General features: G+C 46.0%; 11 protein-coding genes across 33 annotated transcripts; 6 read left to right on the top strand and 5 right to left on the bottom strand.

Moving 5' to 3' along the window:
- The first annotated feature begins 7,825 nt into the window (after nt 1-7,825).
- LOC116237438 (uncharacterized) lies at nt 7,826-22,836 on the top strand. 4 transcript variants are annotated; one of them, XM_090151267.1, is made up of 21 exons: nt 7,826-7,947; nt 8,316-8,368; nt 8,498-8,605; nt 9,069-9,198; nt 9,361-9,454; nt 10,302-10,452; nt 10,836-10,998; nt 12,049-12,174; nt 12,269-12,331; nt 13,722-13,844; nt 14,162-14,317; nt 14,911-14,964; nt 15,217-15,434; nt 16,284-16,360; nt 17,109-17,219; nt 17,799-17,882; nt 18,736-18,843; nt 19,064-19,185; nt 20,261-20,383; nt 21,514-21,556; nt 21,760-22,836. In XM_090151267.1, coding segments are annotated over exons 2-21 (2,133 nt in total). In that variant the 5' UTR covers nt 7,826-7,947; nt 8,316-8,367; the 3' UTR covers nt 21,838-22,836. The 4 variants fall into 4 exon arrangements, with proteins under 4 accessions (XP_090007393.1, XP_031462473.2, XP_090007394.1 ...); XM_031606613.2 differs by having other exon boundaries at nt 8,316-8,605; XM_090151268.1 differs by having other exon boundaries at nt 7,866-7,884; nt 8,316-8,605.
- Nucleotides 22,837-25,909: 3,073 nt separating this feature from the next.
- GNG13 (G protein subunit gamma 13) lies at nt 25,910-28,247 on the top strand. Its single transcript, XM_031606636.2, has 3 exons — nt 25,910-26,545; nt 27,518-27,636; nt 27,771-28,247. Exons 2-3 carry the CDS (start codon nt 27,539-27,541, stop codon nt 27,874-27,876), a joined length of 204 nt encoding a protein of 67 aa, XP_031462496.2. The 5' UTR covers nt 25,910-26,545; nt 27,518-27,538; the 3' UTR covers nt 27,877-28,247.
- A 94-nt stretch (nt 28,248-28,341) lies between these two features.
- Nucleotides 28,342-39,290, bottom strand: CHTF18 (chromosome transmission fidelity factor 18). 3 transcript variants are annotated; one of them, XM_031606603.2, is made up of 22 exons: nt 39,139-39,290; nt 38,518-38,685; nt 38,255-38,396; nt 37,957-38,146; nt 37,789-37,872; nt 37,642-37,694; nt 37,355-37,481; nt 36,990-37,202; nt 35,840-35,937; nt 35,646-35,769; nt 35,078-35,211; nt 34,619-34,712; nt 34,453-34,551; nt 33,868-33,998; nt 33,295-33,457; nt 32,943-33,167; nt 32,703-32,852; nt 32,072-32,202; nt 30,581-30,725; nt 29,467-29,562; nt 28,676-28,733; nt 28,342-28,513 (listed from the first exon to the last, which is right to left on the bottom strand). In XM_031606603.2, exons 1-22 carry the CDS (start codon nt 39,212-39,214, stop codon nt 28,377-28,379), a joined length of 2,838 nt encoding a protein of 945 aa, XP_031462463.2. In that variant the 5' UTR covers nt 39,215-39,290; the 3' UTR covers nt 28,342-28,376. The 3 variants fall into 3 exon arrangements, with proteins under 3 accessions (XP_031462463.2, XP_031462464.2, XP_090007392.1); XM_031606604.2 differs by having other exon boundaries at nt 37,957-38,131; XM_090151266.1 differs by lacking the exon at nt 38,518-38,685 and having other exon boundaries at nt 39,139-39,273.
- A 71-nt stretch (nt 39,291-39,361) lies between these two features.
- On the top strand, nt 39,362-42,317 carry RPUSD1 (RNA pseudouridine synthase domain containing 1). Of its 2 annotated transcripts, XM_031606679.2 has the most exons (6): nt 39,362-39,460; nt 39,592-39,783; nt 39,862-39,985; nt 40,071-40,173; nt 40,242-40,343; nt 40,573-42,317. In XM_031606679.2, exons 2-6 carry the CDS (start codon nt 39,602-39,604, stop codon nt 40,971-40,973), a joined length of 912 nt encoding a protein of 303 aa, XP_031462539.2. In that variant the 5' UTR covers nt 39,362-39,460; nt 39,592-39,601; the 3' UTR covers nt 40,974-42,317. The 2 variants fall into 2 exon arrangements, with proteins under 2 accessions (XP_031462539.2, XP_031462538.2); XM_031606678.2 differs by lacking the exon at nt 39,362-39,460 and having other exon boundaries at nt 39,475-39,783.
- Nucleotides 42,318-44,636: 2,319 nt separating this feature from the next.
- LOC116237551 (mesothelin-like protein) lies at nt 44,637-49,487 on the top strand. Its single transcript, XM_031606808.2, has 11 exons — nt 44,637-44,651; nt 44,959-45,008; nt 45,382-45,531; nt 45,600-45,690; nt 45,786-46,145; nt 46,266-46,421; nt 46,616-46,749; nt 46,956-47,086; nt 47,228-47,322; nt 47,589-48,492; nt 49,185-49,487. The coding sequence occupies exons 1-11, from the start codon at nt 44,637-44,639 to the stop codon at nt 49,265-49,267; spliced, it is 2,169 nt and encodes a 722-aa protein (XP_031462668.2). The 3' UTR covers nt 49,268-49,487.
- Nucleotides 49,488-50,143: 656 nt separating this feature from the next.
- Nucleotides 50,144-64,946, bottom strand: MSLN (mesothelin). 2 transcript variants are annotated; one of them, XM_090151273.1, is made up of 23 exons: nt 64,765-64,946; nt 64,448-64,527; nt 62,052-62,092; nt 61,543-61,564; nt 61,420-61,447; nt 60,685-60,856; nt 60,163-60,378; nt 59,885-60,055; nt 58,815-58,961; nt 58,619-58,668; nt 57,696-57,816; nt 57,317-57,402; nt 56,597-56,726; nt 56,294-56,484; nt 55,506-55,596; nt 55,212-55,323; nt 54,781-54,965; nt 53,865-54,011; nt 53,509-53,642; nt 52,860-52,987; nt 52,189-52,283; nt 51,431-51,620; nt 50,144-50,777 (listed from the first exon to the last, which is right to left on the bottom strand). In XM_090151273.1, the coding sequence occupies exons 2-23, from the start codon at nt 64,482-64,484 to the stop codon at nt 50,683-50,685; spliced, it is 2,589 nt and encodes an 862-aa protein (XP_090007399.1). In that variant the 5' UTR covers nt 64,485-64,527; nt 64,765-64,946; the 3' UTR covers nt 50,144-50,682. The 2 variants fall into 2 exon arrangements, with proteins under 2 accessions (XP_090007399.1, XP_031462757.2); XM_031606897.2 differs by lacking the exons at nt 64,448-64,527; nt 64,765-64,946 and having other exon boundaries at nt 62,052-62,292.
- Nucleotides 64,947-71,977: 7,031 nt separating this feature from the next.
- CIAO3 (cytosolic iron-sulfur assembly component 3) lies at nt 71,978-83,447 on the top strand. Of its 2 annotated transcripts, none has more exons than XM_031606930.2 (11): nt 71,978-72,107; nt 72,767-72,862; nt 74,119-74,262; nt 74,579-74,711; nt 75,033-75,167; nt 75,532-75,650; nt 76,737-76,866; nt 77,086-77,158; nt 80,322-80,459; nt 81,495-81,652; nt 82,678-83,447. In XM_031606930.2, the coding sequence occupies exons 1-11, from the start codon at nt 72,042-72,044 to the stop codon at nt 82,914-82,916; spliced, it is 1,431 nt and encodes a 476-aa protein (XP_031462790.2). In that variant the 5' UTR covers nt 71,978-72,041; the 3' UTR covers nt 82,917-83,447. The 2 variants fall into 2 exon arrangements, with proteins under 2 accessions (XP_031462790.2, XP_090008002.1); XM_090151876.1 differs by lacking the exon at nt 71,978-72,107 and adding an exon at nt 72,120-72,578.
- An 898-nt stretch (nt 83,448-84,345) lies between these two features.
- LOC116237628 (hydroxyacylglutathione hydrolase-like protein) lies at nt 84,346-88,330 on the bottom strand. 3 transcript variants are annotated; one of them, XM_031606939.2, is made up of 8 exons: nt 87,816-87,920; nt 87,373-87,437; nt 87,174-87,291; nt 86,986-87,094; nt 86,789-86,892; nt 86,547-86,648; nt 86,390-86,469; nt 84,346-86,117 (listed from the first exon to the last, which is right to left on the bottom strand). In XM_031606939.2, exons 1-8 carry the CDS (start codon nt 87,918-87,920, stop codon nt 85,952-85,954), a joined length of 849 nt encoding a protein of 282 aa, XP_031462799.1. In that variant the 3' UTR covers nt 84,346-85,951. The 3 variants fall into 3 exon arrangements, with proteins under 3 accessions (XP_031462799.1, XP_031462800.1, XP_031462801.1); XM_031606940.2 differs by having other exon boundaries at nt 86,390-86,466; XM_031606941.2 differs by lacking the exon at nt 87,174-87,291 and having other exon boundaries at nt 87,816-88,330.
- Nucleotides 88,331-88,427: 97 nt separating this feature from the next.
- On the bottom strand, nt 88,428-98,053 carry HAGH (hydroxyacylglutathione hydrolase). 8 transcript variants are annotated; one of them, XM_031606933.2, is made up of 10 exons: nt 97,256-97,533; nt 97,052-97,093; nt 94,154-94,335; nt 93,613-93,677; nt 92,547-92,664; nt 91,384-91,492; nt 91,095-91,198; nt 90,552-90,653; nt 89,993-90,072; nt 88,428-89,514 (listed from the first exon to the last, which is right to left on the bottom strand). In XM_031606933.2, the coding sequence occupies exons 3-10, from the start codon at nt 94,256-94,258 to the stop codon at nt 89,415-89,417; spliced, it is 783 nt and encodes a 260-aa protein (XP_031462793.1). In that variant the 5' UTR covers nt 94,259-94,335; nt 97,052-97,093; nt 97,256-97,533; the 3' UTR covers nt 88,428-89,414. The 8 variants fall into 8 exon arrangements, with proteins under 8 accessions (XP_031462793.1, XP_031462794.1, XP_031462797.1 ...); XM_031606934.2 differs by having other exon boundaries at nt 97,370-97,533; XM_031606937.2 differs by lacking the exons at nt 97,052-97,093; nt 97,256-97,533 and adding an exon at nt 97,917-98,053.
- On the top strand, nt 97,091-98,865 carry FAHD1 (FAH domain containing oxaloacetate decarboxylase 1). Its single transcript, XM_031606943.2, has 2 exons — nt 97,091-97,217; nt 97,578-98,865. Exon 2 carries the CDS (start codon nt 97,770-97,772, stop codon nt 98,439-98,441), a length of 672 nt encoding a protein of 223 aa, XP_031462803.1. The 5' UTR covers nt 97,091-97,217; nt 97,578-97,769; the 3' UTR covers nt 98,442-98,865.
- A 395-nt stretch (nt 98,866-99,260) lies between these two features.
- MEIOB (meiosis specific with OB-fold) lies at nt 99,261-113,667 on the bottom strand. 6 transcript variants are annotated; one of them, XM_090151875.1, is made up of 15 exons: nt 113,186-113,366; nt 112,875-112,960; nt 111,599-111,676; nt 107,945-108,002; nt 106,765-106,896; nt 105,904-105,976; nt 105,111-105,306; nt 104,524-104,624; nt 103,366-103,418; nt 103,171-103,266; nt 102,626-102,727; nt 102,004-102,157; nt 101,461-101,644; nt 100,975-101,061; nt 99,261-100,596 (listed from the first exon to the last, which is right to left on the bottom strand). In XM_090151875.1, the coding sequence occupies exons 3-15, from the start codon at nt 111,665-111,667 to the stop codon at nt 100,474-100,476; spliced, it is 1,428 nt and encodes a 475-aa protein (XP_090008001.1). In that variant the 5' UTR covers nt 111,668-111,676; nt 112,875-112,960; nt 113,186-113,366; the 3' UTR covers nt 99,261-100,473. The 6 variants fall into 6 exon arrangements, with proteins under 6 accessions (XP_090008001.1, XP_090007998.1, XP_090007997.1 ...); XM_090151872.1 differs by lacking the exons at nt 112,875-112,960; nt 113,186-113,366 and adding an exon at nt 113,424-113,667 and having other exon boundaries at nt 102,626-102,718; XM_090151871.1 differs by lacking the exons at nt 112,875-112,960; nt 113,186-113,366 and adding an exon at nt 113,424-113,666.
- Nucleotides 113,668-128,578: the final 14,911 nt, after the last annotated feature.

Here is a 128,578-nt window from a genome sequence, read left to right as displayed (position 1 = left end):
GACTCTGCTTGGAACTCGCATAAAGCTTGCCCAAAAATAACACTGGCCGCTCTCCCAGCTGTGGGTGTTGTGACTCCTGCACAGGGAAAGCTGCAATCTCATTCATTTCATGGCAGATTTTGGTCAGCTCTGGCCCCCCTCCATCCTCGCTGGTACCAAATTTACAAGGTTCCTCCTTTCAGCCTTTCACTCTTCTCCTGGGCTTACCTCTACCTTGCTGAGGCCTCGTCTCTGGCAAGCCCCAGTGTTCTCTTGGCACAGCTGCCTGCAAAACGTGGCACAGACAAACCAATAAAAGCAGCCAATAAACTCCGCGACGATTCTTTCCTTTGCTGCAAGTGGCCAAGGCAGCACCGCTTCCTTTGGGCTGACATTACAATGCATCAGAGAGGATGAGACTCAGATCCTGTTCTGTTTGGTTCCTGGCTGAGGTACGGTTTTTCCACCGGCACAAGAAGAGTTCTGAGGATCTTTTTAAGAAGGGAAACAATTACAGAGACAGTGACAGTGGGTCAGCCGGGGGTCTTTGCTCTGGCAGTAGCCCATAGGACATTTGGGGCTCACCAAGACTTTGTCCCTCTTGGAAACCCTTCCTCCTTCTCAAAAAGGCCAGGCAGAACCTTTGAGGCTGGGAGAACCCTTCTGCCCCTGAAATGCTGCTGGAGCACAATGCCAGGCTGCTCTGTTACACAGTGAGGTCCACGAGGCACCGTGTCCATGGGCTGCAGCTGCCAAGTGACGGCGCTGAAGGAAAGCGGTCAGGAGCGAGCGTGAAACATGTAAGATGGCAGAATTCAAAAGGACAAACACTATTTGATACCTTATTTATAGGGCACCACAGGGGGAAGGTAAAGGTTTCAGAAAAGAAAGAAGCACTTTAATTTTATCTGGAGATTTTCCAACAATAAAATCTAATCCATCATTCTCTCTGTGTGACTGCTCTTAATGAAAATTTAGAGGCTGTGACTGAAATTTAGAATTCACAGGGGATACTATTAGGAAGATGTCTAGCAGCTATGCAAAACCTGTTATATCATAGCCCCTGCCAAGGGCCGGGGGAAGAGTGGGGTGTGAAGCGGACAGCTCGGGGTTGGATGCCGAGCCCTCCCAGAGGCTCATCCCAGGGCTCTGCTCATGGGGTGCCAGGGCTGCTGGTGCTGGTTTCGCATTTACCACCTGTGCTGAGACCCTCCGGGTTTGTCTCCTGCCCCACAGACTCATTGTTTGTTATTTAAGATGTGCACTGTCCAGGAGGATCGCGAGGAGCCCGCGGGGAAAGCAGCCATCTGTAATCGTTACCAATCCCCCGCGCTTTACTTTTAATCAAAGCAGATCAGGAGGCTGTTTCCAATACTTTTTAATGGGCCAAAAGGAGCTTCGATTATAAAGACAGTAACGGTGAATTATTTTAGGGCCTGGATGTACATCATGAATCAGTTTAATACCGAAGTCACTGCCAATTACTCAACGGATTCAAAATGAGATTCCATCACAAAATGTTAAATCACAGGATAAATCTGTCCTAGGAAGGGCTTTAGTAATCAAAAGACTCTCAAAGCAGAAAAACCTTTTCTAAAAGCAGGAAAAAAAAAAAGAAAAAAAAAAGGTTACAGCTTAAGCCAGACATTATATAGTAATGCCAGATGTTAAACAGTTGACTTAAGTTATTGGCAGCTATCAAACGCAAGATACTAATACTACTGGTTGCAGAGCTATGCCACCAAGTTTGTAATCTGTGGAATGGGCTTAAATATTCCTTTAATTTTCTGCCTATGGATAACAGGCAATTTGGATTAGCTTCCGCAGAATAATAACCTCCTAATTCTAAGCAGATGAGGCTAAACCTTCTGCAACATCAAAAAACCAAGGCCATACTTAATATGTAACCTTTAATGGCATATGTTTTTAAACTATATGACTCTCCTGGACCTGCGTAATTAAGCACAAGAAATGCCTAAAACCACTCCACTTATCTTGCAGATGGGAGAAGGCACTGAGATTGTCCCCAAATGCAGAACCAAGCAAAAAAAACTGTTCACAGGTCGGCACCCAGGGGACAATGCACATCTTCAGTACGCATCCCAGCAGAGGTCCTGCAGCCCTCACCATGGCATTCCCTGAGCCCATGGCTAAAGGACAGCAAAACAGCCACCTCCAGTGGAGACAACCATGTGCCCATGCAGCTCGGGCTCATGTCTTTATCCCACGTTCTGATCTCACACTGTGCTGAGCTCTGGGATGCATCAGAAATAAATGGGGCTGTTGCAGCTGGACCTTGCTCATTAATGTGTATTGCACAAGCTGCAACATACCCAGTATGGCTGCCAACATACACATCATTTGAACTTTTGTTTTGTTAAAATTTATTAATAATTGACGATCTTAATAATTTATTCACATATTTTATTTATTTATTATGTGTATTTAATTTATTTTTTCCCTTCCTTGATTAAGAGCTGCATGCACTTGTGCACTGGGCATGTTCCTGTTGCTGAATCCCAGGAAGGTCCTTTCTCAGGGCTGGGAGATGGATGGGATGGCGGCGAGGAAAGGGTCAAAATATCCTCCTGGCTGCGAGGAACGAGGAATGTTGGCAGAGGAAGCCTTGCCACAGGAATAAGAGGTTGTCCTGGCTGTTCGGATTACTCCACATGGGGTGAGTAAAACTGTCGGTCAGGCTGAAGCGTCTGATACACAAAGGGGAATAAAAACTCATTAAGGGTCTAAAAGGAAACCCTATTAAAATACCAAAAGTAAAATGGAGGACACTCGATCACCCCGGTGTTAGAGAAGTGTCAGAGTTTGAATGAACCTGACTTTTTTTCTTCCTGAGAGCAGAGGAAATGTGTTTTGTAGAAAGCCAGGTGGGATGAGGGGCAGGTAGAGTGTCAAAGAGCACTGATAATATTTCAGAGTCTCTCTAGGAGCCTGAAATGCGAAAGGGATTTAGTCGGCTTTCTGCAGGGAGGAGAGTGCTAGCAGATTTTTGAAGGCATTCCAACGCGGTTCATATTCATCTGTTTCTTAAATCGCGAGCCGCTGACTGCCGCCATGCCGCAGCAGGGAGCATCTCCTCTGCTGTCTCCCACCCCGGTGTGGGCTGGCTCACGGCCGTCAGAGTCAGCGTGGGAGCATCCTTGCCATGCTCCTGTCCCAGTGTCCCCCTGAAAAGCCAACAGACTGGATTTACAGGGCCCAACCCTGAGAGCAGTCTCTCATACAGCATCTCTTTTCTCCTTTATTTGGTCTTATGGAAAGAAATTAGGAGGGAAAAGAGCTAAACGAAATGTTTTCTTGCTGTCCAGGAGTTGGAACTAGATGATCTTTAAGGTCATTTGCCCATTTGCCATTCTTGTCTTCGATTCTGTAAGCATTACAAAGCCTCATCATCCCGTTAGTGTTGGAAGAAAGGGTGCTCAGTTTCCAATGGGCTCGTGCCTCATGGCTGATACATTTGTAAACCAACTTTTACTAGGGCTGTCCCACTTGGTAGGTACCAGAGCAGCCTGATGAACACCTCACTCATAGCAAATCCTCAGCAGCCAAATCCACTTCTCAGCTTCAGCTTGTTTCTCCTGCATGGAGTCTCTGGTGGCTCATATTCATGAATGCTACTGAGGATGGAGAAACTTTGTCCCATCTCTTCCTGGAGCTGAAGTTTTTGGATCATGGCTGTTCAGGAAAGACATACACAGAAGGTTTCTCTCTCACATACACACCTCTTATCACTTTTAGGAACTTGTTGCTTTTGGTACTTCTACCTCCTGTCCACTTGGTTGAAATTGCCATCAGATTTCAGTAATGGCTGCACTCCTACATCAGCTGTCACCACATAAATCTCATCTCCTCACAAAACCAAAGTTCAAGGAAAAGCTTTTTCTGATTCCAACAGAGGCACAGAGCTGCTAACGCATTTTTTCCTTGCTCTGCTACTGTTCCTTTCCTCCTTCACAGCGAGACCCTGGCTTTTGGAGAACAAGGACAGTTTCTTCCCATCTCGATGACTTCTGGGCCCCTCATTCACTCACACACACATTATAACCACGCAAACCTTGTTTCTTTATGAAACCTGAGCAGAGCTGCTTGCACACAGCGGACAACACTTCATCAGCTCATTACAGTGCACTAGGAAGCACTTCAAAGACTAAAGTCACCATGGAAAGCTTGCCTGTAACAGAGGCAACAACTCTGCAGAGATGCCAAAGGTAGCTAGAAATAAGCACGAGTTCTTTTCCCAGCAGCTCAGTTAGAAGAATCTCTTTTACAGTTCCAGCACTGATCAACCTTTTCTGGGCCAAACAAGTACAGGCTGGAGTCAGAGTGCCTGGACAGCTCTGCAGCACCTTGCTCAGGCTCAGCAGACTGGTGGATTAGCACCTGTCCACGTGGAATTGTAGATTTAAATCCTCTAAGCCTTTTCCAGTCAATTGATCTATCCCAAGCCTTTCATCAAACACAAATGGGCCTTTGACTTTCAACGGAATGAAGCAGTGGTAAATATATATGGGACATGAGTATATATATATATATATTTATTTATTTATTTTTTTAATGGACATTTTAATGGTCTGTTTGCTCTGCTGCTGTGGTCAGAGAAAAATTGCACTTCTGCTTCAGGAGCTGGTGGTAGAAACCCATTCCTCTGGACCTGCAGTTCATTCAACAGAGCTGAAGTCTTCTGCATCTTCAGTTAACGCCCCAACCTGCTCCAGACTGCTCCTTGTCCACTTCACCACTACACGACATGGCACATTCATTTTTAATGTGCTGATTAATGTGTATTGCACATTACACACCTCCTGGCCTGCTGCTAATTACTGTCTCATTTTGAGGCTACCAAATATCCCCAAATAGAGTTTCATCTTCCTTAATCCCATCCCAGGCACCTGATAAACACAAGCCCCAGCAAGCAGCAGAACAAGGTCCTAACACTGACCTACAGGATGAAGACTATGAAGAAGGAGCCTGTGGTGTCAGACCTTGAGCTTTGCTAGTTCTGGGCATGAAACCTGGCATGGTAGAGCAGACTGAGCTCAGGCCATATGAAATTTAACCAGCATACTTTACATCCAAACCACTAAAAATAAGCCGCCGACGCTAACTCTTCATCTGGAAGGAGGGGAAACACCAGCTTTGCTGTGTTTTGGATGAAATGCAGCACTAAGTCCTGACCATATTTGGCCATCAGATCAAACCACAAGACTTCTGCATGAGAGTAGAGTTTTCAAGAAATTATTCTGGCCAAGCGCCAGTTCTGCCTTTATTATTTCTCCCTGCTATCTCTATACTTCATTTCATCACCTAAATTGCTGTGTTGAGTTACTCTCAGCTGTTAAAACGCTGTCATGCTGCAGAGGCAACTGTGTGAAGGAAATGATGTCTCCACAGAAGGTGCTCCATGCAGCTGAAATCACGCCACCTATTTAGGTGTCAAGTTTAAATTTTTCATTGTAAGCACAGAAACTTGAAACATTTTGCCCAAATGTGTTGAAAGCTATGAACATTAAGGATTATTCATAGAATAAATATTCATTCTCAGGAAGGGATTTTTTTAACACATGAATATTTCAGGCAGCACGTAGCAAAAAACGTGTGCAGCCAATTGCACAAAAAGGTGATCATATTCCAAGTGTTGTTTCAGTAGTTTTTATTATTACCAACACAAGAAATGTATTTACATCACATTTTTATCACTTAGTGGCAGTCTCTGCTTGAACTAAAATACTTGCTAGATAATCCTCAAACTATGAAGTAACTACTAGAATTGAAAGATGCCCATTCCTCGAGTGTTAGTCTTCAAATGCTTTCCTACCAGCTCCTGTGATAGCTTCACCTTGCTGATAATCTTTAACCAAAATTACTGTATTACACTTGTCCTGAAAACCAGAAATGCGTGCTTATTTTACTCATAATTCCCCTGTCTACTCCTTCCCACAAAAGAGGTGACTGTTTTGCCAACAACTTATTAATATATTACAGCTTTACATCTTCAGCTTTCCATGTTTCAGAATTTCCATTTTTGGAGTATTTTCAGTTCAGACGGGTGAAGCATGCCTGAGCCTCAGCGTGGAGCTCTGGTACCATCTAGTGTTACTGGGAAATCCTGAACATCTGCTGGATGTGGGCTTTCCTCACTGATCGCCTGATGGGTTTGCGGTAGGAAAAGCCTGTTGTGATCGGTCTGGTGATTAGGGACAACCAAATGCAGTAAAATCCTTTCTCTGTGAGCAGCTGCCATCTGGGTGATGGCCACAGTGGCTGGGCCTGGCTGCAATGGAAGTGTTTAGGGTCACATTGCTGGAATTGCACGCAGATCATCACCTGTGTTGTCTCAGAACTGTTTGCCATTTTTGCTCAGAGTTGCAGTTCTGTTTATAACTTCCAGATGTGCTGCTTATCTATGTTACAATAAGAGCAATATCCCTGAATATTTGCCATGGTGCCTAATTAAGGAGCTTGCTCAAAGTTATAGTTCTGCTTATAACTTCCAGATGTATTACTTATATATGATAAATATCCTTCCTGACCACAAGGCTTCTATAATAAAAGCAACATCCTTGAAATAGCAGTGAGTCCAAAACAGTAACCAAGCAGTGGAAACAAGGTGGAAAAGAGGTGTCCTCAGAAAACCTGTGCCCAAACACAGTCACAGTGAGTAGGGGGACACGTCCCCAAAGGACCACCAAGACCTCCCCACCCCTTCTGCAGCACACCAAGAGAACTAGCAGGAGCACACCCTGCTCTGATGCCAATTTCCCTTCCTTTATGCAAAGGGTGGAGGATTTCAGATTGGATAATAGGAAACATTTATTTGATTTGCAGAATCAAACTCTCTAACCCACGTAAGGTTATCAGAGCAGATACATTTTTATTTCAGCGCTGCACTACACGCTGGGTACAAGGGGGAGCTCCTCCCAGCTTGCACACTACAGAGTGGGATCTCAATACTTTTATAAGCCCAGCTCATACGTATTCAGCAGTATTTCCCAAGATCTATTGACGTATTCATTACTTTTCCAGGAATTCACTTACATACTGTCCCTCCCCCTAGTGCACACACAGTAGCTTCCTCTGGTGGTCATTGGATGAAGGCTCAACGTCTTCCTCCCCACCTGGTGGTCGTCCCTGGATGAAGTCAGTAGTCTTCCTCGCCATGTCCTTCCGACTTTTGCCCCAGTTTTGAGCTCTTCTCCCACCCTGTGTGCCTCTGCAATTTCTTACCCTGTTTGTTCCCCTTTCCATTGTTCTCTCATTGGCCCCTTTCTGCTGACTTGAGAAGGCTTCCTTTTTGGGAGTGTGTTTGGGCTAGCAAAAGTTAAACTAAGCAATTCCTTCTGAGTTAGCAAAAGTTAAACTAAGCGATGCTATCTGCAAATTCCTTTTGAGTTAGCAAAACCAAGCAGTGTTATGGACCCCTTACATCTTGCATTCTCCAGCTTACTATCTCATATTCTCTGAAAGAGCAGTCGGGCACTGGCATTGCTGTCCAGGGAGCGGTGGGAGTCACCATTCCTAGAGGTGTTAAAAACTGTGGAGGAGTTGCACTGAGGGACGTGGTCAGCAGGCATGTTGAGATGAGTTGAACTTGGGGATCTCACACATCTTTACAACCTCAATGATTCCATCATTTATCTACACAAGCAGGAGGAGCCAGAAACCCAATAGGCATAGAAACCACCCGCTCTGCCCTTATCAAAGATGGCGGCCTCCCTACGACACCACCTCGCCCTGCCTTCACCAATGATGGCGGCTCCCCACAGCCCCGCCCCATTTTGCCCTCATCAAAGGTGGCGGCCCCCAGCGACCCTCCAGCTTGCTGCCAGGGCGGAAGTAGCGCGCGTAGCGTCACCGCCCGAACCCCTTCCGGGGGGCACCGCTTCGGAAGTGATTATTTGTTCAAAGAGTGGCGGGCTGGGGCGGCGGGCAGGACATAGATGCGTGCTGAGGGTAACCCGGGGGTCCTGGGGGGTCCTCGAGCCTTGTGGGGAACGGGCGAGAATCGGGGCGGTGAGGGGTCAGCGGGGTGATGGGGCGGGGGGTTCCTGTGGGAGCGCAGCGTTCAGCTGGGGGGCGGCGGTTGAGGGAGGGCCGAAGCGGGCGGGGGGCTGGGGGAGGTCGGGAGCGTTTGGGGCGGGGAGAGGAGGGGCGGCTGCGGTGCTGCTGCGGGTCTGCGAGGGGAAATAACTGCAGTGAAATACGGTGGGCCCAGCAGATGAATGCCGGGTCTCACCCTTTTCTTCTTTTTTTTTTTTTTTCCTCTTTCTTCTTTTCAATTCTCTTCCCACCTCTTTGGTTTGCTTTGTTTTTTTTTTTAGCGTTCTCTCAAACGTGGATGGAAAACGGGATGTTGTTTGAGCTTCTGATTCCAGTGAAGTGTTGAACGTTGCTATTCGTGGTGTGATGTACCCAGAGCTTGGGTTTGGAAGAGTCCTTTTCTACCTTTCCTGCTTTTTCTGAGGTGTTTTCTGCTAAACTGGGCCTTTCCTTTGGAGTTCAGTGAGTATGGGGCCCTCTGAAGGAGAGAGAGAGCGAGACGTGATCCTGATCAGTGATGATGAAGATGACAGCACACATGGGAATTCAGTTCTCATAGTAGACCCCTTGGGTGAGTGCTGTGCTCTTCTCAACTATGAGGTGCTGCAAATTAACTTTTAAAACAAACTGAAGTAAAATATGAGATATGACACTTTTGTGTCATGTAGCTTTGGGCTGCAAGGAAATCAAAACAATTCAAAAATAAATAAAAACCAAACGAACTGCCATTGTCTCATAACATTTCTTTGCCATCGTTGGTTGTTTTAAAGAGTACTACTGTATAGTTTTAAAATATCAGTAACTTCTCTGAACCATTTTCAGTGGTGATCAGATCTTTATTTATTATTACCTGTCTTTTGACTGTGTAGGAATCTTTTGTTCCAAGCCAATGTACCTTCATTATTTGCTCCAGATGAAATAATAAGAAAGCTTGTGCCTTAAAGTTTTAAAGAATAAGTATCAATAGCTGGTTGATTTTGTAATGACACTGTTGGCTTTTCATACTAAGTCAGACTGTTTTCTCTTCTATACAGTGAAGACTGCCTTGGAAGAGAAGAAATGTGAAGAGATTGTGGATGAGGAGTGTGAACTAGTGGTTACTTTCTGTAAACAAGCAAATGTGATGCCCCATGCAAGATATGACTGTACAATACACTCATTTGAGTACGTTCAATGATGTGGAGGCTAATATGGAGGTTTCCTTTCCCACATATACTCAACCTTGTCATGTAGGCTTGTTAAAACTCTAACAGCTGAAAATGTAAGTAGAGTTGGATAAATGCACGAACTGCTTTGTAAATAATGTTCTGTTTTTCAATTCTGTAGACGAATGGAATGTGAAACATGCTCACCCCTTGGAAAAAATGCTGATTTCTGTAATCAGTGCTACTGCTACATTTGTGATAAGCTGGCTTCTGAGGTAAGGAAGAGCTGTAATCAAGAAATGCTCAAATTTGAGTAAACTGAATTCTTTAGCAATCTATAAAAGAAATCACTCTTATGCACACTGAAATAATAAATGCTATGTAGAGTTTGATTATTTAAATAGTTCCTACTCTAAATGTTGCTATCCATCAGCTTCACTGTGTTAAGTAAAGTATGGTCACCATCTAGGTTTATTTCCAGTAGTCCAGTATTGTAGGAATGGATATTCACTTGATACAAACATATGTTCATCCTGTTTGCATGGGGCTTCATGGAATGCAATTACTAGATCAGGTTGTTTCTCACTGCACTACACATATATTGAAGTTTTAGTTTTTCTTAACCCTAAGTAGGGGAGGGATGAGGTGTGGGGAGTGATGTGTTGGTTGATGGGTTTTGGTTTTGCTTTGAGGAGGAGGGGAAGATTGCTTGCTTCATTGTTTGATTGGAGGTTGTGGGGTTTTTTGTAGAATTCAGAAAACTTTGAACTGTTTGCAAAGTTGGGGTGAATGTTCAGAAACAATGCTTTGATATCTCATAGTATATTCTGTGAGGAAGATGTCAACCTGTCTCCATAAGTATTCAGGAATTAGAGTAAATTATTGGGGGGGGGGGGGAGGAAGTCTCTTTTATTATCATTGTTCTTTTTAAGTTATGGTAGAAAAGCATTGCCACGTTGTCCTCTTGCCTCACCTGTCAAATTACAAAGCTAGGCAAAACCACAGAAGCAAGACATAAAATGAATTCTAGTCCTTCACTTATAGAGAGGAACTAACTTTTGATGTGCTTAACTTAGGGGACAATAAAATGATTTTCTCTGTCTTTCACTTATTATGAAACAGTGCCAGAATTGGACAACTTCTTCCCTCTGTCACTGCAATGCACATAACAAAAGCAAATTCTGGAAAGAGCAACGTGATTTTGCCTTGGCTGGTGTTCTTGTAATGTTCAATTTGGAGCTCACAGATATAGACGCAGACCTTCGGCATGGTGGTAAGCACAGTGTTCTCATTCTGTCCTGGCAGACCTTTGGCTCACTGTGGCTACTCAGTCTGTGGCTCTACTTGTAATCTACAAGGACAGCTTGTCTGGACCACAACTGTCCTTGTAAAGACTTGGTGAGTTATTTAGATAGCAGCTCGCTTCTGCTGTCCTCCGTCTGGGCCGTACTCAGTCCAGACAGATCTGCAGTTCCAGGCTTGTGTGTCCTGCTTTCTTCCCCTTGGAAGAAGCAACAAATCATGCCTGGCTGTTAAGATTGGGTGCAAGTGATTTATCAAATATTTTACATAGGGTATCTATGAATGTCTTTATTTTAGTTTTGAAATAATTTTTTGCACTAAAAGTTTCACATCTCCACCTCTCTGTCCTCTTAGGAAACCTTCTAATAAGTTTTATCCAGGAACTTTCTGTGGAATATAATAAGTATTTAATTGGAGCGAGAATAGCTCCCACAGAGCACGAGTGCTTTTGTGTCCCAAAGCTGCCTCCTGGTCAGTGTGGTATCTGCAGATCACGCAGCACAGAGATTGTATACAAGTAAGTGATGACAGAATTAGCAGTATGTGTTGGTCGCTGCAGGTTTTCTTTCCTTAAGTAACATTAGTAGTTTTGTGAAATGGTAGCAACGTAATGGAGGGATCTTAATTGATCCGTAAGCAATTAAACTGAATTTAACTTGGATATATTTTAAGAATCATCTTAAACACATCTTAAAAGATACCTGTTGTGCTATGCTAAGATGGTAGTATTCCTGGTTATAACAACTTGGAAAAGCATGAAACAAACCCTCGTGTTTTTACTGATTTGTTAGAATTGAGTTTGGCTTTTACTTGATGGCATTTGCACAGGCGTTACTTTCAGAATTTTAAGAGCACACACCATGTTCCTGTTTCACAGATTCTTTTCGGGGAAAGGTGAATCAGTTTACTTTCAAACCAGTGATTTGCAGAATCAAAGTCTCTAACCCACGTAAGGTTATCAGAGCAGATACATTTTTATTTCAGCGCTGCACCACGCGCTGGGTACAAGGGGGAGCTCCTCCTAGCTTGCACACTACAGAGTGGGATCTCAATACTTTTATAAGCCCAGCTCATACGTATTCAGCAGTATTTCCCAAGATCTATTGACGTATTCATTACTTTTCCAGGAATTCACTTACATACTGTCCCTCCCCCTAGTGCACACACAGTAGCTTCCTCTGGTGGTCATTGGATGAAGACTCAATGTCTTCCTCCCCACCTGGTGGTCGTCCCTGGATGAAGTCAGTAGTCTTCCTCGCCATGTCCTTCTGACCTTTGTCCCAGTTTTGAGCTCTTCTCCCATCCTGCGTGCCCCTGCAATTTCTTTCCATTGTTCTCTCATTGGCCCCTTTCTGCTGACTTGAGAAGGCTTCCTTTTTGGGAGTGTGTTTGGGCTAGCAAAAGTTAAACTAAGCAATTCCTTCTGAGTTAGCAAAGGTTAAACTAAGTGATGCTGTTTGCGAATTCCTTTTGAGTTAGCAAAACCAAGCAGTGTTATGGACCCCTTACATCTTATGAAGTATGTCACTGCAGATGCTTTTTCTCATGGACTACTTAACTTTCTCAGGTATTCTGGAGTTTATGCACTGGTAACAAGATTTTTAAATCAGGCTGAAAGAGAGAGTCCTAAAGCTTGTGCTGTCATGTTTCTGGGAGCAGCTAGAGAGATAACCCTTCATAAAGACCCTGCTTTGTGAGTATCCAGTTCCATAGTTAGTGTATAATCTTTATTTGCTTCTCAAAGGGAAATAAAACGTACCACTTTGCTTTCTCCTGCTCCCCCACAGAAGCTGGCAGAACCTTGGTCATACTGCTTCACTAAAGCTTGCTGTCCCTTGTTTGTTGCAGAGGTAAGACTTGGCTTATTACATAATAGTAAGAGATGGTTGCCGGATGCAAACTTTGTGACTACACTTGAAGCACACTTAAAAGGGCTTCTATTCAAAGGCATAAAGGAAAAATGAATGTTTTAGCTCTTAAAAAACAAAAGTAAACTTGCAGAGCTCTAAAATAAGTGTATTTACTCCATTTGTTCTGTAGCATCAGGCAGTAGGACCTTGCTGTATTCTACTAGGCTCTGTTTGAGCAGAGCAGGGAGAGCCAGCTGCCTGCATGCGTGGGCTGCGAGTGGGTAAGGACGGACAAGGTTATAAACAACAGTGTTTACCAGTCAGCTTGGTAAGCAGAGACCTCAGCAAACTATCATATTCTATAGCTGTTTTTACAGATAGTACAGCTAGATTGTTTAGCAGCTCTGTTGTGTATTACTCCCTTTTTGTGAAGGACAAGAGCCACGTCTGCCTTGTTTTACAGCCACATAAGCAGTCAACCCTCCCACAATGGGGAGGGAACTCAAAGGCAGGATGATGGAGTACTTTGAGTCTAGGAGTGTTCTTCTAGGCCGGACCAGAAGATGGTGTTGGGTGGCTACTTGTGGTTAGTAAGCCTAACAATAAGTAGCACCTGTTCAGAGTCAAAACAGCAGTCTTGTAGTCCTCCTCTGGGATGGAGTAGTCAGGGATGTAACATAGTGAAGTTCCCCCAGAGGATAATGAATGAGGACATCCAGCTCACTTGGCTTAATTCATTTCTCATTTTAGCTTTTCACCTTTAACCTGAAATTCACTTGCAACAGAAGGTTAATGAATTAAGAATTAACTTTTTTTTAGGAACACTCAAAAACAATTAATGTTCTCACCTCTGTGACAGGTATAACCTAAATCCTGTATCAGTTTTCATTTTAAATGACTATTCTTGAATTTATTAATTTTTTACTTTAAAAGAACAGTAAAGTATATATTTTTTTTTTGCCTTTCCCCCCAGTTTCAAAATAATTGAGCTCTTCTTTACCTTAGTGTGTTCTCTCCAGTTTTCAGTTAAGACAAAAATGGTTTCACTGACTTGGGTCAGTCAGCTTCCTTATTGAGCTCACAGTGTGTTGCTTCAGTGTTTCTCACGTACTTAGAGGGGATCTTCTTTAAAACCTGAGACCACAGAATGCATGGTTTCATTGATAATGAAATATCAGAATAATAACATAGAGGCAATATCCATATTGGTTACAAATATTAAAGCACAAACTTGAAGATAGACCCAGACTCTCTGAAGCTCAACTAAAGAAATCTATATATAATCTCTGAGGAGCAGTTTTGCACAGGATTTTCTTAAAAATCTAAATATTATTTCACTTAAAGGTAGCAGATTTTTATTTTTGCTTTTGCTTTTCTTTTTAAAACACAGGATCACAACACGACTTCAGAAGATGCTGGTGTTGTGTGACTTCCCAAAAAGTTTATACGAGAAATTTGTTAACTTTTTTCAGTCCATCTCACTTCCATGTCACTGTTTTGCCTTCTCAAATAGGTATGTTCTTTGTTTATGGAATTTATTTTTATACCATTGGCTGATTTGTAAACTGACTTAGGGAATGGTTCTTTCACTGATTGCGCTGAAGGTGTGTGCTTTATTGGAAGGCTTCAGTATTCTCTTCTTTATATCCAATCCTTAGCACAGTGAGAAACTGATGTTATGGCTAAGCTCTTGTTTGTATAAATCCTTTCATTTTCTTTCCCTGAAATTGAACTGTAAACTTCAGAATGTTTTATTAATAAGTCTTTGTGTGAAACACATTGTAGCATACCAACAGAGTCCTTAGCATTTCTTCATTCTTGTGTTTCCAGCCTGAATGTTGTGCCATGGGATCATGTGTTATTGACCACGGTTTTGAAAGGGCAGAACACCACAGGGCAAAGGACACAGAAGGGAAGGAAAACGTTTCTGTGGGAAGTGCTTCCTGTCGTAGAGGCTCGAGTGGAGAAACTGGTAGAAAATACAAAGTATGATTGGTTTGGTCTTGCTCTGTTTGTTCAGTTTTCATAAACCCAACTTTTGTATTTGTTAATGCTACTAATTGCCATACCGTGCTTTCCTAGCATCTGCAAGAATTTTGCATTATGGGGAAATATACAAAAGAGGATATATTTGAAGCTGTTTATTGCCATTACTTATTAGCAAGACCAGTACTCTTTGAAACTGTTAGAATCCGGTCATTGTTTTGTTTCAGTAATCTCAGTAGCTTTTGGAATTCAATGTTAAAAACAAAATCAGTTCATCAAATGCTGACTATTTGGAGGACAGTTTTAAAACTAAAAAGCGATCTTAGTCCTCTTATAGACTTGTCTTTTCTTAGCCTGCTATTGTTTGTTTTTAGTGCACAGAGATGATCTGCAGATTAATTTAGATATCTGCTGTATTCAGAAGTGGCATTTGAAGCTTTCAGCAGTCTCTTTCTGCCAGTTGTACTGTCCTGTTTTACAGTGCTTTTATGTGAGGAGAACTACTGTTTTGCTTCATTAACTGTAGTAATTGGATTGACCTGTTGTATAGAGCTTAACACTTCCTTTCTCTTCCACTCTTTCTTTTTCTCCAGCTATAAAGAAGTTGTTCGCTACCTGAGAGCTGTGAAATGCAATGACACCAAAGGGTAAATAGCTTTTGTTTGTTTCATTGCCCTCAAACTGTGTCCCAGTCTCTTTTTCTTCATCTAATAAAACAGAATGAAAGGCAGTAGGATTTTGAAAGCTGTTTGCCAAGTGAAAGTAATACAGCACTGCAGCTCAATTCTGCCTTATTGGATGTAACTTATTAGTTGTCAGACTTAACTGGGTGTATGCATACATGTTGTAAAGCTTCTGCACAAACAGAAATCAAGTACTCATTTATTTCTTCTTTCCAGGCTAAGAGACCTTCGAGATAAAATCCCATTCTATTTGTGTAAAACTGGAGACTTCATTGATGCTACACATTCACTGTTGTTTCCCATCAATAGCCTTGCGTGCTGCACTGCGTGCCGACTAACTCCTCTTCAGTTTGAGGTCTACCTGAAGATATTCAAAACAGGCAGTGTCCCTGCTGGAAAGGATATTCAGGACCCTGGGCCATGGGTTACTGTTGGCAAGTGATTTCTTTTTATTTTTTTTTTTCCTCTTATGTGTTTAGGATCTTATTTAATTGCAGCTCTTTAAATTCAGAAATGTTTGGGGGGGGGGACTCTGAATCCAAGTATAAATTGTCTGGACTAAAGCATAGTGCAGATCATTAAGCAGGTAGAGTGTCTTTATATTTGAGCATAAATGTGTGTAGTACATTTCACAGAGAACGTTACCTTTTGTCAGTTGTGAAGTTGTTTTGCTGAGAACAACCCATTAAAAGAAAACAAAAAGCTCTCTATTATATCCTAGCATTATAAATGGCAGTACATAACTTAGCTTTGTGAGGTATTATATCTCAAGAATGAAAGTTTTCTGATGGAAGGGGTCTCGTGACCTGTATATAGAATCATAGAATGGCTTGGGTTGGAAGGAACCCCAAGGATCAGCAAGTTTCAAACTCCCTGCCACAGGCAGGGCCACCAACCTCTGATCTACTTGTCAAATGTACTCTGAAGTGAAAGATTGATTTTTGGAGATGTTCAGTTATTAGAGTTCTTAGAAGTATGGGATACTGTAGTCTCATTTGCATAATAAGACTTTGTTATGGGTCACCTGCTGTGATGGCTTAGTCTAAACTGTATTCAGTTGTTTGTGTTTGTTTGTTTTTTTTACAGCATTCCAGAATAGCATTTCAGTTGATGGAGGTTCTGAATAGGAAAAACTGCTGTAAAATATAGTAAAATAGCTGTAGATACTTGTTTTTCCTCTAGGTTTCTGTAGGAGTATGCCTTTAATAATATTTTGAGTTTGTTCATATTCTATGATTGTTCAAGGAGTAAAAGATGCATCTTTAATTTTTTTCTTCTGACAGGGTCTCCAATGAAAGATGGTGTTCTGATTAGGCAGGCATTCAAACTCCTTTACAGCAATCTGTCACTGTACAGAAATGTGAGTCCATATTAGAACTATTTATGTGGCCTCTTTAGTGGTTCTGTACCTTACCTGCTTTGTCCAGTTGCTTATCTAATGAAAGGATTTACTGCCAGAATCCTCTGAGTAGTTTACACCTCTGTGAAGCTTTTGTATACTGGTGGATTTGTTTGGGGGTGTGGTGGAAGTAAGTCTGCAAACGTTTTTCTCAGATAGCATTTCTGTGCTCTCACAAAACGTGTCAAGTTGTAAGCGATCCATTGACTCAGCTGGAGCTTTACTGATAAAATTGTGATAAATACTGCTTGTATGCAGCTCTTGCAGCTTCAGTGAATGTAGCAGTGTGCCATAGCAATGATGGAACGATGAGAAAATTTGCCATATGTATATGTTGAATTATGTTCTTACCACTCAGCTGTTAGGGAGAAATTTTCCCTGTTAAGTTGTGCTAGTGTAATTTTTTCAATGGGGCTGCAATGATTACACCAGCAGCAGGTCTGTTCTTTCTGTTCATGTTCCATAGAATTAAAATAGGTGGAAAAAAGCCTCGTCTTTACAGGTGAGGCAAAATGGCTGTTTCTCAACATGACAGATCAAACTGGGAAACCCCAAACATTAACCTGTAATTTGAGTGTAGACATGTCTGGGAGTTCTGTTAGAGGCGGGTAGAAGAAAGAGAATGCATATCAAGGAGACTTATTTTGATCATTAAAAGTTGCTAAAGACGTATTTGATCCCGTAAAACAAATTTTCTGTTGTATTTCAGCCTAAATGCTGGGGTTCCTTCATCATGATTATGGGTAGTAGCTGTTTTCTGGAAAGAAATGGGCGCCTTTGTCCTCTGACAGTGAAAGAGCCCCCAGTTGCATTCCAACAGGTAACTGGTCCTGTGCTCTGAGATGGAAGAATCTGTTGTATGGTTTTATACAATGCTTCATCCCATGTGAACGTTGGCTTGTTCATTTAAATATTAAGGTTAACTTTACCTCATCAAAAATTCTTCTGGTATGTGCCAGTGTAATACTTGACAAGAAGTTGTTATTTGTGAGTGGTAAATGCAACAACGAATAGATTAACTCTGCTTGCAGCTAAGTGCCAGATACCTATTCTGTATTGTTTAATATTGAGATGAATCATGTAACAGCAAAATGCATAGGAAAGAAATTTAAATGTGTTAAAATAGCTCTAAGAGACAGTGCCTGGATATTTTTTTCACAAGAACAGAAATAAATGTCTGCTAAGCACAGTGGATTAAAATTAAGAGGTTATATGTCGTTGTTTAGTTAGTGCTGTAGAGATTCAGCTTTCTCTGAGTACAATGAACAATCAACCTCATTTGTAAAAACACTGAAAAGTAATTAAAAGCACACTGAAGTAGTAGATTAAATGTTGGGCGTAGTTTGATACGTGTGAAGGCACCCTTTCCCTTCTTCACAACTCATTACTTCTGTTGCAGGGGGTGCTGGTTGCCAGTGATGGTCTCTTCCAGGAATTGAAGGCAAAACTTAATGTTTCATTCCCACCTGGTATTTTCTCCCAGGTAAGCGTGCACCTGTCAACAAGGGAACTGACTGTTTTATTGCAAGATACTTGAAGGTACTGCAGTATTGAAAACAATTAGATTATCATAAAGAGCTTCTGAGATGAGGTTTGAAGTTTTGGGGGAAGTGGCATAGGACTGGTCTAGGCACAATCTAAAGGTTAGAGTTGTTACCTGAACAGACCCTGACTGTTTTTATTTTTTGTATTCAGAACTGGCACTATCTGCAATCCATCCAAAAGTTTTAATTCATCACTGTCCAAATTTATGTATCCCCTAAAGTGGGATGGTTAGTAATCAGTGAGTCTGTATTAACTTTTCAGAGTAGTCTTGTATTTGGTTCAGATAGGAGGCTGTCCTTTGAGACTGATAGTGTGTCTCCAAATTCAGAATAGCCTGGAATTTCTCAGTTTGTTGTGAATGATGGTTTCAGATGTAATGGAGCATGTTTAAAGGGGTCTTGAAACAAATAGTTTGTTAAATATAATCACCTATCTAAGGAGCAATTTTATTCTCTTCCTAATTCTTTTGTGGGCTACATTTAGCTTTACTACTCCTGGGCCAGACATTTTGTCTCATTAATTCTTCTGCTTCTGTCTGGTGAGAGACCTCGTGTTTCTAGGTGGGACTTTTTGAGATCCTCACATGAAACACCCTATATAGGTAAAAGTATCTGTTCTATTCACCTTTCCTTCAGTCTTCATAAGATTCTTCTGAATGTAGTATCTGTCATCCAGCAGATGTGATTGGAGTGGTAGTAACTTACTGCTGATTGGACTGGAGGCAATATACAAGTAGTGTGAAAGAGGACTTTTAAATATCAATCTCTTCTTTTTTATATCTCTTCCTGCAGTTGCACCAGGAGGCTTGTCTTATTCTTGCAGTGCAAGCAGTACAACAGATGGTTATCTGTGAACTCCCATACTTAACTTCCTTCCTAGAGATATTCCTGGCATTTGGGGTGAGTCCTAGAGATTGACTTCTGTTTGAAGAGATTAAAGTGGATTATATTTAAAATGAATGTAACGCCTACTTGGAGATTTTTGCGTGCATTTAGCCTAGTTTTGTTCCTCTGAAGCTTTATTGGCCTTTAATATCTTTTGTTATTTTTAGGGTTTGTTTTGTTTAAGAAATAATTGAGAATTAAGTTGAATTAGTGGCCTTATTTTGTCTCTTCCTAGAATAACTTCTGGGCTCTGAGGCTGTTACTGAATCATCTTTCCTATGATGAACACATTCTCCATGGCGTTGTCGATCTGGTTTTGAGAGATCTGAATCGTCAGAAAGCAACAATGCTGAAACTGTGAGTAAACACTTCCTGAAATCTGCCTGTTTCTGGAAACATTAACAGCAGGCTTACAGCAGGAACATGATAAAGATACAGTCTTTAGCTCTTTGAAAATGACCAGCCTGGTGCTTTGAATAATAATGTGAAGAAAATGCTAGGAGTCAATAAGAAAGTAATAGGAGGGGAGGGGGGGGAAAAAGCAGGTGCATCATTTATGTAAATATTCTAATACTGTGTGTGATTCTGGTGGTGGTTCTTGAGATATGGATTGACCTCTGTGAGAGGAATTGTTTGACATGGCTTGGGCATCCGAGCCTGGGGCTATGGCAGTGGTCTGCAAAATCACACATGATGTGCTGATGGTGACCAAGGAATAATTGTTCATGGTTTACTCTTAAACAGGAGTCAGGAGCCTTAAAGGAAATCTAAAGTGGCAAAAACCAAGCTGGATTAAGGTTGTATTACTTGGAGCTGTGAATTTGGTTGACAGGGAATGCTGTGAAAATGAAAGGTATATAGGTTGAAAAGCAGGCACATTGCTGGAAGATTGTAAAGTACAGTTAGCATAAAAACAGCACTCCAGCCCTGAGGAAGCTGAAGAGCTCTTGAAGATGAGCGTATCTAGAAAATGATTTCCTTCAGGTCTATATGAGCTAACGCTGTTCCTCAGCAACCATTCCTTCAGACAGAGGGCATATAGGGCATCTCCCTTCATATGTCTCGTTTGCAGAAGACCAAAACAAATATACTTGTCACAGAGCCAGGACACTAACCTGGATGGGGCCACTGATCTGACTCGGTTCTGTATTCACATAGCTGTGAGGCCCTAGTATTTCTTATGCAGTAATGCATTATTGGCTGGGTACATCTGAAATAACTGTAGTAATCTGAAGAATATGTGATCATGGCATTGCTATGGCTGTCTAATCAGAGGGGAGACTGTGAATCTGAATTCCTATAATTAAATGCCCCTACTTCTAGAGCAGACTGGAGAATGAGAAAGTGGCAACAGGAGAGAAGCAACACAAATATTGCCGTTTGTCTCTGCTACTGAACTGATGCTTTCTGTTTTCTGGTTTATATTGCTTAGATGGCAAAACCTTGGTCCCCAGTACGTGGGTGAATTTGTTTGCCTGTTCCTGACTTGTAGAAACAGGATACTGCAGTCCATTGGTGTGTTGGCTCTGGATATAATTACAGAGAACTTGCACGTGTAAGTGTTAATCTTTATCGTAGCCAGATAATCAATCACTATATGTTGCAACAGTGCTAGTAGTTTCCTTCTTAATTAATAAGCTTCACTCACAATTCACTCCTATTTCATGTACTTCCTTATTATAAGCAACAGTAAAGATATCAAATGTGATGAGTTGAGTAGATTTGCAATTGCTCTGTGTTCCTGATCAACCAAATGGCCTTCTGACTTCCCGGAGTCTTGTGTTATGAAAAGCACAAAGTGTTGTTATATTGCTGTGTACTTATCAGAGTACACTGGGTATACTGATGGTAATACTTCCTTTAAACTTGTAAGAAATGCTTCACGTGGTGGTAAGAAAGATCCCCACGTTAAACTGAAGATTCAGGAACATCTGTGCACTAATGCGAACTGAGGACGTGGCTAAGGCTGTGCTTGTCAGGGGGGACCACTTGCATTACAGCAGCACAAAGCAGAAAATGGAGTTCTGAAAAGATCTGAGTACAGTATTTAGGTCACCAATGGTAGTAACACACTGGTTGGATGATCTTGGAGGTCTTTTCCAACTTTGGAGATTTGTGATTCTGACACATCACTTCAGACTGCTGGCTGATCCGAAGTACAATCCTTGCTCCCTTCTCTTACAGGCTGTGAAGGATCATACACTGTAAAGTAATAGACACAAATATATTGACAAAATAGTCTTAAAATGCAGTGACTCAAGGATTATATACCAGAAGGCAGTAATTGCCTGCTCTGGCACTTTTAGTTCACACGCAGCAGGTAGCAGCAGAGAACTCACTTCTTTGTAACTGCCTTAAGTAGAAAACATGGACATGTGAGTTAACCTTCCTTGGAAAATGTTTCTGTTTCTCTTCTCTTCAGCTTTTGTTGTATGTATTTCAGAAAATAAAATTCCTGATCTTGCTCAGTTCTATGAGTTGAGTTCTACTGAACAAATTTGCAACTCTAATAAATGCTTTTTTGCATCTAGCAGCATTCAAGGACAGGATCTGATTGGATCCTTTTTATTATGGTCTGCCTTTGTTTGTATTTGGAATCTGAATGGAGTAGTTGGGGTGGCTGAAACTGGGAGCAGATTTGTCCCTATAAGAAAATGGGTTGAGAACTGTCTATCTGTTTTTCAGATGTCCATGGGCAAAGCACCTTTACAACTTCTTTCACAATGCAGTAAGTATCCCTGTGTTCTAGAGCTAAGCAAAAAAGTGAGTAAATGACAAATACATCAATTTTGAGAAATATATTGATATGAGATGATTTGATACGTGATGGTTAATTGATAAATATTTGAAATAATTATTTAGCAGTATCGTTTATTGTAAAAATGACAAATTACTGATGTGTATTAACCTTTTCTTTCCTCCTCTGCTCAGCGGTTGATGCACCTGCCCCTTGGTGCCACAACTCATCACGAAGTCTCAAAGTTCATGGATGTTCTTGAAAAATTGTGATCTGGCCAAATTTTCAAGTGTATTTTTCAACTTGCCTCAATCCAACACATCTCTTCCTGGAGTCTCTTGTGTGTTGTTCTGGTTGTCATCTCTTCCCTCGCTTGAAATGTTCACCTAAAAACTGACTTCAGACCAAGTGTGGTAATAAAATCTCAGATCTAGATGGCGAACAGCATCTTATCCTGGTAGGTGTGTTCTGGAAGCTTCCTTTTTACAGGCACAAGTATTAAGCTGTCATTTAAAGAGACAGGAGCTACACATCTTAAGAAAAGCTGGTCTGTAGAGAAATGCTCATCAGAGACAGCAGTGGCAAGAGGAACGAGGGGAGAGGAAACAAAGTGGAAAGCATCAAAAGTCTTTTGCTTATGAGTTGCACAGGTGTTTTCTGAGTGAAAAGCCAGCAGAAGAACTGCTGAGAAAGCAGTTAGACAAGCTGCTTAAATTAGGAAAACTGCCTCTCCAAAGGTGTACAGCAGTGTAAATTGGATGCTGTTTGCACTCCTTGTTTTTGTATAGTGTGTAATTATAAAAATAAGCCACTTTTCAGTTAGTGTTGCTTGGCCTCAAGCCTTTTTACTCACTCTAAGAAGTCAGAATCAAGAAAACAGTAGCTTGTTTTGTTTGTATATAAAAAAATATATTTTTCAAGGCATTCCAATTGTAGGCTTTTTTTTTTTTTAAACATTTTGAAATGGCTGACTTAAACTGGTGCTGAAGGCTCTTTGTTATTTGAAGTATTATTATAATAGTAAGAGCTGACTTTTTTGGGAATTGTGGAGGTAGAAATAGAGAAGTATTTCTTGCCCAGTTGTGCTCTTCTTTGCCCCAACATGATACGTGTGTGCTGTGGTTTGGAAGGCAGGGTAAGACTTCTGAACATGTTGATATAAACTGTATTTTGTTATCCAAATTCAGTTAAGTTATTGTTGAACTTTTCTACAAAAAGTGTACATGCATCTAAAAGGAAAAGAAGTTTAATAAAAAAAAGATGTAATAAAACTTTGTAGCATTTTCTTCACATTATTATTCAAAGCACCGGGCTGGTCATTTTCTGGTCTAGGGTTTTGTTGTTGGGTTGGATTTTTCACTGTGTGTTGAGCTGCATGGACTCCTTGGTGCCATCCTCCTGGGTGCCCAGCATGGAGCTGGGAGCAATTGAGGGCACTGTGCTCTGTTACCATTTGGTTTGGATTTACCATCACGGGGAAATGCAAGAACTGCTTGTGTTGCAGTAAGTAAATAGCATGTCTATTCATTATTTATCTGCTGCTGAATTTTAATGAATTATAGCAGCAACGAGTAAAGCCCCTTATAGTGAGGATTATACTATAGATAGTGATATGATCTTTTATGTATGAGAAAATGATGTTCTCTAAAACTTAGCACTTGGCTTTATGATACCTGTCCCTGCCTATCCAACCCCATGCTTCATCAGCCACAGCAGAAAACATCATGCTGGTGCCCTGAGACTACAGCGAGTGTAACCCCAAAGGTAAATTGAAGGCTGATCTTTCTTATTTTTTTTTTTCTGCTTTGCTCCAAGTATAATAAGAGAAGAGAAGAACTCATTAAAAATTAAAGGACGTAGTTTGAAGTAGAAAATGTGCATCTACAGCTGTCTAATCCAGATATTGTATTTAGCAAACAAAACTCTGCTGTTTTTGCAAGTGTGTGCCAAACAGTAAATGGAACGTTTGCAAGTGGATGCATGTATTGACAATAAGATTTAAGCTGAAAGTGAGATTCTGGAAGTGTGGTATAGGAATGCTGTTGTCCCACCCAGGAAGGTAATGTGCGTGTGGACCAGGAGTGCCTGGCTGTGATGAGCAGACTGAGTTAGAGTTTGTGCATCACTGGGTGGTTTTGAGATGCATAGCTAATCAACTAAGTGGCTGTTCATGGGGGTGAATGGGGACTTTTTGGGGTGATGTGTAAGGAAAAAGCCCACCTGTTGTGTGTCACAGAGCTCTTTCAACTCTGTTAAAGGTGCACTAGTGCTGCCTATCCCAACGTGCCTGAGATTGTTCTGGATCTGTATAGATATGAACTATGCCTCCATCCTTTCAAGTGCAAAATGAGGACCCCTCAACCACGCAGGCACAGGTGGGTTTTTATAGGAAAGCTTCCCAGCATTGACACTGCCCCGTGGGCTGGGACAGAGCTGATAGCATTTCTGCCAAGGACGCTAATTAACCTGCTAAATGAGTTTGTCCCTTTAGAGTGTGTACGGGAGAACTGATTTATCTAAAATGCCATTCCACAGAGAGCTTTAATTAGCAGCTGTGCTTCCAGGGGTGGAGGGGGGCTGCAGCTTGGTGCTTTTGGGGTCTCTCACCCTAAAATGCTATTCTTGGTGTGCTTCACTGTGCATCAACCAGCACTGGCACTGCCCTTAGGTGCCCCCAGAGCAGCGATAAGAGCAGGACACGGCTCACTGCTGGGCCAGCCCCAAGGAGCAGCTCTTCCAGCTGCCCACCGCACCAAAAATACCACGTTTTAATAACTGGACTGAGCAAAGAACAACCCGGCTTGTTTCTGGCTGCCAGATTAACAGATGGCTACAATCATTAATATTGCAAAACTTTGGGAGTTCATAATTCTTTAATCTACAAAGCCAGGCGGGGTAACTAATGCGGCCCTGCAATCTGCTGTGCAGGTCCCCCGTGGCCCCGCTGGGGGATTTGGTGCACGTGGCACTGCCCAAATTCTGCCAAGAGCACCAGGGCTGCTTTGTCCATAGAAGGGGATGGGCCTTGGGCCACCATTGCCTTGAGGCTGGTGGCTCTGAAATTTGCTGTGCTGGTTCCTGGTGGCTCTGCCTGGCCCCACTGCAGTCAGATTGCAGAAAATCCGCAGAAATCCAATCAGCTGTCTTCAGTGTCGTTTTATTGCTAAAGCCCAGCCTTTCCCATAATTGTTTGGAGGCAGTGCTGGGAGATTACCATTGATGTCAACAGCGAGATAAGCCGCAGGGCAGCGCGCAGTATTGCTGGCCTCGTTAATAGGTGGCCCATGTCCTATAGGAGCATGTTCCCAAAAGAGCCCAACCCCACGGGATGCTTTGCAGTGGTGCCATTGCCTCCAAGTGAGGTGCTGCCAGCTCAGCATCCCCTCCCCAGGCAGCCCTATTGATCCCTGGCTGCTTCCCAGCCCTGTGGCTTTTCCCAGGCAGGCAGAGGGCGGCAGGAGCCCATTAGGCACACGGCAGTGCCATTGATTGGGGTGCAAGGCAACCACAGATATGGGATGGGTCAGTGTCTGCATGGACTGAGACAGAGGTTAGATATAGACATATAAATAGAGATGTCAGCAAAGAGTAAAGTCCTCGTAGTGAGGATTATGCTATAGCTAATGGTGTAATCTTTTATGGATGAAAAAATGCCGTTCTCTGAAGATTTGCTCTTGACTTTGCAGTAGCTATACCCACCTAACCCATACCCAACCAGCCCTGGGCGAAAGCATCTCTAGCATGTCTCACTTCTATATGTTATACAGTATTACTTAATTTATCAGTTATATTTAAAATATAAAGTGTAAAACATATATATGTGCACTGCATTGCATCAGGGGTTTATTATTTTAAGATACTGCAACTTAGTTTCAATGATCCTTATGTATTCCTTCTAACTAACTTGTGATATTTGATGATGCAACACAGTTGACCTATGATGTTGTTTTTGCACATATAATATTTTTATTTCACCTTTTCACCAAGCTCTCAGGGCAGCATCGAGGATTCGCTCCCTGAGCTCCAACCCATGGGGAACCCCTTAATGTGGCAACACCAGGTTTGGCTTTTTGGGGTAGAATGGGGCAGAGCCAGCATGGCTGGGGGAAGGAGTTAGTGCTGTGATGGGGAGGAGCTCAGCTCAGTGCTTGGAGCACCATATGGCAAAAAACCTGCTTACAGAGCAGTGTAGAGGGCAAACAGCCCAGGGTGGGTACAATATGCTGCCCCCACAGGGGGCTGGGGCAGGGCTTGGCCCTTTCATCCTCACCAAATATTTAGTTTCCAACCACTCAACTTTTGAAGTTGTCTTTCTTCTCTAATAACCACATTCTTCCCCCCCCCCCCCCACCCCCCAGCTCCCTGCCAGCACCAGGAGAGAAGGAAAAACAAGGAAACTGGGGGCAGCACGTGAGGGAAAGGCACAGTGAGGGGCTGGAGGTGGGAGGGGGGTGGGGGTTCTTTTGGTGGCACCCAGGAAAGCTTGGGCAGGGACATGAGCTTGGATGCAGGAGCGGATGTGGCAGGGACACAATCAGATCAAGGCAGGGATGTGATTGCAGGGATGCAGGAAGGGCTGTTGGTGGGGTTGCAGACAGGAGCAGCCCTCCTGGTGTGCAGCTGTGTCCCACCACTTTTCTCCACGCGTCCCCAAGGGACCCACCCGCCCCTAACAGCCCCATTTCGGCAATACGGCCTCCGCAGCCCCGGTACCAACACGCTGCCTCTCCATCCCCGCGGTGCTCACGTTCCAGCGGAGCCAAATCCCCCGGGAGCTGCGGAGGGGGGAGGACGCTCTCATTATCCGGCTCTTGCCGTGTCGGAGGCAGCTGGACCGGCCGTGCATTAATAGATTACACAGAGGATTTGGGCTCGCTGACAGCAGTGAGGGCAGCGCTAGCAGGAGGAGAGGCCAGCCCGGCTTGCTGAGCCGCGGGGACAGACGCAGCCCCGCGCCCTCTGCCACTTCTTCCAGCCGAGGTAAGTGGAGGGCTGAGCCGTAGCACTGGGATGGATGGAGCGGGGATGGGGACGGTTCTGCTCCCGGAGAGCTGTGGGGAGGCCGGGGAGCAGGGATGCTGCTGGGCACTGGGTTCATCCTCCTCCTCCCGGCTGTGCCGAGTGTTTCTCCCAGGGATGCTCTGCGGAGACACGGAGCTGCTGAGCTGTGCCCTGCGCGGGGCTGAGCTGGGATGGGGGATGGATGAGGGATGGACGGAGGGTCGGCCCCGGTTTGGTCATCACTGAAGGCTGCCGGAGGGTGGAGAGGGCAGAGCCCCGGCGTTGCTGGGGTCACGGTTGGGAATGGGCAGGAGGAGCTGTTCCCTTGTGCCATGCATCCCTGCGGTGGTGAAGGGAGCTGGAGTCGTGGCAGTGCTCGCAGCTCACGCTGTGCCTCAGTATCCCTATCCCACCCCACTGTGGGCCACTCTCAGTGCGGTGCAGCAGGATGTTCAGTGCTACCCATACCCCCACCAGCCCTCTCCACATCCATAGTGAGTGATGCTCTGAGTGATGCTCAGTGTCACCAGGAGTGAGGCTGAGACTTGGGAATCCCACACTGCGTCCCCATCTATCAGCCTGGGGGGCTGCAAGGCACCCCCGCCACACACCTACAGAGCTCCACCTGTGGGGGCTAAGCCATCTCCGGGGCTGTGCGTGGTCAAAATCTATCCTGGCCCTCACTCAGGGCCACAGCAGGAGGACCATGTCCCCCACCTGGACAGCCTGTTTGTTATTTGCAGTCAAATTGCAGGCAAATCCAGTGCAGCTCTCAGGGCAGGGTTAGTGTGAGCCCACAGGCTCCATGTAACACAGGGCACTTGTCCCTGTGCCATCAAGGTAAGCGCAGCCCTCACCTCCAGCCAAGGCACCAAACTCTTCCCAAGAGCTCTCGGGGCTGTGAGTCTGCCATGGGTGGGATGGGGAACATGGGGACACTCTGCCTTCCAGCCCTCACCGAGCCCCAGCGCCATGGATGAGTGGGACCTGCCCCAGTGGAAGAAGGAGGTGGAGAGCCTGAAGTACCAGCTGGCCTACAAGAGGGAGATGTCCTCCAAAACGATACCTGAGTGAGTGGGCTGAGATGGGCAGAGCTTTCCCACACACCAAGCTGAGCACTGCCACTTTGGTGTGAGGCAGAGCCACGGAGGGAAGGGAATGGGTGACCAAGGAAGGCTGCGTGACTGCCCTGCTCTCCCTGCAGGTTTGTGAAGTGGGTAGAGGATGGCATCCCTGAAGACCCCTTCCTGAACCCGGAGCTGATGAAGAACAACCCCTGGGTGGAGAAAGGGAAGTGCAGCATCCTCTGAGGGCAGGTGCTGCGCATTAACATTGAATGTACACTTTTTTATTAGCTAGCTTCCTAATATGACTAACTGAAACACCCAACCCTCATCTTGTCTTATTATTTTAGTAGTAGAAGCGTTTGGTTTTTTAGGGGGCAGCTGGGGAGGCATACACAGGGTGAATGCATTGGAGATGGCAGGGGGGGCTGCCCCTTGTCCTACCCCTTCTGTACCCATGAGCAAGTGCTGTACTCATAAAAGGAGAAAACTTTTATACTACGTTCTCAGTGCTTTTCACTATTCTTTTTGTATACTGAGACTCTAAGCTTTTTGCAGCACAGCAGGCACAATACAAAGGGTTTATAAATGAAATAAACATGACATATTGCTCTGCTTTTATTAACTTTTATACTTTATTATTTTTTAAACAACACCGGTATAAAAAAATAACAAATACATCAGCACCATCCCTCCCCCCCACATGAGAAGTCAGCTCCTCCCTTTCCTCTGTCACCCCCTGGCTGCTACAGCAGGTCCCTGATGTAGAGGTTCCTCCGCACAGCGTTGGACACCCCCTCGTTGAAGCGGAACCACACATCACTGCGCCCCACAGCTTTGCCCATTTGGCTCTCGATGGCATCACGCTCCGAGGGCTGAGCTTCTGCAGGGCAGAGGGACATGGAGACAAAGACCTTCCCCACTGCACCTTCATGCTGCTGCACCCACCCCCTCCTCACAGCCCCTCCTGCAATGTGGGGGTTCCCCACGCCAACCGCAGGTTACGGGGTGGTACAAGGGGCCACTCCATCCCTCTGCCACTTACCTGGGGCTGGAGCTGATTGCTGCCGTGAGATCGGCCGCCCAAAGAAGTCAGTTTCAGGCTGTAAAAAATAGAAGAAGGAGCAGTCAGGGCTGCCCGGCAGAGCCTGGGTGCAGAGCACATAGAGAAATAGGCAAAGAGAAATGAGCGAAGCAGACTGCAGCTGCAGGAGCCTCTCCTTGCCCAGAGCAGGCTGCTCGATGCCCCTGTGCTCACTCATTGATCCATCCAAAATCCCATGGTGGGAGGAAGCCATGGAGCAGGACCTGCATGCAAATCCTGCAGGAAGGCCTTGGTAAAACGCAAACAACATTCAAAAATCAGGAGGAAAAGAAAGATGAACTGCAATGTTTGCTTAGCTGACAGGCAGAGGCCCAGGTTCAGCCGAGGACATGGGGCAATGGCACAGGGCTTGGTTCCAGCAGGGCAATCTGCAACCCCAAGGGATTTGGGTATTTTGGACTGCACTGAAGGCACCCCAACTCCTCCCAACTCTGCAGCCATAGGCTGCACCAGGTGCCCACAGATCCCTGCAGGACACCCCTATCCCCACGCATAGGGCAGCTGCAGAGCTGCTGACGGGTGAAGGCCACTCCACCCTCCCTAACACTAATTAAGTTCTCTCTGCAAGGACTGCCCAACTGTCAGCTATTTTATAGCATTTCTATTAACAGAAACTGGAAAAAAAAAAAAAAAAAAAAAAAAAGCAATGGAGAGGAAGTACAAAGGAACAACACAAATTGGTAGGGAAGGAGATGGGGCAGGAGTGTCCTGGGGGTGTCACAGCCCCTCACCTTGTCCTGCACCGCTGCCTTCCTCACAATGTGCTCCAGGCGCTGCTGATGGTTGTGGGGTGCTGCTGGTCCTCCTGCCCCCATCTCTGCTGGCTCCTGCAGGTAGAAGAGCTCTGAGCACAGCCCCTGGGGGTACCCAGGAAAGGGAAAAGCCCTCAGAAGTGTGTGTGTGTTCTGGGGGCTGGGGGTTATCATCCTACTGCACACAGATACCTGCTCATTCCCACCCAGGAAACACAGGATTTCATGGTTTTGTTACAGATAAATGTTTTTTTTTCGTTTGTGCTATGGATAAAAAGCCTACGAGTCTATTATTTGCCACCTATCTGGTTTGCAGTACCTCAAGGACCTGGGAAGGATCTGTCATCAGGTTCAGTTTCAGATGAGCCCAAGACAGCACCTGGGGCATCCTGCATGGGGACTGCACATTGGCACCGTGTAAACAAGAAACCCCCAGAGAGGGTTCTGTGCCATGGGTGTCCCCAGAGAAACTGCAAGAAGGGGCTCCCTGGGACTAATTATCCCCTGGCACCAGGCAGAGCTACATGGTTTGAGGTGGAAAGAACCTCTAAATGCCACCTAGTCACAATGCCTGCTCTGAACAGGAACACCCACAGCCCCATCAGGTGCTCAGAGCCCAGGCAACCCAGGGAAGATGCATACAGGCAGGGAAAGTGAGATCCCCACCTTGTCACAGCACTGGTTGAGAAAGGTGAAGGTCTCTGAGATTTAACTCACAGAGAATGGTCTTTTTGTCCTGTTTCTGGGTTAGCTGCTGTGCTGCCCTGCAAACCCCAGGCAGATTTGGGGTGAGGGGGAGGGGGGTTAATCCTGGATTTCCATGTGCAGAGCACAAAGCCTGCAGCTGTACCTCTGCTGCCATCCACAGGCAGAGGCACTGTGTAACCCCACACACCTTTCAGCTCCACCCCCAGACTCCTTTTGAGGTCTCCGCTGCTTTTGGGGATCCACTCAGCAGCCCTAAGGACTTTACTCATGGCTGGACTTGGTGATCTTAGAGGACTTTTCCCAACCTTAACCATCCTATTTATGATCCCACTGCCCACCTGCAGGTGCTGTACCCCCCAGCAGCCCACTCCCTTCCCCTCCCCACCTCGCTGAGGTTCCGTGCCTGCAGCACTGCCTCAGTCCTCCGCATCTTCTCCATCTCAATCTCGTGGGCAATGAGCTGCTTGGCCTGGTAAGTGAGCTGCTTGCGGGCTGGCAGGTCAGGGAACCTGCACACATCCTCCACATTCCTGCAGGAAGGAGGGGAAAACATCAGTCCCTTGTGATGAAAGCATCAACACTGAGCACAAACACACAAATCAGCAGGGCAAGTTGAGCTCAGTGGGATTTGCTGCCCCATCCCTGTGCAGAGGGGTTTAAACACGGCAAGATCTGACTTCCAGCCCTGTCCTCTCCCCGCCCCAGCGTGGGGGAGATGACTCAGTTTCCCTATTGCTGCCCTCTCCAGGTCAGCACAGTTAGCATCAGTATGCAAAGACACCCAGCAAACAGCACAGGACATGCAGAGCTGTGCTGCCCCACAGCTCAATGACAATCCCGAGGAGATTATGTGCTTTTCAGCTCAGTTTTAGTGCAGGAACAGGAAATCACACAGTGCTCTGTGCTGAGCAGATTGCCACAGGAAAGCTGAAGTCACAGCACTGCAGCTCAGGCTCCAGCAGCAGTGCAACCCTTCCCCTGAGCTGCAGACTCTACTGAGCAGAGTGGTGCCATCGGAGGGCTTTGTACTTGTGACAGCTCAGAGCAAACCAAAAGTGTTGCTGCTAGAACAGCTCTGCTCAACGAGAGACACTGAGAGGAGACTTCAGGATGCCATGAGGACACAGGGTAGTCACTGCCACAGCATGGGGCGGGCCAAGCAGTGCAGGGTGGGCAGCACAGGGTGGCCATGCCCCTATCCCAGCAGTCCTGTGGAAAAAAAAGTACTGCTCTCTAATTAGATACAGCTGCTTGATTTAACAGAGGCTAATTTTTGTAATTAACTTTGTAGCAGGAAGACATTAGCATTGCTCCCAGCTCCGGTCAGGTCTGTGCTATGTCACCAAAAACCCAGGAGTGTGTACAGCTCTGTGGGTCCAGCACAGCAAGGAGTTGAGCAGGGCAATGACATGCTATGAACACACAAAGTCAGCAAATAAACTCAAGGCTGCTACTTGTGTTCTTATCCCCATGCAGCCCCCAGCCTGTGAACATCCAGCAGCCTGCAGGAGCAGGGCCAGCACCCACAGCCCTCTGCCTACCCCATCCTTGCTAACTGAGCACACAGGTGCTCCTGGCCTGCGATACACCTGGGTTTCTTGCTGTCAGCCTCAGCCCCTCCACTGCCAGCTCACAACCACCCTGCTGGGAGCCAAGGACAGCTGTCTCCTTCCTCCCAACCTGATTAACAGCAGCACAGCCCTGCCTTGGCGCCAGCCTGCCAATGACCCAGGGGAGACACCACACCAGAAGCAGCTCTGAGCCAACCCATGGGGCACAGGGCTTTTCCTTTTAAAAAAAAAAAAAAAAGCGCCCCCAAATCCACTATCAAGGTTATTTTCAGTCCAAATACCCTCTCTCAACCCTTGGGACTCACGGGTCAAGCTTGTAGACATACTGGCCCTCAGGCAGGCGTTCCTGGTGGTAGGTGAGGTTATAGGCCAGCATAGTGCTGATGAGTGCTGCCAGCTGCTGCTTCTCCTTCAGGCTGTAGAGCTGTGTGTTCACCTGGGGGGAGCAAGGGGAGGGGGGAAAAAGGGGTGAGAGCACAGCTCATCTTGAGCAGTGTCCCAGCATCAAGATAACCCACAGCAGCTTCTTGTCTAGTGAATGAGAGCAGACAATGAAGATCCACAAGGATCGCAGTAGGAAGAAGGGAAGTTGAGCTCCCTATATACCCACAGAGATCAGAGCAGGGACACCTAATAGAGTGCAGAGCAGGGGATTCTCCTCTGGCAGCCCAAAGGGGACATACACAGAGGTACAGGTACAACAGGGCAAAGCCACAGGACTGCACCCAGCATAGGTCCCCCGAAGTCCTCACTCACACCAAGCCCCTAACCCCATGTGTGGGGGTCCCAGTGCCACCTCCCCTCCAATTCTGCAATTTCATGCTAACCCCAAATAAGGGATTTAGTACCACATGTAGCAGCCCTGCTTGGCTGCAACAAAACAAGGACAAATCCCAGGTTGGGAGCCACTAACAGAGAAGACAGGGGAACACTCACCGGCCGCAGCTTGGGTGCAATGATATCCAGCAGCAGGCAGAGCACCTCCAGAACAAGAGACTGCTGCCCAGCACGGCTGCGGGCACTGGGTGTGATCCCTGACACCATGGACACCATGAGGTTCTGCATGTGGTTCAGCTTGGCCAGGGCCTGCAGAGAGGGATAGGAGAGAAGAAATGGCTCAGCCACGTCCCCAGGAGGAATGAAGTACCACCAGCATTGCATGTTCCCAGTACTCACCTCATGATGGCTGCTGGGGTAAGAGAGCCGGGGGATGCTGGTGGCTGCAAAGAGCAGGTGGAATGCCACAGGCAGGAAGGGCAGGTAGCGCATCAGCTGGAAGCTCTGCCTGTGCAGCACAGCCCTACTCAGCATGTCAGAGAAGCACAGCCATTCCAGGGCTAGACACACCGAGCCAAAACTGGAGTCTCTCAGCTTCATATTCAGGAAATTCTCATAGAGACCCTGCAAGTGGCCAGGTAGTGGGACTGAAGTCACTGGGATTTTGAGAACCCCACTAAACTCAGCCCCAGCACCTTGTATCCCATCCCCAAACAGCAAAGGCAATAGCTCATAGGCCCAGCTTTCCAACCTGGGCAAGCTTCTCCTGCTCCCCCGAGGAGCTGGCGAGGTGCAGGACGCGGTGGAAGCGGTGAGAAGAGGCAGTGAGGGCAGTCCTCACACCAAGGTGTGACAACTCATCCTCATCTGCCAGCAGATGGTTGGGCAGCGAGGGATCCATCCCTATGTGGTGCCTGCAGAGAGCAGGAGGGACAGAATGAGCACAGACTTCTGATAGCTGTGGCTGCCCCATCCCTAGGGGTGTCCAGGGCCAGGCTGGATGCAGCCCTGGGCAGCCTGAGCTGGTATGAGGCAGCTGCCCATTAAAGTTGGAAAAGCCCTCTAAGATTACCAAGTCCACCCACCAACTCATCCCCACCAACCCACGTCCCTCAGTGCCACAGCTTTACTGTTCTTGAGCACCTCCAGGGATAGTGGCCCCACCACTCCCCTGGGCAGCCTGTGCCAATTATTGGGTACATCTGGAACATACAAATCTGCTGAGACAGAGCCTGGTCTCCAGGATGTTTCAGGCATCTCCACACAGCTTCTGAATAAAGAGCCCACAATGCAGCATGTGTGAGCCAACAAGTCCCCCTCTTACCTCTGAACTCGTGGGAGCTGGAATATCTCCTGCCAGATGGAGAAGAGTCCCTTGTTCTGGTCCTTCAAGCCAATCCTCATTGTCTGCACAATTCGCACATCCAACTCCTTCTGGCCTCGGCCGTGCAGGAACTGCAACACAAGAAACAAGCAAGTAATACAACCACAGAATCACTGAGGTTGAGGAAGACCCCTAAGATCCTCAAGTCCAGTACCAACCCAACCCACTACACTCACTGATCACATCCACCTGTGCCACAAATCCCACAGTTCTGGAACACCTCCAGGGATGGTGATCCCACCCTTTCCCTGGGCTCAGTGCCCAGTCACTCTTTCAGAGGGGAAAAGTTGCCCAATATCAACCTGAACCTCCCCTGGCACTACATAAAGCCATTCCCTCTCGTCCTATTGCTGCTACCTGGGAGAAGAGCCCAACCACACCTTGCCACAACCTCCTTTTGGAGTGTCATAGAGAGCCACAAGGTCTTTTCTGAGTCTCCTCTTCTCCAGACTGAACCACCCCAGTTCCTTCAGCTGCTCCCCATAAGACTCTTATTGCCTCCCCAGCCCCCAGCACTACACAAACCTGCAGGGTGTTGATGCACGAACGGATGTCGTTCTCCGTCTTCTCACACAGTGCCAGCAGTGCTCCCATGTCCGCCCTCATGCCCTGCTGCTGGGCAATCTGTAGGAGAAGGGAACTGAGCACTGCTCCTGGCCATGCAGGGAGTGGTGCTGGGGCTAATCCATACCTCCCCAAGGCGCTGGGCCAGCCGGGACGGGGCTGTCCTGGGGAAGCTGAGCAGGAATGCCTGCTGCCGCAGTGGTCGGAGCGCAGGGACATACCTGGCACAGGGAGAGAGGGTGGTGAGGGGCTGGCACTGCTGCCCAGAGCTGTGGGTGCCCCATCCCTGGAGGTGCCTGAGCTGAAGTTGGAGGGGGTGGGGGAAAAGGGGAGGGCAGCCAGCCTATGGCAGAGGGTCGGGGCTGCAAGGTTCCTTTCAACCGAACCATGCTATGGTTCTATGATTTTATGACCTACAAGGTCTCTTTCAATCCAACCATTCCATGGTTCTAACGAGCTCCCTTCCAACCCAATCATCCTAAGATTCTATGATCTTTAAGATCCCTTCCAACCCAGCCATTCCACGATGCTATGATATCAGAGCCACCCTTAAGGCAGGTGCCCCAGCTTCTCTCCTGACACCCACTGGTCATTGCAGATGCAGATGACAGGCCGCAGCAGCAGGCTGCCCTCTCGCCTTCTCCGTCGCCCTCCGCTTGCAGCCACCTCACCCTCAGGCTCCTTGCTGTTGATGATGTTCAGCAGCACAGTGATGGAGGCCTTGGGAGAAATGAAGGGACAGAAGAAACGAGTGCTTGCTGTTTAGAGTAATAATTAAGCAAATGGTGGCCAGATGTAAGCTTGAGAAGTGGGCCCATGTGAACCTGATGAAGTTCTACACAGCCAAGCATAGGGTGCAGGGCAATCCCAGGAAAAGAACTCATAGGGAGCAGCCCTGCAGGGTAGGACTTGGAAGTTCAGTGGATGAGAAGCCAACTATGAGTCTGGGCCAATAGTTATCCTGGGCTGCATCAACAGAGAGGAGGCACAGGCTGCCCACAGCTGTGGTTGCCCCAGGCCAAAGATAGACTCAGGGCAACCTGAGCTGGTGGGGGGCACTCAGCCCATAGCAGAGGTGGAGCTGGAGAGCTTTGGGGTCCCTTCCAACCCAACCACTCTGTGATTCAGAGACATGAGTCCAGGTGAGGCCTCACAGTGGGTGCACCATCGATCTCATCGATGATGAGGCAGTTGGGTTTCTCCTCAGCACCCAGCACCGACTTCATCTGGGTGGCAGCTTCAATGCGTGTCTTGAAGGTCTCCGGGCTGCGGTCATCGCTGTGGGACACCAATTCAGCTCAGTGCCACCCCATCATGACCATCCTCACAGGGTTGTTCTGATGCTCACCTGGCATTCATCTCCACCACGTTATACCCTGCATGCTGTGCAATGACATGTGCCAGTGTTGTCTTCCCCAGGCCGGGTGGGCCACACAGCAGGGCCACCTGCAGGGAGAGGGGACATGGGGAGGCACAGACTGACCACACTGCCAGGGGGACAGCTGTGTCTTTAGCCCCAGTTGTGTTTGTAGAGACACCAGGAGAAGGTCACCATGGGAGGGAAAATAGAGCAGGAGCTCCCAAAGGTGACAGCTGTCCCAGCTGGCATCACTCATGCATGTGTATATTTATAGGACAATAGAAAAAGGTGCACAAAGCTCCCTGAAGAATTATACTCCCAAAAGACTTCTTAGTATCTATTTTTGCTTCCTGGAATTTTTTTTTTTTTTTTTAAATAATCTTTCACCAAATGCAGCAAAGCTGTAAAATGGCCTGCATGTTATCTCTGCTTCTTTTGCCCTTTCAGCATTTCTGCTCTTTTCTGGATGCAGAAGCACTTGCCCAAAGCTATATTATGTTTGTCCATAGTGAATGAAGTCAAGTCCAACCTCCGACAGGCTGGGGCTTCTTTCCTCTACCAGCCCATCTAATATGGCTGGCCCTGTTCCCCTTCCCTGGTGGGATGCTATAATGAGATGATAACAGCAGGGTAGCAAAGTCTTCAGCTACATCAAATGAGAACAAGGCCAAACACAGAAGCCACAGATACAGAAAGAGCTGCTTACCTTTGAAAGGCCTCAAGGAGGCAGGAACCTCCAGCAAGAGATACCTTCACCTCCACTGCCAACCCTTAAGTGAGGCCTTGGAAGGGGATGGATCCTGGCTCCACCCCTTCCAGTCAATCAGGTGTGTTGCATGCACCTGAGCTCTCCTGGATTGGCCCTGCCTTCCCACCAGGTGCTCAATCACTGTTTCAGGTCATGATTTAGCATTTCTGCTACACATGGTTAACAAATTACTCAACTGAAACAACTGAAACTGAAAAAAGATTAAATAAAAAACAACAATAATAAAACACGGCGTATTTCTAAATGAGAGACATGGAAGCAGATTTCTCCTGGATCTGTACTGGAAGAGAAAAGACAGACACTGCTCCTCTCCAGTGCTGGGGTCTGGGGGACACTACGTGGATGTGCTCTGTGCCCTGCCCTGCTCACCTTGTATTTGGGTCTCTTGTGCTGATCCAGCTCAGCCTCCAGGATCTCCTCTGTGAGCTGTGCCTTTGTTTTCCACTTGTTCTGCAGTTCCTTGGGCTGCTTGAATGGGGGGTGAGCCTCAGCACCAGGCTTTGCCTTCTTCATGGGCTTCTCCTTACCGAACACCACTGTGTCCCAGAGCTTCAGCCACTTCAGCAGGCAGCGGTTTGTGTACTGAGCAGCAAACAAGAATAAGAGCCATCACCAGTGAACCTCACAAACATCCAGCCAAGGGCCGGATGAAATGGCAAGCCCAACCCAATCGCCCACAGCATTAAGGAATAAAGCAAACATCCACCCAAACCCCGCTGGCCCTGGCAGCTCACATCATCGCTGAGCAGCTCTATGTAGCGCCGGGGAGCAAACTTGTCCACCCAGAGGCAATGGGGAGTAGGCTCCTCCTCAATCATGTCCCCAGGCTGCTCTGTGGCCTCATCACCGGTCTCCAAGGAGCTAAAAGGAGGGGTGAACACAAGCCATGTGGCAGAAGGAAGCAGAGCTGGGAGCTCACCCCATGTCTCCCAGGCTAACAATGCTGCAGGCAGATATGGATCCAACATCCAGCGTCTCACAACTGAGAGCATGGTGAGGACAGGAGCTGCCCAGACCTCACCTGGTTATTATCTCCGTCAACTGCTGTGATGCTTCCACAGCTCTCCTCCGATGCTGGGGCACAAACAGGGTGAGAGGGGTGAGAAACATCCCACCAACCCGTGATGATGGGTGAGTGGGGCCAGGGGCTGTCAGGAAGGAGCGGTACCTCTTCATACACTTGTTCCTTCAGGTAGGAGAAGGGGACTCCCAGCAGATGGAGAGGCCGGTTCCAGCCCACAGAATCACGAAGCTGCGAGGAACAGAGGATGTGCTGATGCTCGGCACATGTTCCATGTACCATCAGAGCTCCTGAACTGGATGGGGGTCCCCTTACCTCCATCCCTATCTGGGAGGGATCATCCTTCACTGCCATGAAGACCCTGGTGCCCTCACTGGATGTCACATTGATGTAGTCTCCCAGGACAGGCGGGCGCTTGAGGACACGCTTTGGGTTCTCGGTGGGTGGTGAGCTCTGCAGGGGCCCCAGGCCGCTCACTTCCAGCTCTGGGCTGGGAAATGCCAGGCTATTTCAGCAGAGGGTGAGAGAAGGAGCAATCAAACCCCATCCATGGAGATCCCGTGGCATCGGTGGACAGATGTAAAGCCCAGTGACACAAAGAGGCACGGCCAACCTGGCAGCATGGGGACCACGGGGTGACGCTGAGCCAGGCACAAGCGTGACAGCATCCTGGAGGACATCTGGGTCCAGCTCACCATCCCCACCAAAGTTCAGCCTCTTCACAGCTTCCAGACGCTGCCTTTTTGGCTTTGGAGCTGCACGAGACACAGAGGTGGGGGAAAGATGAAAGACACAGCACAGAGCAAAGCCCGGAACAGGCTGGGATGTAGCAGGGAGCCACAGAGTGCTCACATCACCAACGCCACAAAACCTTACTGAGGGCCACGGGGGATTCTGCAGACAGCGAGGGCAGTGGGGATGGGTTCAGGGCACACTCCTGGCTCCTCTTCCTGGCGTTGGGCTCCACAGCCAGGCCAGCCTCATCCTGCAGCTGCTTCCTGCTGCGGAACTTGGAGACTTTGGGGCCAGGAGGGGATGGGTAATCTGGAAGAAAGTGCAGGGTGGTAGAGGTGGGAAGGGACCACCGGGTGCCTTCAGTGCCACCCTACTGCAGCAGGGACACCGAGAGCAGGGGGCCAGGACCGCGTCCAGGTGGGTTTAGGATTAGGGTTAGATCTTCAAGGAGCAGAGCCCACAGCCTCTCTGGGTCCCTGTGCTTCCCCGCTCGCACAGCACAACACTGCTGCCTGATGAGACCTCCTGCACTCCGGTTCGTGCCCAGCGCTTCCGCTCCCACCACCGAACAGTGCCTGGTTCCACACTTACAGCCACAGGTGGGATCCCCGAACCGCCTCCTCTCCGAGCCGCTCGGCACAGCTCCCGGCCCAGCTCCCGGCCCTCCCCCGTGGCTCCCCGCGGCAGCAGCGCATGACCCCAGCCCCCGGCTGCGCCCACCCGGTCCCAGCAGCACCGAACAGGCCTGGCCCCCCCGCGCACCTTCCAGCTCGGCCAGCACCTCCAGCTCGGCGGCGAACCGCTCGTTGAAGTCATCCTCGTCCCCGGGGCTCTCCATCAGCCGCGCCGCGCACCGGAGCCACCCCGCGAGCCCGAGCTTCCGCCCGCCGCGCCGATCGGAAGGTCCAACGCTGATTGGCTGCGGGGCGCGGCACCGCAAGCTGCGTGCGCGCTGATTGGATGCGAGGAGAAGGTCAGCAAGCGGTGGACGTGCTGATTGGCTGCGTGGCGATCCGCGGCTGGCGCCGAGGTGACGCGTTGCGGCCGCTCCGCTCCGCCCGGCGGGGCCGGGGCCGCGCCGCAGGTGGGCCGGGAGCGGGGCCGGGCGTGGGGCTCCGGGAGGGCTGCGCGGGGCCGCGGGAGCGAGAGATGCGGGGCTGCGATGCGCGGTCAGCCCCGGCCCGCCCGGCCCCAGCCCCGCCTCTGTCCCCGCAGGGCGCTCGCCATGGAGCCGGGCACCATCGACAACCTCTGCATCCTGTACCAGAGCCCTGACTTCATCGTGGTCAACAAGCACTGGGACATCCGCATCGACAGCAAGATGTGGTACGAGACGCTGACCCTGCAGAGCCAGCTGAAGCACCGCTTCCCCGAGCTGGCCGACCCCGACACATACTACGGCTTCAGGTGAGCCCCCAGCCGCGGGCCGGGCCGTGCATTGGTGGCCGAGCGGCCGCGGTGCTCCCTCACGTCCCTCCGCTCCAGGTTCTGCCACCAGCTCGACTTCTCCACCAGCGGGGCCCTCTGCGTCGCGCTCAACAAAGCGGCGGCAGGAAGCGCCTACAAGTGCTTCAAGGACCGCCTGGTGACCAAAGCCTACCTGGCCCTGGTGAGCTCAGCGCTAGCTATACAAGCTGGGGGGTGGAAGGGAGTGGGCCTGGGCTCGTCCTGCAATCCAGTTTTGTCTCCTGTAGGTGAGGGGCCACGTTGAGCAGAGCCGCATGACGATCCGCTATGCCATCGGCAAGAACACAGCGGAGGGCATGACCCACATGATGTGCATTGAGGGGACAGAGGGTGAGCAGCACCCACACCCTGCTTGAACCCGGGGAGCTGGGCAGGGCTGACCCTGGATCTTTTTGCAGGCTGTGAAAACCCCAAGCCGTGCCAGTCGGAGCTGATTGTGCTCGAGCACGGATCTTACAGCGGAGATCCTGTGACCAAAGTACTGCTGCAGCCGCTGACAGGTGGGGCTCTGGGGGGGCTCACGTGGTGCATGTGTCCATAGCGCAGGGTGGGATCTGTGCTTGCAGCCCTGGGTATTGGTGGTGCAAAGCAGCCCAGGAGGGGCTGACTGGACTTCATGGACTTCAGTGCTCCAATTGGAGAGACACCAATTAGAGGGACCGTCATGGGGATGCCAGGGGGGGATTTGGTGACACCCTGTAGCCCCAGTTCCTGCTCCCCCCCTCCCAGGGCGCACCCATCAGCTCCGGGTTCACTGCAGTGCCATCGGCCACCCCATTGTGGGGGACTTTACGTACAGCCACAAGAAGGACAGCGGTCCATACCGCATGATGCTGCATGCCTACTACCTGCGCATCCCCACCAGCAAGGAGCTCATCGAGGTCTGCACGCCTGACCCCTTTGTCACAGCCATGGATGGCAACTGGGTGCCGCAGCACGTTGTGCACCGCCTGGACGAGACCATCCAGGAGCTGAAGGACAAGGCAGTACAGAAGGGGGACGTGGGGCAAAGCCAGCAAGCCATGCCTGGGGACAAAGAAGACGAGGCACTGAGCAAAGCCAACAGCCTGGAGCTGGAGGAGCAGCGTGTGCAGTGCGAGCAGTGGTTGGCTGAGTGGGCTCTGGAGTGAGCGCTGGCCATTTCCACGCGTTCCCAACCCTTTGCTCCATAGTTGTCTGATGAGTTCTGGCAGCCTACCCCCAGAGCCCAGCACCAACTCCACATCCACACTTTCCATAGGCTGTGGTTTCCCTCACCTCTGGGTCTGGGATTAGGCAGATTTTAGCAGCAATTAGGATCGGTTTCTTTTTTTACCGTGCCCATCACCCACCTGGCCACCAGATGCCCCTTTCCTAATTGTGTGCCACAGCAGCAGTCAGTGTGCCACGCACCAGCTTAGAGTGACCTTGGAGCTTTGCATCCCTGCGCCAGGGCAGCATGGCTGTGCCATGAGTGTGCTGGATGCACCCACAGTCCCACTCGGGTGCTCAGTGTGCCCTCCGTGGGCTCCGTGTCCAGTGCTCCATCCCACTGCGGTCCTCAGTGCAGGAGGTGGGATGTTCCCTCCTTATTGCCCACGAGCTGGGACTGCGGCACGGCCTCGCCACCCACCTACGTGTTTTTAAAGGTTTGTTGAAGATGAGCAAATTGATATGAAGAGATTTTAAAGCTTTTTTCAGATTTCTATGGAACGAATCTTGTCTTTTAGCAGTTCCGATGGTCCCAGAGATGCACGTATTTTTAGTACTTACCTTGAATTAAAGCAGCCAGCATCCCCACGCTTTTTCTAATAGATTCTCCTTTCTACTAGCATCCCCTTTTTTCCTGGGTGTGGAGGCAGCTCCTGCTGAGATGGATCAGAGGACAGATGGGGGGTGGTGGGGGCTCTGGGGATCAGCAGGGCTGGCTCCTCCCCACCAGGGCCCATCCCTACCTCCAGGTGTGCCCAGGGAGGGCAGGCAGCTGCAGACACTCCCAAAGCTGTAAATTAACAGCACTGAGTGTTTGCCAAAGAATTAATGTCAGGGATGTGCCCAGGAGGGCCGAAAGGTTAAGGGTGACATTTACTGCATCAGAGCTGGGATGCACCCATCTGTGCAGGAACATCCCCATGCCAATGGTGGCTGTAGCCACACGCTGGGGACACTGTGTCCTCAACTGCAGTGGCAGCGTGTGGACACTGTGCCATGGGGATGGTCATAGCTGGAGCACTGCATCCCTCAGTCCCACGCTGTGTTGCACTTTGAGTGATATTGCAGGAGCCAACCCCAAAGCTATTGCCCAGTGGGCAGCGCTGCCCACATCACCTCCACGCGGCGTTCGCTGCATTTTGTGTCGATCCACTTTGTGCACGTGAAGCTTGGGGGGGTCACGTTTGGGTATTTGTGTGTTTCGTGGTCTTCTGTACCCCCAGTAACAACCCTTATTTATTGTGTATTTGTGGGCATTGCCATAGTAAACCATCTCCTCCTGATGCTCTTCCCCTGTGATTCTTCCTTCACTCACAGCTGTACCAGACCACCCCCAGTCACTGTGGGGCCAATGCAATTCCACTTACCGGTGCTGGTAGGAATGAGCCCAGACCGGCCCAGCAGGACAGCCCCACACTCCAACTCGGCCAACCCAACCTGTTGTGTCATCATCACACTCTCATCCTTATCCAGCTGAAACCCCACAACTGAAACCAGCAGGGTCATCCACCCTACAGCCGTCCCGATCGGTGACCCCGTGCTGGTAGCGAAGGTTTGTGGGGCAGTTGGGGCAGATGCCACAGCCCAGCCCTTCCCCAACCCTCGGTCACCTCTCACCTGCCCCATGCTGTGTCCCCATAGGGTTCATGGCCCTCTCTTAAGCAGTTCTGCCCTGGGGACATTTTCCATCCCCATTACCTCGATTCCACCCGTTCATACTTCCCTTGACATTGGCATTGGTTGAGCTCCCAAGTCCCTGAGGCCATGGGGTGGGGGAGGGTTGGGGCTTCGGATGTCACCCAGTACTCCATCCCCTCTGTGTGCATGCCTTGGGGGGCTCAGCCCCTCTCCTCCCCTGACAGCACTGCACCAAAGACATACCTTGATGTCAGCCAGAGGGCAGTGAGAGTGCCAGCGGCTGGGACTGTTCCAAAACAAAGCAACAGAGGTGGAGGAAAAGTTCCTCCAAATTCCTGCAGAGTTCAGAGATCTCGAGGAGGATGAGTGGGAGCAGTACGGCCCTGCACTGTGGTTGTAGGGACAAGCACCATTTCTTAATGACACTTTAACACCATTGCTGAGGTTGGCATGGATGTAAAAACAAAGAACAAAGGGTCTGTGTGCATCCTTCAGGCCATGAGGTTTTAGGGTTATACAGCAGCTGCCCAGGAGCAACCCCACAGCTGGGCAGCATGCAGTGTCCCCATCTCACTGCCACCAACACGCAAAGGACCCCCAGAAAACACCAGGGGCCACTTCCAGTGATGGGCCCTAAGGCAGTTTTGGGGCTGGGTGTGAGCTCTGAGTAGGGTACCTGTGGCTCCCACCCCTCAGTGGCACCCCAAAACAGGGACAAGAGGCTGGCAGAACCCCCACATTGCTATCCCCCAGCTCTCTCCTGCCAGGGCTCAGCACAAGGCACACAGCACGCATGGGGTTCCCAGCATCGTTGTCACCCTCTGGATTTGTGCCGCGTCCCCTTGGTCTCACTTCCTTATTTTTAAAGCCTTTTTCTTCCAGTTATGTGCTGGATGGCATCATAACAGGCGCTCACAAAACCATAAGGAAGGAAACAGGCTACCCATGAGATGCATTCCCAGGTAACCCAAAGGGCTCTCACTGGCTGGGGGCACTTTGTCTCCATGAGCAGCTGTCATTCCCTGGCCTCCAAGTTCAAAGTGACCCTTTACATTAAAAAAAAAAAAAAAAAAAGAGAGAGAGAGAGAGACTTTACAAAACAGAGTTGAGAAACTGCTTCCGTCACACCCCATCCTGCAGCCCCATCCCCACCCCACACAGATAAGGGCTGTGCTGCTCCGCTCCCTCTGCTCATCCCTGGCTGCGGGTGGCTGCAGGTGCAGGTAGGTGACAAAGCCCTGGGCAGAGGGTGGCCAGAGCTGGGTGGGATGGTGGAATGGGATGGGAATTAATGGGGAAATGATTTGCAATGACCCCAATTGTTCTGCATGGTGCTGATCTGGATTCTGGAGCAAGGATTTATTTTCTAGGGGGTTTATAGCAGAGGGGTTGGGGGTGCAGGGGGTGCACCCCTGTTGGAACTGCTCACCATTCTATTGGTGTGCATCTGAGGGGTTCCAGTGCGAGAGAACTCATCACAGAGCCCACGTTATCAATGGGCATGGAGTGAAGCCTGTCCTCTGCTCTGCAGGACTCAGCACCCTGCGTGGGCAGCACCAGGCTCAGCTTCAACAGCGCACGGAGGCACCCAGCACCAGGACCCCCAGCACAGGCAGCATGGTGTGGGCAGCCCCTGCCCTCCGTGAGTCCCTCTGCCCCCAGACCTGTTCCCAGCCCACAGCTGGCACTGTGCTGGGAATGGGCACATGCACTTCTCCCAGCTCTGGGGCATCGCTGCTCTCCCTCTAAGCTCATCCCCATGGTGTTGAGGTTGGGCTGCAGGGTGGTTAAGGACCCCGCTCTCTTCACACAGCATTCACCAGCATTTACCAAACCTTATTCAGTTGACAAAGAAAACTTCCCCAGGCTTAAAGCTGGAGCTGCTCCAGCACAGCCCCTGTATGCACACTGCTGAACTTTTCACAACACCATTTCGTTTTGTTGCAGGATTTCCTGTTGCCCTCATGAAGGCAGCATTGGTGAGTCACTGATATTGATAAATGGCTCCAAACCAACATGGCTTTAAGCAGAGTTTGGGGCTGATGTCCACCTGCTCTCCTCCACTGCATGTCAGGGACAATTTCATCTCTGAAAGAACAGTTGGGCACTGGCACCGCTGCCCAGGGAAGTGGTGGGGTTACCATCCCTGGAGGTGCTCCAGAACCATGGAGAAGTGGCACTGAAGGATGTGGGTTGGTGGGCAATGGTGGGATAGTTGGGTTTGGGCTTGGGATGCAAGAGTCTTTTCCAATGTGAATGATTCTATGATTCCATAATTCCCCCCAGGCCACTTTCCTTCTCGGTGCCGTCTTCACTGCCACGGAGCCATATGCTGAGTGAGTGTCAACCCCAGCACAGGGTGCAGAGGTGTTGTTTGCTTTGGGGGTTGTGTTTCTTCCCACATGCATCATGACTTCTGTGACTGGCACTGGGCTGAGGAAAATTTAGAACCTGGTGCAGCCAGTTCTGGTGCCAGGTTGGGTTTCAGCCTTATCTTCTTTTGTTGTAGCACAAACAAAACAAAAATTCTCTTTTTATGGGGCTGGCACAGATACAATGGGAGATTCTGGACTCCAGATCTAGGCTCCACTGGCTTCTGTCTTAGTCTAAGCCCAGGGCATTGCCGCTGCTCTAGGGCACATTCGTGCCTGTGTTCTGCCATGCTTCCTTTGTCACCCATCTCTTTGTCATCCATCTCCTTTGTCACAGCCTCGGGGTGCTGGTGTGCACCATGGAGCCAGGCACCATTGCTGCTTTGTACCCCAGCATCCTGGAGCACCTGAAACTCTGCTCCATGCTGACGGGTGCCCAGCGGGATGCTGTCAATGCTGTGCTCCTCAGGGGCAGTACAGTGTATGGGTAAGGAGCCCAGCGGTGGGCAGGAGGGGAGGTGTTCCCTTCAGAATGCTGAGCTGTGCTTTTTGCAGACATCCTTCAGGCTGGGATTTGGAGACTCTGCAACGTTTGGGGCCACTTGCACTGGCTTTGAACCAGACCACGCTGAGCTTGGTGGATAAGGTGAGCCAACCCTAAATGGCCCATATGTCGGGCCAGCCCACAGACATGGGACCCAGCATCCTGAGGACCCCAGATTCCTCTGCCCTCCCTGGCAGGCGGCACGGGAGGCATTTGCCAGAAGCATCGCAGCCACCTACAGCACCCAGGGATGGGAGCAGCGGGAGCAGTCCCTGACCCTGCTGACAGCCATGGCAGCAGTGTCACAGCCCCGGCCAAAGCGGAGCGCAGACCAAGAGATGCCAGCCCCAAATGCACCCTCCCCGCCTGCAGGCTGCATGCAGGAGCCCATCACCGCCCGTGTGCTTTCTGAGAGCATCCTGCTTCTCGACTATGACAGCCCCCAGCAGTTCTACCTCTGCCTGAGCGACAGCGTTCTGCAAACAGACCTACAGCATGTGCTGGAGCAGCCACTCACCACTGAGTATCTCTGGGTGCTGAAAAAAAGGCTACAGGAGGTAAGGGGTGAACCAGGGCACGAGCAGCAGTGCAACTACTGGGGATGTGGAAGCCAATTTTTATTTTAGTATAGACACTATGAGCATCCCTGCCTTCCCCACCCCTCTTTGCTGATGCAGGTGTACCCCACGGGGATGCCGGATGCCCAGCTCCGGAGGCTGGGGCCACTGTCCCGCCTCTACACAGTGCAGGAGCTCAGCCAGTGGCAGGTGACCTCAGCGGACACACTCTGTGCCCTGCTCAACCCCTCAGATGGCAAATGGAGCAGCGCCCAGGTACCCGAGGGGCACAGGGACAAATGCAGGAGAGTCCAAGCTAGGGCTGCTCTGCGCTCGTGTCCATGCCCAGCTCCTGTGGGAGCTCACCCACCCATCTCCTGCAGCCCAAGGCACAGGGGTTTTGTAGTGCGTTTCTGCCAAATGCATTTTCCTCCTCTCTAAGCACACAATGCATGAACTGTGTTTTCCAGAAGCAGCAGCTGATCGCAAGGTTCCTGGAGTTGGGGGGCAACCTAACAGGGCCCTTGCTTCAGCAAATTGGTGGGATTTTCCTTTGTGACCTGAACGAGGAGCAGATTGAGAAAATACCTTCAGAAGCAATTGGGTAAAGCACTCTATAGGGATGCTCATCCATCCTGCAAGATGCCCAGGGTTACAGGAAGAGAGCAGGTCCACCTGGCTCTGCAATAGTCGTGTCCCTCTCTGAGCCACCAGTGACACGGGTGGGGGATAAATCACACATCCCCTTGGCCATTGGAAAGGCTTTGGGTGGCACCCCCTGCTCTGACCTCCAAACCTCCCTTTCCTCAGGAGCGCTGGAGAACTGGACATTTCCTCCTGCTCTCAAAACAAAAAGGACCAATTCTACAGCAAAGCCCAGCAGGCCTTTGCCAGCCAGGCTGGCACCAAGGTGTATTACCTCCAGATGCGGCCATACCTGGGTAGGTGCTTCAGCCTTCATTTTCTATAGAGATGTCTTCCTTGGCTGGAAGGCTAGCCAGATTCAAGAACCATTCAAGAACCCTCCTCTCAGTGTTGCAAGTGTTTGCATGAGTTCAGGTGCCCTGGATGCTTTCTTCAAGGTGGAGCTCCAGCAGAAGACCTGAAGGACTTGGCTGAAAATGGTGTCGACATGGACATTGACACCTTTCTTGCCCTAAATCCCAATGAACTGCAGGTATGTTCCTGCTGTGCTGGTGTTATTCCCATGGCAGGGGGTTGGAACTAGGTGATCTTTGTGGTCCCTTGCAACCCATGCCATTCTAAGTTGAGGGCTGAGCCATGGGTTCAAGGATTCAGTGCCATCAGTTCACCAAATCTCTACTTCTAACCTTTTAAAATTTTCTTTCATAAGTTATTACTAGCTCTGCATTCCCTTTAGAAAAGCATTTTCAGGCAGCGCCAGCTATGAGCCTGACCAAAGCTGTCATACGTGCATTGCAGAAACTCAGCGTTCTGGATGTCAAAAATTTGCTGGGGGCAAACATCCAACAACTGAAGGGAGCTGAGAATCAGACTGCTGTCATGTGCTGGGTCAAGAAACAGTCCCAACAGGAACTGGACCAAATCCTGGGAATTGGCCTGCAAGGGGGGATACAGGAACCTCCCCCCACAACCACCCCTCCCCCCCTCACCGCTGCCCCCACCCCTATAGCCACCAGCAGCCACCCCACTAATCCAAACACCAGCCCCGAGGCCCCCACCCCAAACGCTGCAAGCCCAACCTTCCCGTTGCCAACTGCCCAGCCCAGCACTGCTGTCACCTCCATCACCTCCACCCCAGCCCCTAGCTCCATCACCCCATGCTTCATCCACCAGCCCACCACCTCCAAGTCCCCTGCTGCCACCCTCCTCACTGCTGTCAGCCCCAGGGCCACCTCTCCAAGCTCTGTCCCACCCCCAGCTGTCACACACGGTGCCACCACCAGCACTGATGTTCCCAATCCCACAGGCACCATCCGCAGCACTGGGACCCCACTGGTGTCCCCAGCACTGGGAGGTACCACCGGCTCAGCTCCTGCCCCCTGTAACACCACCACCCCAAGCTCCCCCTGTGCCCTTGTCCCAAAGCCCACCTCTGTGCCTGCTGCCATCACAGCCACAGAAATGAATCCCCTCTCCCACAAGCCCAACACCCCACTTCCCAACATCACTGCCTCCACCCAAAGTATCAGCTCCTCAACGAGCAAGACTACAGAAATCACTTGCAAGACTGGTGTTTCTCCAGCACCTCTCAGCACCTCTTCCATCACCTCCAGCAGAGAGATCACCAAGAAAGCACCAGTAGATGTGCCAGAGACACCAAAACCCCCACCTGCTGGATACATCAATCTGCAACCTGAACCTGGTAAGGTTTGTGTGTTGGGAACTGGGAAAGGCTGAGGGGCCAACATGGGGGCAAAAGTCTTCACCAACAAGCAGCAGCTGATCTGCCTTTTTCCTGGCTACATTCAATAGTGGCATGCTGCTATCCACGAGAAACCCCACGTAGTTACAGCATGTCAGTTAGCATTGTATCTGCACAGGGCCTGACAGCAGCTGTTCTGCAGCATGCTGCCTTCAGATCCTGCAAGCATTGCAAGGTATAGCTTACGGTGCCTCATCACACTTAGAGTGCACAACAGCTCTCATCCACTCTGCAAAAAAGCCGGAGTAAACCCATCAGTGTCAGTGCACTGCACTGTTTTTCACAAAGCAAGGACTTAAGAGCTCCATATTTTAACTGCACATACTGCTTTTGAATAGTGAAAGCCCTAAATCTGTAGTCCTGTATCCCAACATAGCTACACTCATAGCTTTACTGACTCAGGTTTACTTCTGCACTAGCAAAAAATAAGAGCAGACTCAGTTCTCCTGACTGTGATACAAGGTGATTTTTGAAGACAGGATGCAGAGCAGTGCCTGAAGGTGCAGGGTCTGGCCAATGTCACACACACACAGACCCCTGGGGTATCCAAACCCCAAAGCAACTCTCCTGTCCCAACTGCACACGTGCTGTTTGTCTGGATAACTCAATCCTTTCTCATCTCTGTTCTCTAGGCTCAGGATCCAGGCTGTCCTCATGCTTACTCCACATATTGACAACAGCCATAGGAATATCAGTGCTGCAAGGGCTTCTCTGACACGGCACCTCCAGCACTGCGCTCCCAAATCCCTCCTCTCACATTCATCATCCTGCAAAACAATGCTGGCAAATTTCTACCTGAGAGGTAGAAACCCGGGGAAGGAGAAGAGTTTGTCCTTTTGATTCCAGCAAGGAAAGCTCACTTTGTTTTGAATCTGGAAAGTGAAATGAGGACAGATGATTTTCCATCCCAAAACAGCCCAGCAGGTACTTCACTAGCTAGCTGCTCTATACAATTATCAGTTAATATTGGCTGATCCAGTACTACTTTAATGCTGACAGTGAGCACAATTCTGCCAGCTTTATTCACACTGGGTGCTATTTTGCTTCTAAGCAGTCCCACAGTTAAAAAACTGTGGGAAAACTCAGGGACTCAAACTGCTGGCCCCTGCAAGAGAGGTGGAACACGGCCCAGAAACGCAGCCTGAAAACTCAGCCAGAAATCCACTAAATTGCATTTAATTTGCTTCATGAACTTAAGAGAATTGTCATCAACATTTGTTCAAACTACACTAAGCCTAGTTAGGAAGACAAATTGAAGGTAGTTTATCTTGATTACTGTTGCAATTATATATAATAAAACAATCAACTATTTTTTTCCTAATCAAGCATGTTCTTGGATACATTTAGTGCTTTGGAGTTTTCCTGACTAACAAATCTTGATAGATTCCCCTTCCTTTGCTCTCCCTTCCTTCTATCTTCTCACATTAAGACTCTTCTTGGACAGAAATCCCAAAGAAGCAAAAAAAATATGTTGAAAGTCCTATACAAAGCTCTTATACTGTTCTCACGAGGAAGCTGAGAACAGCCTCAGCCCTTAGGTTGGAGTAGTCAACACCAAAGAAAACTAGCAGGCACGTCTGAGGTTCCTAGCCATTTAATTTGATCTAGTACCCACAGCCCCTGCAGTGCAGGCAATGTGAATGAAGACAACAGCAGTTCCTATTTTGCTTCTGGCATTTTTACTTAGCTCCACAATTTCTTTAGAACCAGCTGGAAAGTTTTACACCCACTCGGAGGGCCTGGCAGTGCCAAGACATCAGGTTCTGAGAAATGCAATCAGTAACATGCAGAACAGCAGATTTGCTCACCCCTAAACCCACCACGGTTGCACAGTAAAATATTGAAGGCTGTTGCGTTGCAGTAAAAGGGATGTGTATCACCTTGGCTTGGTTTGTACAAAAGGCAAAAAGGGATCCTGCTCTGAATTGTCTGAAAGTTTCAGTTCCAACAGAACACTAATTTTTTTCTATTGATTTGAAAAAGAAAAGTACCTAGCAATGAGCACAGAACCACACAGCAGCTGCCTGCATGCACTGAGCACCCCTCACCCCCTGGCCCAGCAGTCCCCAGCAGGCTCTGAGCAGGTCACACACTGGTCCACCTCATCGTGCTCTATCCAAGGGAAGATTTTCAAGACAAGATCGACATCATCAGGAAACTGAGAAGCAGAGCAGGCAGGAGGTGGAGCATCATGGCCTCGGTACCAAAAGAGGCTGAGGATGGTGCTAGAAGAAAAAGAGGGCATCAGTACAAAGAAACCAACAATTGAACCATTCTTCTATGGGGAAAAGATCCTGTTCTGCCACATCCAGGAAAGATCTCTAGCATTTTGACTAGGGCTCTCTATCCAGTACCCAGCCATCCCAGCCATCCCCAGTCAAATCGTCAAGTCAAAGCCCAAATCCAACACACAGTACAGCAGGGTGCTGTGGAAGTGCTCATTCAGCTGAGATGCTCAGCTAACATGGGTGCTTTCAGTGAGATTACAGGACTGTTCCTCATCTTGGACTTAGAAATTAAGGTTCCTTAAGCCTTGTAGCAGAACTGGATTTGCTGCCTCTCTATGCTGGGAGGTGAAGGGTGCAGGTGAGCACTACCCAATGCATTTTAAGGGGGCTGTGTGGATAGGCAGTGGCAAATGCCAGTGAAAGAGATCTGCAATAGCCCAGACCAACAGTCTCTCCTCTCTCAGACACATGAGCAGGTAGCAGGACTTTCTAAGGCCTTGGCACAAGCATGGCTGAGAGCTTGGTGTGCTCGGTTCTCTTCACAAGCAACCAAAAGTACCTCACTTCCACAAGGCAATTATTCTCCTTACTGTAACCCAAAAAGTAAATGTTTAAAGCACAACAATCAGAGGCCCTAGCACACTACATACGCTGAAACTTCGGCGTGACGATGTTTATATAGCCTTCTTGTGTTCCCCCCGTGAGCCCAACGCCCAGTTTATCCAGTTCTGTTTGCTTCTGTCTTTGGGCCCATTCCTGGATGGGAGACTTGTTCCGCCAATTTGACAGATCATGTAGATTTATCCCCAGCAAGTCCTTAACCTCAGCAGGTGTCAGGCTCTAGGAGAAATCAAACACGACTTACAGATGTAAATGCAGCAATGACCATACACCTCTAGTCAAGGATCTGATGAGGTTTCTGTTAGCAGAAGCGTTCAGAACAACAAACTTGTGGTGAGCGGTTTCAGTTGGAACAAATCTCACCTTGGGTTTGGGGAACAAACACAAGGATTCCTCAAAACCAATTTCTGTTGTCTTGTCATGACATGTCTCCTTGACCCATGCGGGTCTCCAATCCATGCTCAGGTCACTAAGCTTTCTTCCAAAAGCAGTAATATTCATGCTAACACTCCTGTTAGGTTTGCACTGTAGCCTAGTGGAAACCTCCTACTACTATGAGAGCTTATTCTAAAGAAATTCCCCAGTAAGACTGGGTAAGCATCCATGGATGACTCCAAATTAAACTTCTAGGGAAGTTTCAGGTTGGTTTTCCACTATTCATTAGTCAACCATCACTGTGAATTTGAAGGAGCAATTCTTGATTTACAACAATGGACAACATGACCAGAAACAACCACCTCGTATGGCAGAAACACAAGGAGGTGAACAATGTCAGCATTCAGCTTACCATCAAAGCGTCTCTTCTCAAATTCACCAGCGTATCAACATTCATGTTCACATTGTTCTTGCTCAGAGCTCTGAGATCCTCACCAGGAGCACCTCCTGTGACCAAAAAGAGAAAGTTTTACTCGATGCCCTCACACAAATGAGCAATGTTGTGTATCTGTACAGGTTGGAGCATAAACCATGTCTTCTAAATTTATTAGCTCTGCTAACAGAGTGAGTTCCAAATGCAAAAAAAAAAGTAGTTCCTTTAGCTACAGGGTTTCATGATGTTGGCCATCAAACCAATCTGCATCAATGGCCAGATGGAATGGGGAAGAAGAGGTTCACTGAGGCTGTGAATAAATTTTTGGGTTAACAGGGAGAATCCATGTTTTGTGACATGGGGAATGGCTGTGAGATAAGCACTAAGCATTGGCAGCTGGATTTCCAAGGCACTTAGCAGATCTTATCCATCCCAGAAACCTCGAGTCTGAATATTCCTGTGATAGTTGGACGGTCAGTTAAGGGAATTTTAAGTCAGGTACAGATTCTTCCGAGAATATTTTATGTTATCTACAAATTGGAAAAAGATGCTGACCTTCCATAACTTCTAACAGCTTAGCTTTGAAGATTCCCAGATCTTAAGACAGTATTTGTTCCTCTTTCCCTATAGCAGACTGTTATTTTACATACCTAGGTAAGGCTCAATAAGCGTATAGTAGGAACGTAAATAGTGCTGGTCTGAGAAAGCACGTTTTGCTTTAGCATACAGGATGTCTTTTGTAAGCTGTGAACAGGCTGAAGGATCCAGGGATGCCAGTCTGCAAAAAAAAAAAAAAAAAAAAGATAATGATGATGATATAGAAAAATAAAAGTTTTTATTATTTTCAACTTGAATAAATCCCAAGTTCTTCCCATTAGACAGATGACAGTATGGAGAGAAGCTCAATGAAGAAAATAATGTCTCAGCTGCCTGCTCAAAATGATGTGTTTTCTCAGTTATGATGGCTGTGATGGTGCAATGCTATGTTTGTGTTTGCAAAGATGTAGTTATGTAATTAATTTTATTTAGCAGTCCTTCAGAATCAACTGTTTTGCCTGCAGACAAAAGCATGCATGCAGGCCATACTGGTTGCCACCTGAGGTGCAGTAAAAAGAATCTGATTGCAGATCTGAGCCCTTCCTGGCAGAGTGGAGAACAACAGGCTTTTAAGCCTGGGCAGAGAACATGCACTAAGTTGCTCCCTAGAATTCCTTTTACTGCATGGAGAGAAAGTAAACTGCCCTTGCTGATGGGACTGTGCTTCTACAAGAAACTGAGAGCACTGCAATGCTGACTCACTTCAGGCTGTTGGGGTCTATCATATTCAGCAAGGTCGCATTCAGAGTGCACAAGTATTTTGGATTAATTGCATTCAGTGCAGTGGCATTCAAGGGATTTCCCAAGGCAACGTATCGACTGATCACAGCAACAGCCTAGGAACACAAGTTTTTCAAAAGTTAGCTTCATTCATGGTTTCATCTTTAAAAGAAAAACAAATGTGGTAATTACAAAACTAAAACCAAATCATTTTAAATCTACTTGTTTGGACCTCAAGAATGGGCCAATTATCTTAAGAAGCCACTAAGCTGGTCCTAAACCAGCAGCTCCCAAACCAGGAAGCAAATCTGGGCAGGAAAGCAAACCCAAATCCCCACCTGTTCATTTTGCAGGTCAAGCTCTAGCAAGGCAGCCAGCATGTCGGCTGAAGTTATCTTCCATTTGCTAATATCCTTCGTGGTGATTAAAGAAGTAAGGCGGCCCAGTTGGGGGAGCAGACTGTCAGGATATCCATCAGGATATGTCTGTGGAAAGACAGTTGGAATTGCTATGAACACTTGTTGTCGTGCCTGTGTTCTCTGCAAGATTAATGTGGAAAAGCCATAGAGATCTCTGCAAGGAATGAAAACAAGAGCCAGTGAGATATAATGCGTGCATCTGTCATTTTTCTGCATGAAAGCTGAGGGAAGCAGGCTCCAGTGAGGGAAGAAAACCTGCAGCAATGTGAATTGATTCAGTGAGGACCTGGAGCAGCAGAATGCCTTGCAGTGGTGAAGGCTAAGCAAAACAGTGGGTTACCCAAGCAGCAGCACAGTCTGCAGGTCAAGGCAAGTGATTATTCCCCTCCATATGGCTCCTGTGAGACCTCATTTAAGTACTACAAACAGCACTGAGTTCCCTGATAAAATACTTTGTAAAAGTCTAGCAGCAGTCCATGCTAGCTGAAGGGCTGGAGGCACAACATAGGAAGTAGGGTAGTGGGGCTGAGGGAATTGGGTTTTTCAATCTGAAATGGAGAAGGCTAGAAAAGGATTTTGTCACTTCTGGGAGACTAAAGGGAAGATGGAACCACACTCTTCTCAGAGATGCACAGCAAAAGGATAAGGGCCAAGATGCAGTGAAAATGCTGATTAGGTATTAAAATATATTTTCACAGTAAAAGTGGTCAAACATTGGAAGAGGAACACAGAGAGATGGTGGAGTTTCAGTCTTTGGAGACGCTGAAACTCAACTGAACAAGTCCCTGAGCAATCTCATCAGTAGATAATTTGGCATTTGTCAGCCTGACGTTACCTCATCCAGCTTCTCCTTCAGCACAGCCAATTGCTCATTACTGAAGGGGTAGTCCAGGATCTGAAGGAAGTCATTCGTTACAGAGACGTTCTTCAGGCAAGCACGCAGCTCCTCAGGTGTATAGTAAATAGGCATCAGATCATTATTAAGAACCGTCTCTGTTATCCTCAGGTCACCTGGGCAACCTGTTGAAGGAAGTATTAAATACACTAACACTGCTGCCCAGCATTAAATCCTTTTCCTTCAAGCTTTGAGTGCTCCATCTCTGAAGACAGACAAGTATGCAGTCTTGTTCCACCCTCCTCCTGGGCAATCCACCACCACGTGTTTCACAGCTTAATTTAGACATATTCAAGGAGGCCCACAAGCACTAACATCAATCCTGATGCAAGAGGAATGTTGCCATTATGGACCAGAGAAAGCTCCCATACCAACATCACGCTTCTGTCTAGAAGGCAAGAGTTCTTCAACAATGGTGGCCAGCTGTGCTCTTGACAGACGTGAATCACGTGCAAAGTTCTTCAGCCAAAAAGTTAGAACGTTCTGCAAAGAAAATATTCCATCAGGGAGATTCTGCAGCATTAAGCATATCATCAGTGCATTAGGTTGCTACTCACATAGAAAATTTGTTGCTGAAATACATGTGCAGAAGACTTCTGCTATAAGCCTGGAGTCTTTGGTCAGCCAAAGGCAGATTTCTAAATGCCTAAACTCGAGTAACCCACCTTGGGGACCTTCTGCCAGATGCTGTGATCCAATACAGGAATCAACCCTGTGAGCTCATTCAAGGTAGACGCTGACCATGCTTGAGGAGGCCTGCAGACAGAAATTGACAGGGATCAGTTTTCAAACAGAAAGGAAAACAACATAAAAGACGCCAGCATTATGTCTATTATGTCCATGTAACACAGTAAGTTAAGAAAACTTCTCAATCACTTTCTATAACAGAAAACTTTATTCCAATGGATCAGAAGCAACGGTTAGTAACATGAATTGGGGCAGCTGTATGGGAAAATGGTATTTAACAAACACTTTTTTTTTTTTTTAAGTGTGGAAACCAATTGCCAGTTCAGTGCCAAGACCTTAGAGCATTTGACACAGGAAGGAAAAATATTTTGCCTTTCTGGACAATGTCTCTTAGGTAATAGCCAGGGATTCATCAAGCATCTGGCAGTTTGAGAGGTAGAAGCAGAACGTTTTCTGGAAGCCAGAATCTGATGAACATCTAGAGCCCTTTTGTGTTCATGAGCACCACCTCAGAGAAGTTTGGATAGTGAAAAACAGACCAGAGAAAAGGCTTCTGTAACTACAGCAGGTGAGACAGAAATGAGTATGTATTTTTCAGTAGAATTCCAGCCAAATTCATGCGTTGAAAGACATTCATATCAAACAATGTGAAATTCAAAAGCAATGAATTATTCAAGTGTATGATCAAGTTGATCAGCTGCAGTTCAATTAGGTCTCAACAGGACAAGAATTTTTTTTTCTTCTAAGCATCAGCAAAAATCCATACCCAAATGTAGTGTTGCCACTGCTGATCACACTCCTAATAGCCTCTTCTTGATCAGGCAGGAAAGATTCACACTGGCTTAATTCCTTCAGCAAAGCCCCAGCAGAACTTCTAATGTATTCTCCACCCAGGTCACAGACCAGATGACCCAGAATCTTTGCATTCTCCTTGTTTACTTGTGTGCCTGGAATTTTCTGAAGTAACACAAGACAGAGAGATTAAGTAGAACTGGATACCACTGTATAAGAGCATTTTTGCTCCTTCTGACTGCTGACATCCCCCAGCCTTGTGTCCCTGCACACATACCAAGCACGCTAAAGCTTCCAGCAGCAGCTGTCTGCGCTCTGACGACTCTCTTTGCAGAAGATCAAGACTTGCTTTCCCAACATTAGCAAAGTACTGCTTACAGCTTCCTGTTGCTGCATAGTCTGAAGGCCTAGGAAGACAAATACTGTGAGTTCTGCTGAATGAAACAGACGGCCAGGTTCTCAAGGCTGTTCAACGCATACTCTGTTTAATATAATGTTTTCCATACCCACAGTCTAAATTCTATGCAGTTGTTCTTCCTAAAAACCACAGTCCACATTTGCAAAAAACTTAGTTTCACTTTAAGGACTCCTTTGTAAGACTCAGCTTAAAATGATTCAGGATTTGGATACAGAACCACAGTGGATAAGCTACCAAAACAAAGAAATCTACTCTAATGTCTGTTTCACCTGACGCTGCAAGAGAAAATCACCCTCAAAAAGGCTAGAAAGTACTGAAAGCCCATAGTAGTTTCACATCAAGACAGAAATAACTAAAAAGAGCTTCATACTGTTTTACTAATACAATGGATAGTTACATCTGAAAGGCATCAAAGCCCTTTCAAAAGCTTTCTGCAATCTTTTTTTCTGTAAGAATATCTGAACAAATCAGAAATATATGTCAAACATGAATTAGCCCTTACTAGCTGGCTTGTAAAGTCATGCCTCTTCTTCTCATTCAGGACTAAAGCAACAACATGAAAAATGATAGCACATTTACCTTAAAAATAGCAACAGGTCATTAGGATAGCTATCCAAGTCCTTAGGAATCCCACGCAGCATCACCATCTTCACTAAGCAACTCAGCTGAAAGCACACCAGAGTTTGTAGCAGAAAAGGAAAACAGCATAAAACAATAGGAAATAAATAAATAAATAAATAAAACAATGAAGATTTTACTCTGCTCCAAAGAAAGAAAGAAAAAGGGATAAATCAGCCCTGAGATGCTTTTGGAAAAATTCAAAACTGTGCACCTGAGACCCAGGACCAGTTACATTTGTTCCAGACCTTTAGGCTGAAAATCTTTTGTTCTTGCTAAACAATCCTGATTAGCATCTCCACTGCAATACCAAACAGCATTTGGGAATACAGGAACTGACCTGGTCTGCTCCTAGCTTGACATTCTTCCTCTTCATGACTTTGGCCAGCTCCTGAACTCTCTCTGGTTCCATTTCATTGGCAACTGCACATGTGTAGCCTTGAAGGACTGACTGGGAAAGCCTGAATGTTTACAAAAAGCAAATCAGAGGGGCAAGGATTTGAGGAGAAAAGTCAGTGATGACCCCCTGTGTATAAGCATAAACCTTCCCACACCTCAAAGCTGAACACTCTCCAAACTTCATCCACACAACATCGCTAGTCTTGACTTTTGTGGGAGATCAAGAAGCCATTGCTGCTTCCACAAATATTATCTAGAGATTGTGCTGGAAGTAGAACTGCAGGGACAAATTCTCCACCCCAAGCAATACTGCTGTACTGAAGCACAAGATCAGATGTGCTTTCTGTATATGACAGATATCAAAACTGAAGCAGTCTCATACAGATCCTCATCACAGCAGTCTCATGACCTGGGAGAGCTCAGGAAGAAGTATGGAAAAACTGACATTGTGAAAGCAGGATGATATGGCAGATCTATTGTTCTTCCAGGTACGTGTCAAGGCTTTCATCATTTCTCATCTCAGATACAAGAACTGACAAAAGACACGTCAGTCTCACTAAATGAAATTCTTGGAAGAGCACTATATAAGACTGACACGTTGTCTGATTAGAAATGCTTTGTGAAGAAGCAAGGTTCCCAACTGCAGTCTGAGCCAGCAGCATTGTTTTAGAAAGCAAGTCTGGCTCACAGGTGTATCTTGCAGCTGGCACCATGGTACATCTGGCACTACATGCTTGTTGTCTGCATGGTATTTTCCTGTCTCTTGTTATAGATTAAAAAAGATCAGTCATGCATGACAAAAGAAACAGGGATAACATGAGCCAAGCAAACATGAAAAACATAAGGAGAGCAGAAAAACACTACCTGCTGAAGTCAGGCTCTGTCTTTATCACATCTCTGAAAAACATGGCAGCCTGTGGAGCAAAGCCAGATTGTCAGTAGTTAACCATGCTCTTCCACATCACTCACTTGTATTTTCAGGTAGACTGTAAGAGTGGACTCATAGCTCTGCAGTGTCCAAGAGTGACAGTGAGGGCAATACAAGCTGCTTGAATATTACCTGCTCTCGGGTCCACATTTTACTGTTGAGATCCTCAATGCTGAGCTTCTCATCCTCAAAAATAAGCAATGATTTTGGAATGTAACTGGCCAGAGCACCAGGGATAAGTTTAACCAGGTCAGCTGGGTTGCTTACACTGGAAGAAATCTGAAAAAAAACAACAAAACTAAAGACATACTTGTAAAAAATCTAACATTACAAATTCTTTCCCATTTGACATATACATCAGACTAGCATGAAACTAATAACAAAGGCCCTGATGAAGAGGAATGGTTCTGTTTCTACCATTTTCCCAGCTCTTGGCTTGATGCTCTAAAAATTCTTAACAAGCCAGAAAGGAGAAACACTCCTCCCAGCCAACCCAAGCAGTACCTCATCTCTTGAAGGTAAGCTGCACAGCAATCCTGTGGTGAAGGAGGTGTTATTTCCCTCACACATCACCCAGAGCCCTGACCATCCCACTGCCCCAACATCTGCTATGTGCAGGGCCTGTGGTGCTGAACACGTCAGCAGTTTTCTTGTAGAAGGTAAGATGAATAATAACAAACTCAAATGGTGCACATACAACTTGAAGGTTAAAATCATGGCCAGGAAAAGTGAGGAAAGATGTTCACATCCTACAGTCACACGGGAGAAATGACAAAGTGCACTGCTAGAGGATTAATCTACCCTAAAAGGGTTTTTTTCTAAGATGAGCCCTCACTTCTCACACATTCTTATTTCAAACAATGGTAATAACATTTTCTTGGCAGCTTCTTATCATGTCAGTGGTGAGTAGTTTCCACGTGCATCCCCCAGAAAACTGTCTCTTCTGCCCCAGGCCCCAAGAGGCTCATCAGAGCATGCTGGATGGCTGGCAGCCAAGGACATCCACACTGGCACAGTGATGGGGATTGGGGATGCCTGTCCTGTTGCATGCTCTGGTTAGCAATGACAAACAGCCCAGAGGGAATCTTGTCCATGTGCACAGGTATGTGTCAGTGCCTGGCCCCAGGTAACCAGTGTTCTTAGTTGTGAGTCACTGGAGCTTTGCTAATTTATGACAACCATAGAGAGAAAAACAATTTCACCTTTTCCACAAATATCCTCTTCAGAGGAGAGGGCAGGGCTGCTATTTGCTTAACAAACTCAGGCAACTTAATGGCTTCCAAGATCACTTCTGGAGGCAGGCTTCGAAGCGTGCTGCTGTTGAGGCCAGCCACCAAGCTCCCTAGCTTTGCCAAGCTCTGTCCAGAAGAAATCTGAAAGGTAATACATGCAGGTATGAATACATAAAAGGCCAAACAGCACTTGCTTGCAACTAGCTATGCCAGGTCTAAGGTGCATTGGTGTATTTCATATTTTATACCTGATAGCCAGAGTTGAGCAGTTTGTTGATAATAGCACTGGACTGGTCAGCATTCCAGCCACGAACTTTACCCAGGGTAGGAATTGATGCTTCCAGGTCTTCCCCACTGATCTTATTTTCAATGTCAGATACAGACAGCCCAACAGCAATCTGGCCCAACACCCGCAGCACCGCAGGAGTGAAACGCTCAACATTCCTCAACAAAGAAGATACAGCCTGTAAAAATCCCACAGATTCAGAAAAGGAAGTCAGAAGAGTAATGATGTGTGCCTATTGGATTCTACAGCCTTTGGATGTCTTAAATGGCTGGATTTTCTGCCTCAAATTTGTGTGATTAAGCCTGTCCATGGACTTCTACCATTTAGACTTTGCTTATCATAAAGCATGAGCCAGACAACACAACAAAACAGCAAGATGGGTTCTAGGACTGCATGCGGGAGGAGGCATGAGAGCTGAGCCCTCAATCATCAAAAATGCTGTCTAGTTGAATGAAGAACTGAATCACAGGGCTGGGCAGATTACCTGCAGTTCCTCTGTTGTCAGGGAGGAAGGAGCTCCTTTTCCCTTTATTTTTCCAAGCGTTGTGTTCAAGGTGCAGCTCTTACTGATCTTCTGGGCCAAGCTCAAAGAATCATCCCTGCTCAGGTTGCTCACTGCAGAGGGGCTCAGGTAACAAACAAATCTGTCTGGGAGACTGCGGGTGGGACACCAGGAAGAGAGGTTGACAATTTGATAGACAGCAATTCTGATCTTTCCTCTTTTTCCAAAGGATGCTCGCACAGCCCAAGTAACAAATGCAGAAAGGCAAACAAACAACTCAAATGATAAGAATTATTTGCTGGCACAGGAAGAAGGTACTTGTAAACTGTTTACCCTTAGGTGGAAATCAAATGAATGCAAGGCTTGAAGCATCGTTTTCATCCTAAGCTCCCATCACCAGCTAAGCCAGGCTCAGCACCAACACAAGGATCCTTGGAGCAGTAAATCCTGCACGTGACAGGCTGGCTGTCTGACACACCATGGATTTACCCTGCTCTTCTTTGTCCTGCACAGACACAGAGTCCCATTTTCTCTTCACTATTCAACGAGCAAAACCAGAGCAAAACCCTCCCTGCCCACAAGCATCCCTGGACCTCTGCAGGGAGACAGGTGCTACCTCTGGTTTCAGAGGCTGCCTGCCACCCAAAGCAACATCCCCAAAAGAACAGAAGTTCCAAGGGAAACGTCACAAAGATCATTTGCTGATGGTTTACATACCTTCTCACTGAAGCACACACAGCAGTTTCTGTTTTCCCAAAAAAGAGAGAGAGAAAGGAACTGTGACAGGAATATACAGAACCACATTTGAATCATAGGGAAATTACTTGGTCAGAAACTCACCATTGAGAGCGGGGCTGGAGCACTGAGTAAGGAGAAAGAGAGAAAAGAACCATATTCTGCAGTTACAATGGTAGTACAGTGTTATTTGTGATTGTTTCGTACAGATGTACATACAACCAATTTATACTTGGATCTGGCTTGAAACACAAATATCTACACCCATGTCTCCCCCCTGCTATGCTTGGGAATTGCCACCTGCAAAATTGTGATCAGTATTGGCTCTGTACTCCAAACAGCCACTCAGGCATTAGAATCAATGGGAGGGTGTCACCCTCCTTGCACTGCCTGGTGACATGTATGCACTGCAAAGACCTGGAGAAGCCATCCCCACCCACTACACCCATCATTGAGGGATAGGAAGGACAGTTAGCCCACCTCTTAATGCACAGACATTGGTTTGTGGCAACTAGTTTTCATCATTGCGCTGCTACCAGGAGGAATCACACTGACCACTAACCCAGACATGCTTTGCAAGCAAAGACATATTTCAAGCTCAGTGCTTGCCTTACCAGATATGTCCCAGCAGGAGCTGCATCAGCTGCCAGCCAACCTGGAAGACAATGCGATGTGATTTTAGCAGCACACTCAGGACAGAGGTTCATTCTCACAGTCCCCATCTGGCTTAGCAGATCCCAAACATCAGTCATCTCTTTACATCATTCTTGACACAGCATTTCACAGAACCAAGACCTTCCCCTTGTTCTGACTTTGTGACAGCTGTCTGGCAGGCAGGCATGAGATACTCCTTTATCTACTCAAAGTCTTTTTCCTCCCAAAGAAGAAAGGGGAGAGAAAGGGGCAGAAAACACTCCTGAAATGCTCCTTCTCTCCAGGACTTCTTTGTTCAATATCTCTCATGTGCCATGACAAGATCAAGGTAAGTGATCAGCCCAGGAGGCCTGACCCACCATGCTTACACATCCATGATGCTTCCAGCTTTGCAGCTTCTTCCTGCTTCTTACAGCATCCACATTGAAACGTCAACTGTAGTCAAGCCTGTATTGTATTTCACACAACTCCAGCTAAATCCTTGAATGGATTAAAACCATCCTATGCTGCAGAACTGCACACAATGCAGGCCGTGCCACTGTATGACAGTCATCACTCCAGCCTTGTCTGAGAGCTTGGCAGGGATTTACTAAATGACATCAGTCTGTCACCATTGGCTCTTGGCAGGTCTCTGCAAGTTCTCCACTGCTCTACACTTTGTTTCTCAACTTTTGCACTCTTCTTAATGTCAACTTGCTTTTCTCCAGCCGATACCAGGAAGTTGGAAATATGGTGAAATGCAAGCTTAGGAAACCAAAACAGCATACACAGACTCAATTCTCCCTGGCATTACTACTGTAAAGAACAAGAAACCTGCCAAGCTCAGCATCTCAATAACACAGAAAAAAAAAGGGGGGGGAAGATGGGGAAATCCCATGTGACAGGGCAGAACGAATAAATGCAACAAATGCTACATGAAATGAGAGGCAGGGAGAAAAAGGCAATGATTCAATGATTTGAGGCACCTGAGGTGATGCTGGCAGGCTGACAGGCACAACTGAGGCAGAGTTGGTTTTGTTGGTGTGTTTTCTCATGGTGTGTCCAGATGTAAAATAGCTTGTAGGAATGGATGAGAGGAGTCCCTAATCAGTATAATAGCTCTTTGGATTACTAGCTGCTACACCTTTTTTCATCATTTAATTAATGGAGAACTGTCACTAACCAACAGGCAAAGAAACGATACCCATAGCTGACCAAATGGAGTGCTTTCTTCTAGCCCTACCACACATCAGCTTTACTCTTAGACAAAGTCCTGAAAGAGTTACCAGGACCACAACCACAAATTGGGAGCCAAAGGCCATGCTTCCCTGCTTATAGACAAAGCCAAGACTGTTTCTATCCATAATAATCACTTCCTCCTCATCTCAGGTTTGGACCTTGGAAATACACAGCCAAGCCCTTTGGCCCCAGTCTTGGTAAGTCCTTACACACATTTATCTTTAAGGATAGAAATAATCCTATTGAACTGGAAGAGCGGAGTTCAGAGACCCATGTGGAAAAGGAGGGAGGTGGGGGCCTCTCTGATCCTGTAGTAGAAGCTCAACTCACTATCACAACCATCCTTGTTCTGTGATAAAATATGCCTCATCTCACCACTGCATGAAGAGACATTAACTCTTCCAAGCAACCTATACCATTCTGCTGGACAAACTTCACTCCTTGTATAGGATATCAACATAAAATTGGAAAATCAGATTTTCATCAGTTTCCACAATACATTGATCAGTTTTGAACAGCAGCAAGTGTGTAATTAATGAAATAAAGAAAAAAAGCAACCCGTTCATTTGTTTTCCTTCCTTAATACTGATAACCAAACCCACAGCAGAGAAAATGACAGTCTGTTTATGCAGCTGCTCCCCAGCTGGCATCTCATTAGCTTGTCTGTAATGTTACAAGTCCATGTTTTATCATCACTGACACTCATTACAAAGGTGATCCCAAATCTGACAAGGAAGAGAGAATAAATTGCTGACACTTCAGGAAAGTAACAAAGACTGCTTTGGAATCCCTCAGCACCAAAGAGCAGGAGGAGAGAAAGTAGGGGAATACAAACAGAACCAGCTAAGGCTATTTTGTAGATAAGTGCCTTCTGCATATTCCATCAGAAGGAGCCATGGGCAGACAGCTCCGCAACGACGGGAGGAAAATTAATTCCACTTCTGTCCTTCCTCTCTGTTCATTACAGAAATTAATATATTTTGGCTCAAGGATTCAGTAATAAACAAGTGAACCAAAGGCTGAGGATTGCAACCGACCACCAAAGTAGCATCTGGTGGTATTTCAGTACAATCTTCCCTTTTGAGGGTTACCCCAACCACAGCTTCCAGGACACCCTTCCCCAGGCAGCAATACTCACTGAGCACAAGGAGGAAGCCAAGTTGCAAAGGTGGCATTTCTGCAGTGGTCGTCAGAGTGCCTGTGCCCACAAGGAATCACCTTATCTCAGCCAAGAAAAAAGCAGAAAACGAATAATACTTAGTTGCAACAAACCAAACCTGGGTAGGAAAGTTAAAAAGCGCTCATTCAAATAACTGCTTGCTGAGTTCATTTACACACATCAAACAACCTTCACAAAGCCTATCTGAAATTGGATCCAAAGCACATGAAGCTACTTGAGGGTATGCTCAGCCCGACCAAGTATGGAGAATTCAGAGTTAGTGAAGCTAGACTCACTGCTATCAGTGCCCTGAAGTTGGTGGGCTCCGCTCTGCAGAGGAAGACAGCAGCTTCCACAACCTGCTCGGATGGTAAATGTGACAATCACCTCCCAGCCACCAGTCACTGGGTCCTCACTGTGCAGCTCTCTGATCGTAGAGGGCTGCTTTTCACTGAGCAAACCAGGGTGTGTCTCTGGCTTCTCAAAATTACATCTGAAATTACAGGATGGATTTGGAGCACCAGACACACCTGTAAGTCCTTAAAGATGCAAACGTTTAACAGTGCAAATAAAAGTGTGGGTTTTTGTTAGTGCTTGGCATTCCCTTGGATACCATTGGAAACACTGATCTCAGAGACTGTCTGCGTAGAGTGAGCAGGACAAGAGCAGTGAATAAGTGCATTCCCCCAATGCTCCAAACTTGACTCGTTTGCCATTCATGGGATGCAACAGTTGCACAGTTTCAGAACTGTAATCCCTGAGATCACTATCTCCCTATCACCAGAAACAGCCTTTCTCTCCATAAATCTGCACCATTCCTAGAACATAACTTTATGGACTTTCCAGTCCTGCCAAGCTGCTCGAATTAAAACATTGTTTACTTTTTGCAATTAAGAGCTTGCATTTGGTTATAAGGGGTCTGTGTGCAGTAACTGCATGCTGCAGGAGATGAAGAACAACTTGATGGATTTGTCCTTAGCATGAAAAACACATGGAATGGGTCCTCACAATCTCTCCAGAACTGTGCATCAGTTCTCTCCAACTAACTGTAAGCCTACAAGCACTTCAGCAAGGAGAACTTAGCAAGCACAATCTGCAAGACTACACATGAGACCGGCTGCAGATATTAACAAGAGAGGGATGTTAAACTGCCTTCCATCTGGTTCAGACTTCTTTTCTCTGACCCTCAGATCTGAGTCCTCAAGCCAATAAGAAATTGTCTACAATAACTCTCTCAATTTCTTTGGGTGCAACCGAGTAATTCTGCATACTCAAATTTAAAAATCGTTTTTTGGTCACTTTATTGATGTTTTTTCAAGACAAGGTTTCCATAAGCCATTTAAGTCCCAGGCTCAGGCTTGTCCCATCACACCCACCTACAACTCCTGTGTTTGTGGCAATGCAGAGAAAAGCTGGAGTTGACTCACAGCACCACCACATACCCAAAACCGGCTCCCTCCCCACTCCCAGTTTTCTTAGCACACTTAATGTATGCTATTTTGAAACTTGTACAAGATTACTGATTCATACTTATTGCTTCTCTGACCTAGAAGTCCACAGGATACTAAACATGAAAGCAACTCTTATCAGCTTCCATCTAAGCTATCCATTTCTATGTAAACTTGAAATGCATCATTTTGTAAATAGTCAAAGTTCAAAGCAAGAAGCTGCTCCTCCAAGAAATCCAAATGAAGTCTCCCTGAGACAGAGGGAAGGTCCTTCAATCAGGCTTCAAATACCGCAGCTTTCGGTGTCTTATGCCTTTCAAAAAGTCAACATTGCAAACAGGTAGCTCACAAAGGAAGGTCAGATAAGCCTGTGTTGCTGCCGAGCCCTGATCACGCTGCTGGATAGAACTGCAGGTCCAGAAAAGACTCGATGAAGAAAGCAGCAACATGGCACAACATGGCTCTGCATCTGCAGCCAAATCCACTGCTTCTCACAGGGGGTATCTGAAGGTGAAACGGAAGAACAGGATGGATCTGAAAAGCAGAAAAATCAACAGTGAGTCTCAGCTACTGATGAGGAAACCAGGGGAGGGGGTCAATGCAGAGTGTCAGGATTTTCTGCTTGTGTTGATCAGGTAATCATGCGTACCTAAAGAGTGTGCCAAGCAACCCCCCCAGTGGGAAGAGAAGCCAGAGTTCACAAAGGCAAGGAGGAACTTTCATCTATAAACAAACTGTTATTTTTCTTAGCTCTGTTCACAAAGTGGCTGAGCAGAAGCATCAAATATTTGGCAAAATTCTGATTATTACAGCAAATAAGGCTGGAGCTGATTTATGGCTTTGTATCTGCTCAAGTAAGCATAAGTAAGAGCTACAGCTTCCTAAAATAGGCTTCCAGCTAGAGGATTTTTGGATGTGATGCCACATTCAGACTGACCACTTTGTAGCACTGGATGCTGGGAACAGCAGCTTGGCCTCCTGCAGGTTTTCCTGCACTTTCTACATGCCAGCCTGACCCAGCCTGGGGACACAGCCACATCATCACAGGAGCATTAACCATGCATGGCAGCACAGCTTCAAGATGAGGGTAAGATTTGCAGATGGATGGTCAGACAGGAGAACATCACAGCCTCTCACAAAGTGACATCAAGCTAGAAAAGTAGATTTTATGCCATAATTTGGTAATAACCCTCATGCTAACCAGAAAAGACGTGGTGCAGGTGCTTCATTCCTATTATCTTAGCAACACGAAGCAATTCAGTAGCAGCTGTGACTAAGCCAGAATGAGATATTTGCAGCCCACACCTGGTAGACAAGTCTTTCAGGGGATGGAGTCCAGCACGCCCTCAGCTACCACCCCTCCAGAAGCAGAGCTCTCCCTGCCACTAACTTCATTTCCACAACGTGACCTATGTAAGCCCTGCTTTCCCCACTTTTGATGAACTTCTCTCATTTTGCAGCCCCTCAGTCACAAACTAATGGGAACACAGAGCATGCAACATAAATGCTGATAAAATTCCCTGTTGGTGTGAGACACTTGAGATCCCATCTCATTTGAGAAGGACAAAACTGAAAGAGATTTCAGTCACCCCTTGCCCCATGGTACACAGTGGATACAGCCCTGCCAACAGAAGTGCCTGCAGCCTGCCCTTGCATTGGCATCTGAGGGGGATTTTAGAGCTCACCTGTAAAAACAGTCACTTCTAGTTCAATGCCATTACTGACATCTCTCTCTGCCTCTTTTCCTTCTTGCATTCCTTCCTCCCTGCAAGCATCCCTCTCCTGAAACTGCAAATAATCCAATGTCTTTATGTCACCTCCTCCTCAAATGCATAAATTTCCCTTCAATAGTAAGTGGGAAATGAAGCCTAGTTTTGCATCATGATTTCTTAACACTCACATTTAAGGGTCATGGCAGGAGAGCAGTCAATGAAACCTGCAGAGGGTGGGCAGAAGTGGGCCAAGCCTAAGATGCCATTTGTGCCATGGGAAAATGAGTCAGGGCATTCACAACCCTCTACTCTCCTGACCTGACAGAGCCATGGAGGGCAGCTCAAGTGTTATTCAGCAACACTAAACTGTACAATTGGTCGTCGATGTGTTCCTGCCATGTTAAGCCAGGTGTGGCAGCAGGCAGTAAATCTCTCCCGATCCCATCTCTGCCACGCACACCACCGCCCTGCTCAGCCCACTCACTGCACTTCCCTGTAGCTCTCATGCAGAACTACAGGGGCTTCAGGCTGTCTCAGAAAAGTCAGATCTCCCATTAGGTAAACAGAGCACTCTGGGGAAGCAGAGCCAGGCTCACACCACAGACAAACTTCCCATCCAAACATGGACCCAAGAGCAAGCAAACTGCATAGGAAACCACTACCCTAGAGAAGCCATTTGACCATGAGTTTGTACAAGATGTGGTCAGGCTTTCACTAATGTCAGACTAGTAGTGAGCTCATCTGCAAGCCTGCATGGGCTAGCGCAACTCACAGGGGTCACACAGCCCTATTGTGTGCCCCAGAATCAGAAAGAGAGGTTTAAGAACAGGAACAACAGAGCACAAAATAAAGCTTGCTGAAGAGAAACCAAAAGGGGCAGTTAAAAAAAAAAAAATGTTGCAGATGGCATAAAAATTGTAAAAAGGCATACAGAAGGCTGAAAGCAAACACATGCTGCCAGCAAAGAAAATCAAACTGCTGCGATAGTACAGAAGGGCAAAGAGGCAGCTGGAAGTGAGGAGGTATCTTTCAAATAATTGACGTTTTTTGTTCCTACGTTAGCTGCCTCATGAAAAAGAAAACTGTCAGGACCCAGCAGGAACAACACAATCCAGGTACAAAGAGAGGATATGGAGACATGCAACTCTAACAGCGAAACTAAATTAATTCTTTTTATCCACGTCCATCACACATAGATACTAAGAGAAATCTAAGACATAAGCAGCTTCAAGACCACAAAGGCAGTGCTATGGTACAGTCACTGCTTTCACCCAGCTCCTATTTTACCCTCCCTGTATAGATCTCAGGCTTACTGGGACTTGGCACACAAAGGAAAACTCCCCCACAACTGAATTAAGCCTCTGCGAAAATTCTCCTCTCCTTATCTCACTAAAAATGCAAACAAGGAAACACTACTAAATAAATATCCACACTTGAGAACTGTGATTTCATTGGCATCAAACCAATCACTGCTCTATGGCTTAGTGCAGAACAGTCCTGCCCTCGCTCCGGCTGCTCTTGACTAAAACTGCTGTTTCCTACTTGCAAAAAAGAAAGGTAAATTAGGTTAAGTAATGTTATACACATTTCAGGGAAGGTAAATTGGGGCAGGAAAAGTTATATGATCTGTCTCATTGATACGTCCATCACAGGATGGGATCAGAGTTCAGGGGGAGATTTGCAAGCTGGGGAGTCTCAGGGTAGCAGAGAGGGAGATCCGAAAGCTGTCCTCCAGCATCCTCATCTTATATCCTTTTTACATGTGGTTTGCCACGATGAGCAAGGAAGTTGGATGGTTACAGGCTGAGGTATAGGTGGGGGGTATGAAAAGGACACGTCTTAGAAGAAAACCAGTGGAATTTCTGTTGGTTCCTTAAGACTTCATTTTCAGTTCCCCAAAAAAATGAGAGATTTGTTCCTAAGTTAATCATCACAGGTTTGTGGTCTCTGTGGATTTTCTGTAGCAGTAAAAGTGACCACTGGTTCAGAAAGCAAGTGAACAACACTCCCAGACCTATTATCAGTGCAAGTGTATTTTCAAATTGACAGGGCTGACCCTTATCTCGATGCAGATCTTCAAAAGAATGCGTTAGCAGGTCACATCCAGCTCTGTGACTGCAGAATTGCGTACCTAGTCGTTAAATGTCACCTGGAGAAATTTTTTTATAAATAAGGTTCATCACGCAACTTGTCTCACTTCTGCTTGCTTAAGCATTCGGTTACAAGCAGGGAACATGTGAAAATAAACATTATTGGCTTTGAGATGGTACTGTGCCCACACCTACAAATTCCAGAGGGGTCAACAAGAACCTGACGCTGAAGGTTTGTTTCTGACAGCTCATGCAAGACCATCAATGCTCTCCTCCATGCACTAATAGGTCTTCACTCAAGGCTACTTCTGAATTGCAATGGAGAAGACAAGAAAGCCAAAGGTCTCAGAGACCTGCCTACCTTCAGACAGCCCATTCCTTGGCCACCCCAGGAAAAAAACCCAGTCCTGATTTGTCTTCTCCTGCAGTAACTCCACAGCAAACCCTGCTCTGGACACTCAGCACTCCCACTGCACACTATTAAAAGAAGTATCACAGAGAGAAATAAAAAGGCAGAGGAGATGATTGAGTGGGGATAAAGAGGCCAAGGAGCACCAAATATTACTAGCAGCTAGAAGTAAAACTCAACCATCACAGCACACCTTGCCAGAACTTTACATGAGATTCTGCTTGTTTTCTACCTCCATCTCTTCTCTATAATCATTTTGAGATGCACAAAGACAAAAACCACATATATCTACCAGTCAAACCTCCTGAATTATAAGCTTAATAAAACTGAAAAAGAAGTACTGTGAAGTCTGTTTTTCCTTTTTCTTGGCAAGGTTTCTGTTCGTGTTGGTATCGTGACTGGCAGCACTGGAGCAGAAGTGTTGTTTAGCAGTGCCCTAGCCCTATTTAGCTGGGTACACAAGTCTTCCTGACACATCAGCAGCCAGGTTTAAGAAACATGACCAGCTTTAAGGTAACTGACACTGGAAAAGCAGAGTTCAGCAGTGAGGCTCAGAGCTCTCACACGCTCCTGGGAGCCCAGCCCAGCCTTGAAAGACGGCTTACAAAGAACCAGGCTGTTACAACATTAGGTCTTTGACCATTAGTTCTGGCTGTACCATGAAACTCACACTATTAAAAACATTTGGCATCCAGCACTCCGAGAACAGTGCTACTTGTGTCAGCTGCTGGGCCACGTTCTCAATTCCTATGTCTTTCTGTGAACAGGTCCTCCCAAAGCACACACCTTCTACAGCACCAGGTATGAAAGGGTGAGGTGCTGTGGGTATCCAGCAATGCTTCTGCTCCATCCTGCCCTGAAGTACCGTCAGCACTTGGACATCTCTGTTATGCACTCAAGTGCAGCAAAAAATAGCTATAATTGTCAGGCACTCCTTACTCTTAAGTACAAAGCAGCTCTGTACACTACAGCTTCAAAAAAAATGGTCTCCTGTATGACTCAGCTACCTCCTAAAAATCTTTATGTGATTTCAGTTGCTTCCCCTTACAATAAGGCTGACACCTTGTGATGTAACAGCAGTCTGACCTCCCTCTCTGCTTCGTATATAGACAGACACACATGGGTGCATACACAGCCACCTACAGATGGTGATGTTACCTGCACTCCTAAGAGAGCAGGAATAAAGAGAGCCTGCCTCAGGAGAGCCAGAGATCCAGCTCGCAAACTGGAAAGCCTACCTCACTTTGTTACGTGACTGACCCTAAGCCCCATCTTCAAACACCGTTTTGAAGCACTTTCTCCTCACACCAGCACCTTGCTATCAGCAGCAAGGAATCTGATTCAGTTCATAGTACCGTCACGCCGCTGGCAGGCAGTGCTTTGTAAAGCAGGCTAGGGAAGCTTTAACCCCTCTGTGTCCACACGCGTGTCTGATGAAAAGGAGATACCAAGCAAGGCTATCAATAAACCCGGCTGGGCGACAAGTTCAAAGCAGCACACGGAGCCACCTGCAGGCGTTTCGCTTGCATCGTGGATTTGCAGGACAGAAGAAATACAGGCTATGAAGCAACATGCCAGAATTTGCACGGCCAAGTCAGAGCTCTGTGGGCTCAGGATACCCCATCAGATTTCCTCAAGCAACGCCACAGCCCTATCAGCAGCCTTCAGTGTAACGATTGCATTACACCGCTTTATGCACTCATGGAAACGAAACTCCGTCCTTCGAAGCACCGAGCTTCTCTCTCACACTGAGCCCTAAGGCACAGAACTTGCACGACTCCACGCACACGCGCTCCCTAGCACGGTTCACGACAGCGCACCTCACTTGACGGCAGTGTGGCATCGCGCTTTTACGACAGTGTCGCAGCCCCTGCCCTCCCGTCGGCTGCCGCGCTTGACGGCGGCGTGGCGAAGATGGCGTCTCCCTTCAGCGGGGTGCTGCAGCTGACGGACTTGGACGACTACATCGGACCTTCGCAGGTGGGTGCTCAGGGGGCAAACCAACGCCCGGAGAACCGCAGGGCCCGCTCTAATCTGCTCAGAGATACTGGCAGGGCAAGGGTGCTGCTGGGAGACAAAGCGAGTCGTGGCTGTGGCGATAGGACAAGGAGCCGTAAGGTGCGTCAACAATAAAAATGGCACAAAATGCTGCAGCGCCCTTGGGATTTGATCACAGAACAACACAGAAATCTGCAAGCGGCCCTTCTGAGGCTGTCAGAGTCCTTCCGACGTGACATGGAACTTCATTAGCGGTGCTGCAGTGACCACGCCTCCATCCGTTCCAATGTGCGGTGAGGAATGCGAGCTCATCTGTCAGAGTTGAGGGGGGATGGCTTTGCAGCCTCTGTTCCTCTCAAGGCTCCTTAGAACACAGCTCTGTTGTTCAGAAGGAACGCAGTCTCCTCTGGCTTTGGTGTGATGCTGACAAAGTGTTCATTCTGTAAAACGGGGGTAAGATTCTGCCTTTCTGTTTTCCCTTGGTCGCAGACACAGTCAGTAGATCCAGCATAATTTAAAGCGGAGTAATAGACATTCACTCAGAATGATTGCTTGGGTTTGGTAATTGTAGTTTATTTTAAACCTGCCTTCCACATTTCATCGCTCATCTCTTCAACTTCTATGTTTTATTTCTATTTTAGGAATGTATCAAACCTGTAAAGGTGGAAAAAAAGCCTGGGAAAGCAGCAGCTAAGATCAAAATCGAAGCCGATGGGAGCTATTTTCAGATCACTCAGGTATGCCTGACTTTTCTTTACTAGTGTACAATATCCAGACAGTGCTAATGGATTGTTATGTATTTAAATAGGACACAGCTATTTAAGGACAAAGATGTGAGAATGCTGATGACAACAGCAAAATTTATTACAAATCTTTTTTTCCGAAGTCTACCTTTTTAATTATTAGGTTTTGGAAGTCAGTCTGGTTTTGTTACATACTCTGAATCACTGACTTTGATTACTAGTGGGTCTTATTGTAAGAGCAGATAAGCTGAGAATTCCTTTTTGCTATCCTAGATTATGTGAGACAATATCTTTTCTTATTGCATGATTTCATACAGTGGAGTCCTTACTCAAAAAGAGATTAAATTCAATACTCTTAAATTTTGCTCTCATTTTTTTATGTTATATTTTTAACATTTGTTAAACAGCATGCAGAATTTGTAAGCTGTGTGAAGGGATTTTCCTGTTTACACAGAAAAGATCACAGAATCACAGATTAGAACGTATCACACACACTGATACTTTGCCATACAGTTCTCCTTTCAGTATCTCTGTAAGTTTTGCACACACCAAAATTACAGAACATTCAGCATCAATTTAGAATAGTAACACATTTGTAATCTGGTTGCACAATCTCTTTAGGAGAGAAATTCAAGATTCCTGTGAAGAAATGGTTGAAGTATTCATTAGTATAAGTAGCATCTGGTAGGGGTGGCACAGCTGGCATGCTCTCTGTTGTGCAGAGTTCAGTGCATGCTGGAGGTTGGTACTTCAAGGCTTAGGATCTCTGTGGTTTTGTGGTTAAAATTGCAGCTGCAATCTGTAGCAAGAAGGACTGTATTTGCACCTGGGAAAGAATAATGCCAATATTCTGAAGCAATATCAGCCCACCTGATAGCAGAAATGATTGTGACCAAAGCCACATATACACTATACTTAATGACAAGTTATTGGTCTTGCTGAAGTTTTCATAAAGTTTCTCAACATATTTGCTTAGGCACGTAAAGAAATTCCATGAAGAATAGAATTCTTCTTTCTTTGAAGAATCTTCTTTCTTTGAAGAAATTTTTGAATTTCTTCAAAGATGCAAGCTTCAAAGATGCCTTTCTTCCTCCTTGTCTTACTAAAAGAAAAAAATACTTCTGCTCTTGATAAGCCAGGAGGGTAAAGAGGACAACGTCTTTGTTACTAAACATAGTAAAGATGAGAAACTGCCACCCTACTTAATTCTGTACTGTGACCAAAACTGAGTCTCATCTGTTTCTTCCCAGGATGGAGGAGCACAGAAACTGGAGAAGGCTAAAATTACTCTGAACGACTGTTTAGCTTGTAGTGGCTGCATTACATCAGCAGAGACTGTTTTAATCACTCAGCAGAGCCATGAAGAGTTCTACAAAACTCTAGCTTTTAACAAGGTAGGTGATGAGACAGGGATAGGTAGGCTGCAGAATTAATAGATGTTAATGCTTTGGTGTGATGCCTCTGCAGAAGCACACATTGCAGCTGTACACATAAAATCTGAATACACTCTCAGTACAGAGTGGATTTTGTCTAATTTCTAAAAAGTTGTCATAGGTTTGGAAATAGCTTTTTAACATAGTAAGTTACTGTATTAGAAACTTGGGAGTAATACTGGGAGATATTTGCTGAAGTTCTAGCATGCTGCAGTACTGCATGTGCTGTATTAATACTGTCTGAACAGCTCTTTTCTATTATTTTTTTTTTTTAAAGACTGCAGCTCCCAATGAACAGAAGTTGGTGGTGGTTTCTGTTTCACCACAGTCCAGGGCTTCATTAGCTGCAAAATGTAAAATGAGTGTTCTGGAAACAGCAAAAAAGTTGACTGCATTCTTAAAGAGTCAAGGTAAGTGCAGCATTGTGCCCTACCCATCACAGAGGGGACTGCTGGGTGTACATCAGGCACAGCTTTTATGAGCTCACAAAGGGGATATGAATTAAATACAAACTTTGCTCAACTTCAGTCACAAAATAAACTTGGAGTAATGGAGGAAAGGAGCTTTAAATTATTCACATGTCTCCTATGACTTCTGCTCTTGTCTTACTGTGCTGATGTGCTGGGGAAAACAGTTCACTCTCAAGCACAGATTGATAGCTGTAAATAGGACGTGTAGTTTGCTGCTTGTGTCTTCTTTCTGAATTTTAATATGCATGCTGTACCACTTAGGTGTGCACTATGTATTTGACACAACTTTCTCAAGAAACTTCAGCCTGCTGGAGAGTCAAAAAGAGTTTGTAAAACGCTTTCGAAGGCAATCTGAAGACAAAAAGGCTTTGCCAATGCTAGCTTCTGCCTGTCCAGGTACAGTACAAAATTAGTTACAAGAATAATAAGATGTCATTCTAATAATACACCCATACAAGAACTCAACAAGCTACTCAGAAAAGTTCATATGGATTAATTTGCTTAAAGTATTACTCTTTACAAAGAGATCTTGGTGTTAATAGTAGTAATGGTCTATAGAAATACCTACTGATCTATATAAATGGAATTGTTACACCTCTTTGCCTTTTGTACTGAGTCTGAAAATAGTTATGAATGGGTGGCAAGGCTGGGGTTGATGGGCTGTGGGCAGAGTGAAGGGGTGCTCGTTATTTATATATACATCTTTTTATGTATATTATATTTATTGATTGCAACTATTTGCTAATTATTCTCTTTTCAGGTTGGATCTGCTATGCAGAGAAAACCCATGGCAGTTTCATCATTCCTTACATCAGCACCACTAAGTCTCCACAGCAGATCATGGGCTCTTTGATAAAGGGCCATTTTGCAGAACAGCAGGTAAGGTGTATTGAACACAAGCTGATACATTTTCCTGTACTGTTTACATTAAAGATTGAAGATAATTTGTTTTTATCTTGCAAATTGCCAGCAAAGGCACTGTCACACTCACTTCTGTGATACCTATGAAGAAACTTGCAACTGGGACAGCAGCACTAAGTTCATGCTTCATGGATTACTTAAAATGTCTGTATATTATTCTGAAAGTCTAAAGAATCTGATTTTTCATCATTCTTGTGCTTATATCTCACTTGTTACTGTGTGTTGTTTTTTTTCCTGCTGTTCAAGGCTGGTGAACAAGTTAAAATAAATTATCCCAGAATGAAACTTCAGTCAGTGCATACGTGCAGATCATGTCTTGTCTAAAAATTCCTTGGTCTTTCCCAACTTCATGTTCTCTTTCAGTTTTACTTAGTTCTGTTCTCAATCTTTAACCTTTGGAATCTTTCCAAGTGTAAATTTGGTGCTTAAAGACTAGTGTTACAGCCCAGAGTTGTTCAGCAGCAAACTTGAGCATCACATATGCTTGTATGATTTATTGTCCATTAATGAGCACTGGCTTAACAGTTGCATTAATCAAATGCTGACACGTACGTACTTGTTACAAAAATTGGCAGCTGTTAAGAATATCTGGCACAAGATAGTGAAACAATAGCCTTGAGTCAATGACATATTTCCTCAGTTTGTACTTATTTTGCTGGATGGCCATGAGGATTTTGTCCAACTTCTGATCATTTCTTAGTTGCTGATGCAGGGGCTGCATCTTAGTAGCATAGAAGAAACGTCATCCAACTGAACAGTTAGGATTTCTTCACTAATTGACTTTGGATCATTTGCACTAGGAAAAGCAGGGGGGAAAGACCATGAAAGACCTCATGGTTGTCATTTTCTATGGACTAGAATTGAGTTCTATGAGAGAAAAAATATATATATATATATATATATATATTTTCATGTTCAGTAATAAAGGATAGTATTTCCAGAGGCATGGCACTATTAGTTTCATCATTCTCATTTATACTTGGAAAACATCTCCCACAAGACAGTTTTGATATTGACCAATGCAACTGCTTTGTCTTTTTCCAGCACTTAACACCTAATAAGATATACCATGTAACAGTAATGCCCTGTTATGACAAGAAGCTGGAGGCTTCAAGGCCAGACTTCTTCAACCAAGAGTACCAGACTCGTGATGTAGACTGTGTAATTACCACAGGTAAGCAGAGCCAGAGGCAGCCTAGATCATTTCTGGACTGGTTTTAATGATCCTTTGTCAATGATGGATGTAATGCATGGATATTGCTGTATAATTTATCTCCAGTAATGCCAGTTGTGTGCTGGTAAAGACTTCATATGCAGGCTTAGATACTGATCTGTGGATTTCATTTTCCTTTATCTCCAAAATAAGCTTTTTGTACCTGTGGTTCTATTTTAGGAGAAGTGCTGAAGTTGTTGGAACAAGAAAAAGTATCTCTCTCAGACGTAGATCCTGTTCCTTTGGATACCATGTAAGAAATCTCATTTACACCTTCAAGCATGTTCATTTCCATCCAGTATCCATATCAAGTTCAGCAGAATTCACTTTCTACTATTTTACTATGCATAAGTCTGCATGTGTTGGCATTTTATGTTTTTTTTTTTTTTGTGTGTGTGTGTCAGTAATTTCAAATCATTACAGCTGTGCATTAAGTACTTTATCTACAGAATACAACGAACCTGTAACTATTTGCTAGATCCTAGTAGTCTAAGGATTAGAAATTCTTACTCTAAATAATCAGAACTGCTAAAACTGCTCTGTAAGAGCATAATTGCAAAATGGTTATGTTGAGAAGTACAAACTGTATCACAATCATTTACTGTTACAATATAGCAGGTAGAATCCCCATACATTCTAACTGCAGACTTAGAAAAATGGAAGAGTCTAAGTCAGTGATACAAGTGTGCTGTAACAAAGCCTGTTAAGGGCTGTATTCAGTTTGCTTACATCCCTTCATTATCTGAGCTACTGTAAAGATTCTGGTATTGAAGCAAAATATGTAGGTCACAACTCATCTGAAGGAGTCTTTGTGAAAACATGAGAACTTAAACATGTGCAAACCAGATGAGATTTCAGTTGCATTAACTGAAAGCTGACATCTGGTTAAGTGATGACTGCAAAGATCTAAAAGACTGTAAAAATATTGAAATCAGATTTTACCCCTCTGAATTGACATTCAGTAGTGGTTCCACACTGATCACTAAACCAAAGCATTCTCTTTCTAAGAAACGTCTTTGTAGCACTTTGTTATCATACAAAGAGAAAGGCTGCATATGTAGGAACCTTTATATAGTAGTAACAGTTACTAACAATGTGGTTCAAGTCTACTGCTCAGAGTTTTCAGAAGGGATTTTGATAGCCCAGATATGCAGCAGATAGCACACACGTAGGACGTGACAGCGGTCTACTGACAGCTGTATCCTTTTGCAGATGTGACACTGTGGTTTATTTCTAAATAGGGCTTAATTTTTTTCCCAGTCCCAGCTGAGTGCCACTGGCAGCCTTTGCTGAGGAGGTGCCTGATTAGCACGTCTATGTTCCCAGAACTATAAGCAGAAGTGTCCTTACACAAGGCCCATTTCATAGTTCTGCTTTCATTGTTTTGAACATTGGTCACTTCTGTGCTTTGGTGTATGCATGTAAGGTGTTCTACTAGCACAAATGTATTTATGCACTCTGAGTTTATGAATTCCTCCAGTACTTTCTTTTTCTAAAATGGTTTATGCACAAATTCCTTTCACATCTAAAAATTATTCTCCACTGTAATAAAGGTCTGCATGGCTGTGTCCCAAAAAGTCAACTTCAGCAGTTGCCCACATAAATAAGCATTTTGTTCTACCTGCTTTATTGTTGTACTGCAAGCAGAAAATCAAGGAGATTATAAAAACATTCTGAAGTGTTTGGACTCAGTTAGGAAATAACATTATGGAAGTGTCAGTTATAAGATAGAACAAAATGTTTAATTACTTGATAAGAATCTCTGGCTAACTTCTTAGGAGTACATTGTGAGGGCAGTGCCTCATGCTCGTGGTGATAAAGTGCCTCTGTAACCTTTTGCTAGCTTTAACTTACTCAGTAAATTGACTGCTTATAAACAGCACGTATTCTTCAGAACTTGGAGCACTAACATAAGCAGTCCAATGGCTGTTGTTCTGCTTTATCCTCCAGCACGTGGAAAAGCCCATTGAGAGGTTATTACATTTGGCAGCAAGAATGAGATGAAGTGCCAGAAATCCCAGGACTTTTGCTGTTATAACTGTTTGCTCCAGGCCAGCACTGATGCTTACTGGCAGCCTCATTTTAAGAGGGTTGCAGTACGTGAGGCCAGACACACTGAAACATTTCATTAATGAAGCTCAGTTCCTGTAAACAAGATCAAATTAAAAATAGTTTCTGAATGCCATCACAGGCTAACGTGTTGCCTTCTGCAGTTTTTCTAAAGTTGAGATTTTATCTGCAAGAGGCAGCATCTTCCATTTGACTTGAAACTATTTGGCCTGCATTCAAGTGTTTTCCCTTCTGCAGCTGTTAGTAGGAAAATGCAAGTGTCACTGCCTGATGAGCACTTAGAAGCATATCCCTCATCTTATTATTCTCTCATAACAAAAGCTATTGTTGTAGCTTCCATCTGGTGAGCTGTTTTCAAGAAACACTATTTTGACCTCTGAATATTTGGTTGTGTTTTGGCAAATCAGTGGGATGGAATTATTTGTGCAGAACTTGAACACGTAAGCTCTGTTATTACACGAGCGTGGCTGTTCAACACCAACAGTGTGCTGAACTTGAAGCAGGGTCCTGCTGAGGACAACCATGTAAAGGGCAAATGCCCGGGCATTGTGAGGTTTGTTCACCTGTACGCTGTCTATCTTTAACCACATGAAACTACAGCAACAAAGGTTTCATCTCTCTGCTTGGAATGGCAGCACCAGAACCTTCCAGAAGTGTTCTCTCCTGTCCTGGCAACCACATATAAGTACCTGGTTCGGTAATGAGCTCAGCTTTTGTTGGTGCTGCAGAAAAGACTTCAGGACCGCTGAAGTGTCTCTTGACTGAGACAACTTCTCTCTGATTGTGTTTTCCAAGGGAGGCATAGGCCACACAGATCCATACCACCAATGCTTCATCATTTCCCTCCTTCCATTTCCAAGTATAATCTAAGCTGTTTGTAGATCCACTGAACAGTAAACTAACAAAAAACATTGATTTGAGACTTCTCAGGCAATTGCCCTCTAACTCAAATGTTCCCAAATATTTTTGGTGTGTGAAGATTAAGTTGGCAGCAGGGTCAGATCCGGTGAGGGTGTTTCCACAGGGTTTGACCCAAAGAACATTAGACAGCATAGGGTTAAGCCCACAGAGCCTGAAGCCATAAATAATCTGTTCCCAGGAGAAAGGAAAAGGGTTGGAGCTCAGAGGGAGCTGGTGCCTGGCTTGTTCTGCTGCTTTTGAATTCCCTGGATGAAGAATTCCACTATCAAAAGTCTCACAAGACACACAACATCATGTTTCTATTAGTAGTACTTAAGATATTTTGGCACTGAGCTAATGAAACTTCTTTGTTTGAAGGAGCAGTGGGCTTCGTGCTGTCTGTTCCACTGGATCACTAAAACCACTTCTTTCTTTCCTTTTCCCAGGTTTAATAGTGCCACAGAGGAGGAACTCACTGGCCACTCGGGAGGGGGCTCTGGTGGCTATTTGGAGCACATATACAAGTATGCAGCCAAGGAACTCTTTGGCATTGAAGTGGATACAATTCAGTACAAACCTTTAAAGTATGAAGTTTAAAGCTTTTACAACAAGTACTATTTTTTTTTTTTAATTGCAATTCTTTTTATGCTGCTGTCTTTCAGATGGGTTTCACTTTCTTTGCATAGTTAAACATTTTCCTTTGAGGCATGGGAATCAGCTTCTCACTCCCACAGTTGCTGAGCCATAAATCAGCCAGCACTCTGTGCAGCCTGGCCTTTGGAGACTCTGAGCCCCTTCACCACCCACACACTTTTGGCCTGATGGATTTTCCCAGTATCAAGTTGCAGACAACTTTTAGAGCAATTTAGAAGACAGAGCACACAGGGATCTCAGTTGTCTCACCTGCAATCAGGCTGATAAAAGAGCTTTGTTACTGATCTAGCTATCACAGAACAGAAAAATCTCGTGTCAGGACTTTGGAGCTGCGCTGTAACTGTTATGGTTAAGACAGAAAGTCACTTAAGTTTAGGTACAGAGGCCAAAAAGCTGCAATTCCTGCTAGCTTCCCAGATCTTAACATACCATCTGTAATGAGTTGTATCCTTGATAAGCATTATTAATGGTTAAAATTCTCTGGTGTACAAAACAGTCCCTCACAGTCTCAATACAAAATAGTAAAAGTCAAATTACTTTTATCAAGAACAGGCATCCCCACTAATGTTAGGAGTCTGGAAGTCTTCAGTGGTCATTTGCTCCCTGGTTTCATGATCCACTGCAATTTAAAAGCTTCCTTCAGTGGCCTCACTGACATGAGTTGACTGAAGCCAGCTGAGGCAGCCTGTCACACTGAAATTTTAGTTCAGGTCCCATTTGCTTAGGTTGTAAGGATTTATTCAACACGGGTGTTCTTCAACAAACTCAGTTCAGTGAGTGCTCAAACAGGAAAAGTCTGAAAAGGATTTGTAAGCTGGTTCCTTCATCTGTTTTGTTTGGGTGGCAAAGAACTAGGACAGCTTTCCTGAGTAAGAATTCACAAAGAACTTTGTTTCAACACAGGGTTCTTTGAAGTTTAATATAGAAGTTGATTTGGATAAGACATTCTCTCTCTTCTTCCTCAGAAACAAGGACTTCCAAGAGGTGACCCTGGAGAAGGATGGAGCAGTTCTGCTCCAGTTTGCTTTGGCATACGGGTTTCGAAACATACAAAACTTAGTGCAGAAGTTGAAGCGAGGGAAGTCACCCTATCACTACGTGGAAGTCATGGCCTGCCCATCAGGTGAGACTGCACAGAGACTTCCCTGTTACAGCCTATAGCTGTAGGAATCACACTAAATTATAACTGAAATGTAAGAAACATTGACAGCTGCTCACATTCTTGATACTGTGGCAAAACCTTCAAACACCCTTGGAATGTGAGTCACAGCATCAGAGTTCAAAGCAGCATGCATGTTTTCCTAACTGCTAGCAATTCTTCAGGATTTAAGTAATTACAGTTAAGTTCCATGTTGAAATTTTACATGTAGTTCTTTTAAAAAAGCCCTCCTGACTTTAAGCTCTTTAGTACGTCAAGACATTCATCCTCTGAAACTGCACAAGTGTTACACTTTCAGAGAATGCTGCTTGTAGCTGGTGGAAGTCTTTCTTGCCATCCCTAATCTGCTTCTTGCAAGATCTCCATTTTTCCCCTTCAGGTTCTTTTTGAATTTATGAGTAAAGAGTACACTGAGTTCTAACCTAGCCTGAAGCAATGCTGAGCTGCCACTCTTGGCTATCTGCAAGCAACTGCTCTATTCTAGAGGGCCCATGGAACTTCCAGCCAGAAAGCTGCTCAGCACCAAAGAACTGAGCACTGCTTAAGGCTTCCACACACTGTGCAGCCCAACATTTATATCACACTTACAGCAATGACAAATTCAGAACACATCCTAAGGATGTTTGTCTTACCTTCAATTGAGGCTGCAGGGCTGTTCTCACCTAGCTGCCATTCTGGACTCTTTTTTCCTGGAAAAAAAAAAAGAACCATCCCTCCCTACTTTTATCTTCTCTTTCCCAGGATGCCCTGGAACCCTCTGTCACAGCTGGGCTGAATTTGCATTGGGTCGCACTGAGCCAATGATCTCCCCTCTGGGGCTGCTACCTGCCCTGCTGGTGTTAGATTACTGGGGAATAAATCACAATTACAATGGTGTTTTCATTTCTGTAACTGTTCACAGGTGGAAAGTCAGTTGTTAATTCATTTATTTTTTTTCCTTAATAAGAAATTTGTAAAACTCTGATGTTTTCCCACTTTGTTGTACTTAGGTTGTTTAAATGGAGGTGGCCAGATCAAAGTGGAAGGTGAACCTGGCAAGGATTGGCTTCAGCAAGTTGAGAAGCTGTATGAGTCTCTTAAGACTGAAATTCCAGAGGAGAACCGGACTGTAACTGCGCTGTATGAGCAGTGGCTGGGTGGCACTGAGTCTGAAAAGGCAGGGAAAGCTCTGCATACACAATACCATGCCGTGGAAAAAGCAAGTGCTGGATTTAACATCAAGTGGTGAAGACTGATACTGGAAGCAGACTGTGAAGCCCAAATATTCTCAGTGCCTTTTAAGTTGATTGTATTTACAATTCTCAAGAGACAGCCAGAGTTCTGTGCCATCATTTCTGTGCCATCACTGGGGAATTGCCATTTCTCACTCTCAGTCAGGGAGGAGAAGGTAATGTGCATACAGGCAGGTGGTGTTAATTCCTCAAGCTTTATGATGACTGAAGTGATATGAATAAAAACTAAACAGTGATTAAAATATGTTAAAAGAAGCACTGATGTATTTGAGGACTAAATCTGCACTCCCTTTGCAATCCCCTTCCTACCAGAACTGATGGATTTAAGGTACTGAAGGACTTCGTTTGGACATTCTCCTTTATGATCTAATTAGACCTTGGGCTCTGTGTTTCTGTGTCACTGCCCCTGACTGGATGCCCTTGAAGCACAGCTGCAGCATCTTTGCACTGTCAGAGTGCTGAGCCCCAACAGCCTGCAGTTGAGTGAGCAGCATTATCTCCAGGGCTGCTGTATGGCCTGCTGAAATGTGACTTGAAAGAATGCTTAAGAAAACAAAAAGCCATCTACATCTACCCTGGGTCTAAGTCAGTTACTGATGAATAATATCCTTAGAATCAGAGAAAACCATTTTTACATCCTAACAAGTGAGAATGGCTGGCCAGTTTTCTTTTTGACAGTCTTTGGTGTCTCTGGAAGGTGTCAATTTATAAAAGTTAACAGAAGACGACTGAAGGATGTAAACATTACTGCAGGTAATTACCAGAACAATCCAAGTGGTTAGCAAAAATACACCTGGTTTAATGCTGTGTGTTGTAATGCCTTGCCAGGTGACGTGGATGCAAATAATTTACTATGAGATTATGTGTGCTTGTCTCACTGTCTGTATTTCTACATATGGATATTTCCTGAACTATTTATGAAAAAGTGAATTAGTAACTGGTTTTGTCTACTGAATTTGAATGTCAGGTTTCACAAAGAGGCAGTGAGTATAGGAAGGTGGCAGTGGGAGGTTTGCAGCTGTACCTTAATTCAGGGTGAAGGGATGCTGGCAGCCTTGTGCCTGCTGCAGCTGCAAGTGAGTATTAGCTTAAAAATCACATTCTCATTTAATATTTCTCCTTTTCCCAGTTACTGCTATGTGGGGAAGAATGACTGCAGGAAGTAAAATGGATGAAAACTGAACGCAAAGCAGCCACTTTGCTTTGCTCTTTCAGAACAGACATGGAGCTGGTAACTGCACGTAGCTCAGACTAAAACCTTGGCCAGGCCCTCTTCAGAGATAACCCTCACTGTTCCTGCAGACCTTGTGCTTAGGGCTGTCAAGAAGCAAAGCTGTCAGACCTTAACCTCCCTCATTTAACAGCTTCTCTGGCAGCCCTTCCCTGCATCCCCCCCCAGTCTTCATTAAAAATGAGCCAACAATGTAAAAGACAATTGTAATAGTTTTAATTAAAGGCTTTATATACTTCAGGTGTTGCTGATCAATCAGTAGATTCACAGTGTTCATAAGGCAAAAATCTCCCTCTGCTCCCCCATCCCTTCCCCACTCATTTTGCAAGCAGTGGTGGTGCTGAATGCCCTTTTCCATGCGTAGTTCTGTAATGCTGTTATGCTAAACCATAACATTGTTATCTACAGCAAGAGAGAGATGCCAGTGCCAATGCAAACTAAGTCCAATATGCTGAAGTGCTGAATCCATAAACTTTATACATCAGTGCAAAAGAAACACATTCTGTTTCTACTGAGAACATGCACATCCAGCCAGAAGTGCACAATAAAGAACAGCTGAATGAGCTGCAGGTTAAACAACCAAGGATCCACATTTTGCCTTGTCCAGTGACCAGGTTACTGAATGCACAGTACTGAAGCTGTCAGAGGACTCTCCACCCAGAGCACCCCATGCAGCTCTCCCAGGTATTCGTTCTCACCATGGCATCAAGAATAGCTCAGATTTCGTCTCTGAGCTGCACACAGCTGCTGCCAACGTGAGCAAGCCCAGTGCTGGGCTGGGATCCCTCCCAGGCATCCCAGTGCTGCTCACAGCAAAGCACCCAGGCAGTGCCCAGTGACACTTCTGGCATCGCCTGCAGCTGCAACCTTAGAGCATCTCTGAAACAACAGCACTGAGGCAACTTGTGCAGCAGGACTGATTTCTCCCCCTCCTGGAGGGAAGAGTAAATTTTAACAACGTACCATTAAAAAAAAAAGCAAAAAAGAAAACCTCAATCAAGTTTCTAGCAAGGGAAGAAATGCCACAAACCAGGTTCAGTATTACGGATGCTATTCACAGTCCATGCATGAAAGATTCTGAAGTTGTTTCTAATCCAGTGTCAGCAGCTTTGTATCAGCACAGTCAAAAAGACATCGTACAGTGTATTATTCGGGGCCCATCTCCTCTATTTTCTCCACTGTTTGCATTTCAGCTGCACAAGCGGGGCCTAAGCTCAGCAACACAGCTCCGTGCATCACAGCACTTTGCACAACTGAGGTAAAGACAAAGGCAGAACAATGGGCTGCCCAGCAGCATCCTGCCCACACCACCACATGGGGTTAATGCAGCCACACACAGAGCCACCAGCACGCCCTGTCTGCCCTCAAAAAAGAAAAAGGCATTGCTATGTTTTGTGATGCAACGCCCCAGCAAAAAGCTCCATGCTGTTCTCAGACTTTAAATGAAAAAAGAAAAAAAATTTTTAAACTATGATATTGGTTTTGCACAACAGCACTGATTTTGCACGCGCTGCAGGCTGCAAGCTGCAGGGCGTGGGGTCCCATGCTGCCATCCCAGAGACACAGCAATGTGAATGCTTCATACAATAGCTTTCCTGTGTTCTACCTTGAGAGAAAGAAATGTAATGGACACAGACTGGTGCAGTTCCTGGGTCCCTGCCCTGTCCCAGCCGAGGGCTCAGGGACACCTGAGCGGGGCCATCCGTGTGCAGAGCTCCATGCTGCACTGTGGGTTTTGGGCAGCAGAGCCCAGCTGGTGCCTCTGCTCTGTGGGCCCCTGCGTGGTGGGGTGGTGCAGCCTCACTTCTTCTCCAGGAAAGGGGCAAAGAGCCCCCAGTCGAAGGCAAGCATGGCCTGGGGATGTGGCCGCTCCTTGGGCTTCTTGAAGTTGTCCTTCTCGGTACGTAGAGCCCGCAGCACTTCCACAGGCTCCTTCCTGCCTGTGAACTTCTGCACAGCCTCCTCCCTGCAGGGGAATGGCTGCTCTGGGACCGGGATGTAACAGAGACAGATGGGGACAGGGCTCAGCCCCAGGAGTGAGAGACACTGGAAGAACATCGGGTTACCCTCCCTTCCATCTGGGTTTGGTTTCCCATTGGAAAAGCCACTGGGAGAAGGGGAGGATGCAAGAATGGGGAGTGGACTGGGGGCAAAAGCAGCACAATGGAGACAGAGCTGCTCCATCATCCTAGTACAGGGCCAACTCACAAGCATGCCCCCTGCACCAATGCTACTTACGTGACCCTGAGGAACGGGTTGTAGAGGAACTCCTCCTGCAGCGTGGAGGGCACCGTGGGCAGATCCTCATCATCCCGCTGCTGAGAGGAACCAGAGGTGTCCAAACCCTGCTGGCACCCGGCAGCCCCCCACCATCCCATAGGGTACAGCTGCTTACTCTGGCCCACGCCAGCTTCTTCTTCACCGCTTCGTTCTCTGGTTCCACTTTCAGGGCAAACTTCAGGTTCCGGACGGTGCATTCATGGCCACAGAACACCTTCTGCAAGGGCAGCACAGAGCACCCAGCGTTATAAGTGCTCCCAACCCCACTGTGCCCCACATGTCTCCATCATTATTTTGGGGCCCCTCTAAGCTGAGGCTGAGCTTTGGGGGGGGGAGAGGGGGAGGAGGGACACTCACCGTCTCCTTGGGCAGATTCCCCAGCACCTGGGTGAAGTTGGCGTACATCTGCTCTGCTGTCCCCTCCAGGAACCGCCCGCAGCCCCCCACAAACAGCGTGTCACCTGCAGGGATAGGGTGAGCCGTTGTACCCAAAGCCCGGGGGGTACAAGGGGTTCACCCCGTGGGATCGGCGGGTGCCAATCAAGAGAGAATACCTGAGAACAGCGCCGGTGCATCCGGGGATCCATCCTCCCACATGAAGTAGCACATGTGGCCCGAAGTGTGGCACGGGGTGAAGAGGCACCGCACACGGATGGCCCCGAACTGCGGGGATGGAGATAAGCGCTGGGCACGAGGTGGGCTCAGAACCGCCTCCCCCCCCCCTCCCCAGCGCCCCACACACCGTCAGCTCCTCGTCGGGGGCCACGCGGTGCGTTAGGGCCCCGATGCGCTCATCCGCACCGTACACCCGCAGCCCCGGGCACAGCCTGACCAGCTCCTCGTTGCCCCGCGCGTGGTCCCTATGGTGGCAGAGGGGCAATGGGCACCGGGTACCCCCCACAACGGGGCACTGCCCGCGCCCTCCCAGCGTCGGCGCTTACCAGTGGTGATGCGTGCTGAGGACGGCGCGGAGAACAACATCCTCCTTCCGGACGATCTCTAACAGCTGAAAGGGACAAAAGCGGGGCGTGAAGGGAGGAGGTGACATCGCAGCGCCGGGTCCGCCCCACGGCACGCAGAGGGCAGCGGGGTCAGGGAGAGAAAAACCTCAGTGCGGCCGGGACGGAGGAAGGCGCTGCGCCCCAGCGCTCGGGGCGGGGCAGGAGGGGCCGCTCCGCGGGGCGGGGGCACTTTATGGCTGATGGCTCTTTATGGCCGATGGCTCTTTATGGCCGATGGCACTTTACGGCCGCCGTTCCCGCAGCCCTGCCCGCCGCCTCCAGCCCGCAAAGCCCCGAGAGGAAGGAAACGGCCGAGCGAGAGCGAGGAACGCGCAAACAGAAGCGATACCGCCGGCATAGCGCGCAGCCCCGGCGCTTCTCACCCGTTTGGGGACGGCAGCGTCCACCGCGACCGCATCCCGGGTGCTCTCCTCGATCACCAGGTACATGTAGTTGTCCTCCAGCACCGAGATCACCTTCACCTTCATGCTCCGCGCAGCCCGCGGCTCCACCGCCGCGCATCCACGCGGGGGAAGACGCGCGGATCGCCGCCCCCACCTGCGGGCAGCGCCGCCCGGCGCAGTGCGGGCAGCGGGGCGGGGCTCGGAGCTTCCTCCTCCTCCTCCTCCTCCCGTTCTTTCGTTCCTTCCCTGCCTCCCTCCCACTGTCATTCCCTCTTTACTTCCTTTTGTTCCCTCCTTCCATCACTTCTTCCTTCCCTCTTTTCTTCAGCCCCAGTATTTCCTCCTTTTCTTCTTCCTTCCATTCCCTCTCCTTCTTCTCTCCATTCCCAGTGCAGTGCCCCCCCAGCGCAGGGGTCGCAGTGCAGTAGGTGCAGCCCCCCCCGTAGACCCCCAGGGCTGAGGCAGTAATTGAATAAAGCTTCACATGTTCTCAAATGGGCCACACTGGGATTTAGAAGAAAGGTGCTGTAAGTTGGCCGACTTCAATCGCTGGTACAAAGAAATAAGAGCAGGAGTTGGAGATGAACCTTTTCCAGACTGCCACACTGTTTACAGCTGTGTTTATTTCCTCAGCCGCCAGTACAATCATGTTTAGTTGTAGCAGCACAGCATTTAAGAAGTCAGTAACATTTTAGGTACCTTTCTTTCTTTTTTTTTCCTGAAATACATTAAAAAATTATTATTTTTTTTTTTTAAACAAATAAAGAGATGGTGCTCCACCAAACCCTGCTCACACACTGCCACTTTAGAACAGCAGACCTGGGTCACAACGTGGAATGCAGGTGGTAACGAGCTCGGTACAACACTGCAGGTTAAGCATTAACCACAGCAGCACACTGCAGCTGCTCCCACTGGAACCTCCCAGCAGACAAATCCCTCTTTCCTTTCTGTGTACGGCTACAAGTAAAGTGCAGCTCACACTCAGGAGCATGCCAGCAGGCTTCAGCTAACAGAGAAAGGGCAGAAGCAACAGTGCAATCTCTGCATGGAAAAGTTACTGCAGCTTTACGCCACTGGGAAGTGGTTTAATGCAGCCAGAAGCAGCACTTTGAATAAGCAGCAGCATGGAAGGAAAGTTTAAACCTTCAGCTGGCAACACAGTTAGTGCAGTTTATTCCTGTTTTAAATGGAGACTGATGAACATCGCTTCAAACAGCCCCAGTGCCACAGTCTGCATTCCCATCAGGTGCCCACAGCAATAGCAGGGATTTGTTCCTAGGTCTCAAGGTCTGTCCCATCCCCACTCCAGCCCTGAGTCGCGTACCAACACTTGTAAAATGAGCTGCATGTGACACATGTGACAGCTTGAGAGCCAGCAACAGAGGGATAAATATTCTTCATCATAATATAAATATGCTGTAGAATATCTCAACAAGGGCAAAGTGCTTTTTTTTTTTTTTCCTTAATTAAAACAAACTAGAAATCTAAATAGGACTGTCTGAACCACGACAGATTTCTAAAACATCTGAACAGTCTAAGTTACTATTAAATGACCATAAAGTGACACAGGCAGAGTGCTCAGTCCTTCGGGACACGGAAGTTGTCCTTCTCTTTCCTGATGGCTCCCATGGTGCGGATGGGGTCGGTCTCCCCAGCGTGCTCCTGAACTGTCTTCTCCCTGCCAGGAGGGAACACCGAGAATGGTAAATGCAAAGCCTGCAAGATAAAATCTTGGCTATGAAGTCACTGCTACCACATTTTGCCTGCATCATGGGGATATGTTTCATTTAAGACCAAAGACTCAGGACTTTGGCGTGAGCTTATCAGCTCCTGCACCTTGAGTGGCATCGCACCACACCCATCTACCAAGCCGTGTGTGATGAAGGAATATTATCACACAACAAAGTTTGTTCTAACTCCTGGGTCAGAGATGCTCATCACAACAACTCCCCATGTTTCACAGCACCAATCCTCTGCCAGGACAACAAGTGTTTTACCCAACTTACTTTGGAATGCAAGAGTTTTAAGAAGGGTCTTGAGGGCATCAGAATAAGAATGTGTGAGACTAACTCACACTTATGGCTCTCTCTCATCACCTTTCCCACATCCCCCCTCCAAACACAAGACTCAGAAGGGCCGTTCCCATATGTCCATACCTCACTCGCATGAAGGGGTTGTACGTAAACTCTTCTCCAATGGTGGAGGGTATGGTTGGCTCTCCACTGTCATATTTGGCCTAGAACAAGGGAAACAGTTCTGCCTGATGAGGAATGTTTTGGAGAACAAGAAATGTCCTATGTATGAGCTACAAAGGGTAAAGTGCTGCATGTAACTGCCTGATCTGCTCCTCAGCCACACCATCGGACAGGCAGGACCAAGGAAGTGAGAAACCTGGGTCACAGGTCCTGAGTCTTTCCTGGGACAAAGCTGATCCTCTTAGAGTGGGAGAAATTCAGCCTCAGCCTGTAATGGTACCAAGACATCCCCAAGAAGGGTCACATCTCCACAAAAAGCAAACTGTGCTTGCTATGCTGCTCACACCACCCTGTTCTCCAGCAATTTGTTCCCCTGATTGCACAACTGTACTGTTACTTCTCATTCTCAGCTCCCTCTCCTCAGCTTCTCTTTTCCTTCCACATTGTCCCCTTTTCTCTACCTCCTCAGAGAGGCTCTAGCAGCACCCAGCAGGTTGAGGGAAAGGATGAACATACTCACCTTGGCCCAAGCAAGCTTTTCCTGGATGCTGACATTGTTGGGTTCAACATGTCGAGCAAATTTGAGGTTGTTGATAGTGTATTCATGACCACAGTAAACTCTCTAGGAAGAAAAAATCCCACAAGGTAACTCTGAGGGTATGAAAGATGGACTGCTGGGTTCCATCAATGATATCATACACAGCAGGAACAGAACCAACCCGCCAGAACACACCAGATGCAGGCAAAATGCCAGGAGCTATGAGCCAGTACTGTGTGCCATCTTACAGGTAAGCCTCATGAAAGAACCCAGCTGTCCCATCTCTGTCCCAGCCTTTGTTTCAATAAGCACCCTCTGCTCTTCCCTCATAAAACACAAATGTATTTGGAGTACATATTTCATTCTCAAAGGAATGCAGCTACTCAGCATCAAAGGCAGTAAGCATGCGGTCCTTCAGTGCGTGAGAGATGTTCTCATCAAACAACAGCATTATTGGGAAGGCAGTTTTGTTGAGACCTGCAGTAGCTTTTGGCTGGTTAACCTACTAGCACAAAAGTTTCGTACCGTTGCAGGATCTAAGCTGCCCAAGATCTCAATCAGTGCTCTGTACATTTCTTCAGGGGTTCCCTCGAAGAATTTCCCACAGCCAGCCACGAACAGTGTGTCACCTGCAAGCAAGGTGTGACATGGCATCAGGGCCAGACAGCTCCTCACACCCACACTGTGGAAGTTAGGCTGGCTGCGCTGGTAATAAAGAACAAATGCCCATCCAGAGCCAGGAGCACACAGGCAAAGGGGGAGCTTATTTCTCTGCAACACAGACTGCCAGTGATGTAACCTCCCAACTCCTCACCTGTAAAAACTGCAGGTGGCTCAGAGCTATTTGGCTTAGTCACATAATAACAGATGTGTCCAGAAGTGTGACACGGCGTACAGAGGCATTTCACATTAAGAGATCCCACCTGAGAAGAAGGCAGAAGACTAGAGCTTAGGCTACTGTCTGGTAGCATTTGTACCATTAGAAAAGAATTGCAACTTATTACAATGACCTGGCAGTCTTACAAGCAAACTCTCACATAGCTGGCCAGTAAACATCAGCTCTTTTCTTGCGAGAGTCCAGCACAAGAATTTTATGGTAGGGACTTGGAAGGGTGCTGTTTCCTCCTAGCAGGTGTTGTTATAAAGAGAACTGCCAGATTCCTTCATTTGCATGCAGAGTGACTCAGCGTCTGGTTGGCAGCAACAGCAAATAGATCCAGAGCAATGCAAAATCCTAAACAAAGTTAATCAAGCGTAAAAAGCTCCAAACAAAAATGAAGCTGAGGGGTAGAAGTGGAAGAAGCTCAGGAAAATGGAGGAATTAGACACATTCATGAGGATCATTCCCTCACAGCCTTAGTTTGCAAACCTTCCCATGTTTTTCTGCACTCCCTTCTTTGCTGCTGACCAGCCCCAGAAAGGTGCACCGCAGGACCAGCAGTGCCATTCACGCCAGCCTGCACATGTCACAGCAGTTCATGCAATCTGCCAGCTCATCTACAAACAAACAGCGACATTTCAGCAAGGTTTGCCACTGTAGCTCTGGAAAAGCAATGCAGGCAGCTAGCCCTGCTGGCCCACTTTCTCTACAGCCTGTATTTCAGCCTTCATTCCGAGAGGACCGCTTGCAATTCTTCAGTGCTAACCAGGCTGTAAGCAGAACACAAGCCCTGTGCTTTCATGCTGCGGCTCTCACTACCCTGGTTAAGGTAGCTATCCAAAGAGAGGCAGGCACCCAGTATGTCCCAGGCAGTACAGGTGTCTGAGCAATACCAATGCTACCATCAACAAAATATCACCAGCTAGAAGGAGACAGAGGGGTTATGGTAGATAGGGCTAGAAAAGGGGGAAAGATAAACTTAAATCACAAACCACCTTTGAGAGACATTAAAAAGGTTTAAAAAAAAAAAAAAAAAAAAAAGCTGAGACACAATTGGAAGATGTCCCCAACCAAGTCCAGAAGCTCGCTCCCTTTACCTTGAGTGACGTAAGGTGAGACACTTTCTGTGTCAATGCTCCAACTCTGCTGTCTCCCCCGTACACACGCAACCCTGTTTCCAGCTTTACAAGCTTCTCATTTCCTCCAGCATGGTCCCTGGGAGGTCAGAAAAATGGATTTTAGTAAGGATGAAGACAAACTGATTGCAACTGCAATGGTAATGTTCAGATGATCATCAGTCTCCAAATATGCAGACATCTAACACTGTACTCAGAAGGCATGCTACATCAGCACTAGTAGAGATAGTTTCTTTAAGTGCAGGTTATTAAGTGCTGGTGGCTGCAGAACAGCAAGCTCAGGAAAGATTTCAACAGAGGACCTTGGTCACCATCTCTCCTGCAACTCCCCTCAATTTCACACCTAGTTGAGCAATATCAAATTTAGAGTATCACAGCCGACTGCCCATTAACTACAACACTGAGAGAGCAGGCTAATTGGGATATATGCAGTTCAGTGGTTCCACTCCACTCACCTGTTACTCAGGTTCAACATTGCAAAACTGCTACAGCTTTATGTCTCTGGCAGAGTTAATGTGCAACCCTGGTAATGCTCCCACAACTGTTGACTATGCTTTAAGGCACGTCCTAGCAACTCACTGCAAGTGTGCTGCCTTCTGCACTCCACACATACATTTATTTCACTGACCAACTGGAGTAAGTTATCATTTTAAAGCCTAAAGGCACTGACATAGAGAACTTGCAGCCTACAGAATGTACCTGGTCACAGGAAGAGCTGCTCTTAAGAAAGTCTGGCTTGACCCCAAGCTTTCCCATCTTTGCTGTGCACCCAGCTACTTCATGCTGATTTCTCTGCACTTCACTTTCTGGTGAGCTTTGGCACAAGAAAGGACCAGACCATCCTTTCTCAGAGCTACTCAGTGGCTGCAGACAAACAGCAGTTGGCATAGCTTAAGCGTGCCCAGTCAAGCACATGGACATGCTCTAAGATCTTGATATAAGCAACTTCAAAGCAGCCCTGTGTGTTCACTCATGGACCCATGCACATTGCACAGACTCTGGAAATGCCAATACAGCAGATAGTTACCAGTGATGGTGTGTGGTCAGGACACTGGTCAGCTTCACACCATGCTTTTTGACTGCATCCAAAACCTGAAGACACAGAGCACATCAAGAACATTACAACTCACATGGACTCACTTAAACAACACACCTGGTGCCTGCTCTGTATGCAACTACTACACGGTTTAAGAGCCACACCTCCATGCAAACGTCCTGCTGACTTTGCTGAGAACTCATCCCTCATCTTGCACTCATTACAGATCAGGACACAAGCTTTCTGATCCAGCTGGGGTTGTGACTAAACCCTCAGCCTTATTTCCTCTTTTCTGCACATGAACAAACTAAAAGGGAAAAACAAAATCAGGTCAGTAACTCCTGAAGGCAGGGAGAAGGTGTTTGAGCTCAGAAGTTCGGCACCTGTGAAGCCCTGTCAGTACACAGGAGAGGCTAATACTTCCTGACTTTCCTCCAAGCCTGAGTCACCCCATGACTAATTCTGCTGTGTACGTGGCAGCATGGAAGTATTCTAGCAGTGCACCCACTCCCAGGACAGCAGGCAGCGTTACCTTCTGGGGCTGCACAGGGTCCACTATTGCAGCCTCCTTCGTTTCCTCATCAATGAGGAGGTACATGTAGTTGTCAGTGAGTGCTGGAAGTATCTCCACCTTCATGTTGGCTTGTGTGACCGTCTTTGACTTCCTCTGCTCGTGCTCTGTGTGCAGGAAAACAGCTCGTAGCTGTGCTGGACCTGGAGACCAAAAACAAAATTCAGGTCATGGCAGGATCGTGGTGCTCTGCAGCTTCACAGAGAGGGATGGGACGCTGCTCACAGGGGTGTGGACATGCAGGCAAAGTGCTGTACTTTGATCAGAGAGAAGATTTCAAGGGGCAGGAAAACAGAACAGAGAAAGAGCAGTTAGACAAAGGTCAGCCTGGGAGTGACTTTGCAAAAAACACAAAATGTCATGTCACAACCAAAAGGAATTAAAAAAAAAAAAGGAGAAATACAAACATTGCTAGAACAGAAGTATCTGGTTCATTAATTGGGGAAATCACAGCTTATGCAGTGCTGTGGAGAGAAGATGGGCTCTCTGCACAGCCAGCCAGATACCAGGCACAAACCTGGCTTCCTTGCAATGGGCTGCCTTGATGCAACAGCAGTGCTTCCCTATTTGCTTCTGGTTAAATGTTTAATAGAATCCAAGGAGCAAATCTGATTCCAGATGCAAATAACCTGGGCTCCACTTTTTCCCCCCACTTTTCCTCATAGATACAAAGTTTTTAAAAAACAACCCAGTCACAAGCAGCTCCGCCATAAAGAAAAGAAGGGAAGAGGATGATGCCTTCAATGGCTGGGGACCACACAGCCCTGGGTCCATGCACACACAGGGGAAGGAGCAGCAGTCCATGACAGAAGTCAGTTTACACCCACAGCACAGCACTGAAGGTGCCTGCACAGGTTTGGCTCAGCTCCTGTCTTATTTTGCACCGCTGACCCTAAGGCTCCAACACTTGGTGCTCAGTGCCAAAGGGAGAGGTCACCACACTGCTAATCAGCCTGGCCCACTCTCCAAGCAGTCTCTGCCCACCCCTGATAAGAGAAAAGGGGCCAGGCAGGCTGACCCAGCCAATACAGTGTGCCCAGAGCTCTGCAGGGACACAACCACAGTGCTGCAAAGCTGAGAGCACAGCTCTGAGCCGCATGTGCAGCAGATGCATCAAGGCCCCTCTGATCCTACCCAGAACATCCTCCCCTCCTGCACCCACCACATCACTTGTTTTGTGGGAAGGTTAAATTAAATGCAGCGCTGAAAAGAATCCCTAAGCACAACAGCACAGGCATGCACTGGGGCTTTGACACAGTGGGCATGTAGTGCTGAAGGAAGCATCCATACCTGCCAAGTGTTCCTTTGGAGCAGAAGTGTACTTCCAAAAATAATAATAATTAAAAAAAAAAAAGACAAGAAAACAAACCCTTACTATTGCTTGGTAGGAAAAGAACCCAAACAATTGCTCCTCAGCTGCTCCCTAACTGAAAGCACTTTCACTTTGGACATGTTGCCTGTTTGTGTACCAGATGCAAACTGGAAAAAGAAAATTAAAACACAAGAAAGCAAAAACTTAACTTCCAGTTGAAGGAATTACTCACATACTTCAAATGCCTTCTTCCTATGAACCATTGCTAACCTTGGCCACAATCCTGAAGTCTCTCAGCATGTTTAATTCACAATTCTGGCATAACAAACAAACAAGCTACACCACAGAAGGAAATGGTTTTCTAAAATGCAATTTCAAGAGAAGAACGAGAAAGCATCCGTGCAACATGAAACCTATTCTCAAGTCCCATCTGCAGCTGAGCTGCGCCCTTCAGTCTGATCCAAAGCTCTCAGCACACCCTTAGTTGTTCTTATGAGCAGCTCACACCCAGTTCTGCTCATGGCAGCTCCCCAGCAGTGCATAACCCCTGCACCTAGCACAGAGAGCAAGTCAAGATCACATGCCCATCCAAAACTATAAGGTCCACTGGCTCCATTTCCAGTCAGTTTTGCTCCATGTCCCCAGCAGTGCCCTTTGGATCTCACACCTCTGCTCAGGATGGGTTGCCAGCACAGCCTGACTCTTGGAGGGGGAGAGATTGCAGATGGGCAGTGTTAATGTTATCACAGCAATGCATGCATGCAGGAGGCTGAAGGCGGGCAGGCACAGGTAGTTAGGCAGTAGGTTCCTCCAGAAAAATGGTTGCCTTGTGCATTTTGTCCACAGTATTTTGTTTTACTCTGTTTTACTACGAAAAAAGGAATGGAAAACCCCTGTTCCAAATGAGGCTGTCACACACACTGAATGCACACACATTCCCAGGGGTTTATCTCTGCACTGCCCCATGAGTAGAAACACCACGTTTGCTTTCTATACGTTCTGCACACAGATGTTTTTGGACACCAGGTGAGTTGCACCCTACGGAACTCCTGCTTGCTGCCCCACAGGCAGTCTGCAGCACCCAGCCACGTTCAGTGCAATGCATGCAGGGCGTGCAGCAGCCCTACGGCAGCTCTGAGCTTCCTGCTCCTCGTGTCAGCACACTCAGGGACAAGGCAGCAGCAGGGCTCCAAGGCTGACAGCGGCTGCAGTGAATTCTGGCTCATCAAAGCCACGTTTTACATACAGAGGCACTGCTAGGCTGAGCTCTGATTCAAAAAGACGCTTTCAGAATTCAGGCCCAGATGTAAATGCACAGCCTAGATTTTTTTTTCCTCTCTTTTTGTTTTTCCTCCTTACATTACCAATTCAATTTCCCATCTAACCCAGTTAAAATTCGACGCCTTATCCCTCAACCCCCAGTCCTCCAGAGCAACCAGCCGCACTCGGGCAGCCCAGCAACCCTCCAAAATCCTCCCACATCACTTACCAGCGCAAAAAAAACAACCCCACCACCAGCGCGAGGCTGCAGCTAAACAGACACTGACCTACTTGGGGCTGTGAGTCAGCTTAAAACGCCCGGCGCACCCCTGAGCAGCGAAAGGAGAAGAGAAATCATCAGCAAACTGCGGAGCTTTGCTAGGAGGAGCGCCGCCAGCCCCCCGGCCGCCCACACCGAGCCCCCGCAGCCCCTCCGCGTGCCCGTAGGAGCAGGTGGGCGCCGGGCGAGGCGCTCCGCCCGCCCCACGTACCGGCTCGGAGCAGGGCCCCGGCTCCCAGCGCAGCCAGGGCGGTGCCGAGGCTCCGCCAGCCCCCGCCAAGCATGGTGCGCTCGGCAGCGGCGCGCCCCGCCCGGCCCCGGTTACCTTCGCTCCCCGCCCAGCGGCCGGGTCCGGGGAAGGGGGGGAGGCGGGCGGCCCCGCTCGGCCCCGGCCCGGAGTGTAGAGGGGGCGGTGCTGAGCTGCTGCTGCTGCCGCCCGCCCCCTGTCCGCTCGCCGCTGTCGACACGCCCGGGCCTCGCTTATTTTATTTTTATTTTTTGTAATTAATTAATCTTTTTTTCTTTTTTTGCAGCCAAGCGATTCGCTAACCCGGCTCAGAGGGGCTGGGTAAGGAGGCTCACGCCTGTCCTGGGGGAGGGAGCGAAAGGCAGCAGGAAGGAAGGAGAACGGGGCCGGAGGAGGAGCGCGGAACTCGGTGGGGTTTGCGCCTCCGGTACGACAAGGGCGGCCCAAGGGTACCCGGAGAAGGAGAGCGGCGGGGCTGATGGCTTCCTCCAGGTCCCTGGCACGCTTCTGGGAATGGGGCAAGAATATCGTCTGCGTGGGGCGCAACTACGCCGAGCACGCCAAGGAAATGGGGAACGCACTGCCCGCCGAGCCCCTCTTCTTCCTCAAGCCCTCTTCGGCTTACCTGCGGGAAGGCTCGCCCATCCTGCGGCCCTACTACTGCACCGACCTGCACCACGAAGTGGAGCTGGGGGTGGTGATCGGGAAGAGAACCCAGGCCGTGTCCCAGGAGGCCGCTATGGAGCACGTGGCAGGCTATGCCCTGTGCCTGGACATGACCGCTAGGGACACGCAGAAAGAGTGCAAAAAGAAGGGTTTGCCCTGGACCTTGGCCAAGGCCTTCAGCACATCGTGCCCGGTCAGTGAATTTGTGCCCAAGGAGAAGATCCCAGACCCTCACAAGCTGAAGATCTGGCTCAAGGTGAATGGACAGTTGAGGCAGGAGGGAGAAACCTCGTCTATGATCTTCTCTATCCCGCACTTGATCAGCTACATCAGTGAAATCATCACCCTGGAAGAAGGAGATTTGATTCTGACAGGATCTCCCAGCGGAGTCGGGTCTGTAGAAGAAGATGATGAGATAGAGGCAGGGATAGGTGACATCCTGTCCATGCGGTTCAAGGTGGCCCAGCAAACACGCCGTTCCTAACCAGCAGCTGGGCTGGGACCTCTGCCTGCATAGAAAAGCCTTTTGGGGAACACTGAGTGAACAAAGAGACGCACCGCACCACTGTCCTGTTAAATTTACATGGCCTAAGCACCTCCTGGACTCCTGGTTATCAAAGCTGTACTGTAGCTCATGAAGATCTGTGGCTAAAACATCCCCGTTTCCACTTCAGCCTCCAGAGAGGCTGTAAAGCTGAGGTTAGTCCAAGAGTCCAGCCCAGCCTGGGGCTGCTGGTTAATACCTAAACTGTACCTTGGAACTTTGTATTCAGCTGTGCTGGGGAAATGGAAACAGCAGCAAATACAGCAGCAGGACTGTCACTGTGCTTCTGTTTGAGCTGTTTGTGCTTTGAGCTTTGCTAGTGTACTGTCTCAAAATAAACATAAGAACTGAAGTATTAAAATGGTGATGTACAAAAGGTGATCTGTGGTCTTGGTAAGGCCTGCAGCTGTCCATGTGATACTCCTCATTAGTAGGAAGGCTTCTGTGTCCCACCCACACTTGAATTCCTTGCACAGGTGCAATAAAGTAGCAAGAATTCACACAAGGAAAAATAAAAGTGTAACCTGAGAACTGGAATCCACTCAGGATGTGCAGCTATGTGCTCTGGTGACTGTCAAGGCAGGGTCTTTCCAGCTTGGGTGCTCCAGGGGCTGTCTCATGGGTGATCAAGCAGCAGTGAGAGGTGCTCACTCCTGGCTGCGGAGGCCAGCACTGGCTCCTTGTCATCACTGGGAGCTGCAGTAGGAAAGTACACACAAGAAAGCCTATGAAAAAGGAGTCTGGAAAGTGCTGCATATGTTTTTATCATTACAGACTAAAACTGTACATGTTTGATGGTTTTAACTGTAATTGTTACAGTAGGCCACCATTTTAAAAGTTGTACATTCTCAAAGCACAGATTCGCATGTTGGGAGGGGCTCGTTTCAGTGGTTTTATTTCCAAGATTTAGGATTATATTTTGCAAATATTTGAGCTTCGAGGCACTGTGCTTAAAGAAGGATGTAGCTGCTTTTCACATTTCTTTTGAAGATATCCTTAGGAACAACAGTTGTGCATGCCCCCACAACACCACCTCCACCAAGCACTAATCCTGCCAACATGTATATTGCAGATTGCTGCAGTTTAGCTTCAGTCAGTGGCTTAAAAGCATATGTAAAAGGTCTTTGTTTGATGAGGCCTTGTAATTATAAATACTATGGCCTAAGGAACTGAGGCCAACTGAAACACAACATTTAGCCATTACATCTGAATAGAACAAGTTCCTGGCTTATAGAAGTCAAAGTCAAAGTGCCCCTTGTGTCCCAGGTGTGCTTTGAAGGTGAGGACTGTTGGAAATCAACTAATACAGAAATAGATTAACAAACAAACCAACCCCTAGAGAATGGGAAAATGTACATACCTGGGTTCTTCATGTTCAGCTAAGAACATCTATGCTGCAGAAGAATCCTTTCATGTCTGCCACCTACAGTTTTAGCCTGAATGTTTGGTCATCAGAGGTCCCTGCTAATTGATTACTCTGTTCTAAGAAAACTTAGTCTGCCCTGGAGAAAAGAGACTTGCAAAAACCTTTGCTATTTCCATTCCATGCCTCTGCAGTTGCCAAAAGCTTTGTGTTTGGACTCACCAACATATACCACAAATGCATCAGTATTTGAAAGTGGGCCTTTATTTACTTAAATAACACAGAAGTAGCACAACAGTAGGATTGCATTTAAAAAACAAAGTTCAAGAGATCTGTCTCGTACTAATTGTCATTTCTGATTTTTCAAAACTTTCCTATATTTCCCAAACCGAGTAAAGAAGGCTGCCACCTCCCTTCTAAAGGGTTGAATTCAGTAGAACTAACTTTTAGGTTGTGGACCTACTACACTTTTCAAAGTATAATCATCTTAGAAATATCACCACAGAAGCCCAATTACAACAAGTAGTAATGCATATTCCTTAGCAAGATACGATGACAACAACCTTCTACCTCTACAAATATAGTGAAGAAATGGTCTTTTCCCAGCTGTTACCAAGCCACGTGGTGCAGCCTCTTTCCCAGCAGGCTCTGACTTGCCTCTATAGGATTCGCTAGTTTGCACGAGAGTATATTTGCTTTCAGACCAGTTCTCCAATTGGATGACAAGGTAATCTGCAAAAATGAATAAAAGACTTTGTTTTTACTGCTGTATCAATGAACAGATATTATATTATCTATCTGTTACTACCAAAGTAAAATGCTTTCCTGAAAGCAGAAGCAGAGGGTGAAGTAGATTCAAGAATAAGAACAGTTTTGCTAAAAAGGGTAAGTTTTAAAACAGGGAATCAGCTTAGGGTTATCTTAAAATAGGCAGTTCCGTGAAAAAAAAGGAATCCGATATAGTGTAAAGCATATTGGAATATTCCAAATATGTACAAAAACTGATGCTTATTTTGAAAAATTCAGCAGAATTGACATTGAATTTTTCAGTATTAAACATACTACCTAATAATAATTTAAAACAGTAGCTGTTTTCCATTAGATACCAACTTTAAAATAAATCTTGCTCCGTTCTAGAAGAAGTTGCCATTTCAATGCAGTCCTCTTGTCTTCTGGTAGAGTGAGGAACTCCTGGACCTGTTAATAACGTGGCATCACTGAACACTTCAGCACATAGCTGTAACATCTCCGCAATAAAATGATGATGAAAAGAGGATTTAATGCATTTTTAAGCTGTACTTTTCAATTTTAACATAGTCTTTGATATATGTACATAGACAGATAAATCACAATGAGTTGCAGGAATTGCAACCATCTTCTCTGGGAAGTGTTGATGAATTAAAGTCGTATTCTGAATAGGGTATTCACTCTTACATTTAACATGTTTCTTCTTATTAGCAGCCAATGACTTCTACGTTTTTACTGACATGTTTACGAAGAACATGTACATATAAAGAATGGTTAGAGGTATTTCTAAGTTTCATTTCATCTGAGCTGTGGAGCAAGATAAGAACAACTTCATTTATTTCTACTTACAGTGCAGCCTAAGGTTTCCTCAGCTATGCAGTCAGAGAGGTAACAAGAATAAAGAGTGCCTGTATGATCTGTCAGATCAACAAGGATGTCAAAGCTCACAAAGGTTGACTTTGAATCTGAAGAGATGTCACCACAGAAGGTGCATGTGTTTGACATTTCATTCACCACAAAACGGCACACTGAACTGAAACACAGAAAGGTAATTAATGCATGTAATTCCTTCTTGCTTGAGCCTGTTCTTTAGGCTGAGATTTCCCAAGAGACTCTTAAAAAAAAAAAAAAAAAAAAAAATCATCTACACTTTCAAGTCCATGTGAGAAAAAAAGAACTCTTTCCTTCCTCCAGGACCAGAAAGTCCTTCATAAAGCCAGCTCCTCTTCTTTGCTGATGCTGTCAATTCTATGCAAGAGAAATTCAGATGCCAACTGCTAGAGTAGCTTTATTTTTTGTCCAGAACTAGATTAAATACTGTTCTATCTAATTTGGGTCAGGGGAAGAAGAAAACACTTTTAAAACACAAATTTAGAAAAAACAGTTGCTTACCATCTGTTGCGAATAACTTTAGATACATTATCATCAATGTCCAGCATGGAAATGTAACCATAAATAATGCCAAAGACTGGTTCTGGTTTTCCATCACTCTGTAAAGCTTTTTCTTTCAGCTGCTTCACAGTATAAACATCAACTATAGTCTCCACTACAAATTTAAAAGATATGTGAGTCTAAGAAGAAATAACACAGAAGAGCAGCAACATGAAAAGGACCTTAAGAAGAGATGACCAAAAGCATCAGAAAAGCAGTGCACATCTTCCTTTTGGAGATGGCTCATCATTATTGGGGGGGAGTGGGGGCGGGGGAAGAAAAAAAAAAAAGAGTAACATCAAGAAAATCTCATACTTAATATTTGTATCTCCCCAGAATGCGTTTTTGACCAAAGCTTGCAATTTTTCTTACTTAAGCCAGAAGGAACATGAGGCCACACACTTGCTTCACACTAAGTGTGATAATACATAAATGATAACGTAAGGAACAGCCCTGTTAACAGTCCACACTTGAAGTATGCCACCAGGCTTACTTTCTGCAAAGAGTATGAACTTGAAATTTGAGCTGCACCAAACTACTTTATCAGGTTTTATAAAATCAAAGTGTTTGGATCCACGCTTACAGTTAATGGATTCTTTTGATTGTTCCTCCATTTTATCATGCAGAGCTCCTGATTGTGCACTCTCTCTTATGAAGCTGAAGAGAACATTTGCTTCTGCAGTTTCTTGGAGAAAAAAAAAAAGAAAAAGAAAAAGAAAAAAAAGAAAAGAAAAAAAAAACATTCATTTTTAAGTAATGAATATATGTAATATAGAGATAGATCAAAAATTGTAAAACTTTTTTAGTTCAGGTAGAACCAACAGTATGTCTCTTGGAATTGGCCAAGAAATGCATTTCTCTTGTTTTCTTTTAACCATTAGCAGTAGAATGTATGCTTCATTCATACAGTCAAATGTGTGAGGGTTGCTTAGATTAGATAGATAGACAGACAGATAGATAGACACATAATAGTACTGTGGAAGCCAAAAGCTTGGTCACTATATAACAGATAAGAAGCAGGAAGCTTTCTGAGGCAAACTCGTAGAAGTCAGACTTCCAAGAAATTCACTCATGCTTTCTTATCTGTAGTGATTACTAATATTAAAATGATATGTCAACAGCTCTTACCTGGATTAGTTGTAATAATGGTCTTTGATATCACAGTTGCAGTCATACAGTTCCTGAATTTGTCAAAATTTACTCTCACATCTGATGCAAATATTACTGGGCATAAAATAAAAAATCTGTTACTTTAGAATACAGATTGCATTAGGAACTACAGAGGGAAAAAAAAACAGAACAGAAAAAAACAGAAAATGATACCTGTTTCTCGTGGGATCCAACTCTGTGCAAGCTGGATAGATTCATTATCCCAACTAAACCAAAAGAAGTTAATGTGTCAGAACATTTCTGTAAAAGCAGTAGTGCTTTTAAGTACAAAACTACTAAATAATACAGTTGTAACTAAATTGCTCAAAGAGAACAATTCCCTCATTATGTGCACATGCAAACAAAATGAAATACTGTGTTTATCCACATGCATTTAGTTCACAGCCAGCCAGGATGCTATAAGTATGGCCCAATACAGTCCCTGATTAATCCCATGCCAAATAAGATAAAATATAGGGCTATTAGATTGTTCAAAATAAACATCACACCTGGAAAAATACTGCATGTATTTCAAAGCTGAGCGTCAAGCAATTTCCAACTAAAGCAAATCAGAGAGAAAGTAGCTGCTTATCATCTGAGCTTTTTCTCTGGGAACAAGTTGTTTGCTGACATCACTAGAGCAGATGTTCAGCCAGCTTTCCAACACTGGAATCCTTGTAAATTGTGAATAAGACTACAGTGAGGTCAGTAGTAGCCCTCAACAATGATGATTTGATGGTTAGGACCCTTGATAAAATCTCATGCAGTTCCTCTTAAGTTTGGATGGCAAGAATACTGGCAAAGCACAGCTTTATTCTGTTTTTAATTAATCCCTACAGAAAGATTTCAGCTCTTTACTTTTCACCTGGCATTGCTCAGCCAGCTCTTCATCTATGGCCTCTGACATGTCTTCACTATCATGTCGTTCATTGCTCAAGAACTTCCTAAAAACCACACCTATCTCCTCTCCACTTCTTAATCCTGTTTGGCTTTAGAAATGAAGGATATTCCTCTTTTTTTTTTTTTTTTTTTTTTTTTTCCCTCACTTGTTTGTGGTAGAAATGAATGAACTTTTAAATGCCACATCCTGAATAAGTGCAAAATTCAGAATTAGAATACAACTATTTGGAACTAACCTTCATTTTGCCATCTGTTAGCTAGCAGTCTGTAAGTCATACAATTTTTTAAAGTCTCTGTTTAACATGTATTGCTGCCTCATCACTGTTACCCCACAAATAACAATGCATTTAAGACAGTTTCTTAAGCAGTATGCATTTAATTCTTTACCCACTCTTGCATGAATGTATTTTATTAAATTAAAACATATTTTACCAGATTATTGGAAAGGACATCTCTGTTTCATCGTAGAGCTTTACTTCACACCTCTGACCTTTCCTTTTGTCTGAAGTTATAAAATACTTTGGCTCACCAACCTTTAAAAAGACAGAGGAGCAATATGTAAGAAGTAACACTCTCAGTGTTTAGGAGTATAAAGTGATAACTTAAAACTTAACAGATGACTTTAAAAGTGGGGGGAGGGAGGAACTATACACAACTAAATAAAACCTATCCACCTATAGGTATAGGTTGTTATAAAATTATATATATTAACAGCAGCAATTTTACTTCAAGATAAAGAGAGACATTTTATTTTATAAAAATCAGCACTTTATATATTTGCAAGTTATCTACTGCTTTCACATGCATGATTTCAAAAAGACTACTTATTTAGAACATTTCCATTCCCTTCATTTCCTCTCTTGTGTTGTAGATGGAAACTTCAAGTAGCTGAAATCAGTGCCAACCTAAACAACAGTGATCCCACTCACTGAGTCCAAAAATCAATACTCACACTTAAGGCAATGCAGTTACCCCTGCCAAGAAGAAAAACACCAGTCTCTGTTGGCACCTTAACTTACTGACATTACAGCTGCAAGCACATTAAGAATTCTTCCATCAAGGCTCTGTCCATTTGCAGTGATATCACCCAGTGAATAATAATCCTGAGGGTCCTTGACAGGCAGGTGCAGCAGAGAAAGTAGTTTGGTGTCCATTTCATAGCATGAAGAGGTTTTGACAACTGAATGATTTTCACTGATCAGTAATTTGTAGCAACTACATAGTAGGCACACACACACACACACACAAAACAAACATCAATTAATATTTCATTTAACCAATTCATTAACAGTCTAGAATGCTGATTCAGTTCATGGGGAAAAATCATTTTCCTTAAAGATGGATACATATTTCAATGTTTCAGTAATTTTTAAATATAAATTTAGAACTTTCCTCCTACAGAAGATTTGATTGCGTACTGAACACTTACATAGAACTGGAAATCCAGATAGCAATGTAGAATATGTATTTTTAAATCTTTCAATTCTTATCAATCAAGAAAAATGAAATAAGTTCTGAAATGGCTGTAATGCAGGTAATTGGCATTGTGACATAGTGAGACTGCTGCAGTCAGACTGGATTTGGTAGCAGGTTTTCAAAAGAAATTAACCTATGGCTTTAGTAATATCTTTATTATTTTTACTATTTCACGGCAAAACTGTAATAAAAATAAAAAATTGTGTAATGAAAAATATATTTTATTTTGAGATTATTTGACCACTACTTCTACCAATAGCAAGCTGCTGCAATGAGCTGGCAATGAAAGGAATTGATCCTTTTGGAAAGAGCTACCAGTCTACACTACACATTTACCTTGGAGTTACGGGGTTGAATTTTTCTTCCTTTTCTCCTTCCTTTGACTGGACTAAAGGATTTTCAATTGTAACTACAATCAAACAACAGTGAGTTAAGTTAAAACATTGAATACAAGTGCGTGTGAAGAGAAGGAGCTTTAAAAATAGAATTGTTTCCCAGGTAGGATATGGAAAAGAACATACATGTGCAACAGCTTCTGTTAAACGCTTTCATTCTGAAAACATTATCTGGCCATACAGCTTGCATTATAGCCAGAGTCCCACAGGAGTCCTCAAGACATTTAATGGAAACAAAATGACTAGAAGTTGCTGTGTGCACAGTCCTCATAGTCACAGCTTTTATCCAAAAACTGTATTGTGGCCAGCAGTCTTTTTATTAATGATATAAAAGCACAGACTGTAAATAAATAGAAGGTTTTTCTTGTGTGTGTGTGGTTGGTTTTTTTTTTGTTTGTTTTTTGTTTTTTGTTTTAAGAACAATCATATTAATGCCTATGAGTAATGAAGGCAAAGAAAAACACTGAACTACCTTGCAGAGTTTATTTTTCATAATTTATAATCACATAATATAAGAATTTAGATCCATTTAACCATAGGTGAGATGTGGGTGGCTGCGTTCAGTGGGTTTGTATTTGGTCTTTTTGTTGACACATTTACTGGTTTTGAATTTAAAACTTAGAGATCTTATTTCACTCCTCTTCATACTGAACGTAACTGAACAATTTGTTTCCAATTACATTGCTTTCCATGTCCTCTGAGGAAAATATAGTAAAACCACAAATACATAACACTGATTTACTGGGGAAAAAAACAAAAACACATTCAAACAGAAACATGTTAAGAACAAACTCCAACTTACCACAGTCACCAACTCTAAAGCTTTCTGAAAGCGATCTGATATATTCTTCTCTGCCCCAAGAATTGACATTAATAAAATAAGTTGGTGAATCACGAATAGTGAAACTGAATGTGTATCTTTCAGATCCAATGTCTGCAAAAACAAACGCTACTGTTAGCACTCAGTGGCACACCTTGGTTTCGACTAGACTCGATTCTAAAGTATATGTATAAAAACTATTGCTACAGGGTTTTGCTAGGTTCTGTCAGAGAACCACTATCTGCAACGTGGAGAATACCACTAGAGGTCAGCAGACTTGTCGGTAAACATATCGATGATTGCAATAGGCTGCCATCCCTATCGTGGTACCTCTACCGTACTGCCCACATCCAAGTATCACTTAACAGCACTACAGAAGCTAAACAATCTAATGCAAGAGAAATAAAAGAACTTTAGGTCGCTAGATTCAAAGCAGTCATCCTAGGTGTTGACAAACACATTATCAGGCAAGATTGTGAGTAAGTGTATGTACTAACAAAATTATTCTGGTGGGTAGACAGCCTTCAGAGGGCTGTGCCCATGTGTGGGAACCTAACGACAGACAGCAGGCTGGCTCAGCACAGTGGCAATACGTGGAGAATAACTGAGCACTTTGCACAGAGCTGGAACAGCTGTACCAGATGCTTCCTAGCAGAGTCTGTGTTGTCCCCAAGCTGTAGGTACATTTTTTCATTATCCAATTAACTGTGTATGATCAATGTATTATTCCTTTTTTTTTTTTTCTTTATGAATATACAATAATATTGATTTGGCATCGCTCAGACCATAAATTACTTGTTTCACTCCTTAAGAAAGGCCCTCAACATTTCTCTGAGAGAATGAATAGGAACAAACCATAATCAGCACCAGCAGTATTTGTGGTAGCAGTGTGTTCAGTCTGATACTGTCTTCTTCAGACCCTGAAATACTTCCATGCTCCATGCTGGAGTTTTTCAATATGGATTCTAACTGATATCATTTAGCCAAACTAATGCTGCTCTCTTTCCTCTTGCTTCCCACCCCCCACAATTTTGGGGGGCATTTCTATTCTATACACTTTAGACTAAGAGGTCTGTTTATCATTTAAATATCGATTTCAGTCAAACATGCCAAAGTATACCACATAACAAAATGAAGTAAAAAAGGTTTTAAAAGACTCTACTTTTTCTGTCTGGAAAGCCTCTGACATCTGTTTTTCCAATAACCACACCGATTACATTCTAAAAAATAAAAAGATTATAGAATAAGAGTATTAAACACAGATGTATATGATGAATTAGATTTCATGGACTTGAACTCTACTGATGATAATAAGCATATTTCTTACTGGTAATCACTTTAATCTATTTATTCCACAGTACCACATGAACAAAGGACTAAAACATAAACATACAATGTTACTTTAAAAAATGTCATTAAATATATTAAAAGAACTACATCTGTTTCTGTTTGTAAAGGCAATGAGTGGACAAAAGATCACCCGAAAACATTCATAATTCTGTCTGTTTGTGGTATCATCTCTTCAGGTAGGCAGTAATACTGTTGTTTCATGCTTTGTGCAGAGGCCTCATATCTCTTTAAATCCACTATGAAAAGGCTGGACAGAATTTATTTCAGAGTTAAGCATCCGCTGTTATCCCTGCTGTCATGACAGAGATGCACACTTGCACATCCACAGGAATGGCCATTTATGCCATCCTCATCTTAACAACATACATTTCTACAGGTGCTTTGTCTCTTTTAAATGACCACAATGAGACGTTAGGCAATAAACATTTTTTTGATTATGAAAACAAAATTCATCTTACTCTGCTGTGCTTAACTTTTGTTTATTCTGATAAAGCAGCCCAGTCTCAACTGCAGAACAAAACTGCTAGGAACACTCACACAACAAGAAAGATGTCCTGAGCCATGAACAACTTACTGTGTTGAACACAGGTAAAAACACAGTGAGTGGCCCAGAAAAGCATGACAAGCAGTAGTTTCAGACTATTTTTTTTGTAAGGATTGCAAAAATATCACATTTTATAGTATGTTGATGTAGAATATTGTGGAATAATATACAATAACATATTATTTGTGTGATTTCTTTTTAAAGGTTTCAGTGTGAGAAAAGAGCACAGAAGTGCTTCTGGAAACTTTGTCTGGTAACAAAGACTGGAAGAGGAGAATGTCATTATAACACAGCAAAAAGAGAGGTGGAAAAACAAAAGGCCCTGAGGCTACAAAGCCATCTTCCACTTCTGACTTTCATAAACTAGCATTGCACATTTATTTCTCAGCAGATTACCCTAATTGCCATAAATTCCAAAAGGGATGAATTGAATGAAAGGAATGAAACCATTAAGTGCACCACATCTCTTTCACATCACACATGTGAGCATACCTGCTGTATTCCACAACTTCCTTGTCCCAGCAGTGGAACCATAGCAGTCAGTTAGCATGGGGCAGTTCGGCAATTTAATAAGCAACACGCGCTGAATTTTGCATCTATTCATAAAACACTGCAATCTGACTGACCTCACTACAAACATACAACATCCATATGCACTCAAAAATTTAGCCTCGTGATCCCTGTGTACTTTGAATCACTAGATGGAGCAAGGTCACTGTGTTATCCCATCCCGATGGACACAAACTCATTAGAAGGATGCAGGCATTAACTGTGTAGCATCCTAGTCCTTCCAACATTTCTGTAATGATTGTTTTCTATCTATCTACAAGATATGGTGATTTAGATTAGAATTTTACTTTTCTATTTTTGGATTTGCTTCTTAAAAAAAAAAAAAAACAAACAACTATTTCAGTTAAATCTGACTACAGTACACACTCCATCACACTGGTCTGAAGAACTGATATTAGGATGACTTTTCACATGAACTGTGCTCATGTAAATCTGCAGTTTCCAAAAGAGGTCTCCACTATATATAAATATATTCATTGTTCTCTTACTAGTACAAAGCCTGCCCAGCAAGCTAAGAAAAGGAAGTGATCTGGCTGAAAACTATTGAGGGAAAGGAGGGTGCAAGGGGGCATAAAAACTTCCAGAGATCATTTCCTTGATCAATTTACTGTTCAACTGTACAAGCATTGCTTTTGCCAAAAGAGGAGGAGAGGAACACCCCTGGCACTAAGGAGTAGGACATGCTGCCTTTTTTGGCAGGGCAGTGCTTGAGACTGCTCGACCAAATCATGACACTACAGCATTACAAGACTGCAAGTTTCTTACAGCTCCATCTACTTTGCTTTAAAAAAATAAACTGCAAAGTAAAAAATTATAGGATTTAGATACATACTGATCAGTCTATCTTAAGATACCTTAAGATATCTTAAGATATCTTAAGACAGTAAGGTAAGCTACCTTACTAAAAATACTCTATTTCCTGTACATTTGCTAACTGCAATACTCAATATTGGCCTTATTTGTACAAATGAAAGCTTTTAACCAAGTCATTGAATCCCTGTATTTGGGAGTACTGGTGATGACATACTAAATTAATTTTGTTAGAGAACAGGAGTTTCTAAAAAGTTGAAAAGAGCATACAACGCCACTGCGAGAGCATCTAAAACTCTCTTCCCTTGTTCATCTCTCTTCGCTGATTTCTTTTTCATTTGTCTAATGAAAACAATTGTTCTTCTTAAAAGGAACAAAGGGCTAAATTTCCCCCCTCCAAATAAAAAGCTGTGGGAATAGGAAAGCTTGTTTTCAGCTCTTCACAACACATCAGATCTTCTGTTGGACGTACAGTTCTGTAGGCACGCATCTACTTCTTGCTGCATGGAGAGATGCAGCTGTCACATGGTATCCACATGGAAGTGCAGCTTCTCTGTTTTATTCTCCAGGTGTTAGCTTCCTGCAGCATCAAACCCTGAACAGACATTATAACTAGTGGGCTAGACAGAGTGAAGGGTGGGAGACATTGCAGAGGGAGCATTGTAGCCTTCTCCCTCCTGTTTTAAAACATGATTGTGGATAGAAAAGAATGAAAAAACTGGGTCCCCAGACTTTCTAGTTATAATTCAATCATCTGAAATCCAAAAGAGAAAACGAATGAGTTACACAGCACACTCCTTTGTTCAGCTCTTGCTCCTGGGAAGATTCTTCTCATTCGTGTCAGGAACAAAAAAACAAAAGAAAATCATACAGACATTCAAACATCTGCTTGAAACTACCAAGCACAAACCTCTGCTGTTTGCCAAGTTTACTTTATGGTTCATCCTACACTTCTGTACTCCCACAAGCAAAGTTTTTAGCTCCTTTAATAGCCTGACAACTGCAAAACCTGCTTTTTGTTCTAAAGAAACAGAGAGAGTCCTATCTGAGACGTAATTGTGAGATTTTTATCCCGTTAAAACACCATACCATTCAACAAGAGTTTTGTGTGAATAATTAAGGACTGCATTGGTTAGCTCAGAGGGATTGAGCACACAAGTAAAAACTTCAGGACTGGGCCTTATGTTCATAGCTTGTAGTGAAAGACTATTGTAGGTTACAGATGTATTGTGACTGCATAATACTGACTCTGTATGTGCTTTACTAATTCAGCATCCATTTAAAACATTACAAAGAAGCCTCAGATTCTTTCAGACACTGAGTTGTCTAGTCAATATCTATAGTTGTGGTATCCACATACTATGGACAACAACAGCATCAATTTTCATTTTCCTGGTTTATACACAAAGAAAGCAAGGTACTAACAATTATACTAATGCTATTAGTATCTAAATACACGTCAATTACATAATTTTGCAGTAATATAATACAGTCATATACAATTTCGCTTGAGAACAGAAGTACTATGTCACTGAGACTTACAGGACGAGCAAGATTTGGGTGCAGATCTGAAAGGGCAACAAAGTCCCGTGTTGAACTGGAATAAGCCATTCTTTTTATCTGTAATTTGAGAAAATTAATTTAGATTTTAAAAGAGATCTAAACAAATCATTTTAAACTATTCATAGGAGGAATAACAAGCAGATTTTTAACACAAATGTTTTGGCCTAAATAGCATGTTTTCAATAAAACATATTTCAAGCTGTCTGAAGTAAGACAATCCTGTATTGTTTGCATTTGGCTAAGGAATAGTTATAAATTTTACTGCTATCTGTTTTTCTCACACAAATGTAATTTTTTTTCAAAGCATTAAATAATTCCATTAGCACAAGCCTCTGAAAAATATTTACCTTCCTTCTCCTGTCTGGGAAGTCCAACTGAGCTTACTAAGGCAGCTCATTATACAGAAGGCCATTTACGTGGGAGGAAATATAAGTGTTGCACTGAAAACCACCTTAGTTGAGTTGTTTTTTATTTAACATTAAACTACTTTAAAACATTCTCAGACTGCCAACTTAACGTTGCATTCCTGTGAGCTACCCATGTCCTCTCCATTTATACCAAAGTTGGGCTGTGGTTACTTGTTAGCCTGCCTGAATGCCTTTCATTATTTCAGTTCCATGTATGTTCAGAGACATTACTGATATTTATCAAACAGTTGTCAGATTCTACTTTTTTTAATATAAAAGGAACCATCAAGCCATCCAAATCTCAATAACCTTTAACTCTGGGGAACTGCTGACGTTCTCAGGGGATGTCTGTTCCAAACTTTTTAGCACAAGTCTTGAATGGATTTGGTATCTGTGCACCTGGCACCCTGTGTGAGAATTGCTAAGCACTTCGTCTGTCGTTGGCACAATGATCTATCTGCTAGAAGAGCAGGCAGATTTACTTTATAGAATGTAAGCAGTTCTCAGAGATTACAAAGTGATTTCTCTAAAAAAAGAATTTAAAACCAGACTCTCACAGCAAGTTACTTAAAATTTGCTTTATAAAAACCACTCAGCAGCGTGGCACTCAAACCTACGCCCATTACATGGAAGAATTCATGTTTGCTAATGTAGTAAAGTCAACTATTCCTCCAAGGCATGTTCCCATCTCTAGAGCAGTTCAACCCTGTTGAATGCTATACCTCACACCACAAGTGAGTCAGCTGGGAATCACTGGGAGCATATGCATCAAAGGACAATCAGAGAGGCAATTAAAGATTTCAAACACCACAGGCCCTGAGCAGGGGAGCAGCAGCGCCCTGTTGTACCGATTTATCCTCTCCTCAGAGGCAGGAGCTGAGCTCCGAGCTCAGCTGAGGGAACTGTCAGCACCTGCTCAGGATCAGATCTTCTTCTGAGAAAAAAGACAAGATGAAATTCAGAATAAATTAAAAACACTGAACCCTTTGGCACAACCACCCGTCCCAAACTGGTTGCTGGCAGCAGAGGAGCTGGCACCCTCAGAGCTCAGTGCTGCAGAGATCTTCCTTGCGTGGGCCCACCATTGCCCTCTCTGCCCTTCTCTGAACAACATGTGGCTGCTGCCAGGGCTGGGGAGCTGGGCAGGAGGAGCACTGACCTCATCTGCTGCCCACAGGTGTGGAGAGAGAAACAGAAACCCAAGAGTGGAATGGGTCACCTGAGAGAACCGAGAGACAAAATGGCGTTGGGCGCCGAAGGCGGGAAAAAGACGAGCTGGGTGTGAGGGCTGCTGAGGTGCTGTGCAGCAGGCATAACCCTGGCCTCCAAGAGCAGCTGCCAAGATAAAGCCAAAAAACACTGAAACTCAGAGCCTCGGGCTGATGGTTTTCACCTACCTGACCAAAGAGGCTGCTGTCAGCTTCAGCTGCAGTCAGTGAGCTCGGCATCCAACCCAGGGCTGAGGATGCAGAGCTGCAGTTCCACTTAGCAGATTTATTTACAAACACTGTGACCCGCAGGGCTGTGCCCAGCCACCTCCACACCCTGCCCACAGCTCTCGGTGTGCTGGCACTGAAGATGCCCAGTAGATGAAAATCAACCCTTTTCTGCTGCGATGCAAAACACACGAAACGCCAGCAAGCCCAAGCAAATTTCAGAAAGCTCTGGAAGAACCATTCTCTGCTTATTGTGTTGTTGTTTTTTCTTTTTTCTTTTCTTTTTTTTTTTTTTTTTGTATGTGTGGCAGCTCTAAGACAAAAAAAATGCAGCCTTCCTTTCATAACTGAATTGGGATTTTTGCTCTAAGGCATTGTATTGATTTGCACATACCGCTCCTGGGTTTTCGGGCTGTACAGAAAACTGAAGTGGACCATTTTGATCATTTATATTGCATTATAAAATTATACATTTTTTAAAATCGATGCTCTTCACTTCTGTATCATAAAAAAAAATTCTACTCTTGATCAGTGATTTCATGGCCTCAAGGTCACAGCTATTGAAGTTTTTAGCACAGCCAGACAAATTCTCTGGGTTGACTCTGTATTACGGGATCTTTCATTTCTTCAATTAAACAGCTGAAAATGGATACCACCTGTGCTCTCACATTTATTGTGTCACTAAAGTCCATGATAATTACACCGTGCTGATGACAAATGCATGCCAGAGAACTGACAGCTTGGGTGCTGGACTTTTTAAGGCACGTTTTATACAGTAGGATCTATAGCTCTAACTTGCTCTGCATGCTTAAAGTCTCTAAAAAACAGGAAGAGAACGTGGCCATGGCTCATTTTTCTGTTAATTCCATTGTTTTCAATATCTCAAGCTAATGAACAAAAAGCAGACAGTGAACATGGTGATGTGACCCTAAACAGATAGGAAGAACTTATGCTGGATAATACTGCCGGAGGTGCAGGCCTCATGCTTACCACCATGACTGCAAGGCAAACCACATGCAAAAAAAAACGCACTGAAATGAGATCTGCAGGTTCTGCACTGCTGCAGAGGGTGATCACAAGATATGCCCCACAGGCTTGCAGGTGTCGGGTTTGGTGGGTTTTAGTGGGACACGAGGGTCTGCTTTGCTGAACGAAGTGGGAATCCAGTGCCGGTGCCCAGCACAGGCATCACTTTCCTTAGGCTTTGTCCCACTGAGCTGTTTATCTCCCACAGGCACAAAGGACAGGTGAAACCCGAGGCTACCAGCACTGAGTCTTTGTTTGGACTCAGAGCTGCCAGAACAAGGGTGCTGTTGTGCATTGCTCCTCAGCATCCCCACAGCCTCAGTAGACATTTAACAATTGCCCTGCATTCTACTCCTGCTGCTCACTCCCATTTTGAGCACACCTTAAACATAAGATGCATTTCATTTTCCTGTAGTAGCTTCTTCTAGGATATCATTCTCAGATGTGTCCAGACGCAAGGACCAACACAAAGGAATGCACCCATCCAGCCACAACACAAAGGCATCTGAGGGAGTGGGCATGAGAACTGAGCCTTTCCCTGGAAGACGTGATTAGATGCCGAATTTCCAACTTACACATATTGAGACATGAATACAGGTGACTGATGCACCTATCTTGCAGCAATGCTCTGACTTCTGCCATTTGTCTGGCACATGGCACAATGGGGGCAGACAGCAATTTGGAATTCTGTAGGTTACTGTAAGCTCCTATCATCTCTATTGGTGCTTACAATAAACAAACATCTTCAACCAGAATGTCTTCCATTAATATGCAATATCAGCAGCTTCTCCAGGTTAAGTGTTTTTAACAGCAACGCTGAAGAGAGCTTGCAAAAACAGAATTTGCTCAGCTTTACTAAAGCTTTTCTCCTCAATTAACCTCAAAATGCTCTTATAAAATAAATCAGCATCATTATCTCTATTTGACAGCTAGAAAAACAGAGGCAAGAGAAAGACTAGGAGCAGTTTCCCGAGGGCCAGGTTCCACCTTGGGCACATCCACCCAGCTCCACATGAGCACCAGACCCTGTGAGAGGGCTGCAATAGAAGATCAATATTTTTCTGATCTAGTGCTTCATCCCTGAGAGGTCTGAGTGATTTCAGCTCTCCAGCACATCAGGAGCACTTAGCACTCCATCAATTCAACCTGTGATTAGCAGAGACTTCGCATGCACAGCTGCACACTGAATGGTCCCTGCTAATTAGGCCTTCATGAATGGATTTATTTAAATTACACTCATTGGTATGGTCAAGGAGTGCAAATGCCATTTTGTAATTCACTTAGCAATTTGTTATGTGACAGTACCGTTTGCATGCAGGGGAAGCTATCCCTGTCTAGCAATAGGAGGGCCATTTCTGAAATCATCTTCAAAGGGATCTCCAAGGCTAGAGCAAATCAAAATATTTGCAAGTTTTACACTGAACACAGCTTTTATTTTAATTTAACATTTATACACTCTCAGGACCAAAAGAATCTGCGAAATGAAAAGGGCAGACCTGTAACTCTATGTAGTTGGCCAGGCTGAATGCATTAAAAGCAGCACATTATTAAAGGTATTCCCTTTTCAGCAGCTTTGGCTGATACCTGAACTGGATAAGAATGGGGTGTGCTGATGAAGTAGTGATGGACATGTTTAGCAGAAGCAGTGCAGGTGCTGATGTTGCCAATAGGTACTCAACGTGCTGAGCGATATTTAATCTAAATTTCTCCCCATCACCGCAGCAAGTCTTTGTTAATCTCTTACTTTGCCCTGCATCCCCCCCATTCAGATCTACAGCTCTGGACTTATCCCAGTTCTATTCCAATAGGAGTTTTTCCACTCTGTGCAACCTTCTGAAGCCCAGGAAGATGAAGCAACCTGGAGTTTTATTTGAAAATGAAAAGGAGCATGAACCATGGCTGGTTTCAGCTGCTTTGGTCCAGGGAAAACGCAAAGATCTGAGGCTGATGCATCTGCAAAGCAGCAGTGTGAGCACTTTTTGTTGAATGCACAAACCATGGGACCACACGCTGAGGACTTGGGGTGGGGATACTGATGGCTCTCTTTTGCCCTACTGCTGACAAAGAAGAAGAAAAGCCATCTTGAAGGTGTAAAGCTATTTAGGATGTGTAAGTGCTGCCCCTTCCAGCTGTTCAGGAAAGACAATGTTCTGAAACAACAGCTGCTCACAAGACAATGTCTCCCAGTTCCCTCTGATGAATTCACAGAAAACCTCTTAAAACCAGATCCAGCCTTTCCCTTGGGCAGGAAGCTACAGCATCTGGGGGCCTGAGAGCAGCAAGGTCCATGCTGGGGGATGGCGGCAGGGCTCACTCTGCATGGTTGGCCCCGGATGCCCATTCATCAGCAACCTCAGCTCATAATGAATTCAGAAGTAATTAATCCCTTCTGCTATGCTCACGCAATGACGTGACGTCACGTAAATTGTGCAAGCTCAGCGAGGAGAGAAAACCACCAGTGCCAAAACATGCCTCGAAACCTGCTCGATCTGGCCACTGCTGAATTTTAGCAACAAAGGAAACACCACAATTGAAATGCTCACAACCAGGCTTTGATTGAGGATTGTAGGGAAATCAGTCTGAACGTTAGCTTGCCTAAAGCTGCAGAGATGAAAAGTGCTTTTCTTTTTTTTTTTTTTTTTTTTTTTTTTTTTTTTTTGGAGACTCCAAGCAGCACAAGAGCACCCAGGCTGTGAAGGATAATCTCTCCCCTATATAATTCCAAACAAATTTAAGTGAAGTCAGTGAAATTACTTGGATTTTCATCACTTTCCTCAAGACCAGAACTTCCTCATCCCTCTACGAGCAAACAAATGATGAATAATTTCCAACAAAGCACCGTGAATTAAAAAAATACTACAATTAAAAATAGTTTTAGCAACAGCTCCCTGACACTAGGGAAGAATGCTTTAAGAGAAAAAGAATGATATTTAGCATTGTTTGGCTGCCATTCAAACATTTTTGGCTATTGAAATCAATGAAACCAAACCCAAATAAGTTCTATTTGGATTTCAGATTGATACATGTGATATTCAACATTACCAATTAGGTTGCGCATGATAGGAGCCCTCCAGCAACATAAGTGAGAGAAAACCCTTCCAAACTTCAGTTGCTTCAGTTTCCAACCAAGTCTAAAACTCAATCCCTTTTCACCATGCCTGAGCAGATCATAAGGAAGAAAATTTGGGATGTAAATCTCACAGACAGATGAGGATAGCTGTAAGAGAACACCGGAATCATAGAGTAAATAACATTTTCCCCCACCAAACATTTCAGTGAACAGAACATTAGAGAAATGGAAACGATCTGTCCAAGCTAAACTTTCCTGCAAAAAATATACCTTTGATCTCCTGGCTGAGTGCTTGGCCCTGGAGCCAGTGGCAAAGTTCCCATTACCTCCAAGAGCCAGGACTGCTTCCAGCTCCTTCCTATAGGTAATGGCGTGTCAACATTTCCATGGTACGCCTGGCTGCCCGTCAGCCAGCTAGCTAGAAAATTCCTGCATACCAACACTGACATTTTCTGTTTTCATCTACTAGAAAAAAAAAAAAAAAGAAAAACCTCTCCTCAAAGCCCATTCAGAGTGCACAGATATGAGATCTGATCAAAAAAGAACTACATCAAGAAATTTTCCCTAAAGAAAATGAACACTAGAGGTCAATCTAACAACTTGTCCCGGAAATATATATCCCTGAAATAAAATATTACAGACTTCTTCTGTATACTGTACACCTCTCTAACTACATCCAGATTCATTGGCTTGGCAAAGCACTTCGTATCTAACAAGAGTTTGTTCTATTCTTTTGAATTTGTTCTCGTCTTGCTGTACATTAGTATTTCCTTTCCTGGAGCTTGCCTATATGATCGCTGTCCAGATTGACATGGCTTGCTAATGTCCTTAACTACTCGTTCATGAAACGAAAGGGGAAATTGGCACTCGTGTGTGTAAATACCAGAGGCTAAATACATCCATGCTGCAGCCCCACAGCAGAGGGTTGTGTTGGATCAGAGACAGGCACGGGGACAAAGGGGCAGCCACTGCCGCATGGCCAAAAGCCCATCTAACCAGAGGAGAGTCTAGTGGGTAAATATCCATGGCCTCAACAGTGACCCCATGGATGTTGGGATGTGATGGGATGCAACGAGGCTGTGGCTTTCAGCGTTCAGCTCCAGCTGCCATCTCCTAAGCATATGGAGCAGTTCATGCCCTGTTCACCTCATCTTCTGCGCTTACGTTCTGTGGCTGTGAACTTTCACAAACTATTTACGTCTAATACATGCAAAATTGTTTTTTCCTTTGTCATCCTTAGATATCCAGCCTTCCAATGTTAGTGATTTTTTATTTTCTTCCTCCCTTTTCCCTGCTCTTAGTAAGAGAGGTACTGCACAGCACTACCAGCCTGCTTCAGCCTCTCTGTTACAGACTTCCTTTGCAAATCCTCAATTCCCTTTCACAGAGCTCCTTTCTTATTTAGTCTCAGTAAGGACACCAACATAGTCTTCCTCCACCAGGAAAGCTAAGGGACATTCAAGGCACAGAAATCAAGTCCAGTGGAAGTGCATACCCAGCAAAGAGCATGTTTAAGCACATTTCTCCCAGGGAGTCACCGGGACCATTCATGTGCTTTGCGCTGAGCACATGTGTGAATGCTTTGCTGAACTGTGGCCAAACACAGTTCTTCTTTATGACTGTGGGCCAGATCCTGTAGCACTGAGCAACACCGATGAGTAACATTTATTCACACAAGCAGTCTCTGTGGAGCAGGGCTGCCAAGTCTTGGCCCTCTGTGATTTTCTCTCTTTAGCAAGCAGTCAGAGCAGAGCTCCATATGGCAGCGCCAGCTCCTCACTCAGCAGCTTGCCTGTTGCCAGCTCCTCAGTGCAAACAGCCGAGCGAGGCAGAAATGTTCCAGCCCAACCTTTGCATTACAATTACCTTTAAAAAACCATCAGAAAAAAAAAAAAAATCCTTAAAATTCTTTCAGGGTGTTTCTTTGTGATGTGGCTCCATGCATGATCATGGCCAATGATGCTCTCCTGGGCAGCTCTGAGATCTTCCTGGATAGGGGTATTGCCCAGGAATGTCCAGAGGGATCTGGTGCATCACAGGGCCACTACAGACATACCAGGCTGGCAGGACAAGCCTCTTGCACTCATCTTCAATATGGCCCTCCTGTGGAGCTCAAGCTGCTGGTGCACAGACTGCTCTCTTTGTTGGTCCTTTCCAGTTACTGCGTGCAGAGGAGTGATTCAGGAGGGATATGAGAGTGACTGAGATTATGACATAGAGATCATTGAATCATAGAATGATTAAGGTTGGAAAAGACCTATAAGATCAAGTTCAACTGCCAATCCATCCCTACCATGCCCGCTAACCATGTCCCTCAGTGCCACATCTCTACAGTTCTTGAACACCTCCAGAGATGGTGGCCCCACCACCTCTCCAGGCAGCCTGTTCCAATGCCTCACCACTCTTTCTGAGAAGAAATGTTTCCTAACATTCAATGTGAACCTCCCCTGTCACCTCTCATCACTGGTCTTCTGGGAGAAGAGGTCAATCCCCAAGTGGGCACCTTATACTCTCATGCAGCACAGTCTTTGATCCAAGAAAGTCAAAATGAAGTAGAGCCGAGTGGGAAACCTTACCCCATTTTACCAACAATCTCACCTGTAATTTGCCCCTAGAAGCTTTGTGTTTCTTGGCACCTCCCTTCTTGCTTTTCTTCTTTAAAATACACTTGCTGCACCAGCAGTGAGGACACTCCAGGTACTGTGAGCACTCTGCCCAAGCCCTCCTAGTATCATTCAGTCCATAGCAACACTAGCCAGGAACCAGCACACACCCTGTGCTTTCTCCATCCTTCACCACCCACTTCCAAGAGGCTGGGCATGCAACTACTCCTGAAGATCTTTAACAGGGGTTAACATTTTTTCAGAGGTCTCTGAAGACACCAAGCAGAACACTGAGGAAATGGCCCTGCCAGAAATGATTGTCAGAACTCAATGGGAAGCAGGGTTCTTGCATCCCTCATTTCCAGGATGTCACCATCCCTCAGTGCCATCATCCTCCTTGTGGAAACCAAAAAGCACAACAGCACCCAGTGCATGGTGGAATTCACCCATGCAGGGTTAGGTCAACCAAGCACTGGGCAGGATTAGGTCCCCACTGAAGAATGGGTTGATTACGCTTATGGAACCGTTCTGCATCCCTGCACCCTTGGCCTCTCTGTAGCATATGTTATTACTGCCAAATCAATATGTGTGTCTTCCTGGTAAATAATTGTGTCAGTGGGATGCTAATGGTGTGCAGTGCTCATGGTGTCAAGACTTTTTTTTTTGTCAGCGAAGCTAAGTCATTCCTTTTTCCCCGTTCCCCCCCTTGCCAAGCCTTCCCAAACGCACAAAATGGGCTCCAGACCCACCTCCTACGAGGAAATGAGAACCAGCCCCAGAGGATCACCCAGCAAGAAGCCTCTGTTCGGAGATCTGACGCCTCTTCAAAGCTGGGGGAGCAAATGTGCTCCTACCTCCGCTGATTTATGGAGAACGTCTGCGTCACTGATGCAGGGGAAATGCTTAAACACTACCAGAGGGAAGGGGAATGAAGCACTCACCGCATGCACTGAGAGCTGCACTGCATAACCCCACGCTATTTATTATACTTTGCTTTGATATAATTAGATCTATATTACATTCTGAAGGCAAACAAACAGCTCAGTGATGGTGCACATGCTGCTGGATTATATGTCCCCTAGCAAAATAAACTCTGGTGTGCCCCAATGGGACCATCCAATAGCAGTGGGACATGCTAAAGGCCACTCTCAAACTGCACGTGGCAGCAGACAGACCAGGACTATGTCCCCATGGTGTGGGAGGACTTGAGGAGAGCAGGTAGCTGTCCCATGCCTCATATTGCCTGTGCCAGAGACAGGGGGAGAGCCCTGCTGGGTGTAAAGGCAGCACCAGAAGGGTTTGGTTAAACAGGGCAGAGCCCCATGGCACTGTGTGGAGCTGCTCCTCCTTCCTTCCTCACCGCACTGAGAGATTTGGGGTATAAATTATTCTGTTTGGTTTTAATTTCTGCTGATGCCCCGGTATTATTTATGCTCTTGAAATATAGCAGTGTGCACAAGGATAGCGTTGTGTTCATAAAATACAGCCCACTGCCTATCCTATTTATTGATCAGAGTAGTAAATAATTCCAACGAGCACAACTCAACCAAAGGGGCAGCAGACATGGCTGAAGGCTGCCCATATGCCAGGGCTGGCAATACTGTACCAGCAATGCTGGGCCATGGGGCAGCTCTTAAAATGTTCTTCTTCATGTAAAGCAGAGCCAAGAGAGCCAGCACAGCCTGCGGGTGGGTGACAGTGACAGCTGTGCCCTGGGCTGGCACAAGGCTCCCCTGGTGCTGCAGGAACATCCAAAGGGATGAGTGCCAATATGGAACACCTTACAATGCTCCCAGTTGTTGCCAGAAGGGGAGCAACAACCAAGAGGCAAAGGCCAGGCCATGCAGCCACTGGGAGCTGGTTCCTGCAGCACCACACACTCCAGAGGAGCCTGGAGCCCACTGCTAGAAATGAAAACACACTACAAGGATTTTTTTTCAAGTTTGATTTGACCTCACTTGGGCAGAAGAGGAAAGCAGTACATAACAGCCCTGTGTATAAAAGCAGTTGCCTGATTAGCATAGTTAATGCCTGTGGAATTTACTCAGTGTCAAAATTCTTGCACTTTTTCCAGGGGAAAAGCAACAGGAGAATCTGCATAATGTTGTCCATGCAGAACTGCATCTCCCTGCTGTCCCAAGTATTTCCCTGGGCGTCCTCTCTGCCCTGAAGCAAGAAAAGGGACCCAGAAAAGCCAACTGCCCAATCTGTGTAGATTGAGTGTTGCTATACTGGGTGTCATTTGTCTTGGTTCAAAGGTGGAGCAACACCATCCTCAAGGAAAAGAACTTAACAACCTTGTAGGAAGATCTGAAACAGATCTGGACCTGGTCTCAATCATACAGCTGTACTGAACCAAGTGAGGTTGATTTATGACAGCAAGAAAGCAGTTTCCTAGGCTCAAATCCATGCCCAACTCTGCTGCTGCCAGAGCAGCCTGTCCTGTGCTGGGCATAGCTTATCCTGCTGATGCCATCCCCCCCAGGAGCCAGCACAGAGAGAGATGGTAATGGAGACACTGCAATGCCATCAGCTCTCACTACGCTCATCCCAGTTCATATCAGGGCAACATCTGCAAGCAGAGTGGCACAGAGCAAAACAAGAAGCTGCTTTCATCAGCTCTGCTGACACTCACCCTGGGATGAGCACAACAGCCGGGCAGCCTCTCAGCAGAGCTGGCTCCTTCCCATTTATCTGGTTGCTATCCCCAAAGGGGGAGCACCCAGCCCTCCACATCCGGCAGCATCACACCCTTTCAGTATCCAGCACTGCCCAGTGCCACTGTATCCAGCCACGTCCCTGCTTGGTGTATGTGGGCAGCAGCACAAAAGTTCTTTGCCTTCCTGGGGTCCCCCCAAATGTCTCCTCTTGCTCCGTGGACAGAGGCAGACAACATCAGACACACACTGACCCCATTTCCCAAGCCATCCCCCAATAGCATCTGCCCATTTCCGCAGCTGAGAAACATTCCACAGCCCCAAAGAGGTGCAAGAACCTCAACCCCAAGCCCCCCCAACCTGCTTTCAAGGTTAAGCCATGCTGCTGGGGACATCCCTGTGCACCCACTGTGCTCCCCAGCCCTGCAGACAGCACTGAGAGCTGCTTCACCTTGGCTCCATCCCCACACAAGAGCTGTTTGCCAAGCTCAGACTTGGAGCTAGTGATAGACTTTTGTGCTTTGGCTCAAAGATTCTGAAAACAAGAGCTTTAATCATTACTTGCTTTCATGCACCGAGAGCCAAAATTGTCTTGTTAAATACAGTAAGTGATCAGTGCTCACAGTAAAGAACATTTCAATGACTGCTTGTGTGGGTAATTATTTTAGGCTTGCCTTTCTTCCCCTCTTGAGAAAAATTACAGAATGTGGAAATTATAGCACAAGCTCCCTGGACCCTGAGCATGCTCTGCTGTTTGCAGGCGCTCACCCTGGGGCAGCTGTAGCAATGTCTGTGGCTGGTTGGGTGCATGCCTACTTGCTACAACATTGCTGGGCATAGGAACCATCCCTGGGCAGCTGGCACCACTATCTGTCCTCTGCCACAAGACTGGCCTTTGCCTCAGACAGGTCTAAATGATCCCAGCTTCTGCAGAAGCTGCATTAAAGATATTTGCATGCTCCCAACCCTTTCTACCCATGCACAGCCCTATTTTGCTATCCCATTTGCAGGGAGACATAGGGATAACAGACATGGGGACACGTCACTGGAGCAAAGCCGGCAGGAAGGGAGTTGCTCCCAAGCAGCATTGCTTCTAAACCACTCCAATATGGCAAGGCAATGGCAACCAGCTGGGAAAGCATTTTAAAGAGCCTTAATTAAAGGCTGACTGTTGCACAAGCCCCTTTCCCACCCCCACCAGGAGTGTTTCCCAGTTCTCAGCCCTTCTATCCCTTGCACTTTCCCCCTGGTGTTTCCTGGCAGCATGCTGGGGCTGCTTCTGGCAATCAGCCCTTGTAGGCAATGGAAGTTTGCATACACAGCAAAAAGGAGAAAAAGTGAAATATTCTCTGTTAATTTTCCGGCACAGATGGAGGCAGCACTGCCAGTGCATGTGCCAAGGTGAAGCCAATGTGGCTGCTCCAACTCCTGCCTGGGTGCTGGGAATAGCTCCTTCATCTCCTTGCTGCAGTCTGCACACCACTGCAATACATCAGGAGCAATGGGACTGCATCAGGCCCCTTAGCACCACTGCTTGCCTCTTATCCTGGGATCCTATACTCAGCTGCAGGGTCTCCTGGTGCCTGGGCACAAGGTAACTCTAATGGCTGCAGCTCCACAATCCTTCCTCTGCTCCATGGGCCCCAGGCAGTGGCACTGCCCCATCCCATGCCCTTGGGAAGTGATGGGCACACACTTGGGGCTCCCCTCCTGCACAGCCTGCCAGAAGTCGCCCTCCCCCCTGACTTATTTTTTTCTATTGAAATATTTTGATTGGTGATGTGAAGGCTGGTTCCATTCACCAAACAATAATGCTGTTGTGCTGCTGTGTGGGGGGAAAGGGAAGACCGTGCAGCTTATGCAGAAGCACCATGCAGGCCTGACACGGACCCTGCAGGAAAAGAGGCACCACAAGTTGGGGGACTGTCATCTTCCAGACCACATTTGTCACCAGCCCAGTGGGTCAGAGACCTGAGCAGGCTGCAGGACGAATTGGGTGACCAGAGCATGTCCAACTGCCCTGAATCATAGAATAGAGTTCAAAGAGTTGGAAAGGACCTCTAAAGGCCATCTGGTCTCCCTCTCTGCACTGCACAGGGACACCCACATCTCCATCAGTGTTCAGAGCCCAGTCCAGCCTGTCTGTGGGCGTCTACAGGGATGGGGCACCGCCGCCTCTCTGGGCACCCTGTGCCACTGCCTCACTGCCCTTAAGGACTGGCACCACCCCCCCCTTGGGAGGAACGGCTATTGGGATGCACAGGCAAGTCTTTAGATCTTAACAGAAAAACAACTTGCATTTTTAAAATAGCCCAAAGATGACTTCTTTTGCACCAAGAATGCAAATAAATTCAGTCAAGCAGTCCCACCACTGGCACAGCACTGATGCCAGCTCTACAGCAGCCTTCCCTGGCAGCAGGGCCCAGACACTCATGGTGGGGACACGCCAGCAACATGTCCCATCCCAGTTTGAACAGGAACAGCTCCCAGCAGGTTGCTCCCAGATAAATCATTTGGTTAATTATTTCAGTAAGTAACAACTTTCCTAAAAGCAACTCACTGCCTGTTCACAGGCTTCCAAAGAGGCCAAATACAAAGGATGCATTTGTCTCACCCTAATTCCAATTAAAGCATTGAATAACCAAACCCACAATCAGGGCACAGGTTGGAACCGCAGCAGCCCAGTTCCCCTTGGGCTGGAAGTGAGTGCCATGCTCTCCATGTCCTGCATACAGCCACGATGCTCTGCACCTGACAGTGTTTATGCCCCACATGCAACCCAGGCTGCTCTCTGCACTACTTGGAAGCCACCACCAGGCACGTGGTTGCAATTAGAGCAACCTCAGCGTGGGCATTTTCTCATCTATTGGGGAATATGGCATGAATTTATTTTGTGTATTGAGATTACATCAAGATTGGAAGCAGAGAAGAGGCTGGGTGGGGGATGGCAACTTGGGGTGATGTTGAGCACTGCAAAGGGATGCATGTCTCCCCCAGGGGCTGCCCCCTGTGCCAGCTGGACACTGCAGTACATCCCATAGCATGCAGCACTGCAGCCCAGTGCATCTCTGAGTGCTGGAGGAAGTAGAACTTGCTGCCCACTCCCACCATAGGAGCACAAATCCACCACCACAAGGCATAGGCACCACCTGAGAACTGCCAGCACAGCATAGTCCATGCATTCAGCTGAGTTGTCCTAGCCCTTCCTGCTTCACCTTCACGTGCCTTTGAGCTCTGATGGATTTCAAACCCCATCACTCTCCCATCACACACAAGAGATGCACAGGCAGCCTGAGGGCTGAGCACTCAAACACCAAAGAAGCAGCAGCACCACACTGCAGGAAAGATCTGGAAACCTCAAGCACCAATATGGGGAAACTCAAAGATTTGCCCTAAGCACTGTAAGATGTTCCCTGAACACCTCTGTGAGCAACGACACTGCCCTATTCCCAGATGTTTCTGGGACTCTACCTTACAAACAGCACAAAGGACAGCCAAAAGACAAACAGCATCCCTGGCTTCAGCTTCCTCCTTACCTGCCAGATCCTGCCAGGACACCACCTACACAGCTGGACCAGGTCCTGCAGCAAAGAGCCAAACCCACAGATCTCCTGTATTTATCACCCCCAGGTGCACCACAGCCCCACAGCATGAGCCCCACCTGGGAACAGGTTTTGGGACTGGTGCAGCAGGCAGGGAATGGGGCACATCCCTGTCAAAACATGCTCCCAAGGCACATCAAAATGAGAAGGGTAACTGCAAATAGCTGCTCTCCTGCACCTCCGGACCTTCACAAAAATTGGAAAGTTTTAATTACTTCCTTGTGGATTTTTTTCCTTGTCAATCCTTCTAGGTGTGGTATAAAAGAAGATAAATAAATAAATAACAGTTTTGGAAGGCTCTTGCAGTGCTGCTCTTCCTGGTTCACGTAGCAGCTAAGACAGAGTGGGAACACCAGTCCACAGGAACAGCAACACTTTGGATAGTTAACTTCAAAAATAAAAATTGAGTTAGAAATGGAAACTTTGGTTGAGGCTGGGAACAAAACTTTCCACTCTTGGCAGCAGAGATTTTCTTGTGTGAATTTCCATCCCCCTCTTGCTCTGGCAGTTCCCCCGACTAACATCCACTGGGATCTGGGGCTCAAAGGCACTGGGAGCTTTGCATCCTCCTGCCAGCAGATGCGGACACAGAGCTGAGGAGTGCCTTTGTCCCAGCACCGCCACTTGGAGGAAAACATCACCCTCCAGGCTTCTGGATTTTTAGCATTCTGAGATAGATGCAAAGAAGGAAGAAAGTCATAAAAACACCTACATGGGGCTATTTCCCTCTAGCCCCATCAGCAGCTCCCTACAGCCTCGAGACTGAGTCCATGGGCTAGTACTGGTGCAGAAAACACAGCAATGGGAGGAAACCAGCTGCTGACTTCCCTACACCTCACCCAGCTCAGTGCAGACTCCCCACCTTGGTTTCCACCAGTGACCACTAACTGCTCTGATAGCAAACAGCACTCTGCAGATCCCCAGCTTAGGGCTGAAGCCATGCACACGTGAAGGGGCCGCCGTGCAATGACACACCAGGTGTTCGAACTTGTCCTTGTGCTGGCCCTACAGCCTCAGTGTGTCCACCAACACCTTGTGGCATGGATGACACCCATCTCCTGAGATTATGCTGCCATAAAACACATCATGGTGGGGAGCTGTTTGATTGAATCCCGAGCACTCATTGGAACTACTCCATCCCAGGCACCTTCCCCTTGCCCATCCAAGGCCTCTTTTATGGTCCCGATGTAATGAAGTGCGGCTTCACCTGGGCAGACCCACAAGTGGCTCCTCTCTGAGGCAATGAATACAAATACTTGACCTCGTGAGCCGTGGGGCAGCAATTAGTTTAAGCAGGGGGTTTGTGTAACACTTCAAAAGTCTTAATCCGTGCGGTCAGCCCTGGCACGGTATTTGCCAGAACCTATTGAGTAGTCTTAATGAGTCTGCAAAGCAAGCTTTCAATACATTTTGGGTCGCTTCAGATGCTTTAAATGGCATAGTCTATATGGTATTGTGCGGCTTTAGAAAGGCCCGAGCTCCAAAAAAGTATGGTTCCCTTTCACAGGGCAGACAGACCCCATCCTTGGAGCCGGGACCCTGAGAGTTTTGCATATCAATACGGCTCGGGTTGAATGCAGTCACTCAGCTGGGAAATAGGATCACTATCAGCGTTTCCAGGCTTTCACAGGCACTTGGGAAACTTTAAAGCTCTTGGCGGAGAATAATTTGGTCGAATGTCGTGGCTGGAAACAAAACCGCGAGCGGCGAAGCATGGTCCATTGCACAGCTCTGAGTGCCACCACAGCAGCACCAGCCCCATTTCATCTCCTGTTTCCAGTCCTCTAAAACAGCCCTGATTCCTCCTATGGCCTTAAACCCATAAAGCTCACGCGTTGCACCTGGGCATCTTCAGCTCATGGATGCTCACAAGGATGGACAGCCAAGCAGGACAGCCAGCAGTGCCCACAGGAACGGGTAAATGCTGCACTGAGCCCCCACATCGTGTTTGTCCTGCTCACATCACTTGTCCCAGCATCAACTCAATGAACCCAAGTGCCAACTTGGCAACTGCCAGCCCCAGCTCCACTCGTTGGTAAAATGTGTCTCTGGAGGGGACACAGAGGATGTGCCAGCAGCCAGGGCAAGGGATTGGAGAGAGCTGAATGGGGCAAAGGAAAAAGTGCTGATGTCAAAGAGTGAAGAAAGGTTCCTCTGC

The sequence above is a fragment of the Phasianus colchicus genome, chromosome 16 (assembly GCF_987193195.1).
Source record: "Phasianus colchicus chromosome 16, bPhaCol1.hap1.1, whole genome shotgun sequence".
In the NCBI taxonomy this organism is placed as follows: Eukaryota; Metazoa; Chordata; class Aves; order Galliformes; family Phasianidae; genus Phasianus; species Phasianus colchicus.
Note: the sequence above shows the minus strand (reverse complement) of the source record. Positions and strands in the feature narration are given on the sequence as shown.

Bases quoted from the DNA above. Each gene is read 5' to 3' on its own strand.
- LOC116237438 (XM_090151267.1), top strand. The intron at 10,453-10,835 runs GTAAGCACAGTG...CTGTCCTCTTAG, and splicing joins CGCAGACCTTCGGCATGGTG to GAAACCTTCTAATAAGTTTT. The intron at 14,965-15,216 runs GTAAATAGCTTT...TCTTCTTTCCAG, and splicing joins AAATGCAATGACACCAAAGG to GCTAAGAGACCTTCGAGATA.
- GNG13 (XM_031606636.2), top strand. From the start codon at position 27,539: ATGGATGAGTGGGACCTGCCCCAGTGGAAGAAGGAGGTGGAGAGCCTG. The intron at 27,637-27,770 runs GTGAGTGGGCTG...CTCTCCCTGCAG, and splicing joins TCCTCCAAAACGATACCTGA to GTTTGTGAAGTGGGTAGAGG.
- CHTF18 (XM_031606603.2), bottom strand. From the start codon at position 39,214: ATGGAGAGCCCCGGGGACGAGGATGACTTCAACGAGCGGTTCGCCGCC. The intron at 37,873-37,956 runs GTAAGGGGACCC...TGTTCCTCGCAG, and splicing joins CCTCCCAGATAGGGATGGAG to CTTCGTGATTCTGTGGGCTG. The intron at 34,713-35,077 runs GTGGGTGTCAGG...TCCCTGTGCCAG, and splicing joins ATCTGCATCTGCAATGACCA to GTATGTCCCTGCGCTCCGAC.
- RPUSD1 (XM_031606678.2), top strand. From the start codon at position 39,539: ATGCGCGGTCAGCCCCGGCCCGCCCGGCCCCAGCCCCGCCTCTGTCCC. The intron at 39,986-40,070 runs GTGAGCTCAGCG...TGTCTCCTGTAG, and splicing joins CCAAAGCCTACCTGGCCCTG to GTGAGGGGCCACGTTGAGCA. The intron at 40,344-40,572 runs GTGGGGCTCTGG...CCCCCCTCCCAG, and splicing joins ACTGCTGCAGCCGCTGACAG to GGCGCACCCATCAGCTCCGG.
- LOC116237551 (XM_031606808.2), top strand. The intron at 46,146-46,265 runs GTAAGGGGTGAA...TTGCTGATGCAG, and splicing joins TGAAAAAAAGGCTACAGGAG to GTGTACCCCACGGGGATGCC. The intron at 47,087-47,227 runs GTAGGTGCTTCA...GCTTTCTTCAAG, and splicing joins CCAGATGCGGCCATACCTGG to GTGGAGCTCCAGCAGAAGAC.
- MSLN (XM_031606897.2), bottom strand. From the start codon at position 62,189: ATGACTGATGTTTGGGATCTGCTAAGCCAGATGGGGACTGTGAGAATG. The intron at 61,565-62,051 runs GTAAGGCAAGCA...CTCCTTACTCAG, and splicing joins CTCCTGCTGGGACATATCTG to TGCTCCAGCCCCGCTCTCAA. The intron at 55,324-55,505 runs GTGGGTTACTCG...TTTTCTTTGCAG, and splicing joins TCTGGCAGAAGGTCCCCAAG to AACGTTCTAACTTTTTGGCT.
- CIAO3 (XM_031606930.2), top strand. From the start codon at position 72,042: ATGGCGTCTCCCTTCAGCGGGGTGCTGCAGCTGACGGACTTGGACGAC. The intron at 72,863-74,118 runs GTATGCCTGACT...GTTTCTTCCCAG, and splicing joins GCTATTTTCAGATCACTCAG to GATGGAGGAGCACAGAAACT. The intron at 81,653-82,677 runs GTGAGACTGCAC...TGTTGTACTTAG, and splicing joins AGTCATGGCCTGCCCATCAG to GTTGTTTAAATGGAGGTGGC.
- LOC116237628 (XM_031606939.2), bottom strand. From the start codon at position 87,920: ATGAAGGTGAAGGTGATCTCGGTGCTGGAGGACAACTACATGTACCTG. The intron at 87,292-87,372 runs GTAAGCGCCGAC...CTGCCACCATAG, and splicing joins CTCAGCACGCATCACCACTG to GGACCACGCGCGGGGCAACG. The intron at 86,470-86,546 runs GTAAGCAGCTGT...GGTTCCTCTCAG, and splicing joins AGAAGCTGGCGTGGGCCAGA to CAGCGGGATGATGAGGATCT.
- HAGH (XM_031606932.2), bottom strand. From the start codon at position 97,328: ATGCTTGGCGGGGGCTGGCGGAGCCTCGGCACCGCCCTGGCTGCGCTG. The intron at 92,665-93,612 runs GTAACTATCTGC...CTGACCTCCCAG, and splicing joins CTGACCACACACCATCACTG to GGACCATGCTGGAGGAAATG. The intron at 91,199-91,383 runs GTGAGGAGTTGG...CCTTGCTTGCAG, and splicing joins GCCACCTGCAGTTTTTACAG to GTGACACACTGTTCGTGGCT.
- FAHD1 (XM_031606943.2), top strand. From the start codon at position 97,770: ATGGCTTCCTCCAGGTCCCTGGCACGCTTCTGGGAATGGGGCAAGAAT.
- MEIOB (XM_090151871.1), bottom strand. From the start codon at position 113,474: ATGCCGAGCTCACTGACTGCAGCTGAAGCTGACAGCAGCCTCTTTGGT. The intron at 105,307-105,903 runs GTAAATGTGTAG...CCTACTATGTAG, and splicing joins TTCAACCCCGTAACTCCAAG to TTGCTACAAATTACTGATCA. The intron at 102,728-103,170 runs GTAAGAGCTGTT...TTTTTCTCCAAG, and splicing joins CATTATTACAACTAATCCAG to AAACTGCAGAAGCAAATGTT.